The 106,979-nt window shown below is 45.3% G+C and overlaps 1 protein-coding gene across 2 annotated transcripts; it reads right to left on the bottom strand.

Moving 5' to 3' along the window:
- Positions 1-9,451: 9,451 nt before the first annotated feature.
- CHN1 (chimerin 1) lies at positions 9,452-99,305 on the bottom strand. Of its 2 annotated transcripts, XM_083154745.1 has the most exons (14): positions 99,149-99,305; positions 98,789-98,876; positions 82,676-82,714; positions 81,170-81,225; positions 72,871-72,902; positions 71,506-71,619; positions 60,082-60,370; positions 27,686-27,763; positions 24,592-24,676; positions 18,534-18,707; positions 17,679-17,756; positions 15,283-15,420; positions 12,761-12,866; positions 9,452-10,582 (listed from the first exon to the last, which is right to left on the bottom strand). In XM_083154745.1, the coding sequence occupies exons 2-14, from the start codon at positions 98,811-98,813 to the stop codon at positions 10,411-10,413; spliced, it is 1,386 nt and encodes a 461-aa protein (XP_083010871.1). In that variant the 5' UTR covers positions 98,814-98,876; positions 99,149-99,305; the 3' UTR covers positions 9,452-10,410. The 2 variants fall into 2 exon arrangements, with proteins under 2 accessions (XP_083010871.1, XP_083010872.1); XM_083154746.1 differs by lacking the exon at positions 99,149-99,305 and having other exon boundaries at positions 98,789-99,119.
- Positions 99,306-106,979: the final 7,674 nt, after the last annotated feature.

The raw sequence follows: 106,979 nt of genomic DNA, 5'->3' as shown, positions 1-106,979 counted from the left end.
TCATAAGGTCGACATGGGTTTTTCACTGTTTTTTGAGCCGACATGTGCCGACAGGCGGTATTTCATGCCCTACCATCCACTAGGGCGTGGAGGAGGTTATTAAAGCTGTGGCGAGAGAAGCGAGCCACCGTGCCCGAAGCATTGCGAGCGAAGCGAGCTATGCGAGGGGCCGATTCTCATTGCCAACTGTGTCCATGTCGACTGTGTCGACATTCGGGTAAAAAAACGGTACTTGTGAATTATCCGGGCTGCCGATTTTGTCCTTAAGTTTAGTTAACTTAAGGACACCCGACCGACGCGATGCCCGCTATTTAGCCCCAAATCGGGGGCATCGCGTCGGTCGTGGCCGTTATAAGGGGCCGCGACGTGATGCCCGCGATTTCCCATAGACAGTAATGTTAAAAGACGTGATGGACCCGATTTCCCATAGACAACAATGTTAAAATAAAATGACTGTGAAATTGGCCAATATGGCCATTTCACATTGGATATGTTTTTCAAAAAAATGTTTCATGGCCCCCCACCACCGTTAACGCCACCCCGCTATTGACGCCAACCCGAAGCGTGGCGAGCGCAGCGAGCCCGCAAGGGGCGGCGGTACGCGTCCTCCGACCTTTTCATACCCCCTACTATCCACGTCGGCGTGGAGTTGAGAATAGAATAGTGTGGCGAGCGCAGCAAGCCCGAAGCGTGGCGAGCGGACGCGGATACCTTCACAGGTATCCGCGTGCCCTTGCGGGCTTCACAGGTGTCCGCGTGCGCTCGCCACGCTTCGGGCTCGGTGGCTCGCTGCGCTCGCCACACTATTCTATTCTCAACTCCACGCCGACGTGGATAGTGGGGGTATGAAAAGGTCGGAGGACGCGTACCGCCGCCCCTCGCGGGCTCGCTGCGCTCGCCACGCTTCGGGTTCACGTTGATCGTGGGGTCGCGTTAACAATTGTGGGGGCCATGAAACATTTTTTTTTAAAACATATCCAATGTGAAATGGCCATATTGGCCAATTTCACATTGTCATTTTATTTTAACATTGCTGTCTATGGGAAATCGGGTCCATCGCGTCTTTTAACATTACTGTCTATGGGAAATCGCGGGCATCGCGTCGCGGCTCCTTATAACGGCCACGACCGACGAGATGCCCACGATTTCGGGCGCGATGAAAAAATCGGCAGCCCGGATAACTCACAAGTACCAAAAAAACAGTGAAAAACCCATGTCGACCTTATGACCAGTCGCCCTTCCTCATGTCGACCTTTATGCAAATTCGACCTTAAGTCATGTCGACCTTGGCCCATGTTGACCCTCCTGCCAGTCGACCTAGTGGGGTCGACCTAATGACTGTAGACCTAAGTGTGGTCTGACAGATGTACCGATTCCATACATACAGTATAATGTGTTCCTAATTCAGAAAGTATTTGAGTCTACTATACCCAGGTGAGAAAGCCCTGTATTATACAGGCTACGTGACCTCATTATGGGGGACATTTACTAAGATGTGTATTCTACTTCACATGTGATCAACCAATCCGATCCTGTCCACTATCTTCTAGAGCAGGGATGGGGAACCTTCGGCCCTCCGGCTGTTGTTGAACTACATATCCCAGCATGCCCTGCAACAGTTGTAGCATGGCCACATAGCAAACCTGTAACAAGGCATGCTTAGATGTGTAGTCCCACAACAGCTGGAGGGCCGAAGGTTCCCCATCCCTGTTCTAGAGGGTGCTAAATAAGAAGTCGTTTCTGATTGGTTGCCCATAGCAACATCACATGTGAAGTAGAATACACATCTTAGTAAATTTCCCCCTAAACCTTTTATAATTTATGGTTTCACTGGAAGTAATAAACTCAGTCGATACTGTATTAAATGACACTACCCAGACCCGGCATTTACAAGGACTATGGGGCAGTTCTGTACTGCTGACCCTTAATTGAACTTATATTGTCCCAAGCATGGTTAGGAAACATGTCCCCCTACCTGGCAATGTCACTAGCGGCTAGGCTGTTCATAAGCTAAAGATTGGTTCTGTCCGCAGAATCTTCACCACCACTGTGTGTAGAAGGCAATGCCGGGACTTTCATATTTATAAGAAAAGGGGTTAAATCCAATCATGCAGGCAGCAATGTCATTATCAGTACTTGCTAAATTTCCCATAATATAGTTCACAATGTTATCTACAAATATCGCACAATAAGCATATACGCCTATATCTGTAACTAGCCACGCCCATAGGGTGGAGCATGACACGCCCCCTTAACATCATGACTTTTTCACATTTTTATGGTGTCAATGTCAGCACATGAGCACATGGACCCCCATAGAGTGTACCACTTAGCTTGCCATGCACAGATCCTGATGGGACAAATGGATGCACTGTCCAATAGGAGGGGATGAGTAGAGCAGGGGCTGTCCTTGCTAATAAGGGAATTTTTCACATAGGGTTTTACTCCGTGAGGAGTTGGTGTGTGTTCGCACAACCTAATGGATTAATGGATCCCTGATTCGAAACAGGGTAAGGAGACCCCAAAAAAGAATTTTTTAATCAAGAACGGGGGTGCTGTTCCCTACAGCATGGATGTATACATTTTACAGGAAAAGAAGGAAGGGGCTGTTTGTGGGAACGCACATGACATTTTTCTTTAAAATATAACTTTTAATGGTTTTTATTCTAATATTCCCTATATCAGGGTATGGGAACTTTACATAAACATCTGAGATTTTGAAGAAGTTAAAATCACATACAATACATACACAAATACAGATAGTGTGTTCAAAGAGAAGAAAATAAATGTGTTTTAAAAATTTACACGAGTGTCTGTTTTATGTGGCCCTGATGGAAAAATGAGTTTTGTTGTTGCTGTTATTCAGCGGTAAGGACTCTGATGTTACACCCTGTTGTCACACTATTCCAATTTATAGTATAATGCTGTTAAGCCTCTTGACACAGGGCACAGTGATCAGTAGGAGTTACACATTGTTATAATTAATTTCGGGCTTTGGAGTGGTATTTCGCAGATGTATAGTTGGTTCTGCGCCCTCTCCTGGTCGATCTGAGTATATCAGTCTAAATATATCCCTTTGCCCACAATTGCTGGGTTATATATATTGGAGCCCTCTCCTAGAGATCTGATCAGACAGTGTACTGCAGTGTGCTATTTATATATATTTTATGCACCACTGATTCACAGAGTCAGATCTGGGTATAGTATAATGCTAACCCATCTAAATTCTAACAAACATTTTACAAAACATTTTTCTACTACAAGCTATCTGGGCTAATGGACATCTCTAGGACAGACAAGGTTGTTAGGGAATTGCAATAGATCAGCCTGGGCGTCAGCATGTGTTACCCCACTGCAATAAGACAGACTTTATGCAGTGAGTTACAGGTTTATGTGTGGCAGTAATCATAGGGGTATGCATCAGGGAGACTGTGGCTGAGTGCCTCTTGTCTTCGCCCACCCAATAGGAAGCATTAGGTAGCCATCTGTATTTGTTGGGGGGGAGGGGGGGGGGGGCAGTCTGTGTGGTATAAAGGGCCCTGCAGGGAAATGCAGTTGTAGGGGCCCATATGTAGGGGTGTGGCCAGTCTCCAGAGGGGGTGTACCACCAGCCACCATAGAGGTTTGGCTTACTATCAGAGAGTGTATGCACGATAATGTATAAGTAGTCCTTCCCATTGTCGACCTAATGTGTGTACCCTGTCGACCTTGGCCATGTTTACCTTCAGTGGTTGACCCAATGACCGTATACCCCTGTACTTGGTTGCAGGCTAGTCACGGGCAGAGCATGGTGAGCAAAGCGAGCCATGTGAGGGTACGCGTTACACTATTTGAGGGTCCATGTCAACAGGTGTCAACATCGATACACAAAAAATTTGAAAAATGTCGACCTTTTCAACCTTTTGAACTTGTCAATCTTTTGTTGTCGACCTAGTGACTGCCATCTAGAATGATGCTGTAGATTTATGAATCCACAACCAGCGTTAAAACCCCGTGTACACTGTCTATCAAACTCCCACTGCCAGAGGTGCAGCCACCTTGAAAGGGTGTGTGGCATCAGGGGACTCTTTTGCTTCTTTTTGCATCACGTTTGGGGAATACCCAGCCTCTCTGGAGATGGTGAATGGGCAGTATTAGCAGACTATTCTTCTATGACAGGAGTCGGGTGCTGCAGGAGAATATCACCCGGCAGCACCCATCTCCTGTAACTACAGAAGAGCTGGTACTTTGGTGTAACCCCCTCCGAGCGCGACAACCGGGGGCAGGGTGCACTGCCTGCTTCCGGCTTCTCACGTCACTGACATCAAAATTTAAACAAATAAAGACTCCTAAAAGAGGGTGGTGCCTCTGCAAAGGGGGCAGGACCTCATGGGAAAGCCACAATTGAGAGCCACACCCCCATTTTTGTCACTATGGGGGCAAACTGTGAGCTGTTGGCCATGTCTCCAGTCCCTCTGTCACCCGTGAATAGAGGCGCACAGCATCTATGCACTGCTGTTTTTAGAGAGCAGCGAGTGACAGGGGCCCTCCCATACCCCACCCTTTGCCGCAGGACACTGCAGCCTGCGGGTGGGACAGTCCCAAAAAAGGAACGGTCTCACAAAAATCAGGACAGTTGGGAGGATACGCATACTGAATCTGTTCGCATTTAAGGGGCATATCCAATTAGACACAGGTTTTACAGTGTAGAGAATACTCCACATTATGGCCCTTTATTCTGGTTCATTCGCAGCGGCCGCTCGTTCGCACAGGGACCGATGTTTTGCTTATGCGCAGCAGCATTTCTGCGCATGTGTATACACTGGGTGCGTGCGAACGCAGCAAAAAGTTTGTTCGCCGTGTGCACGCACTCAGCCTTGCGAGCGGGGGGTGGAGAGGGGCGTGGGGTTCCGGGCTGGGCCATTAGCATATGGATATGCTGAGCGTACACATGCTAATTCATCCCTGACGCACATGTGGGGGGCGGACAGCTGACATAACTGGATGTCAGCTGCCCTCCCAATTCCCTACAATTCTGCGCACATATGTAAGGGTGGTCTGGGCCACTCTTACATGTGTTTGCGCCTTCGCCATCATTTGATGGTTGGCGACGATCAAAAGATGGGGGAGGTTTCCACTAGTATGTGAATGTATGTTCATGTGAAACATCCATTCACAAGCCTTGCGAACAAATCCCGCTTGAGAATGGGTGGCGCCGGCTAACCAAGGCGGGGTTAGGGTGACTCGCAAGGATGCAAATTCACACCTGAGCGCGTCCACCAGAATAAGTGCTGGAATCTATCGATTTTCCCATCTGATAAAACCCAAAATGTGCATTTTTTATCGAAGCTCATGAGACTGCAAGTAAAAATCCTCGCTACATTCTGTGGCTGGACCTAATTGATAAAGTCCTAGTGGACAAATAGATGCAGAGTTTACTGATATGACCCTTAAGCTGTGTGCAAAGATCTAATTGCAATGCCCTTGCAATTTGACTGACAGGTCAGCGTTTGTGGGTAGTAACTGGCAATGTCAGAAAAAAAGGCAGACCTGTTCTGGCGTTTAAAGGTAGGTTGTATGATGTCAGCGCCTGTCTCTGTCGCAGAGTTGTGGAAGGGTCCACTTGCCAGATCTGTGTCAGTCCTAATATATATTAACAGTAAAAATCAGCAGGTGTAGGGCAGTTAACCAGCCAGTGAGTGAGCCAGCGCTCACCCTTCATCGGGCGCAGAGTCACTGAAGGGAAGAAGCTTGACAGCAAGGATAGTGCGGAGAATAAACAAGAGGACGGAGGGCCCTGCACCTTAGGGCTTACATATTAAAGATATAGGGGTATATGTCTGAAGCAGTGATTACAGTCAGTGCCAATACTGGAATATTTATATCCTCTTTTGTCTCCAATAATTCTGCTGGGCATACATGCCAGTGTAGGGACTTGCAGAGAATTGGGATCCCGTGATGTGGGCTGCAAGCTTAAAGGTTTTTATTAAACTGCAACAGCTGCAGTGGTGTAACTACTGTAAGGCAGCCCCAGCAGCCGCTTGGGGGAGCAAGCCGCAACAGGGTCTGTGTGGGCGACGGCACCCGCTCGACGCACTCACATGCTGCTGCCTACCACTGCCCACTGGCTGAGCATCGGAGGCGAGTCAGCCTCAGCACGGGTGGGACTATGGCAGAGATGACAAATCTCCCCACTGATTCAATTGACTGTACACAGACCCAGCTATTGGCTACTGTGTACAGGATGGGCGGGCGGATGGGCGTGCTAGGGTGGCCTGGGATGCGTTGGAGCCAAGGGAAGCAGAAGTCTCTGCTGGTCTCTCTTACTCTATCCTGCTTCAGCTTTTCAGCTTCTCCATTATGCATGTGATAACGGAGAAAACACGGTGGAGAGGAGCTGGGGGGGGCACAAACCTTTTGGCAGGGGGAATTTATAGTTACGCCACTGAACAGCTGGTGCCATGTAAGATGGGTAAAACAGAGGGGGGGGGGGGGCATATGTTGTGGCATTCGTTATTGATTGGTGTTGTACATTTATCTCACATGCATAAACTCATACATGCAATGTGTTTTTGTTTCATTATCTCAACATTTATATATTTGCACATTGTGACTCATTATAATAACATTTCATTTTGCTACTATTACAAACCCACCTCCATTTCAACTCATCTGTAGTGCAGACACCCCCCCCCCCCCCATCTTCCCTTAATGTGCTAAATTGTCAGTAATAGGCAATTGGGATCACCTTTAGGGTCTGGCTGCGTCCAATCCTTGTTACTCTAATTGTTCTGTCTTGGGTATATCTACCCACTGAGCCTCCTATAGAAAAGAAGTATTTTATGTATATTAGGGATACAACAAGCAGTGGGTAACATCAGTCTATTACCATGGTGACGTTTAATCGCTTTGAAGATCTACACACGATTGACTATAATAGAAAATAGGGTACTTGTGAGTTATCCGGGCTGCCGATTTTGTCCTTAAGTTTAGTTAACTTAAGGACACCCGACCGACGCGATGCCCGCGATTTAGCCCCAAATCGGGGGCATCGCGTCGGTCGTGGCCGTTATAAGGGGCCGCGACGCGATGCCCACGATTTCCCATAGACAGTAATGTTAAAAGACACGATGGACCCGATTTCCCATAGACAGTAATGTTAAAAGACGCGATGGACCCGATTTCCCATAGACAGCAATGTTAAAATAAAATGACCATGTGAAATTGGCCAATATGGCCATTTCACATTGGATATGTTTTAAAAAAAAAGGTTTCATGGCCCCCCCACCACCGTTAACGCCACCCCGCTATTGACGCCAACCCGAAGCGTGGCGAGCGCAGCGAGCCCGCGAGGGGCGGCGGTACGCGTCCTCCGACCTTTTCATACCCCTACTATCCACTAGGGCGTGGAGTGAGAATAGAATAGTGTGGCGAGCGCAGCGAGCCACCGAGCCCGAAGCGTGGCGAGCGCAGCGTGCCCCGCGAGGGGACGGGGATACCTTTACAGGTATCCGCGTCCCCTTGCGGGCTTCACAGGTGTCCGCGTCCGCTCGCCACTCTTCGGGCTCGGTGGCTCGCTGCGCTCGCCACACTATTCTATTCTCACTCCACGCCCTAGTGGATAGTAGGGGTATGAAAAGGTCGGAGGACGCGTACCGACGCCCCTCGCGGACTCGCTACGCTCGCCACGCTTCGGGTTGGTGTCAATAGCGGGCTGGCGTTAACGGTGGTGGGGGGCCATGAAACATTTTTTTTTAAAACATAACCAATGTGAAATGCCCATATTATTTTAACATTGCTGTCTATGGGAAATCGGGTCCATCGCGTCTTTTAACATTACTGTCTATGGGAAATCGTGTCGGAAATCGGGTCCATCGTGTCTTTTAACATTACTGTCTATGGGAAATCGTGGGCATCGCGTCGCGGCTCCTTATAACGGCCACGACCGACGCGATGCCCACGATTTCGGGCGCGATGAAAAAATCGGCAGCCCGGATAACTCACAAGTACCGAAAATAGTAATAGTTCTGGTATGGAGAAAAAAAACTTGTCACCTTCCCTACTCTCGCCATGACCTGCTTCAGCCAGTAGAGGGAGCTCTATGCCCCCTCATTAGATGCGTAAACTATTAAGAGCACGCCACTCTCCTACGGTCTGCTTCCACCTAATCCACAAATGATAGAATTTAGGGGTAAGTGTACTAAGCAGTGTTTGCGAAATCCCTTTGGTTTTGCAGATGATAGGATTGTAACCTGCAGATTTACCATTAATTTAACGTTAACCCAGAGCAAAACTGCAGACAAGCCACACTCTGGAATAGAACTGAATTTCAAATTACTATTTTCATTATAATAATGGAAAGCCCATGTTTAGTAAGCGGTGGGCAACGTGGCCTAGAGGTGTGTACACACTGGCCGCTTCTGTCCGTGAGCAATGACGTGAAAAGTTCTTGCGAATAAATTACTCAGTTCATGCATGCGGAGCGATTTTCACCTGGCCCAGCAATTATGATGGGGGGGGGGTTTGTTACCCAACTCCCAAAGTAGGAGACTGTGGAAAGTGATTCACTTGTACTGTTAAACAGGGCAAGGGACAGTGGGGCCGGCAATGATGCGGGAGCGGCCATCAGCGCTCATCGCCCGCCCATACACACTAGATTAGGAAAAAGTGAGCTACTTTGAGCTCAAGAACGCTTAGTGTGTGTATGGGCCTTAAGACCAGTGTAAGTAATTTTATTTATATAGTTCACTTCAGTAGCGCAACAAGGGGGGGTTTCTGAGTACCCAGAAACCCCCCTAAGCTGAAAGCTGAGGGCCCCCTCTTTCCATGGGTACAAGAATTTTAAAAATCGGCCCTTGGGAACCGGAGATATCTGACTTCATAGCAGTGGTCCCCATCCAAGCCTTAATTGCTCTTCCCAGTCAGATATTTCATGTCCTGTCGTCTATAATTATTTATATTATTATTTATATTTATATTTATTATTATTTATATACATTTGGTCTATCTATAATACTTTAACTGACCCGGCATATACTGGGTCACCTAAGTGTCCATCTCCGTGCTTTGCTCCACCCCTCTGGAAACCCCCTTCTGAAAATCCTGCGTTTGCCCCTGCACTTTCTCCAACAGGGATCAAGTCGCTTGTGGAATCATGTCGGCCTCCCCTCTATGGTTCCTAGTGCTGGTAATAGAAACATTAACAGGGCTCTTACTTTATTTTAATGTGGTGTGGGTCACACTTTAATGCTGGTAATGTGCGTCATCCTTACCTACCACACATCACTGGACGGTTGCCGACTCGCAGCCTAATACAGTCGGCAAGCTTCAGATCAAACGTGCCTTGAACTTCAACGCGCCGGATACTCGTTAACTATTACGTTTACCCCAATATATTAAAACTTATAAGACAGCCCTGCAACCCATCTTCAATTACTCAGACACTGACAAAATGTACAAAATGACACGAATATGTTTTCTAAAACCTAGGTTTAATAAATTAGTAGGTGCATGCCAGATGAAAAATACAAAAATACATTTAAAAACTGAACATTGCAGCACGAACTGCGTCACAAAAAAAGTGTCGGTAAACATTATAAAAACTCAAGCTCTTGATTTAAAAAAAAAACTTGCAAAATTAAAAAAACAAAAAAGGTGGACGACAATAGAAAATGATCAAAGGAAAACCGCAATGCAAATGTCATCAAAGAGCAACCGTTTCACAAACTCATTATCCTAATCGGATTATGCGGAACATAAAAGCCAGGATCACAATAATCTTGCACTAGGGGGAAAACATGCTGCTTTACAGTCACGACCCGTGTAGTTAGAGGATATCTCTGTAAGGAATGCTCCGACAAAAACGGAGGCGTACATGCAGCCATTTACAATTCTTGTTACTCTGTAAACACTGAGCAGTAAAGCAGAGCAGACATTACTGCACAATAGCACTGATTGCCACAGTTAAAACAATTCTAAAAATTTGCTTCATTTCTGTTCTGCGAACACAAGAAAAATGCGCTTTTAATGTCCCTCAAGCCTCAGTTATGTGGATAGCTTCTAATGGACTCCATGATCGTGGATATTGGTCCAGGCCACGGATATGTCAATCTCCGGGAAGCAACTGCTACCTCAGAAATTACTTTATTGAACGGACAGGCTGCCAGAAAATAAATACGGACTTATCCCACAAAATGGCGGCCTCCGCAAACTGCTTCATGCTTCAGTGATGTTTCCAGTTGAAATAATTAATTCTCGTAAATGTTGGCTCACTCCACAAAATGGCCGCCCCACCGCGCTTTAATATGACAAAGTTGGCTGTAACAGATCACTTTCTATGCAATAGAACAATCCTTCATTTCTATGCAACGGAACAATCCTTCATTCTCCGGAAATACTGTTTTTTTTATTTCTTTTATCTTGATATCTCGTTCAAAATAAAATGTCTTCGTTTTTGATGAGCATTTCCACCACTAGCCTCTGATAGCGGATGTCATTGAGCGCTGCCATGGCATCCAGCTCTGGGGCGCGCATGAGAGTTGGCCCGAACACGATGCCAAGGTTCTCCGCGTTCATTAAGTTGTCCTTCTCTTGTAGAGTTACCCTGCGGGGAACACAAAATCACATTTCATTATGTTGGTTGTGAATCTAAATGAAGGGTTATCTGTAGGACATTGCAGGCCAATGAGAAAATGCAAATAAGTCCACTCACACCCCCCCCCCATCCCAAAGCATTGTGCACGTCTCAGTTTTAGCTTGATCCCAAACTGTGACATTAGTGCTATTATGTGTTGCTAGGACACCTTCCGGCATCAATCTGACATAAATGAGACGGACTGAGAAGCTCAAGATCTGTCAACAACACATGCTGTGATCATCCTGTCTGATGGGCTTGTGGCAATAAGCATTGCACGGCTGAAGCCAGCTAGCAGCACTGAGATATATCTACTTGTATTTAGTTCAGAAGGAGCCAAAAGGTCAACTGTTATATGCAGGACATAGCAGAGTGACCAGTCATTCCGAGGGAGACTGAAGAATCAGAACATGATTAAAATTGTAGACCAGCAACAGATGCAAGTCACTCAACTCATGTTTACCTACATGGAGTTGGTTGCCGGGTGGGGTCGCCGGAAGGGTGGGCGAGGAGTCGGGAGGGGTCTCAGGGAGCAAGGAGCCTGGTGGGTAGGCAGGAGCAGGCAGGAAGCCGGATGGGGGAGAGACGAGAGAGTTGTCCATGAGCCGGGTGGGTAGGCGGGGTCTCCGGGAGCCAGCCAGCAGCACATCTTGGCTGTCTGTGTGGCCTGCGCAGCATGACCTATGACCTCGTCATGCTGCGCAGGGCCACGCTGCCGGGTACAGGGGAGTCGGGCAGCGTCTGAGTACAGGGGAAGTCGGGCCGCCCATGTACATTAGACTGTACATGGGCGGCCAATCCCAGGATTGGATACACCAATCCAGGGATTGAAATCCCGGTGTTTTGGGGGCCAAATCCCCGGATCCCAATGCCGGGATTGGCCACCTTACACTCAATGCAGCAAGTAGACCAGTATCTCACACAGGGCCAGAGTTGTTTGCAGATTTGCAATTTTGTAGATGGAGTGATTATCGAATGACTGCACATACGTATCGATGGCAGTGCACAGGCCCAAATAGCAACAGAAATTGCATAAAAGTTGTAAACGCAAAGCAGCCAGAGGTTGGCTGACAGAAAGCCATTGTTTGGGGGTTGGACAGCTTCCATTTTCAGGGAGTGTCTGAAAAATACAGGCGTGAGTTTAAAAGGGAGAGTCTGTGACATCAGCTCCGGCCTCCTGTCCTTGTGGAAAAGTCAGACTTACTCACGTTTGCGCAGAGCGTAAAAATCATTTGATGGTTTGTGAATTGAGTATGGATTTGCATGTGAATAGTGTTCTGTGATCACTTTGCAATTCACTCGCAGGTTTGCGCACAGGGCAGGTTTTCTTTTTGTCTGGGTAACGGACAAGCATCTGCAATTTTGCAGATACGCGATCAAGTCTGAATCAGTACCTTAGTCTGAAATGACTCATCTTCCGAAGCAGTGTCTTCTGAATCAGCAGTGACTAAATAGTATGTGTGTATATGTGTGTCTGTGATTGGGTGTAAGTGAATGAGTGCCTGTGTGTGATGTGGTAGCGGCCTCCCTCATGCATGTGCTTCATCCAGTTGGGGCTGGCAGTCGGATCAGCAAACGCCAGGGGATGCCCGCGCATCACCTTCCAACGGAGGTCATGAAATAAATGCTGATACTTTAGGGTGCCGTGATTGAAAAAAGCTTGGAAATGAACATGGTATAAGAACTGAACGCCCGGATTATTTTCTTGATGGTGCTTGATGTAAATAATAAGGTGTCTCTCTCTCTGTGCTGATCAGCAAACGCTCCGCAAACTTTCAGCATCAGCATTAATGGAATATAAAATACACTTCTAGTTTGTAAACATGGTAAAATTACACCTTATAAAGGTTTGCTTTGGCTCAGTAATCCCACGGGCTAATTCCGTTATCGTGTGCGATGCACATAGTCTATAATGGGTCTGTTTGGAATGATAAAGAGCGAGGATTACTGTGAATGGATCATGTACTACAGCATGACCAATTAGCAGATAATGCTGCCAGCGCCTTGGGAACTTGACGAACTGGAAAACCGTTTCACGGCCACTGGGCACGGAATCATTTCCTGCTCTCGGTGTAGGACTGGGAATAGCTTAAAATCCGCTTTTACATTAGACCGTCCAAAATATGTGACAGCATGAGAGAGGCTTACCTCTTCAGATGGCCCATGAGATACCGTAGTGTTTCACAGTGTGCAGGAGGTAGGAGCTTCAATGCTTCGTGAAGTGCTTCCAGCTGTGAGTCATGGTCTACAGCCTCTGAAAGACAAAAGTACAATAAGACTTAATCCACATTATCAGGGAACGGTCTGCTCAGAAACAGATCACTGCAAGACACGATAACTCTAGGGGGAACACATTCAATGACATATGTGTGTAGCATTGTTGGAGTCATTTTAATAAACACTATTGTGCATTTAAGGAGGTGATTCAGTAACGATCGGACAGGGTCAAATTCGGCCCTGTTCCGACGGTGGGGTGAGGTCTGTGCATGCACTTATTTGCACATGTGCAGACACTGGGAACAAACTGTTTCAGCAAGTTTTACACTCGCTTAGCATCTCGTTCTGGAGGGGGCGGACACTGGGCCGGAGTAGGGCTCCAACGGAAATAGAAGTCAGTTTGCACTAATTTTTTTCTGAAGGGGACAGAAATCATCTGATGGTCGTGACCATCGGATGATTTCTGTCCCCTTCGGCAGCATGCAAGGAAAATTTGTTCGCGTACATCCTCTCACCTGTCACCGAGGGAATTCGGCACAGAGAAGAGGGTTGGGCATTCAGCTGGGCGGGGTTAAACCGTTCGCTAAGCAGACCCTATATCCTATGTAAACAGTCGTGCATTTATCACCCAGCACAAGTACAAGAAGCAGAGTTTCCATGTCCTAAGTTACTGGAAACAGGGGGTGGGTTACAGATAGATCTTTGGTTTTGGCTAATAAACAACTTCTTGAATGTTTCTTTTACTTGATATAATGTTTATGGATGAAATATTGCAGATATCTTTGCTATGGGTGTGAGGTGCCGTTCCAACGCGTTTAAACGCCAGCAACGGCACCAGATTAAACCCAATCGTGCACCCTTCGCAGGCCCGAAGTCTCTAAAAATTGGGTACTTGTGTATTTTGGCGGCGCCCCCGATGTCCGTCGTACGACGAACAGATCGCATCGCATCGCATGCCATACGATGCGATGCGACACGATTTTGACCCCCTATACGACCAAAAATTGTATAAGCACCCTAAAGGGTGCTTTTGAGCACTGAAATGGGTGCTTACAATGTTAAATGCACCCCCACGCCACCCCCCCACTATAAACGTGAACCCGAAGCGTGGCGAGCGCAGCGAGCCCGCGAGGGGCGGCGGTACGCGTCCTACGACCTTTTCATACCCCCACTATCCACGTCGGCGTGGAGTTGAGAATAGAATAGTGTGGCGAGCGCAGCGAGCCACCGAGCCCGAAGCGTGGCGAGCGCAGCGAGCCCCGCGAGGGGACGCGGATACCTTCACAGGTAAACGCGTCCCTTCGCGGGCTTCACAGGTATCCGCGTCCGCTCGCCACGCTTCGGGCTCGGTGGCTCGCTGCGCTCGCCACACTATTCTATTCTCAACTCCACGCCGACGTGGATAGTGGGGGTATGAAAAGGTCGTAGGACGCGTACCGCCGCCCCTCGCGGCCTCGCTGCGCTCGCCACGCTTCGGGTTCACGTTTATAGTGGGGGGGTGGCGTGGGGGTGCATTTAACATTGTAAGCACCCATTTGGGTGCTTAACATTGTATAAGCACCCATTAGGGTGCTTATACAATGTTTAATCGCATCGCATCGTATGGCATTGTATGCCATGTACAATGGCATACAATTTCAAAATTGTATGCCATCGTGCACTATCGAACGATATCGCGTCGCATCGCATACCATCGTATGCGTTATGGTATGCGATGCGATGGGCGCCGCCAAAATACACAAGTACCAAAAATTGTTAGCAACCCAATGGGGCAGTGAGCACTTAAGTACGAATTCCGTCTGCTGTAAAGTGAGTCTGGTGCCGTGATGATTCGCACTCACGAATTATCCGCTGCTATAGGATAGACCCCTTAGAAGCAAAGTAAATGCACCCCTACAAGAATGCACCCGGACAAGTGGTCATGGAAGTGATACTGATATATTTGAATTTAAACTACTACAAGAATATAAACATGTAAGGATCCAGGGTACTTGAATAAGAAAAACTATGAGTTTTTAACCTTTTTTGTCTAAGGGGGCATACAAACGGAGTGATTTTGGCCACATTTCTAAGCGATCTCTTAGAAATTAAGCATGGATCGCTCCGTGTGTATGCCCCCCGAGCGTCAGCAATGCGCGGACCTGCGTACCGCATGACTAGTCAGATCGCTGGTGTTCTCCCCAGAGGACACTGGTTAGCACACAGCGCTGGTGCATCCTATGTGTGTCCTGAGTGATCTGTGCTAAACTACATCGCTCAGCACAGGGCCAGAGTCGCCCCATTTGTGCAGGGCCATATCACCGAAATAGTTAACAGCTACAGTAGATAACTAAATCATTTCTGTTATTTATTACTTGTATATGATTGGTTTACAAAGAGAGGATTATGGGGACTGCCCCTCAATGGCTTGGAGATCTATGTCCATATATACATATATGATGTAGTGTACTTACTTGCAGACTCAAGGAACTTGGGGTAAGCATCGTATGTGATCAGCGGGATGGGCAATTCCCTGAAGTACAATTTCAGTGCACCCGTTATAATGTTAATATCTTCATACACGTTTACCGAGATATCAGCTTTCTCTCCATCTGAAAGCAAAACACAAGGCTCAGTATGACAAGTGCCAGAAATTAGTACATTAAATCAAATTCCAGGCTACTAATTGGACTGTAGAAACAGAATAAATATATATATATATATATATATATATATATACATATATATATATATATATATATATATACAGCACAGGAACAGAGTGCGCTAAGAGTGAAAGTACACAATTTTCCACAATTCATAAAATATTTAATAAAAGCCAACAATACGGCTCAAATAAGGTACATAGTTCATACGGTCTTATATTGGAATCAATTGACAAAATCTGTGGTGGTTCAATACAACAGCAGGCCCAACGCGTTTTGTCAACCACGTGACTTCATCAGGGGCATTTGGCGACTTGATTTACCAAGCTGCAGTTGCTCTTCTTGCAGTGTCTCAAATTGATTGAAAACAAAGTATTAATGTAGACAATGATACAGTACTTGCTTAGTGGTATAATATTCCAATATCCCACACAATTACAGATGTCAGCAATACAATTCAATCAAGAATCCAATGGTATCGAGTAACCAGAAGCATGCAACAGTGTATCCCTACTGCTTTGTAAATCAAGTCGCCAAATGCCCCTGATGAAGTCACGTGGTTGACGAAACGCATTGGGCCTGCTGTTGTATTGAACCACCACAGATTTTGTCAATTGATTCCAATATAAGACCGTATGAACTATGTACCTTATTTGAGCCGTATTGTTGGCTTTTATTAAATATTTTATGAATTGTGGAAAATTGTGTACTTTCACTCTTAGCGCACTCTGTTCCTGTGCTGTATCTCTATCCTGTTCTGGGTCTCGGCTAACGGGGGACCCTCAGAGTTGCTGCTGTTTTCTACTAGGGCACGGACTTTTGGGTACTTCTGTTTCTCATATATATATATATATATATATATATATATATATATATATATATTATACACACACACACACACACACACACAGAGAGCCGCACCTGGACAGGAGGCACTTTGGTATGGATATGGGGATGGGCAATAGGGTCAATAGTATAAAGGGTGACATACATTAGGACGACCACTACAGGTTGACACATTAAATATTTCGACAGGCCTAAGGTCGACACAAGCATTAGGTCGACAATGGGAAGGTTTCGACAGTCAGAAGGTAGACATGATTTAAAAAAAATAATTCATGTCTATATCAACATCAGTGTCCCATGTTCCCTTGCTTCCAGGTATGAAATACCGACTGTTTTTAAAAACTCATGTTGACATTTTGACTGTAGACCCTCCCATTGTCGATTTAATGCTTGTGTCGCCCTAATCCATGTGTTGATCTTTAGTGGTTCGCCGGCATACTGTTGACCTCCAACCGTATCCCATGGATACATGTGTAACACAGTCACATAGTGAGATACACATGGGTGAGTACACAGTGGCAATGTAAAATCTATGTGCAAATCTATCGCTGAAATAAAGCACTATGGGCCTGATTCAGCACGGATTGCAAAAGCTGCATCTTTCTCTAATGGGCAAAACCATGTGGGGGTGAAAATAAAGCAGATAGTATTTACCCTGCACGGGAACAAAATAACTCACCCAAATCTAATGGTCCCTACACACGGGCCGATATTCAGGTATTTTCTGAGCGATTTATTTTAATAATTCGCTCAGAAAATGCCTGAAAATCGATGTGTTTGTTTAGACCACACAGCGATTTAAATGAGGGTCTGTGTCTTCTGACGATTAATAACCTGCACGCAGGTTATTAATTGGTCGGGCCGGTGTTCTCAATGGAGAACACTGCCCCTGACAGCTTGCTCAGCACACAGCGCTGTGTGCTGAGAGACCTGAGCAAAGCAGCATCGCTCAGAACGCTCTCCCCACACGCGTCGGTATGTGTGAAGCGCCCATAACTCTCTCTGCACATATTACATCTGCCCCACCTGCCGTGCAACATGGTTTTGCCCATTAGAGAATGATTTTGCTTTCGAGACCCATGCCCTGTATCCATTGTATGGTCTGAGCCTTTTTCTACTTGAAGTGGCTACGAAGATGTTTCAGGTGGAGCATGTGGAGAAAGCTAAAATGACCTACTGTATGCTCTGAGGTCTATCGTTTTAAATGCAAGATAGACATGGGCAAATGTATTTGGTTAAAGGCTTTACCATAACCCAGACCAGAATCCAAGAATGCTTTGCTCAGAAGCTTAAAATATCCACAATTACAGGTGAGTATGTGTAAATGTAATAAAAGGGGATTTAATTTCTTACTCTACCTCTGTCAAAGGCCATTTTGGCATCTTCAATGAGATCAGTAAAACCTGATATTCTGTATAATCCCTCTGAGTTCAAACCTGGCAAGAAATACAAAAATATGTGAAAATGAGACATTCATACTGTACCGTGATACAAGAATCAAATAACCAAAGAGAATCCATTTGTGCACTGGCTAAAAAAATTAAAAAATACACTTGAATTAAAATTTTTCTTAAAATAAATTAGGTTAGGAACATCTATTTAAAACTTATCCCACACTATTTCATCAGAACATCACCTTTAAGACCGGGAAGTGCTAGAAGTTTATCTTCTATCAACCGCACAGTGGGAGTCTCTGACTGGTCGCATCGGATGCGACCATGTCAGGGAAAGCCCAGCCTGGTGTGATCGCATCTAAGTGACCAAGCGAGGCAAGTGATAACACCTACGTGTTGGTCATATATTTCAATATCATCATTATCCAGGTAAATTTGCATAATTTCGAAGGAAATAAATGCTGATGGCACTTTCAGGAATACCTCAAGAACGTATCAGATCTTGACCAACCAAAAAAACTCATTAAATTACTAGAGGTTCCCCAACTGTTCCTGAAACCTAGCCCCAGTGCATGCTCAGAATTCCTGCATTATTTTGAAGCAATCAAGAAGCTCCAGTCCAAGTTTATCAGGATACAATGGGATTTATGACATTACATGAGACAGTAAAACATTTCCCTTCCCTGTAGCCCTGCAGATATTCAGGCTACAGGAGCATGGCTGCTACTTTGTGTGAGAATGGGGAAGATCAGCACATGCTTTCCTGGAAAGGAAGCGGTTCATTCCAGGTAACAACAAACAAGAAGACAAAGGCCTTACCTCTGGATTCTAATTCTCGTATGCACATGTCTACCACCATTGGCCTCTTTGAATTGTGTGCTTTAACTAAAGTGGTGAGGTCACAGCTGTAAACTTTCTTGACATGTTTCAAGTCTGGCTTGCAGTCATTGGGAACCATCTTAGAACACTGTTTGTGAACATTCAAACCACAATCTGGAAAATAAAGATATAACGGAGTCAAATGCTGTATAATAATCATGGCAAAGCCAAGCTCTGACATTTGGAGGCATGCATGCCAGATTGTTATTCACTAGCTCCTACTCATTGGAACATATTGATCCGTTCTGTGTGTCATAGCATCTGTTATTGCAGTGGCTCTAGAAAAACAATCAGGCACAGGATTTCCTATTGGTTAACCCTTTCAGGTGCAACGTCTAGTCAGGCTCAACAGCCCTAGCGCTAGTAGCAGAACCGATGGTGAGCCACTTTAAAATAAGAACAACATTCAATGTAGGCCATTTTTGAATAAAAAAATAAATAATCAAATTAATTTAAACATTTGAACCAGACTGTTTGAATTGCAAAAACTATATGGACTGCAAAGGGTTAATAACTTAATGTGTAGCTAGAAGAATGCAAAGACTAGGGGTCCATTTTCTAAAGATCAATGCTGAACGATTTTAAATCATTCAACATCGATATTGTGCCTCAGGGTCTGAAGGGGGTATTCAATTCCGGATTTCGACTGTCGGGGTGTCCCGACAGTTGCAACCCCAGGAGAGGGACTCCATCAGACTGTGTGTCTATCGACGGCGGGACCCTGCCCTTCTCCGCTTCAGGGAGATGGGCAGGGTTTGAAGGGGCGGCAGTGGGGACCGGTGATGGTGGCGGAGAGCTCCGTCTCCACAGGGCACGCGAGCGACTCGTGCGTGTGCCCCCCCCGGCACTACATCTGTAGATGTAGAAAAAAAAATCTGTTATTAAATGTGCAATTTAGACCCTGAAACACAACACTCTTGCATTGCGTTATTTCCTTTCTTGCACAATTCCTCTACACACTGAGGATGACACATTGCAGACATCAGATCTATACAACACATGAGTAATACGGCTCTTTACAGTTCATTCAATTAATAGAGAGCTAAGGTCATGAGCTGGGTTTTCCACTAATCTGTCCCACTGAAAGGGAATTAACAGCACACACAGAAGTGCCAGTAAAATATGCACGACAGACAGCTACAAAGTGGCTGTCACGAGGCTGACAACTCTAATTATGCATTGTCACCTTTCACTTATTTCATCCAGTACTAGATATGCTTTTATCAAACATGTAACATTTTCCATGACCTACGAGGTGGGAGGACTTCCGATGTGCTTCACTTTAGGGTGTTGAAAGTCCGTGCTTGGGCCACTAAACAAAAGCCACTTAACCGCAGTAAAACAGTTTAACAAAACAATCACATGAACTATTCGCTATATCACAGGTCCTCAAAGTCGGTCCTCGGGACCCCACACAGTGCATGGGTTCCTCACAGAATCAAGTGAAATTAATTAGCTCCACCTGTGGATCTTTTAAAATATATGTCAGTCAGTAATGAGTGCACCTGTCAGGTGACCTGGAAGACGTGAACCGTGTGGGGTCCTGAGGACCGAGTTTGAGAACCACTGCGCTATATAGCCGTCATATATGATAGAATTTTTACGACGTTTTAATGATCTTCAACAACTTTGTATGATATTACAGTAAATAACCTCTTTAATCTACGGTGAGACCCTTTGGTCTCATATACTTTATTCCCCTGTGAAACCCTTTGAACATGGGAAGTTTCAGTTGGTCATTAATTATTGATACTTTCAATCTGGTGTCACAAATTAATGTATCCAATACGCTATTTAATCCTAGGTTGTATATAGAACGACCAGGGGAGGCTCCAGTTCAGATTCAAATTGGGGAGGTACAGCAACTGCCAATCCAGACTGACTCACTGGCAGTTAATGTTACTCTACAGGCTAGCTCTACTAAGCAGACCTTCTTGACTCTGGCAATCAGGGTCGCCGACAGGGGGGGTGCTGTGGGTATAGCTGTCCCGGGCAGCTCAATGTGCCCCCCCCCCCCCCGAGGCCAGCGCTGCGCACAGTGCACTGGACGAAGCAGAGGCTCATTCAATGTAGGAAGCTGACAGACAATTAAAATACCTCCCCCACCCCTCCCTTCACTTAACGCCCGACTCCTTCTCCCTCCCAGGCTTCTTCAATGCAGGACGCTTGCAGCCAATTAAAATGCAGCACCGGCTTTTGAGCCAATCAGAGCTCGTGTACCGTTAGCCAAGCAGAGAGGCTACAGGTACACGAGATCTGATTGGCTCACCAGCAGGTGCTGCTTTTTAATTGGCTGCAAGCATCCTGCATTGAAGAAGCCTGTGAGGGAGCAGGAGTCGGGCGTTAAGTGAAGGTGGGGGGAGGTATTGGAGATCCGGGCCCCAAAATTCCTAGTGGCAGCCCTGCTGGCAATAACATTACATGCAAAAGTGGCAGGAACCTGCATCTAGCCGTTGGTCATGAGCTCTACGTCACTGGGGCCTTTATAGCTTTACGTATGTACATGAGCGTACCTGTGCCCAAGAGCTAAATACAGTTTTAATATAAAAGGCTTTATTGATGTTGTAATATTGGAGCTGTGCCCATAAAGGGACATACTGTATGTGGCCTTATTGAAGAGTCTACATTTATATCTACACTACTTTTATTAGTGTTCCTGCTAGGATGCGGACAGGTATTTATGATGGATGAATACAGCCTATATTAAAAAAACTAAAGAAATAGATCATGTAACGTGTTAATGCGTTTATGACATAAAATGACCTAAAAATGCAGTGGATTAAGCTAATAGGCCTATATGAGCACATTTAGCGTACACATGACTAGACCGGGGAATTACAATTTTTCCACCTGAATTGACTTAGTCGCTGAACCGTAGACTGCAGATGGCTATACAACAAATGGGTCTAGGAACAGGACGGGCTGCTATCGTTCATATCCTGCTACTATTAGGCTGTGACTGCCCGGGACACCTTAGGGGCTGGTAACGACACAGATTTTCCGGACACGTTTCATTAGTCACAGGTTAGCAGCCAATATGCCGTCCCATCCATTGGAACAGTCCCTGAGGACTAAAGATGTGCAGAGCTGTTCTGTAGCGCACATCACTTGCTGAGCAGTAGCTGAAATCCAGAGGAAAGCCAAATCGTACATACAGTATGCACAGTATTCAGAACATTCCTGCCGACCGCTACAAAACTAATGCCGAATAGCAGCACAATTAGGCCAAGGCGGCAGAAAATAATTATGAGTGTGTTTAAAGGCCTAACATCTACTAATCCTGATCAACAAGAGGCTGGGACCAGACGCTGATCCGGACTGGTGATCCTGGTGTCAGAGGTCACCGCAATCTGACAGTAGACTCAGTTTGATTGAGCACATTAATTGAACCCAAGAGTATCGGGATCATCAAGCTGGGTGGCTTCAGAAATAACATTCGAAATCTGAAGATAATTTTATGATGAGATATACAGCTCCTTCTCACAGTAACAAATATATTTTATTATTTATTACCAGTTATTTATATAGCGCGCACATATTCAGCAGTGCTGTACATAGAGAATATTTGAACATTCACATCAGTCAATGACCTGGTGGAACTTACAATCTATATTTCCTACCACATGTACACGCACACAGACATTCTAGGGTTAGTTTTGTGGGGAGCCAATTAACCTACCAGTATATTTTTGGAATGTGGAAGGAAACCCGGAGGAAACCCACCCAACACGGGGAAAATATACAAACTACGCATAGTTAGGGCCATGGTGGGAATCTAACCCATGAACTCAGTAATGGCAGTAATGCTAACCATTATACGTTCTGTGCTGCCCCAAAAATAAATATATATCTATAAGAAACAATCACTTACTAAGGGCAGTCTTGACCTCTGGAATATTATGACCTACATACATATGCGTTATAACTTAAACTTTGATGCTGCTCCTTTTCATGAACATTTCACTTCTTAATATTTTGTGGTGTGTCTTGCCCAGAATGTGGTCATGCCTTCTAAATAAACCCATTTTACGGAACGGAAAAGGGGTTGAGCCCTAAAGCAATGTAAATAAATAGATATCTCTTACTCAAATGATGTCCCTTTGAAAGTTTAAAGTCCTTTTATCTCAAATAAAATAAGCCACAGAAGTCTAGAGACGAATAGCTGGTGTTGTATGCGGTCCCTGGGTTGACAGTGACAAGGTCTACACCTAAGAAAGGTCCACATACCCTAGGTCGACATTGACAGTTCGTGATGGACACAGAAACTCATAGTCACCATGTCCATGTGGACCTAAAGCTTGTGTGGACTTTCTGTCAATGTCGACCTAGGGTATGTTGACCATTCTTAGGTGTCGACCCAGACATTGTCTGTCATCTATACCGTAACCATTGTATGCTACCCCTGTGTACACCACTACGGAACCCTTGAGGCCATTGTGGTGATAGCCGCTACATTAATATTGCCATGTAGCTTCCACCTGTTCTCATAGAACTATAGATCATTATAAATAACATTTTATCATTCTGTTCCATCTCAGTCAGACTTGGAACAAGCACAACGGGTCCAGGATAAATGTAGTTGTACTGTATGGCTAGAACACAAACACAGATGGTGCCACTGATACAATCAGACTCAGAACAAGCACAACGGGTCCAGGATAAACGTAGTTGTACTGTATGGCTAGAACACAAACGCAGATGGTGCCACTGACACAATCAGACTCGGAACAAGCACAACGGGTCCAGGATAAATGTAGTTGTACTGTATGGCTAGAACACAAACGCAGATGGTGCCACTGACACAATCAGACTCGGAACAAGCACAACGGGTCCAGGATAAATGTAGTTGTACTGTATGGCTAGAACACAAACACAGATGGTGCACTAACACAATCAGACTCGGAACAAGCACAACGGGTCCAGGATAAATGTAGTTGTACTGTATGGCTAGAACACAAACGCAGATGGTGCACTGACACAATCAGAATCGGAACAAGCACAACGGGTCCAGGATAAATGTAGTTGTACTGTATGGCTAGAACACAAACACAGATGGTGCACTAACACAATCAGACTCGGAACAAGCACAACGGGTCCAGGATAAATGTAGTTGTACTGTATGGCTAGAACACAAACACAGATGGCGCACTGACACAAAATAGATGATTGTTCTTATCTCTTGATCTGCAGCACATGGTGATACCACACATCGGTGTGTCCGTGTGTTCTCACCGCAGCGCCACAGAACATTATCCCCAACTGTAACTCATCACTCAGGACTAAACCCTATTTTTACTACAGAACACACTAACAGTGTGCATATTCTAGTATCCCAGTATCAAGGGAGAAGTGGAATAGCATCCCGCCAGGGACCAAAGGCCCCCATACACTGGGCCGATTTGTCCTAAGGACAAGTTGAACCAGTTTGCCCTTGAGAGCCCCCCGGCGATTTGGCACTTGATGTGCCGGGGAGATGCTGCGGCGGTGTGTGTGTGTGTGTGTAGCGGGGCCCTGCCAGCACACTGATGGGTCCGATTCGAGACATCTGACGGCATGTCACATATAGACGATTTGGTCCAATTTCACGCCCAATCCGTCAGATTCGGACCAAATCAGCTCAGTGTGTGGGGGCCATTAAGGTGCCCATACACTATAGCGATATACACTTTTTGTACGATTGCGGCAGCTAAGCCACCTTTCCCATGGGTAGATTACTCTCACACCTGTCAGCATATTAGCTCCCATAACTCATTAAGGGGGGTATTCAATCTCAGCCGCTATTTCCACCGGCGGAAATAGGGACCAGATTACGACAAAACAGATCAGACTTTAAAACATCTCCCCTTTAAGCTTAAGAGTCTTGGCAACTGAAACAGTGGTGTTGATATCTTCCGAATAGCAGTGTCCAATGGGGTTTACTTGAGGATGGGATTCAAACGCAGAAAGAGAAAACCTAAAAAGTTCTCAGTTTTTCTTGAATGAAAGGAGGGATACGCACCTGCACATTTCACTCCCTGAGCTATCAGCCCCCACATGAAGTTGGCACAGTACTCACACCAGTGAGGACCCCGGAACGTGTGTACCTGCAAGACACAAAATACACCCTCAGTACATGGGAGCAATGATTTACTCATGTAATCTTGGGATTTACAGAGCCAGCAAATTGTGATGAATGTGATAGAGGACCACATGAAGGGCTGCAGATAGAGGCTGGGGACAATGTTTTATTACCACATGTCTGAATAGTACATAACACAAATTCCCTGTGACTTCTCTCTATATGTATGATGAAACAATGGGAGTCCAGGTATTGCTCTAGCAAACACAGCGCAGCAGAAAATGTGATTACATAGAATATTCTCACTGCCTGGCATGTATACGGCAATCAGCATATATCCAATCTCCTTGCTGCCAGTGTACAGGGATACATTTATATTCATTGCATTACTGAAGCCCCGGAACTGAGAAAACTGTACAAATACCATTTACACAATGAATGTTAAAGATGGAAATGAGCTGTCCAGGTATATGAAGTGGGCAAGCTCAACATCTAGAATAAAACATGCGGTAATGATGTCACGGACCGTCGTATTATCCGCAGTGAAGGGTCCTTTCTATCAGTCCATTATCCGACGCAGAGTTTGTTACCTCTCTGTAACCCCCACCTATTTATACTGTTGCAGTCCATCTAGAGAGCAAAAGCATCAAGGTACCAAGGTCAATATATCTCAATTCTGTTCCATTGGGTGCCATACACAGGTTTGTCTTGTCGGAGGTACAAGTCAGACCTGTTTTCCCCTTGAACTTCCCCCGGCAGGGCTACCTCTGACTTGGCACTTGATGTGCCATTTTTTTTTTTACATGCAAAGGACTCTCGCGGAGCTGCAGAGGGAGTTTAAGGGAAATCGGATGCGATACATCGCGAGTGCTTCGTCGCTGATGGTCCGATTCATCTTATGTGCTGCACATAAGATCTCCAGGATGTTGCCAAAACCTGATGCCTGATGTAAAAAACTCAGATTTGGCCCAATTTCACCTGATATAGCGACCCAATTCATCAGAACCGGGTGAAATCGTCCCTGTGTATGGGCACCTTAAGTCTCCAGTGATCCTCCGTACTTTGTGTTACAATACATTCGGAAGAATGCTGCTGTCTGGACCACCGCGAAACTCAGCAGGGAAACTAATAAAAGTTTAAATGTTTTTATGTACAATAAATAAGCAGAAGAATAAAATAAATGGGGAAATTATGTTATTAAAAAAAAAATGGGATGGATTACTTTTAGTAATTCTTTTTATACAGAACAATTGGGTGTTGCCATCATTTCTACGTTCTTAAAAGCGGTTTATGACCGCTGAACCAACATGTGTCCGGGTCCGGCAGGAAGCTAATGCTCTATACAGTGGCAGCTGTCTCCTTTGGCGTGATCCTTTATTATTAAACCAAAGAGGCTCGCAAAACTTAGAGGTGTAGTGGCTGTTAACAGCAAACGATGGATGGCTAAGACGCCAATCAGTTATTTGGCACAGAAACAAGTGCAAAATGGCATTTTTATTAATATGCAGCGTAGTCTCTGAGTATCTCAAGGCAAATTAGAACGTGGGGGCCGTCATTGTAATCGGGACAAAATCTAATTTACATGACAGTGACGAGAGAATCTGCCAGTGCCAGTGTATTCAATAGACACTTGTAGGCTAGTGAGGACACTTCATTAATCCTAGAGAAAAGCCAGACAAGTCCAACAGACCATCTGGCCGATCTGCATAGAAACCATATGTTTGTTTTGAATGACTGAACAAGACCTAGATCCTATTTAAAATAAAAAATAATAATAATTACACGGAGCATAATTAGTACAGTATATTAAATAACAATTAAGTTTGCTCAAAGATCTGCTGAACATCACAAAGAAGATTATTGATGAAACCTTAAAACTGGTTTTCAATAAAATCAATAAAGGCTTTTGATTACACTTTGAATGAAAAGTAATAAATCTTTGACTAGGTGCTATAGGGGACAGGAAGCATAGACGATCAATGGGAGACAGGAAGCATAGACGATCACTGCGGTAACCTAGTACACAGTTACAGTGCCCAGTACAAAGCCAACCTAGAGGTAAAGCATTGCAGTCACAAAGTGGTTTCATCTTGACCATTTAAATTATTCTTTATTGAAAATATATACTGTAGAATTTTTTTTTTTTTTTAAGATGATCAGCCCTTTTCTCTTTTATATTTGAAAAATAAAAACAGGGATTAAATGAATGGCAGTATTTCACAATGTAATGCAGTGCAATAGTATCTTTAGTTGTACATTATTGTTGTGCATTTCGGCTTTTTCCCCACATTATATAATGCATAAATTCCATATTACCTATCAGATATATATATATAGATATATATATATATATATATATATATATATGATTACATTCCATTATATAATCATTATCAGTTAACCCTTTGAGTGCCAACATCTCTGTGAGGGATGTTCAAAATATCTGCTAAAAATGCCGGCGTCTCTCACATATGTTATATAATTTCAAATTAAAAAGTTTGTGTAAAGAAAAAAAAAAAAGATTATACTTCCTATATAAAGGTAAACGTTACAGGTCATTAAGATGCATAAAAATGTTTGCTTGCCAATTTTCACACCTATTTCCACTAATTTCCTCGGCACTCAAAGCGTTAATAAAACCACAAGCGGTTATTATTTATATAATATAAAGAAAACAGCCCAGGCTACGGAATGTATATGAAAATTTGCACTTTAAATACCAAAATAAAAAAAATACACAGTGAAGCTTTGAACACATCCTACAGACCACCCCTGATGTACAAGGTAAACCTGGCCATTTCCTGTCCACCTGCTATTGGTCCACAATTTAAAGAGACAGCATTGAAAGGTAACACAAGTCTTTTGAACCAAAGCCAGCAGTCTAGGTGCCCATATTTGCAGTTTCCTCTTCGATCTTACTATAGAACATACAGTAGATGTGCATGTTGGGCCCATCCTACTACTTTGCATCCATTCAATGCCAACACGCATATTTCTTGCACACATAACTATATATAACGGAGAAGAGCCTTACCTTGAAATTGTGGACTTTTTCATACTTGGGAACTTGTTCATTTTCCTTTAGCGTTGCTCTTCTGACCAGTGAAGTTAGCTGTGAATAAGCAAAGAGTTTCAGAGGTTGCCACAAGGCTGCAGAGGTCTTTTGAGAGTTCAGTTTCATTCCCAAAGCATTTGCCAAAAAATCCTGCTGCTGGCTTTCATGCTTTCTGGGATGTTTCGTAGGCTTAACATGCTTTAGGTCACACGCAGAACGTCTGGATGGCATTTTAATACAGAAACTGTACCTTTTTTGGGGGGGGGTATTGACAAAAAGAATAAATAACTTAAAATAGAATATGACAAAAACACCATACAGCAGTGTAAGAACAAAAAATAAAATTACGGGAGGAGGGGCAGATAAATCACAACGTTGAAATACACATCCTTGTGAACGGTCATTAACGGACTGCAGAGGTGGACCAGTCATTCAGTTGCAGTTTTAAGGCTCTGTCTTGTGATCCTGAAACAGATGCTTAGTATGAACACAGGAGTAGGTAAATCGGGCGCTTAAAAGATGCTTCGCTTCCATTTAAACGCAATATGAAGATAAAATAAAATACATATCGAAAAGCCACTAGGTCCAGGTGATTTTAAATGTCCGGCCGGTGATTTGGAAGTATTGATGGGAAGAATGCTCAGAGTGCAGAGCTTTCAGCTTAGTGAATGAGGAGGAGGGAGAGTGGGCTTAGCACTCATCCACAATAAGAGGATATGTAACCAATGGAACAGAGCAGCAACTCTTATGTATTCATCAACTGGTTCTCCCTCCCCCGTTTCCCCCTACGCAAGAATTTGATTACTTAAACCAGCACTAGGCTGCTGTACTCTAGGATGAAGCAGAAATATGGACAGCAGGAAGTGTCAGCCATGAACAGGTTAAACAGAAAGGAGGCCTACAGAACATACAGTATCACAAAGAAGATAATGAGCAATAAGTGACTAATACATGCATTGTATGCTTAGTTTGAACCCTGCTGGCTCTCAATCACGTCTGATGTAAACCATCACAGAAAGTGGAAAGGATGTGAGTCCAGTCATAGCCAGACAGACAGAGATAGCCTATGGCCTTTACTGCTGAAAAATTACAAATATTCAGTGCAGTAACGTAGGACCCCTAACAGCCTACACGGTAATACATAGTTTTATACAATAACAATAATAGTTCATGCAAAACAATAAATGTCGACATGCATTAGGTCAGGCATGTCCAGACTATGGCCCTCCAGCTGTGGTGAAACAACATATCCCATCGGGTGCGGTATAACACCCCGGCAGTCATTAGCCGACATTGGAATCCCGACTGCGAAGACTCAGACGGCGTGGGCGAGCGCGTGGACCCCCACTAGGGAGAATAGCCGCTGCCCGTGTGTCTGGCTTTCAGCAGCCGGGATTCCGATGTCGGGATAATGACTGTCGGAATCCCAACTTCCGGTGAGTCCTCCGGCACCCGTCCCATCACGCTCCGGCACCCGTCCCATCACGCTCCGGCACCCGTCCCATCACGCTCCGGCACCCGTCCCATCATGCTCCGGCACCCGTCCCATCACGCTCCGGCACCCGTCCCAGCATGCCTTGCCACAGTTTTGCTATTATTAGGGAATGATAAAGCTATGTTAAGGCATGCTGGGATGTGTAGTCTCACAACAGCTGAAGGGCCACAGTTTGGACCTGCCTGTATTAGGTCAACCACTGGAGGTCGACGGGGCTTACGCCGATGCCTAATATAGGTAGACATGGCTAAGGTTGACATGGTCAGAAGGTCCACACAAGCATTAGGTCGACAATGGGAAGGTCTACATGATGTTTTCACAAGGTTTTTTTGAGCCGACAGGCGGAATTTCATAACTTACCATCCACTACGGCGCGGGGGGAGAATAAAAGAGTGTGCCGAACAGTTTCCATGTCGACATTCGGGACAAAAAAACCCAGGAACCAATCATGTCAACCTTTTTTTGACCTAATGATTGTGTTAACCTTCCGACACTGTTGACCTTGGCAATGTTTGACCGATTTCAGGTGACAACCATTAGTGGTCGACCTAATGCATGTCGACGGTAATGCAGTCGATGCTATGACACATACCCTTCATATTACAGGGCGTATGTATGAAAACATAATAAGAAGTACTGTACCATATAGGAAAACGGGGGGGAGAGCTCACTGATGTGTCAGAGCAGAATATTTATAGAAGGAGAGAGAGGAAATGTGTATTACCATCAGAGTCCTACATAAGCTAATAAAAGGCTACTGCTGCTCCTCACCTCTATCGTGAAAACCCAAGTGTTGTGAGCGGCAGTTGCCACTAGATGGTGCCCAACGAAGCAATTCAAGTGTTGCTCAATTAGGGCGCACCCGCACCATCTCTGCCACCCTAATAGTTGCTTCAGTGTCCTGTCCCCTGACCTTATTTACTATGTACTTGTCTTAAATTGCCTTGTACTTCAATTTGTTATTTTCTTGTTTTTTTTGCTCATTTATGTACTGCCAGGTGCTGTGGAACCCTTGTGGCACCATTTACATAAACAATAATAATAATAATAATAATAATAATAATATGGGATTGAAAGGGCCGCACATGGTGTATGCAATCCTAGCTCCTGAGGTATCACAAGATACCTTGGGATATTGTATGGGGGGCTTTGGAGATACTGACAGCTACAAATGTGTTCATCCCAGTTGATGGGATGAGCTAAGCACGAGAGACAAACAAGTACGCCCTATTGAACCAACGTGTATAAACCAAAGGTTCATGTTATGCCATCAGATCACCTCCACAAGCCCATCAGATCCCCATGCCCTTTATGCGACAATCGGAACACCCAATGTGCCCCTTCAATATATTTGCATCCCACCACCAGATTCTTCCCACGTTCCAAAAAACCTTGAATCAGACCTCTTCCATGCAATCATAGCAATTAAGTGCCAATCAGCCCTAGCACACAGCAGCAAAGCCCTATACTGTGATAGAGATGGTGTCCACGGCCTCTGGATCCACCACATGGCAACCCTATGTCACCGGCCAGAGCACGTCTTTCTGGACCCAGTCATTCTTAAAGGCCGACGCTTATCTTCGACACTTTGGAGGGTGAAAACCCAAACTGCAGGTGACATGCTTTTGGTTTAAAACCCACACATAGGCCAAACCAGCAGTAATATCAACATGAATAAAAAAGAAAAAAAAATCCCCACAAGTAGCGCTTCCCTTCAGTAACAAGCTCACGTTATTCGGCATTGAGTCCAGTCTTCTGTAGGACAAGATGGTGGTTGGCTGACTGTGCCCCTTCTAGAGATAATGGGCCCAAACTCAATGCTTATTACAGGACTCTTATCCATAGTATTAAAAAAAATCTAAAAGGGCAACTCGGGTTTTAAATCACAAGTCTCTGTCAATTTTGCCACTGTTTGTAACTAGCAATGAACCCTCCAAATTCATGTAAAGGTAAGATCTGGATACATTTATATAATGTCTTGGTATTATGAGATGTTAGGGACCCATCTGATGATATTCACCAGGACTTTGGTGGATTGGCCCACTACTCTGATTTTGCCCAGCGTGTATGGACAACGATGATGGGGAAAATCGCTGGGCTGAACATCACTCTTCTGAGCGATATTACCGGGGGTGGACGACTTTTCATAGTAGGACGCTTTGGAAAGCGGTCCACCTTGTTGCTCATCTGTTGGTAATACCAGCAGATGAGTGGTGGCCGGGACCAGCAATGATGCGGGAGTGTGCATCAGCGCTTGCCACTGCTCCATACACACTGGGCGGCTTTTGAGCTAAAAACAGCTCAAATATAGCCCAGTGTGTATGAGCTTTCAGCTCAATATCGCCCAGTGTGTATGAGCCATTCATTTTAAGAGTTTGCCAAAATTATGTTGATTCTTAGTGGTTAGTGTGCATCAGAAATTTTCTTTTTCTAGAAGCCTCAGCATGATAGCATCTCTTATGTTTCAAATTAAGGTGTGCAGTTGAGTCTCCCCTTTTTTTTCTCTAAACTTTGAGTTGTGCCCATTGCAGCTATCTCATTTTCATCTTAAGCTATTTTTATAACACTAAGAATATGGAAAAGGAAATATCGGACCGATAGTAACTGGTGTAATCTTTATTAATTCAAATACAAAAATATACAGAGAATAACTAGTGTGAGACAGGATTATAATTTAATGACAGTACTTGTCTACTGCGAAAAGTCAATCACTGCCAAATAAAATAGCCATCACACAGGCTCATTAAGAACACCTCCATTGGCTCAAACGATGGGAAAATTTCACAGAAAATGAAATGTTCAACTTTCATATTATTAAGGTGCATTCTTACATAGGGATGCAGCCAAAATCCCGACAGTCAAAATCCCGAATGGGTCAGAATACCGACAAGGACAAAATCCTGACATTTAAAATCCCGACAAGGACAAAATCCCAACAAGGTCAACATACCGACATAAAACAGTCAACATGACTTTGTGTCGACAGGTCGACATGTTTTTTTTTCACTGTTTTTTGACCCGACATGTGCCGTCAGGCGGTATTTCATGCCCTACCATCCACCAGGGCGTGGTGGGAGAATAAAATAGTGTGCCGAGCGCAGCGAGGCACCGTGCCCGAAGCCTTGCGAGCGATGCGAGGGGCTGCGGTTCACTTCAAACTGTGTTCGTGTCGACATTCGGGTAAAAAAACAGTGGAAAAAACCCATGTCGACCTCGCGACCTGTCGACACAAAGCTGTTTTACCTGTACATTCTAAATGTCGGTATTTGACCTTGTCGGGATTTTAAATGTCGGGATTTTAAATGTCGGGATTTTAAATGTCGGGATTTTAAATGTCGGGATTTTGTCCTTGTCGGTATTATGACCCATTCGGGATTTTGACCGTCGGGATTTCATAACGAATCCTCTTACATAGGTTATTACCTGAATTGGCCCTAAAAATTGTTGGGAAAATGGAGCTTTGGTCTGTTTACAACAACAACAAAACATAGAAAAATAATATAAAAATATTATTTTTATAATAAAATAGAACACGAATCTTAACCTTTAATAAATGAAAATAATGTCTCATTAAAATCCCCCAAAAAAGGAGTCCCCGAAAACAATCTACCTACTGTATTAAAAAGCAAGCAAATGCACATCTAGTATTCCATATTGTCCAGCTGGTACTATCTGTTTTTGCAAGATCCACAAGCATATAATGTACAGTACACGGTAGTGATACCTTTCCAATTACTAATCAACACAAACATAACATACAGTGTACGGACAAGCTGCATTATGTCCACTGTGCTCTATAAATATGTAGGTTCCGCCTTTCATCCGTTAAATAGAAATAACTCTATTATAAATCTATTATTATTATAAGCTTTGCCAATCTCCGGGATTTATAGGCATTGTTTGCAAATAAATGATCCATGCCTCTAATAAATTCAGCGTCACAATCAATATGTGAATGCAATGATGGGATCACTTTGTCAATTACATTGGTTCATTGTTCAGAGTTGGTCATTGTTCTCAAACACTGCTTTTCTCGGCAAGGAGTCCAGACCTTTATTGTACAGCTAAGCAGATTGGTTGGCCGTAGACAAGCAGCAGCGAAAAGGATAAGATCTCTTAGCACACTCTTCACAGAGCGAGGGATTGTTTTGGTGCTGTGGACATGGTTAGTCATACTTCCTAACCTGCACTTTATCTAAAGCTAATCATCTCTGGGAAACGGCTGAGAGAACACAGAGCATCGAAAATAGCAGAGACCTTCCTATTTCAGTTACTGTAAGATTCCATCGTCTTTATGTCTGGAACAGGTCTTCAAAACATATTACAAATCATTTTCATAGGCAGGGCATGTAGGAAGCAGAGGAACTGTACTAATAAATAATATAAAATAATATATATTTATATATTTATATATACACACACACACACACACATACTGTATAAACACATAAGATACACAGATAAAAATAGATAAGTTGGGCACTTGAAAAAAGAACCCTTGATATGTCTGAAAGATTGTGGTCCTGATTCATGTTTGTAAGCAAAAAAAAAAAGCAACTGGGTAAAATCATGTTGCGCTGCAGGTGGGACAGGTGTAATGGATTACATATGGATTACCGGCTGACGGCAGTCAGAATACCGACGCCCCAATAGCGGGAATACAGAGTTAGGTCCGGTAAGTTGCTCTCCGCTCTCACCCCCCTGCTTCCCCGCAGTCTTATAGTGGCCATACACACGCAGATTTATCTTCAGATCTGGCTGGTTGGAACAAAAACATGGTTATGGATGAGAGCAAATGACAGCTGACCATTTGCTTGGAAATGATGGAAAACTGACAAACTGTCACTCATCCATAACCATGTTTTTGTCTCAACCAGCCAGATCTGAAGATAAATCTTACTAGTGTATGGGCACCTTAACCCTACCGGGATGCAGTTAAAATCCCGGCGGTCGGGATCCCGGCGTTCAGAATCCCGACAATTTCTCCCTCCGTGGGTGTCCACGACACCCCTGGAGGGAGAATAAATTAGCGTGCCGAGCGTAGCGAGGCACTGGGCCCGCTGCGTGGCGAGCCCGCAAGGGGGGGGGATCCATGTCCCCCCCTTGTCGGGATTTCGGCGGTCGGGATTCCGGCGTCGGGATTTTGAACGCTGGGATCCCGACCGCTGGGATTTTTATACTGAATCCACCCTACCTACCCTCCTGCAGCCTAACCTTAAATCTGGGTACGCATTCAACAATATGTGTACTCTCAGCGAGGTCGTGCACTGCGGGCCCCGGTGGGGTTGCCGGCATCAGCAAGTGCATACATACAAGGACCCATGGCACTTGTGTGTGTGTGTGTGTGAGTGTAGGTGTGGTAGTGTATCACTAACAATGCGTGAGAGCACATCGTTCATGGTATAGGGATTATTCAGACCTGATCACTGTTGCACAAATTTGCAAGATGATCGATTATGAAACGTGGTCTGATAATGCGTCTGATTTGCAGCAACACCAAACAGCGACTTAACACAGTAATGAGTCTATTCACAACCAACCCACAGTTGGATTGCCAGGAGTCTCCATTTGTGGGTGGTAACTGGGCATTCTCTGAGAGTGTCAGGAAAACGCAGAGGTATCAGGAGTGTGCGACGTCAGCTCCGGCCCTCAATCAGTCCGTATCTGTTGCAAACTTGTGGAAGGGTCAGAGTTATGCTCACGTGCACCGACCAGGAAATCATTTGACGGTGAGTGAGTTGTGAATTGATTTGTAGGGCACCAATCGAAAATAAATGTATAAACCTAATGTTTACACACCCTAAGCCCCCGCTAGCACCTAAACCTACCGCAAGCCCCACGGCCTAACGCTAAACCGCATTCTTAGGTTCTGTATGCGAGACGGGATTCCGGCTTAGATATTCCTACTGCTGGCATCCCAACAGCTAGGATTTTGACCGCTTCTGTAGCGGGGCCCACATACTGTATACAGTATCCTGATGTTTTGCACATTGAGATGTTGCTAAAACTGTAGCTTGTCTCAGCGTAGTAACTGCAGCTTTGAGTCCTACACTAACTATATATATATATACACATATACATATATATATATATATATACATACATATATATATATATATATATATATATATATATATATATATATAGAGAGAGAGAGAGAGAGAGAGAGAGAGAGAGAGAGAGAGAGAGAGAGAGAGAGAGAGAGAGAGAGAGAGAGAGAGAGAGAGAGAGAGAGAGAGAGAGAGAGAGAGAGAGAGAGAGAGAGAGAGAGAGAGAGGTGGGGCGGATCGGCACTCCAACTCAAATGGGAAAATACCTGGGTGCCCTCCGGATCAGTGTTGTAGACAAAATAGCAGGCAGGCGGCGGCACTCCAAGGGTTTTTATTCGTGCAAAAGAATCTCCGGAGATTCTTTTGCACGAATAAAAACCCTTGGAGTGCCGCCGCCTGCCTGCTATTTTATATATATATATATATATATATATATATATATATACACACACACACATACACACATACACACCCAAACCTCTGGGATTTCCCCATATGCCTCAGATCTCAAAACGAGGTAAACCATCACCTTCCCACTGATTGATGTTGTGGATTTTGGATTTGTGCACCAAGTTCCATTGAAATCAATGGGCTGACCAATAGGCTTCCTGCATCCTCATCCTGCTGCAGCTACAGTCATAGAAACATAGATTTTGAACGCAAATAAAAAACACTTGGTTTATTCCAATGTACATACAGTTACACAAAAGGGTTAATTAACCTACCAGTATATTTGCGGAGTGTAAGAAGGATCCCAGAGTACCCCTAGGGGGATATGGTCTTAGATCGATAGGGCATGAAATATGTCGACGTGGCTAAGGTTGACAGGGTCGGAAGAAACATAGAAACATAGAATTTGACGGCAGATAAGAACCACTTGGCCCATCTAGTCTGCCCCTTTTTTAAACATGTTACCTCAAACCATATTTGATCCTTATTTCTTTGTAAGGATATCAATATGCCTATCCCAAGCATGTTTATATTGTACTACTGTTTTTGCCTCTACCACCTCTGATGGGAGGCTATGCCACTTATATACAAGTCTTTCTGTGGAGTAATTCTTCCTCACATTTCCCCTGAATCTTCCTCCCTCTAGTGTCAGTGCGTGTCCTCGTGTTCTGCTGCTCCTCTTCCTGTGACTAATGTCTCCCACCTGTACCTTCCTCCCCCTAGTGTCAGTGCCTGTCCTCGTGTTCTGCTGCTCCTCTTCCTGTGACTAATGTCTCCCACCTGTACCTTCCTCCCCCTAGTGTCAGTGCGTGTCCTCGTGTTCTGCTGCTCCTCTTCCTGTGAAGAATGTCTCCCACCTGTACCTTCCTCCCCCTAGTGTCAGTGCATGTCCTCGTGTTCTACTGCTCCTCTTCCTGTGACTAATGTCTCCCACCTGTACCTTCCTCCCTCTAGTGTCAGTGCATGTCCTCGTGTTCTGTTGCTCCTCTTCCTGTGAAGAATGTATCCCACCTGTACCTTCCTCCCTCTAGTGTCAGTGCATGTCCTCGTGTTCTGCTGCTCCTCTTCCTGTGACTAATGTCTCCCACCTGTACCTTCCTCCCTCTAGTGTCAGTGCATGTCCTCGTGTTCTGTTGCTCCTCTTCCTGTGAAGAATGTATCCCACCTGTACCTTCCTCCCTCTAGTGTCAGTGCATGTCCTCGTGTTCTGCTGCTCCTCTTCCTGTGACTAATGTCTCCCACCTGTACCTTCCTTCCCCCAGTGTCAGTGCATGTCCTCGTGTTCTGTTGCTCCTCTTCCTGTGACTAATGTCTCCCACCTGTACCTTCCTTCCTCTATTGTCAGTGCATGTCCCCGTGTTCTGCTGCTCCTCTTCCTGTGACTAATGTCTCCCACCTGTACCTTGTTAAAGCCCTTGATATATTTGAAAGTTTCTATCATGTCCCCCCTTTCCCTTCTCTGCTCTAAAGTATACATATTAAGATATTTTAGTCTTTCCTGGTACGTTTTGTGATGTAGGCCATGCACCATTTTAGTTGCTCTTCTTTGTACAGTCTCTAATGTATTTATATCCTTCTGGAGATATGGCCTCCAGAACTGAACACAATACTCTAGGTGAGGTCGTACCAATGACCTATACAGTGGCATTATTACTTCTTTCTTTCTACTGCTGATACCTCTCCCTATGCAACCAAGCATCTGACTTGCCTTCTTCATTGATTTGTTACATTCCCTCCCTGCCTTTAAGTATAGTGACACCTAGATCCCTCTCTTCCTCGGTAGTTTCCATTATAGTGCTATTTATACTATATTTAGTCTTTGGATTTTTGAGACCCAAGAGCATTATTTTGCATTTTTTTGGCATTAAACTGTAGTTGCCATTCTCTTGACCACTCCTATAATCTACCTAGATCATCAATCATTTGTTTTACCCCTCCAGGTGTGTCTGCCCTGTTGCATACCTTTGTGTCATCTGCAAAAAAAAGGCACATTTTACCCTCAAAAAAAAAAAAAAGAATTGGCCACCTGCTGGCGCTGTCGCAGCCTTGAGTCTGTACTATCCCACAGTTATCACCCAATAACAATTTACAATACCATACAATACAACAAAAAGGTTGGCACAAGCATTAGGTCGAGAATGGGACTGTCGACAGTCAAAAGGTGGACATGAGTTTTTCACTTTTTTCCCCCCGAAAAATACACTAGGGTGTGGAGGGAGAATATAATAGTGCCTGAAGCATGGTGAGCGCAGCGAGCTATGCATAGGGACACGGTACACTTATAATTGTTATTATTATTTATTTATTTCTAAGCCTTTTAATAATTCACGTATTTCAAAAAAGAATGGGTTTTCTCTTGGAAAAAAAAAATGCAGCCAAAGAATTTTTTGCGGCTTGTTAATTGGGTTTAAAAACATTGCACATTACATTTGAGCTCAGCCAACCTCTATACATCAATGACTTAATAACTGACTTCCGACACCAGTTAAAAAGAATTCAAAATAAAATAAACGACCAAAGTTCCAGAGATTACATGATGGACAGAGGTTTATTCACCACTGCAAAGCCTGAGATAGCTGTATCTCCCACTTCCTAATTCGGTGCGATCAGGAAAAGCACACTGTTGGCAGTTTTATCTCTCAGCTTCAATACTGACATCATCAACCTGGACAAAGCCAGCAGCAGGGAACACAAATAGTAGCTTATAAAATTAGATCTGCCGTATAGACATGCCAAGTTATTTACCTAAACGTTTCAAGGGGTTGCTATGAAATTCACAGGGTTTCCCATCGTCTGGCAATTCATCTTCGTGATGGGAGGTTTCCTGTTTGGTGAGCAGTCACAAGTCATTTCCCAGCATGTTTTCATTACCTAGAATATTTAGCTGCTATGATAACGGAGAATATTTTGCTACCAAACACTCGTCGCATTCTCAGGAAACGGGGAACGTAGGAGTCTTAAAGGGAAGTGTCGCAGCTTTACATGAAACAAAAATCGAATGAATAAATGAACATAGACAGACAACATGCTGAGGCAGAGATGGAAAGGTTCAGAACAAAATGCAAAATTTATATAAAAGGCTTTTTTTGGGGGGTTTTTAGTGTCAGCAAAGGTAAAACATACTTGCCGAATCTATGGCAGCGTCCACAATAGTCGGTGAAGTCATGAAATACAAAGTGAGTGGCAGACAATTCCCAGAAAGCAGGAGAACAGGGGTGCCGACAGACAGGCATTCACCTGACGTCGGGATCCCAACTGTCAAAACACTGACAGCCGGGTCCCCGATGGCCAGCCGATATTTTCCCTCTATGGGGGTCGCTACGCGGCCACTGTGAAAATAGCGGCGGCGAGCCTGCAAGGGGCTTAGTTGCGCTCACCATGCTGTCTGGGTCCGGCCAGTCGGAATCCCGACTGTCGGACCCCTATACCACACCCGGAGAACAGTGTGACAACATGATTTGCCTACAGTTGAAGCAAGTCACTGCATTAGGACTTATTATTAAGTATTATCGGTACTGGTTTCCTATCTGGGCGCCCGCTACGTTAATTGCGCACCATGCTATTCTCCGTATAAAAATCGGATCGCATTGCATCGGATACCACAAATGCACATACACGATATTGAACGATGCGATCCGATTTCGTTCCCGCTTTTATGATTGGCCCATAGGATGGCCCATCTGAACACTACTGTATTTATTTACCCTTCAAAGCCCTCCCCTTGTCACATCTGCACAGAAACACAGTATTGACATCAACCCGAAGCGTGGCGAGCGCAGCGAGCCCCGCGAGGGGCGGTGGTACGCGTCCTCCGACTTTTTCATACCCCCACTATCCACGTCGGCGTGGAGTTGAGAATAGAAAGTGTGGCGAGCGCAGCGAGCCACCGAGCCCGAAGCGTGGCGAGCCCCGCGAGGGGACGCGGATACTTCACAGGTATCAGTGTCCCCTCGCGGGCTTCACAGGTATCCGCGTCCCCTCGCGGAGCTCGCTGCGCTCGCCACGCTTCGGGCTCGGTGGCTCGCTGCGCTCGCCACACTTTCTATTCTCAACTCCATGCCGACGTGGATAGTGGGGGTATGAAAAAGTCAGAGGACGCGTACCGCCGCCGCTCGCCACGCTTCGGGTTGACGTCAATACTGGGGTGGCGTTAACAATGGAGGCGCATTTTAAACCATCAGGGGGGGTTTCCTATACAAATCGTGGGTTTGCGGGGTTATTACATTGAAATCAATGTAAAATCGGGTCTCAGGGACCATTTAACATTGATTCCAATGTAAAAATCTGGTTGATCGCGTCACCGCATGCGATGCGATCCGATTTAAAATGAAATCGGATCGGATCGGATAGCATCGTATGCCATCGTACATCATCGAGTACCGAATCCGATGCGATGCGATTTCATTACGGTGCCGTACGTAGAAAACCTGGGCGCCCAGATAGGAAACAAGTACCGTATTATCAGTTAGTTATATAGCGCACACATATTCCGCAGCACTTTACAGACAATGGGGCAGATGTATTAAGCCTGGAGAAGAGATAAACTGGAGATAAAGTGGAGATAAGGTAAAAGGAGATAAAGCACCAGCCAATGAGCTGTGCTTGAAAATGACAGTTGGGAGTTGATTGGCTGGTGCGTTATCTCCTTTTACCTTATCTCCACTTTATCTCCAGTTTATTTCTTCTCCAGGATTAATACATCTGCCCCATTGTTTGAACTTTCACATCAGTCCCTGCCCCAGTGGAGCTTACAATCTATATTCCCTACCACATGTACACGCGTACACAGACATTCTAGGGTTAGTTTTGTTGGGAGCCAATTAGCCTACCGGTATTTTTTCTGATTGTGGGAGCAAACCGATGCACCTGGAGGAAACCCACACAAGCACAGAGAGAATATACAAACTCCGCACAGTTAGGGCCATAGTGGGAACGAACCCATGACCTCAGCGCTGTGAGGCAGCAATGCTAACCATTACACCATCCGTACTGCCTATGGGGGATGCAATCAATTTACCTACGGTCAAAATACCAACCACCACTGACCTATGGTCAAAAAACTGACACGTTCAAAATGCCGACATTCGTTATGCCAACATGGGTAAAATGTCGACAGGTCAAAAAGTCAACATGAGTTGAACCGGAAAATCCACCATTAAAGACCGTTGGATTATCCGCTTGACCGGTCAGGAGCGACAATCTCTGCCACAATATTCCAATATCCCGCAGCGTGTGAGCATTCTCAATAATCTGACCATATCTCCCATTCTCTTCCATCACTACGTCATCCACAGCAGCTGGAGAACAACCCTTTGCCTGCCACTGCCAACAGATTCTTGTGGTGTAATCATTTCTATAGGTTTATTTCATAAATTCAGGTTTTAGAACCACAAATAAAAAAAGAGAAACAAAGAAAACGTCAGAATTTTTACACGTCACCGTTTTCCTGCTCCCCTTGCTGACTGGCTGGTAGAAGGAAGAGTGAAGCTAAGTCCTTGTATGTGGCATACAGATAATGCAGTGTAATGTAGACTGCATCCTGTATGCAGTGTGCAGTGTACACACTACATCAGATGGCTTGCAGAGGAACGCTCTACCGCTCTACACAGACTTAGCGGAGGAGCAATAACACCTGCTTCTGCCTGCATGGGATGGGCGGCTGGTTTTGTTATCAGAGGGACAGGAGACCTTATTAATGTCCTTGTTCTAATCCCTTCGGTCCCCCCATGGTTAGGGCATGTGCATGTCTTCTGTGCGAGCACCCTAGCCGATCTGCCTGTTGGCGTGGTGCACGCACAGTGGGGGGCCGGCAGCAAGGGGTCATGGGAACGGTCAGTGTTTAATGGGCATTCCCATGCTAATGGCGGTGTGACTCTGGGTGCCAGGGGCGGGCGGGCGGCTGTTGTCACATTTCGTCAGCCGCCCACCCTATCTTCGGCCAGGCCCACACAAATATAAGTCAGTCTCCACTGATTTGTGTGGCCTGAAGAAATCATTCAATGGTCACCAACCTTCAAATTATTTCTCCACCTGCAGGACATTCAAGGGAATGTGTGTTCGCATGGTTGCGAGGGGATACGTGGGTGATTCGGAGGGGTGTGCCCTCTGGGACTCAGCGAGCTGTGAGCTTTGCAGGTTACCGAGTCAACTACAATAAAGTGCCTGATCCTAATTTACTCGGTAAGCGCATCTTCAACAGAATTCCCCCATCTTAGTAAAGCCCCCCTGAGGGGGGTATTCAATCCCGAACGATATTTCCGACCCTCTAAAATATCAGCCGGTTTCGCGCAGAATAGATCGAATTCGCATTCAATTTTCTTTTCCCCCCCGACTTACGGAAACAATACGAAGGTCCTAAAAGACGTCTTTCTACATGGAAATGGCCACTAATTCTCAAATGCAGATTTCGCTTTTCAAAGAGACAAAATCAGCAGCGGCGAGTCCTGACCGGTGACCGGACGACATTTCCACTGGGTGGAAATATCGTTGGAGATTGTATACCCCCTTAAGAAGGGTAAGCAAGAATCCGGCATAAATGTTATTACCACAAGATGCCTTTATTTATCGCATAGACTGGGCGCATCATGATTCATATCAGTATAAGACAAACGAGCTTCACAATGTAATATCACTTCATGACAAGCGTGCACACTTGCCAATTCCCCTGCACGCTGCTATATGCGGAGGTGGCATCTACAGAGCCAAGGAATTGTGGCTCAACTGCAGACACAGTAGGTAAAGCGGAGGCAACTCCATTAGCAAGAACAGACAAAAAGAAAACTTAACCCTGAAAACAGCAATACAAGCTTTTTGTGTGACATTTGTTTTATTTGAAAGGGGTATACACACAGTGAGATTTTGGCAGGAGATTTTGACTAGTCAAAATCTCCTAGAAGGTTAGCCAAAATCTCCCTATTTTTCTCCGGGTTAGTAAAATTGTCCAGTATAGATTGCTTAGCATAGATTGACTGTGCAGGCAAGAAAATGTTGACTAGATCATAGACTATCATAACTTATACCCCTTTTACACCTCCGAAAAATCCGGGTCAGCGGCGGGTCAGACCCGGATCATCGGCGGTGTAAATGGGACACACGTGTCCCTTTACACGGGACTTCTACCCAGGTCCTGACCTGGGTAGAACACGGCCAGGACCTGGGTAGAGGGTGGTGTAAATGGGTACGCCGAGTCATCCGACCCGGCTCCCATTTACATCAATGGGGGATGTGCAACCTGCGGACAACAGCCTCCGCAGGTTGGAGGGGGGCACAGACAGCCTGCGCTGCTGTCTGCTATACTCTGCAGGCGGCAGCGGGGGTGGTGAATGGATGCCTGTGTGCGGCATCCATTCACCTCCCGGACAAGGGCTGGGGGGTGCACAGGGACTGGGGGCAGCCCAGCAGATTACCTTAGTACTGGGCTTGCCCCCAGCGCAGCGGTCCAGGTCCCGGAAGCGTCAATCGGCGCTTGGAGATGATGTCATCTCCAAGCGGCGGCTCAGGAACCGCCTGCGCCGGGAGGGGGGCGCCAGTGTAAAAGGGACAAAACGCCGGGTCGCACCCGGCTTGATCCTGGGTCCAAAAAGCCGGGTGCGACCCAGCCTTGGTGTAAAAGGGGTATTAGACAAAATCTCCAGTGCATCTAGCCAAAATCTCTCTCAAAATTGCTTAATCAAAATAGCTTAGTCGAAATTGGCCATTAGCCAATATCTCGCTGTGTGTACGGGGCTGAAGGATGCGTGCCGCCAAGGTTATTGTTCCACATTTCATGGCCACATCACTACTCAGAACATGTTGTGCCCTCTTACTACTCGCCGCTGCCCATGATCTGACATCCACTAAGCTAACACAGCTGCCTACACTTTACCTACGTCTCTCACTACAGGGACATAATCCCACACAGAGATCAATCTCTAGGACACAAACCATCATTCTTCTATTGTTCTGTAAAAGTCAGAATGGTGGAGAGATGGAAAGGACGAGTGCACACCGCTGTCACCTGCCAATACACAATGAGGGTCAAAGTGACCGACAATTGTACAAGGGGTGAGCACACTATACCCAAACAGCACCGTACTTAATCAGATGAATGCCGGATGTCTGCACGTGTCCGGCATGAACAACCAAATTAGGTATTTGGGCAGCTTTATTTGAGTTATGTAAAAAGAAAAGCAAAACAAATACAAAAAAAGGACAAACATTGCAGAGTTATGTGGCCATACACCCGGCCAACTTTCCTCCAACCATCCAATAGTTGGTTGGTCGGGATGAAAAGTCTAGCCATTTATGTGAGCCAATGACCAACACAAACACCAGAAAACAGATAGAAATGATCAGTCAGTCAACATCTTAGATTTAAATAACTTGCTTGAACAAGTTTTTGGCCATCTTACATTGTTTGATAACAAATTGCTGATGGTCATTATCTCCGGTACACAGGGCTATTTTTCAGCAGGCTCCAGCAGGAACTGTGGCCCTTATTCTAGTTCACTCTGACAAAATATTTCTTAGATTGACAAAACCATGTGCACTGCAGGTGTTACTTGTGCAGAGATAATTAGATTTGGGTGGGGTTTTACACCTGCCTCACCTGCAGTGCACATGGTTTTGTCAATCTAAGAAATATTTTGTCAGAGTGAACTAGAATAAGGGCCACAGTTCCTGCTGGAGCCTGCTGAAAAATAGCCCTGTGTATCGGAGATAATGACCAGAGTGTCAGAGTGAACTAGAATAAGGGCCTCAGTTCCTACTGGAGCCTGCTGAAAAATAGCCCTGCCGGTACATCAGCAGACGTTCATTCCAACCAGCCAACTAGTTGGTTGGAAAGTTGGTCCAGCCATCCAATATGTCCACATATGGGACTGATCCTGCTGCCATACTATCATTTTTCAGTTGGTTTATGCTTAGATGGATGGTCAGCTTAAAAGAATGAAATGGGCTGTTAACCTATATACAAGGCAAGACTCCTAACTCAGGTGAGTGGAGATGTAGAAGTTCTGAGGAACCCATTCCTTGGGAGTAAATGTTAAAATGGCTATGTCGTTTGTGCAGGTGGGACCTATAGGGAATGGAGCAGTCTCTACCTTAGAATTGACTACAAATAATGTATTTATTCTTACTGTACACCATAGGATGTATGGTGTACAGAAGCCAAACAATGAAGTGCTGGATTAATTTATGTTAATATCATTAAATTTTAATTTGGTTATGAAAAAAACCCAGTTAAATTAGTGGGAAAATGCAACCCCCCCCCCCCAATCCCCTGCAGCCTTACCTACCGCGCTGGTCCCAGTGGCTCCGTTCTTCTGCTGAGGACCACCACAAAATGGCCGCCCCCATACAGCAGACAGTTTCAGAGAACTGTGTGCTATATAGGGGCGGCCATTTTGTGGTGGTCCTCAGCAGAAGAACGGAGCCGCCGGGACCAGCGAGATAGGTAAGTCTGCGGGGGATTGGTGGGGGTGTAACTATAGAACCGCAGCCCCCGGCGCCCCCACATGCACAGCGTCCCCCCCGCGGTGGCGGGGGCTGCGGTGCTATAGTTACGCCGCTGGATTTGACCCAATTCAGATGGATTGGGCCAATTTATCTGATAAAATCTGATGTGCCTGATGCTGTAGGACCCGATGCACGTTCCTGTGCGCATAAGGTCTAACCAAGAGATTGATCCTCATGCATATAGGATAAATCTCAAGTCAATCAGTTTCAACTTGTTCCTCAGACAAGTTGGACAAGTGTAGGGGGGGGCTAGGTGTTGTAGCTCTTGTTAGTGTCTGCCCAATTTCTAAAACACAGCAGTTTTTCCAGAAATTCATAGCGTCTGCTGTCAATAACCTCATACACCTATCTATAGGCTCACTTCAGTGTGTTTCCTGGTCATTACTGGAGCCCTTAGCAGAGGCTGCTAGGTCTGATTCATGGTCATTGTATTCTGTACAGACTTCTGTGACAACTATTATGTTAATTCAGTAACACTCAGTAAATCACTTCCAGGTATTATATGCATAGATACTAGTGGCAGTAAGCAGTTTGCAATATGCTACCGATTATATAAACAGCATAAAGTGACATTTGTAACACATTTGATTAGTTTCCCAGAAATGTCATGATTTCCGGATTATTGGGAGACTTCCATGTTTCCCGGGAGAGCTGACAATTTCCTCACCAGCCCACAGATCACAACATCCAACAAACGTTTGGGTAACGACAGTAACGAGCAGCAGCGTACAGCCGCGACACTCCGTATACCCTTGTTGCTGTAATATTTCATGTATAAACAACTGCCTAATAGATCACAACAATGTCCTACAGTGTGCAACAGGCACAATCTCTGCTGCCAATCAGACGGTAAGTTCCGGATAGGGAGCAGGGATTGGAGCTTCTGCCTTTACAAAATGTTAACAGAGACTATGATCAATATTCATGATCGTGTTCACTCTATCTTTGTTCTGCAGGGCGCTGCACCCTGCCCCTTTTTTCAACTGGTAAAGCCACCCAGCCCTTTAAATTGCTTTTACTGTGCGCCTTTCTGCAGCGCTGCTGAAGTGTAGGCATCTGGTGAGAGTGGTGGGGGATGGGATGTGGCTAAAAGTACACCACTTTCATCAAAGGAGTTGAGCGGCCTGTCAGCACGGTGGTGGAGGAGATGTGTCTGGAAAAGCGGACACGCTGCTCTGCTTCCAGCCGCATCCTGTCTCCTGCCACTCACCTCCTCTGCTGAGAGTGGGGTGTCAGCTTTTACAGCCTCCTGGGCAATGAGCATGCATTACCCCCTGGGCAACAAGCAACTCTCTCTGAGCATTGATCATGCAATACCCTCTGGACAACAAGCATGTAGCTTTCCCTGGGCAACAAGCATGCAATACCTCCTGGACAACGAGCATGCAATACCGCCTGGGCAACAAGCATGTTAAACACATTTGCGGATCATCGGAAATATTGGCGCCACACTGATATCTCCAGCAGCACAGATGTGGGACTCCAGAGATGTAGGTGATTAAACATGGGTGCACGGTGTACGAATTGTGCCCTGATGCAACCAGGGGCCCATGTGCACTGCAAATACTGCACCTATTATAGATATGCCTGTATGTGTACCCCACAAATTCACAACTTGGCTGAATACACTGTGTATAACAGGCACAATTTGAACTATTCAGAGGAAAGTGCCTGAAACCTGAAGAGAGATCACTGAAGAGGTCCGGTTACGGGAGGATCCTGCTGTCAAATGATAAGGCATTATAACATACAGTATGTGGCCTGCTTATTTCTGGGTATCCGATTTGTTGATGGTCATTATCGGGCTATCTCATTTCTGCCCCCTTTTTCCAGAAAGTGTCCAGTTGTTGGGCGAAAACACATGGGATCCGGGATAAGTTCCCAGAGCCACGTGTTACCACAGATCCACGGACTGATTATCACCAATTACGCTGCATAATTCCCAATAAGTGCGGGCATTCTGGCTAATTATAGTCCCTGGAGAACCTATTAACAGCAATTAATTATCACCCCTCATGTGCAATAAAAAGGTCTACAAAAATCACAGATATGAAAACTATAGGGCAGGCATGTCCAAACTATGGCCCTCCAGCTGTTGTGAAACTACAAGTCCCATCATGCCTTGCCCAGTTTTGCTAATAGGGTATACTAAAACTATGGCTAGTCATGCTGGGATGTGTGGTTTCACAACAACTGGAGGGCCACAGTTTGGACATGCCTGCTCTAGAGTATACTCAAGGGGCAATAAAATGCGTGATATCCCTCACTTTAGCCCTACTGGATGATATCGATGTTTTTCGCACCGTGTGTATGCTCCACCTAATGGCCAATGTGCACTCTTGCGCGACGTTTATCTTCTTCTGTGCACGCATTGACAACAGAGTTAATTGTTTACCAGGGCCATGCAAAATGCAACATGCCCCCCCCCGAAACCTGCCGCTGCATCATGGGATTTTTGCAAACTTCCTGTTGTCAAATGAAAAACTGAATGTTTTGTCTTGAATGACATTCGCAAACCCCATGATTTCCAAAAACATATAGAAACACTTGTGTTATTCAGCAAAAGCATCTGCGTAATGCCCCGTACACAAGGTTTGATGTGCTCTATTTTGCTTATTTAAGCAGAATCGAATTGAACGGAAATTGAACGTTATCCGTTAGATTTTGCTCCCGATGTGCAGCGCCGCGGCATCGAAATCCTATAGAAAAATAGGTACTTGTTTCCTAGCAGGGCGCCCACTAAGCAAATTGCTTAGTGGGCTATTCTGCGTAGGAAAATCGCATCACATCGCATGGGCCTTTTTAGTGCCATGTGAGGCGATGCGATGGGATTTTTTTTAATGTAATTTATTCACTGATCTGTGTGCCCCAGGGGATCGCATTGCATCTCCCGCAAAATCGCATGTGATTTTATAGGGTGTGCAATGCCATTACATTACCTATACAATAATATCATTGTTTGACATACAAAGAGGTTTTAGGCACCCCCCCCCCCCACTATCCACGCCACCCCGAAGCGTGGCGAGCGGTGTCGGAACGAGTCCTCCACAGTTTTCATACCCCCACTATCCACGTCAGTGTGGAGTTGATTTTATAAAGTGTGGCGAGTGCAGTGAGCCACCGAGCCCGCAACGTGGCGAGCGCAGCGAGCCCCGGGAGGGGACGCGGAATGCATGTAAAGTAATCCGCGTCCCCTCGCCACGTTTCAGGCTCGGTGGCTCGCTGCGCTCACCATACTATATAAAATCAACTCCACGCCGATGTGGATAGTGGGGGTATGAAAACGGCACTAAAATGGCACATGCAATGCGATTTAACTACGTTAACATACGTAGGAAATCTGGGTGCCCTGCTAGGAAACAAGTACCGAAAAATACACTATATATTAAAGATCTGTACTATATAGATTGCCGTGCGATCCCATTCAACTCCGATTGAATAGAAAGTCAATCGCACTGTGGGAGGTATTCAATCCCCGCCGCTATTTCCGAAGGGGGAAATAGCGGTGGGCGCCTATACAATGCTGTCTTGCCAGATAGCATTGAATAGGCAGATCGACAGAACGGGCCCAACTTTAAAAGCTGTCGGGCCTGTTTTGTCGTTAATGGCGGTGAATTGTCTCGATCACGGCTGAATCTTGACAATCCACGACCGTTTAGGCGGACACGCCCCCTTCTTTTTACCGATTGCCAGGCGAGACATTGAATTCCGCCTGGCGATATGCGGTCAAGCAAAACGAAAACGGGCCAGGGTCACGGCTGTCGGGATGGAACGACAGTCATGACCTGGGATTGAATACCCCCCTGCGTGTACAACCCTTGACACTGTTGTTATCAAAGCACAGAATGTTGTTTACTTAAAAGAAAATCATATCAGTGTCATGCGCGTAGCATCTTCTTCCAGCGAGATGTGGGATTATAGTGTTCTCTAATTCTTCTCACATGGTTACAGTGGTTCTTATATAAGCCATTTCCAGAAGGGAAAGGATTTTCCGTTTACAGTCCGTATTTCCTGGAATCAATCCCGCATTCACGTCTTATCAGTTTCCTATAAACAAGGAACCATTATAATGCTACTGCCTTTAATGAAGAGAGATATAAAGGCCGAGCTTATTGTGTAATTAAGCAGAAATACACATAACACAAAGAGCCCTTATTAGAACTTATTTGACAAGTTAAAAGGTATGTAAAGTCTTAATGGGCTGATGTTAGTAAATAGTGAAAAGACTTGTATAACACAGAGGGAGCGATCTATGGCAATGCAGGCTTGTGGCTGCAGTATAATATATACAAAATAAATATATTAAACCTTATACAGGTTGGGTATCCCATATCCGAAATCCATAGGTTTTCAGAATATTTAGGCTTTTTTTTGTTTTGCCTACCCAACCCCTTCCCCCCCCCCCAGCCCCTTTTGTTATACTCACCTTGTCCACCTGTGTCGACTGTGGCCATCAAACTCCTCTTTTTTAGCGGAGGAATCCGAAGGCCACGGTGGACGTCGGGGCACCGATAAGGGATCAGGTGATTATAAAAAAAAAATATATTCCGAAATCCGTAATAATCCCTTATCCAAAATGCTTGCCGAGCACTCAACCTGTAATATGATGCCTATATGTGATGAACTTCTTAAAAGCTGGACCTGTCCCACCACCCCTCTAGAACAATTGACGTGCTTTAAAATCATTGCAATTAGTAAATGAATCCATCTGGCCACAGGAGGTAAAGGTGCCCACACACTAGAACGATTTTTTGGCCGATTTCCGATAAATCGTCCGATGTTTACCGATAATCGGTCTTTTGCTAAATCTTCTGATCTTACGTGCTGCATGAAAGATCAGAAGATTTAACAAAAGATCCATAGGAACGCACACGGGATGTTAAGAAATATCTTTGGTAAAGATGTGCGCTTGCCTGAAATCTTTTGTCCAAGACAGGCAAAAGATTTAAAGGCTAATTTACGCGCACATCTTATGATCGCAGATCTTTCTAGTGTGTGGGCACCTTAAGTAGTTCCCAAACTGTGTGCCTAGGCACCCTAGGGTGCCTCGGGATGTTTGCAAAGGGTGCCTCGGGTTGGGGGTCAATGACCAAAACTAATTATTTATGCTTAAAGTGATAGGCAAAACCAGTGCTGGTGGTTGCCAATCATAAAAGGTATGGACAATTAACAGAGAAACAGAAACAGAGCTACAGATGGAGCAGTTCTCAATGGAGCTGCTCCTGGTGATAGAACTGCCAATCCCCACCCCGCGCAAGCTGCTGTCTTTTGACAGAAGGGGGAGCGCACGCACGAGAAGCTTGCGTGCCCCATTCTGTTGGAGCCCTGCACCGGCTCCCTGCGGCCCCCACTCCCTGCCCATCTCCTTGAAGCGGAGATGGGCAGGGAAGCCGCTCCCCGTCGCCTTGCTGATGAGGCACCGGCCTGCGCCAGCTCAGGACATCTGGCGATCCTGCAGGTTGGCTGAAAGGCTCTCCTTCTGTATGTTCCCCACAACATAACTGTAACTGTAACTAACTGTTACCCTCAGGTTCAATTACTTAATTCATACACATAATTGAGCTCTCTTTTGCTATTTCATATTATTTGCTTATAAATAAGAAGTGTTCTCATATACGTCATTCGTATAAACCAGATTTGTGACAAATGAAGAGAATGCCCCGGGGGACATAATCTTTACTTGATCCGAAGGATTGTTGTTCAAAACGCTGGCCAATTTTTAAATCAAATTAACATTAAACTTTAGGATCAGCAATTACTCGCACAAACACTCACTGATGCCCCTTTCAGACCGCACTTTTAAAACGGTAAATTGCCGTTTTTTTACCGTTTTAAAACGGTAATGTGTGCGGTCTGAAAGGTCCAGTCCCACTTAACCGGTTAGAAAATGCCGTTTTTTCTAACCGGTTAAAATGCAGGGTCCTACCCGTTTCTGAACCGGTATTTTAGCGCAAAAATCGGCTCAGAAACGGTATTTAGGACCCAGCCAATGAGCTGGGTCCTAAATTCAGCACAGTGAATACTTAATGAGCGCTCATTAAGTATTCACAGCACTGGAGCCCCCCCCGCGCGTGTCGACACCCCCCGCGCGCGTGTCGACGCCCCCCCGCGCGTGTCGACGGCCCCCCGTGTCGACTTACCCCGTGCCGGTATCTCCGTTGTGGTTCCCGGCACTGCAGCTCAGTATGCTCGGAAAGCACTTATGAAAAAAGTGTCTTTCAGAAAATGGCTGCCCCCCATACGGAAGACAGTTTTTTTAAACAGGGTTTCCTATGGGGCAGCCATTTTCTGGAAGACACTTTTTTCATAAGTGCTTTCCGAGCATACTGAGCTGCAGTCCACAACGGAGGTACCGGCACGGGGTAAGTCGACACGGGGGGGGGGGGGGCGCCGACACGCGGGGTGGGGTGGGGGGGCGTCGACACGCGCGGGGGGCGTCGACATGCGCGGGGGGCGTCGACATGCTCTCGGTCGACACGCGAGGGGGGGGGGGAGCTGCACGGAGGGGAGGGCTGAAGGCTGCACTGGCTTTGACCCTGTATTTGGAAAGTTTCCAAAAACGGGTCTGCCAGTGTCAAAAAATCGGCACTTAAACGGTAATATACCGTTTAAGTGCTGCGGTGTGAAAGGGGTTTTATCTGGCAGACCCGTTTTTGGAAACGTTTCCAAATACAGGGTCAAAGCCAGTTATGCGGTCTGAAAGCAGCATGAGAGATCTGCATGCTACAAACTATGGGGAGATGTATCAAGAGGTGTAAAGAGTGGAGAAGTTGCCCCTAGCACCCAATCAGCACCGAGGAAGCATTTACCAAGTACATTATCTTAAATGATAGGTTGAAGTTGCTATGGCAACTACTCTATGGGTCAGGTTTTCGAGGGGGAGAGGTCCTGCCATAACCAAGATTTATACACAGTGTACAGAAAGTAATGACAGAATTATTTTATTGGAACATACTAATTGAGTCGTTATCATATGCAGCTCCTTATTGATTTTAGAACAAATCTTAACCATTAATCCAGTTTATTTGATTATTTACAGTATATTGAGTGATGATTACTGGGAATTTCTGCAACAGCAATAACATTGGTGACAGATAGAAAAAGGTCCTGAAGAATGAGGGGACTGGTATGTTATTACAGAAGGTGCCATCTGCACGAGCCCTTAGGAGCAAGATATCAGTGCATGGCAGCACTGTAGGGCAGGATGGGTCGGTGGTGGCGGCAGATGACTGAGTCTTTAAGGTGTAAGGATCGAACTGTAAATGAAGTGTCCTTTTGTACCTCGGTCGCGGTTCGAGATGGAGATTACCATCAAGAAAAGATATGCGATCAAGTTTTGTGTTCAACTCTGGAAATCGTGTCCCGTGATGCTTGCATTGCTTCAAAAGCCCTTCGGGGAGGAATCCTTGTCCAAGACGAAAGTTTACCGCTGCGAGTAGGTCAGAGAAGACGTTAAGGTTGAACCATGCTCTGGACGACCTTCAAAAAGCTGAAATGAGCAAAATGTGGACAAAAAAAAGCGCAATGTTTTGAACACTGATCGTCGTTTGCGTGTTAGAATGGTAGCAGAAAGGTTGGGACTTCCAAAAACTACTGTGCAAAGATCGTGACAAACAAATTAGTGATGATTCCCAAGATTTTGACTCATAATCAAAAAGACAAGCGTGTGTTGAACAGGTGACGAGACTTGGATCGTTGAGTATGAACCGGAGACCGAAAGGTAAAGCGCAGATTGGAACACCCTATTGTGGCCTCGCCCCACAAAGGGCAAATGAGCAAGACTGAATCCATGCTCATAGTCTTTCTTTGACTCAAAGTGTGTAGTGAACATTAAGAACGACTACCTGGGTACTCCATCATGCCAATTCACCAAGTCACACATTAATGCAAGTGAGGGAGTTTTTGGCCAAGCCCATTGGTCAGAGACCTCCTTGGAAGTGGAAGTGGCTATGCACATGCAATGCAAAGTCAACATTTCTTGCACAGTTTAGTAACTTTTAACATATTTTATTTAAAAATACACATCAGAACTCTCAGTCCAACAATAAAGAAAAGCTCATCAGATGTCCCATGGATCACCTGATAGAGAGAGACTTGGTCCTTTTTATGCCTAAATAGGTTTTGTCCCTTATGCTGGTGAAGTTAGACCAACAGCAGGTAGGCATTGAAGGGTTGTTATTAATTAAAGGGCAAGGGTGTTGCCCTGGGCTTTAAAAGACATTAACATGCTTTGCGACGCCAAGTCCATGCTGAGCCAATTCCAACATTGTAAAACTATAGAAAAGGGGACACCAACAAAGCGCTAGCTGGGAGGGGGCTGTTGAGTAAATAACAATATGTCCTGTGTACATCCTTGCAGCTCACCCCTTTGAATGATAATAACATCCTATGTTGATCCATCTGACACTCAGCCATTCCCATTGCCATGACAGATGACACTAGGAACCCAGAAGCCCCAGGACTAAGGGCCTTATTCTAGTTCACTCTTTCTGACAAAATCATTCTTAGATGGACAAAACCATGTGCACTGCAGGTGGGGCAGATGTTATTTGTGCAGAGAGAGTTAGATTTGGGTGAGTTATTTTATTTCTGTGCAGGGAAAATACTGACTGCTTTATTTTTACACTGCAATATAGATCTCACTTTGAAGTAAAACCCAACCCAAATCTAACTCTCTCTGCACAAGTAACATCTGCCCCACCTGCAGTGCACATGGTTTTGTCCATCTAAGAAGGATTTTATCAGAAAGAGTGAACTAGAATAACCCCCTAAATGAGGACAAAGGCTTCAACTAACATGCATTAAACTGCTCGAGTTATCTCAGTGTAAGCCATTACTATAGGTAATAACAGTATGAAGGTGTGATATGTGAAGCCACCAGCGGAGGGAGCTCCGCCCCCAAACAGAAAGTTAACGTTACTAAGTTTTCATAACTTTCTTTGGTTCCGATTCAGAGAAGGCTGACAAGACTTTGTATCTGTTTCCAGAGTCGCACCTTGATAATATGCAACTACTAGTATCGGACTTTCCCTGGTGCAGTTGCCTGCTTCTCAATGTACAAGAACGGATATACCCACTTTCGGTGTCCCTGCACGCTGTAACACTGCCTGCAATTCATTAGATGCCACCATCGGTGTACCCTCTACACTGCCTCTATGGCAAATGTAGTATCACCATCTTACTATGGCCTGTGACTTTGGGAATGGACAGAATTATTTTGCGTGCATTTCTAACCACCTCCAAGTCTCTGCCCAGACTGCAACAGCAACTTTGTGTACATACTCTGTGCAACGTAGGTGTTATAAGGTTTTTCTAAATTTTCACAGTTGCAAATAATTGCCAGTTATCAGGGATAATTGAAACCCCCCAGCCCCTTATTTACCGCCACTAACTTAATTCCACCGAAATACACATTTGTAATACAGATATCAAATAGAAAACAATGTCAACTACTATTCCCTTGCATAATTTTAGGAGAGATAATAAGGGACTCTGTAACAGGACATGACCTTACATTACGTAACTATCTCTGCAGATTACTATACTGAGGCTCCTTTTGCAAAGGATACTCGCTATCACAGCAGCCTAATACGCCGATGAGCGGTTAGTGACATACACGTGCTCGGCTAACATCCTCACATAAGAATAAGCATGTAAGGATCTAGCATGGCTTCTCTGCCATAGCTGGTTCCCATGGCAATGTACAGCAAACACCTTCCTGAGATTATTTTAGCCAATTTATCAATTTTTTCCCCACTAGCTAAGGTCACCGTATCACAGAGGTCTGTAGGTAGATAATCAAAATGTGGAAAGCGGTATAAAGACCAGGGGAATCTTTTCTTTCTCCAGCATTAAACGTTAAATAAGTTAGGAAAATAACTTATACAGCAAATGAAGCCAGAAAAATGTCATTCAACCAGTTCCAAAAAAGACCCTTTAAAACTACAAATTGCAAATAAAATTCTGTTTCATCTGGATATAAATATCTCAAATTGAGACATCTGCTGTCATCAGACACCTTAGACATGACAGAAGTACTAATAAGGCTCAAAAAGACTCGGTGGTGGTTTTTACCTATGGGCTGCAGCCCCCCAAGGTAAAATCTGCCACTGTTCCCTGCCTATGAAGCCAGATGCAGTCTGTGAGACTGCACTGGCTTCAGTGTGACAAGCAGTGACTTCCTATTGGAAGTCCGACCTGTCAGTCACTCAAGGCCGTCCCATTGGGACGTGTTCCCTCCCTCCGGGATACCTTTCTGTGTGCAAATGCGGGGCAGCCCCAAAAATGGGTTCTAGGCATGCACAGTACCGCGGACGACACTGGACTTGGGAACCCGATTAAGGCACCGGGGGCTGCTGCAAAGGCAGCCCATTGAGGCTTGGGCCAGAACATGTGCAGTATGTATGAAGTCACTGCGAATACGCTGGCCCTGTGCCGGGGACCGGCAACAGTGGGGAGCCCACATCGCAGCAGCCCACCTCCTCCGTATGGGCAAGAGCCACCACTGATTCGGAGAAGGGGTGGTTGGGGTAAGGTTTTGGATTTCTTTAAACAGTGAAATTGTTTTTACAACGGAGCCAATACCGCTAGCTACCGTGTTTTTTTATATACTCATTGGCCCTTTAAAGTTTGTATATATAAATATTTTATCTTAAAGGTCTCCATGTCCAGGATCAGTGAAAAGTAAGGAAACAACCATCGTCCACAATTTTCTAAAAGAAATGAAATAGGACTTCATATGTGATGTGTAAAAACACTTCAAATAGACTTAAATAGACATTACAGCATTGTGTAGTGTTATTTACAACTATTTAAGTACAATATAAGAATTCCCACACTTCTGAAATACAAACTTTTGTATTTAAGGTCCATACACATTGGACGACTATGCCCAGCGTGTATAGACAGCTATGATAGCAGTCATCGCTGGGGGGAAAGCTGCTCAGTGCATACACACTGAGCGGCTTTCCTCCTGTCCGGCACCGACGGTGGGGGGAGGACGGCGTTGTATAGCGCAGCGATATGCAAAGCCGTCCTCAAAGCCGCTCATCTGCAGGTATAACCAGCAGATGAGCAGCGTTCACCGCCGGGCCATACACACTGGGTGGCTTTGAGCTGAAAGCCCCTCAAACCTGCTGTTTTAAGAGACTTTCAGTTCAAAGTCACCCAGTGTGTATAGGCCTTTACTCTATTCCAAACCAAAATTTCCCATGTACTTTTCCTTTAACATGAAAATAGTTACAATAAACAGACTTGGATTAAACAACCCAATTACGTCACATGAAAAGTTTTGATCAGTAAAAAAAAAAAAAAACATTTTAGGAGCTGCCAAGGTCTGACAGGCGAGAGCTAGTCAGGTGAAAAGATTTCATATCCTTAATGAACAGAATAATTTATAGACTTTGCCGCCACTGCAGAAAATAGGCAGACAGTAAAGGCTGAGAAAATTTGAGATGTCAACTTTCCCCCACCCCCAAAAACTAAAAATAAAATGTTTTCAGAATGTTCTGAACCTTTGATGTGCGCTAGAAGACTGGAGTGAGGCTTCAGAATACAAATGGGTTAAACTTCATAAACTGCCAAAAACTTATTATAAAGACAAACTTCAATGCAGTCACATGTGATGTAAGATCCCGTGTAGGTATAAAACCAATTACTAAACAAAAAACACAAAAATATAAAAAAGGTCTGGAGAAACACTTATACCACTTTCACACTGCCTAAACGTTTTAAAAAACTGTATTTTAAAACAGTATTTAAAACGGGTCTGAGCCTTCACATTGCAGTAGATTACCATTTTAAATACCATTTAAATACCATTCACATCAGTCAACCCGTTTTAATCCCCTCAACACGTTTCAAGGCAGAATGCAGGGGACAGCCTATCACAGGTCTGTAAGCTGTTGTTTTTTGCTAAATACCGTTTCAGAGCCATTCTCCCTGCATAAAAAACGGCTCTGAAACGTGTAGGACTCTGCTTTTTAAACGTTTTGAAATACCGGTTATCTTTAACAGGTAAATCAACTCTGGTGCTTTCCCACTGCAGCCTTAAAGGTGTTGAAATGTGAAAAAAACGGCAATATACCATTTTACGTTGTGAAAGGGGTATTATTGGGGTTTCTCTTGTCCCTGTACATTTCTGATTAAAAAACAAACACACAAAATAAAATCACAATTGGTACAATATGGCCAATTTCCAAGACCTGAGTGAATATTGAAGCAGAAAGACCTGTGCAGAGCAGATTTTATATGGTCAGCATATATATATATTTATATAGTCGTGGGCAATTGAATAGCTCTGGGCACTCATCGCAGACGCTTAATCTCGCACCGGATTGTATTCCTCCCTTATTCAATTCATTATTACCACATCTGGTTCACCCCTTGAAACTAATGACGGTTATGCATATATGGACTATTCTGCCAATTCAATCCACCAGGCATGAATGGTCGGCGATCCCCCGGGGAACGAGGAAAGTGAAGATGCTAAAAATACATTGAGGATCCAAAAGAGAAAACAGCAATAGCCCTGATACAGGGTAGATGTATGGGCCCTATAAAACCAATTATGAAACGCAGTAGAACCGTTGAGGCCGTAATCTAATAGTGGAATTACAGTGTGTAAAACACTGGTTTATAAAAGAATAAGTATGTTTCCTATGCAATTGTGTACTATGCGTCTGAATCAGACTAGTGAGCAGATCACCCAATTGTGTATGCAATGTGCCGCTGCAATGGTCTTGTAATGGTGACCACTTGGAATCATTTAGGGGTGGTTACAAGGAAGCAGCAGCAAAAAACACATTTGTGTCATGACCAGATTTTGGGACGTGTCTCTGCCTGCGCCTGTGATCCCGTTTGCAGTGACTGTGGCATCTCACTTATTGTGACCACGCTGCAAGACCGTGGGGCTACTCAGACATTCGATAATCGACTGACCTGCGACCGATGCTGTGTTTTTGTAAACAGCTGCTAGAACTCACACATCCACCACTTGTTGCTCCAATACACATCCAGGCAGATGCTACACTTGCCCATCTGTGCACAGTATCAGAGATGTAAGCCAATGCCTCTGCAGCAGTGAATTGGGCCCTATGTTTTGTGCGGACACATCTGTTCCTGTTACTTGCGTAGGGATGGAGGGCATATTTGCGACTTTGGTGGAATACATCCCACTTTAGAAATCAGCAATTTTTCTTCCGTGGGCCCATTTTTATTTGAATGAAAAGAATTACAGGAAAGCTCTACATTAGTAGACTTAAGTCCACATTGAGTATGCTGACACGACAATGCCGACACAGTGAACTAGAAACTGTTGTAATGATGTTTAGAACATCTCAAGTGTGCCGGTGTTACAACTCTAAACATGCCAGTAACACCCACACGGTTGCAACGCTCCAGGTAGCATTTCTGTTGGGTTGTGTCCGCATACTTTCACTGTGGACGTACGTAAGGTTGACCTCCTGACCACATCCCTTCCTCGGAATACCCTCCATTTTTTATACCCCTTTTACACCTACAAGCTGGGTCGCACCCAGGATTTTGTACACGGTTCCAACCTGGGTGTGACCCCTTTTACTGGCATAATGCAGGCGGGTGATGTCACCGGAGGCGGGTCCTGAGCCAGCGCCGGGAGATGAGAGCATCTCCCAGCGCCCGCTATTGCATTGCAGTGAACGGGTCCCGGTACCTGTTTACACTACACAGCGAGCCGGTTTCAACCCGTGTTGAATCCTGGTCGCTACCTGGGTTGAAATGCCTGTTCTTACGCCCCGGGTCATTTCAAAAACGGGTTGATTAGGCTGGTAAAAGCCGCTGGTTTAAGGGTGATCTGCATGGTACAGCTCCCTCAGTAGCAGGAGAAATAAGAACCAATCGCATTAAATGAATACCGGCAACTACTGTAGTGATGGAAACTATGATGTAATATGATGTATATATGTTACTAATAAACATTATTGGTGCGCTAATGTCCAGGTTCCTCTGTAATATATCCTGTGTATATAACCAGTGTGTATATAACCAGTGTGTATACAGTACTTTGGTAAAACATAAAAGAAGTTACAGATAAGGGGGCTTCAGAAAAAAAAATCCCTTTTTGTAAGGGACCAATCAGACAGTGCCAGGGTCTTGGAGGAAAGATTTGGTGCCACAGACATGACCAAGAATCACATCCGAGCATACTTTTTTCAACTTTTAACAACCGCACCCCCCAAAAAAACTAAAACATATGGTCTCAGTATACAACTTGCAACTTAAAAATGGGAGATAACTAAGGGACTGTTAAGAGAATTTTATAACAAACAGGAAGAGATGTAGCAAAGCTTGGCAAGAGATCAAGCCGAGAGAAATAAAGTACCTGCCAATCAGCCCCTAACTGCCATTTTCTAAACACAGCCTGTAACAGGAATAAGAAGCGGATTGGTCGGCCTGATTAAGACCTGTTTGCTAGGCAGCGTATACTCGCAGCCTAACGAACAGGTAAGCCCACCACCCCCCCACCACCACCACCACCACACACCCCCCCCTCCCACCACCACCACCACCACCACCACCAAATCTGCTCACTAGCGGCTGAAGGGGGAGAGAAATTATTCGATGGTTGCTGACCATCGAATGATTTCTCTCCCCACTGGTAATAAAAGTCAGTCTAGAATACGGGGCGGGTGCTGACATCATGTGACGTCAGCCCCAAACAGGTATCGACCTGCGTTCCCAGGGTGGCACCCATCGTTTTCATGGGGAGGCCCATAAAACACTGGGCGTTCCCCTGCACCAGCCCCCTTTCCGCCCCTCCCCTGATTGAGCGATTGCCCCTATTTCACTAATATTCACATATTTTAAAGACATAAACGTGTTCAACAAGAAGCGAGAACGTAGCTCACCCTTTTCTCCGATATGACGTCGTCTCCGGACGAGTCCCTCTCATCCTGCGCCTCTTTCACAGCCGGCATTTGCTTCTTATGCGCCGGCTCTCTGTTTAAGGTGGTGTATCCTATATGTTCATATATCGGGTTTATAGTCATCTTGGCGATGTACTCCGCCGCCTTCGTCTCAATGTACAGAGTGATTAAGCCGTCGGTCACCAGGTCATGGATGGATTCAAACCGCTTTTCTCCAACAAAGTGTTTTCCGTCATGGTAGAGCCTGAAGTTTCTAGTCTGGTTTCCAAATCTACCTCAATAAAATACAGAAAAGGGGGAATATTTTAAGAAATTATATTACACACAGTATTACATATATACACTACGAATGTGTAACTGTATGACGGGTTTCTCAGCTAAGCAGCCTAAGTATAACCGTAGGGGGCTGCACAATTTGTTTAAATCACTTCATTACATCTGTGGAAAAACTGATATAGCCAAGAGTTCATATGACACATTACTGTGTCTTCTTTCACCACTCGGAGATGCTTCATATTCTTACAATAAGCTCTTCTATTGCAATTAATCAATACAGTGATTGGAGGCAGCGTAAGCCCTCGCCAGGCCTGCCATTTACTAGGAAGAGCCTGTTCAGAATGCAGATGGACTCCCGTGCCAACAATTACACTGAGGCGCATCTGCTGCCAGAATCTCCGCAAAATGGGACAGAATGGCACAAGGGTAAGTATTCTTTATCTCTGGCTGCGGGCCAAGCACTAAGTCTTTGGTGTTTCACAAAAGAAGCTCTGTGAGGAGCTTACTAAAAACCCAGCCGTCTTACAAATCCCTCATATACTGGCTAAGAAAAGACCGAAGTGGTGTGACATCATGCGCTCAGCGTCTTAAAAATGTCTATTTACTAAAAGGGCATCAAGGAGTGGAATAAAAGTCTCCAAATAATACATAACAACAATCCAAATGTACTGCTTTATTAAGTGCTGTCATAAAGGTTTGGGAAGATGGAACCATTACCGAGACCCTCCATTATTGACCCTATGAGTGCCAAGTGAATTTGTCAAAAAAGGTGTGGAAATTGCCAAGAAAACATTTTTATTCATCATAATGACCTGTAACGTTTATTTATATTGGAAATATAATCTTTTTTTACACAAATTTATATAACAAATGTCAGTGATTCTGGCAATTTAGCGGATTGTCTTGAAAATCTCTCAGAGATGTTGGCACTTAAAGGGTTAAGATAGATAAGAAGTAAAAAAAAAAGAAAAGAAAAAAAGCACCTATTAAAAGCCTTTCAGCTAATCGAGTATTTGTTTGGCACAGCCGTAAGGACGCAACGTACAGTATTTGAAAAGACAATATAATTATGCGTTGTTACCTTATGCTAGTGATCTGCAACTGGATGAATGGGTAAGACTAGTGTCCAATCAGATACCACTATTAACACACACCTAGCCAGATTTTAATCACCTGATCAGCCCTCTCTCCAACGGTCAAAGGTCTAAGCTCCTCCCAGCTCAGTCTTGGAGCCAGTAGGAAGGTCTATTTCGATGTGGCCGGCAAGAGGGTTTTTATGGCGAGGATGGCTTGTATTCGGCACAACAAAACAAGCCATCCTCGCCGTGACACCCTCACTGGCCCCTCGCCAATTCTGTGTTCTGTGGAAATCCTCGCCGTTGATTCCCGCGAGCGGTGAGGTTCGCCGTTAATGTAGCGAGCTTGCTGCATATACCCACGAGCCTTGCCGTTTTGACGGCCGCGCTCTCCGCTTCCACCTTGCTTTTTAGAAACAGCGAGTTGGAAACGGCGAGTGCAAGGGGGGTGGGTTGAATACTGAGGGCGGGCTATGACGGTGAGCAAAAGCCACTGCTTGCCGTCATAGCTCGCCTGTTTGGCATTGAATATACCCATATAGCTGCCCAACAGTGGACAGCCCTGTGCTAGCCACAATTCTGAAAACACAAGTACTGCAATAGTATTGCTGACAACACAAGATGACCTACTATCGTTTAAGTAAACGGTGAAATAAATAAATGTAGATTCAGGAAATATAACAAGTACATTTGTATATGAAACACAGCTGTAAAATGTATACTTAGCAATTTCATTCTTTGAATAAATACAGGAAGAGAATTAATAGTAATATAAAGCATAGAGCTAGAAGTTTCCCAAACAAATGAGCTGCAGTGTAATCAAACAGCATGCGTTATTTACAGAGAATAGACTATTTCATTATACAGCATTTAATGTAATAGGGTCTAGCACGGGATCAGAACACCTGATTTGCTTTAGTCTATGAAAGAGTTGGCAAACCAACTACAGATGAATGGAAATAGTATCATAACTTCAAGCCATGAACTTTATTTACGTATTCTAGCGTCATAGAATGACACAAGTTAGAAAAATTTCACTTGCCATTATGGGCGGTAAGTTTCAGCAACTTTTCATGGGTCCTGAAGCCTCTATAAGGGAATGCCAAGAGTGTGGAACCAATCGTGTATCTATAATAGGTGCACACAGGTCCCTGGTTCAGGGGGGCCTACACCTGCACCCATTTCTTGAATACTTATTTCTCCGGAAGCAGTGATAAGGGAGGAGAAGTGAAACAGAGAAGAAGTGGCCCATGGCAACCAATCAGCACTGAAGTAACATCTAGAAATGGCATAATCTAATATTATACAGAGCAGCTGATTGGTTGCCATGGGCCGCTTCTGTTCTGGCTCACTTCTCTTCCCTTATTACTGTTTCATACATCTAGCCCTTTATGTCCTATGCATTGTATGGTTTTTAGTATCTTCTTATCTATATAATATTATAAATGTTTTCATGCAATATCAGCTGTCTTACATTGTTAATTTTGTAGCTAGTAGCGGTCTATTTTCTTTCTTTTCAGCAGTTTTTCCAACACATTTTTTGGGTAGCAGCTGTAAATCTAGAACGGTGCATAATTAGAATGACCGATTGAAGCACTTGCCACACATGCTCTCTAAGTAATTTGTGATTTTGGGTCAGCTGCGACGTGGCTTCTGTACGCTGGCATCTCCGGCCGAGCTCTCATGTTCTCCTATGCTGAGCAAGAGCTTCTTCGCCTAGTATACAGTATTCCCGACAGACTGAATCTGGGCTGTTTTTCGTTCCATATGACAGGAACGCGACAGTCGGTATTCAATGTCCCGTCTGTTGAGTGTCGGGAAGTCTTCAAATCGTCGAAAATGTCCGCAGATTGTAGGACGTGAATTTCCGACAAAATAGATCAGACTTGTTTTAAAGTCTTAGTACCTAGTTTTGGTGGAAACTGCCTACACTGCTGTCGGTAACAGCTGCATTGAATAGACGATTGCCGCTATTTCCACTGTCGGAAGTAGCGGCCAGGATTGAACACCCCCCTTAATGCATCAGTATACTCTTTGTGCAATTAAAATGGCTTAGTTCTATTTATTGTATTTAAACAATTTACTACACAAATGCACTTTATTTTATAATTAATAAAAAAAAAAAATCTGCCTTTACATAATAATAATCATTTTGTTTATATAGCGCTCTTTCTCCAAAAGGACTCAAGGACTGATGGGATGAATGAACTACAGTATAAATATATTATATACCGTACATACATGCTCCTTCAGTGAGAATTCAAACAACTGTAAAAAAACACTGCCATTGCAAACACAGAATCTGTGTTGTGAATTACTTATTTGTATTATTTAAGCAATGCAGAAGACCTCAACAGAGAATCACATTTGTTTGCAAGCTGTTCCTCTAATTGGTCATAGTAAATATACATGTAATTAGGCACTTAAAAAGAAGAAAAGATGCCATTAACTCCAATTCTGTTCCACACACCATCCCTAAAAGTAGCCCACAATTACAATGCTAACCACAACGTAACAGGCAACATAAAAACCAACAAGCCAGACAGGAAACACTAAACTGGGGAATCACCCAAGGATGTATTATAGGTCTCCAAGACCTTTATGATCTCAAGGATTCTGCATTATAATGAATGACCACAGGTGAATACAATAAGTCACAAAATCACCACAACGTACATACAAGTGATATGTTTTTACAGTAGACGAGACAATTCATAGATATTAAAAGGAAGATGAATTGAACAACCAATATGGCCAAATTATATAAAATATTGCCATCCAAATGTCTATGTGTAAACGGGAAGCGGTCATCTATTAGAATGAACTTAAGTCAACAGTCATTAGGTCGACCCCACTAGGTCAACTGGCAGGAAGGTCGACCTGACTTAAGGTCGACATGGGTCAAGGTCGACATGACTTAAGGTCGAATTTGCATAAAGGTCGACATAAGGAAGGTCGACTGGTCATAAGGTCGACATGGGTTTTTCACTGTTTTTTGAGCTGACATGTGCCGACAGGCGGTATTTCATGCCCTACCATCCACTAGGGCGTGGAGGAAGTTATTAAAGCTGTGGTGAGTGAAGCGAGCGAAGCAAGCGATGCGAGGGTCCGATTCTCATTGCCAACTGTGTCCATGTCGACTGTGCCGACATTCGGGTAAAAAAACAGTGAAAAACCCATGTCGACCTTATGACCAGTTGACCTTTATGCAAATTCAACCTTAAGTCATGTCGACCTTGGCCCATGTCGATCTTAAGTCAGGTCGACCTTCCTGCCAGTCGACCTAGTGGGGTCAACCTAATGACTGTAGACCTAAGTGTGGTCTGACAGATGTACCGATTCCGTGTAAACGTAGATAAACAATAATATATAATCCTACGGAACAATAAAAAGAAACGCCATATTTTTTAACTGGAAAAATAAAAAGGTCTGTAGCGGCATGTACAGTATATACTGGAGTTGTCACATATGTATAAAATACGCTATATAGGTAGTTATAATGTGCACATCTTCACACAAGACCCCTCTCTGAACTACTTTCCCAAGAGTCTTAACATTACTTGGGTGCAGCACTAACAGGAGAGAGACCTAACACAAGTGTCCAATCCCAATCTCAGTCACTGCCCCCTCTTATCATGGCTGTTACTTCTATATAGTAAAAATAAAAAAATCATATATATGCAAAAGAACGGCTCTTGATGTAGGGTCTAATTCAGCTTGGATCGCTAATTAGTGAATACACAAATCAAGCGACTATGGAATGACGGTGCATGCGTACCGCACACATCACGGGGAGCCGACAACAGAAACGCGTATGGATCATAAATGCAGTGAGGCTGACAGGAAGCCGGCGTGTGGGGGGGGGGGGGGGGGGTGGTAACCTGTCGTTTTCTGTTTGTTATTCCGGTTGATTCGCAGAATACGCAGCCTTGCGAATGGTTGCACGCCGGCCCACCATTCGCAAAACGCGTTCCTTCGCACTGGCTGCGAATGGATGTTTTACATAAACATCGATTCGCATCCTGCGGGGTAACACCCACATCATTCGATGGCCGGCGACCATCGAATGATGTGGAACGTGCACCCATATGTAAGGTTGCTCTGAGGCAACATTACATATACGTGCACGTTTTGAAGGAAATGTCCGGCAGAGGACATCCGGTTATGTCAGCCGCCTGCCCCCCGCACCCGTGTCACGGCCTCATTAGGTACACCCATGAGATGCTGAGCGTTCCCATATGCTAACGGGGCCGACCACCACCCCTCTTCGCCCCCCATTCACTATCCTGGGTGTGTGCACCCAGCGAACAGCCTATTCGCAGTAGGTGCACGCACCCTGCATATCCACATGCGAATTAATAAAACATCGGTCCCCGTGTGACGAAGCATTGGTGCAAACGGACCAGAATAAGGTCCTCTGTGCGTGTCCGAAAAAACACTCATGCCCAGGCATTTTCCGGAAGGGTCTCCGACATCCCCGCTGTCCACGTTCATCCCGTCTCAGTCCGTTTAGTAGAAGCTTTAGAGCTCATCAGATCTGCACAGACGGCAAAGTCTCTTGGATGTTCCGGGAATTGTGCAAAGATTTGTCAGCCCAAAGCAATCAATTTATCATCTTGCATTTTCACTTACTGTGTGTGTGTGCGGCGGCTATCTACTCGTAGTCAACCGCAACTTCTCGGGTTAGCCGTCCAAGCTGAATTAGGCCCATAGAGCACTTTAGTAGGACGACCTGTACCAGTGCAAGGTTAAATCCATAAACCCTGAGCCAAATCTGAAAGCAGCAGCCTTTCCTATCTGTGATATCCATGTACAAGGCATGAGCACTTACATGCTGCACATCTAATACGTATTCTGCTGTGTAAAACCTAGTTAATATTTGTTCTGCAACTTGTACCCTGACATTCAAGCTGTAAACTGCTATAGAAACCTGCACCCCTATGCGCAGCACTTATGCCTGAAAAGCACGATCTGAACACAAAACATCTCCAACCTTTAACGACTCCCCTAGACAAGAGCACGTGTCTGCCCATTATTAGCACACAGGAGAGTGCTCTTCAGTCAGTCAGCTCCCACTGCTGCAATTACTAAAGCAACGGTTGCCATTGGCAATAATTACCCAACCATTAACATGACATATCTCAGCTTTTCTGCTAGACATACAGCTTAAGAGAACACCTTATTCGGAAACACAGGGAGGCCTGAATAAAAGCATACAGTATTTGCTGTATCATATTATTCTAATTATGTTCCACTGCAAGGAAAGGGGCCAATCAGATTTAAAAGTATTCCGGAAAGAGCTAGTTCCGTAGAAGGCTGATTACAGAAGATCACATGCATATGGTTTTCTATTATCTATATAAGAATGTGCACTAATGAGAAGTGGAGGTGGTGGACTTGAGGCCTGGTTCAGATCTGTTGGCTAGGCTGCGTATACTCGAAAAGTTCAGCATTGCCTCGCAAACGCAAGCCCCCCCCCTCCCGCTAGCATACAGGAGAATGTGCATGAGAACACATCTCCCTCGTATGCGGCTGGAGAGTAGAGAAATCATTAGAAATAATAGTCAGTCTAAACTGACTTATTACCGATGGAGATGGTCGAAAAGGGGGCGGGCGCAGATGTCATGTGATGTCAGCCGTCCAACCCGAGCAGGCATTGACCCGCCCCCTGTCTGGAGCCTTCCCTCCCCAGCCCGTAGGAATGCCTCGGCAAGTGAGATACTCCCAGAAACGGGGCCAAATTCAACCCCGACGATTGAACCCTTGGTGCAGTGATCGACAGCACAGAGACCTCGGTGTGCATTACTTTAGCTTGTAACAGACTGATAAAACGCACTGTAGTTATAGTTTACTAGATATTTTACAAAAAGTATCTTTTAAGAACTTCGGTTTAATTCACATTTGTAGGGCATAACGGATGGTGTAATGGTTAGCATTACTGCCTCACAGCGCTGAGGTCATGGGTTCTATTCCTACCATGGCCCTAACTGTGCGGAGTTTGTATATTCTCCCCGTACTTGCGTGGGTTTCCTCCGGGTACTCCGGTTTCCTCCCACAATCCAAAAATATACTGGTAGGCTAATTGGGTGTGAACAAATTAACCCTAGAATGTCTGTGTGCGCGTGTACATGTGGTAGGGAACATAGATTGTGAGCTCCACTGGGGCAGGGACTGATGTGAGTGTTCAAATATTCTCTGTAAAGCGCTGCGGAATATGTGTGCGCTATATAACAAACTGTTAATAAAATAATTAGTTAAACTTATAAATGGTATTTATGGGAGGGAAAGGGGGAACAGAGGATCTTAGCTGTACTGATATATTCAGGATTATGGACTATTATTTAGGACTATATTTATTTATACGGTGTCACAAGGGTTCCACAACTCCTAGCAAGATACATAAATAAATGAACAAAAAAACTCACAGTACAAGATAATTGTAGGACGTGGTATAGAAACATCGCTGCATCATGGGACAGGACACTGAATTAAACATCAGGGTGGCAGAAATCGAAGAGTTGGGTGCCGTTGCAGGGTGTATGGAGGAGAAAATGGTACAGTATAAGAGAAGAAAAAGCACACGAGGGGAGAGGGACCTGCTCCCGAGCACTCACATTCTGAAGGGTAGGGGCAGACAGACAGGAGTGACACAGATGGGGTAGAAGGGAGTATGTATCAAAAGGTTAAGGCCCATTCATACTGGGCAAATTTGAGCTGAAAGCAGCTCAGTTTCGCCATTGCAGCTGCTTTCAGCAGGAGAGGTGGCGTGTATTTGTTGAGGGAAGAGGGCGGGTGGGGGTATAAAGGGAGAGGAGGTCAGATTTACATGGGAAAGGAATGGGCAAGGGCTTTGTAAGTCAGTGAGAAGCTTGAATTGGGTTCAGAAGGGGAAGGGAAGCCAGTGTAGGGAGAGATGGATGTCGATGAGAGAAAGAGGAACTTGTCAAGGTGGCCAGATACAGTACTGTAGATGGAGATTCCAGTTGTCTAAACTGGAGATGACCAGTGAGTGGATTAGTGTCTTAGTAGCATCCTGGGAGAGAAAGGGTCTGATCCTGGAAATCATTTTGAGAAGGAAACGGCAAGACTGCTACAGGTGCTGAATGTGTGCTTTGAAGCAGAGGGAGCAGTCAAGCAGAACTCCATGGCAGCGTACTTGAGGGCTACATGAGATAGTTGTGCCATCAAAAGATAATCAAATTGTGGGAGGTGAGGATATGAGGGTTGGAAGATGATCAGCTCAGTCTTAGGCATGTTAAGTTTAAGAAAGTACTGGGATATCCAAGAAAAGATTGCAGAGAAAAAGCTGGATATAGGAGTGAAAGTGAGTGGATATAGGAGGAGGTTCGGGGAGGAAAAGGTAGATTTTAGTATCATCAGCATAGAGGTGATACTGGAAGTCGAAACAGTAAATGAGCTCACCTAAACAAGATGTATACCGAGAAAAGAAAAGGTCCAAGAACAGAGCCTTGGGGGGGTACCTACGGTAAGTAGAAGTTGGGGGACTTGGTGTCATGAGAGGAGTGGATATAGTAATAGGATAGCCAGAAGGGGTGCCGGACGGGGTCCCGACAGGCATTTACCCGGCGTCGGGATCCCGACGGTCAAAACACAGACAGCCGGGTTCCTGACAGCCACCTGCTATTTTCCCTTGTGGGGGTCCACGACCCCCATAGAGGGGTTAATTAGAATCGGTGGCGAGCATGCCCACAGTGTGGCAAGCCCGCAAGGGGCTTAGTTGCGCTCACCAAGCTGTCTGAGTCCGGACAGTCATTATCCCGACGTCGGGCTAATGACTGTCGGGATCCCGACTGTCTGACCCCTGTACCACACCCAGCCAGGAGAGCAGTATCATACACACCAAGGGAGTTTGACTGGGGCGGTACACCTGTCAGACCGTAACACAGGTGTCCTAAGGCGAGCTCAGGGAGGACAGAAACCTTCAACCTTCAGTGAGTAGAAAGGCATGGTAGGTTTTACCCTTCTGCTCCACAGCAGGTTTCTTTCCTCCCTGAGCTCGCCTTAGGACACCTGTGTTACGGATTGACAGGTGCACCGCCCCAGTCAAACCCCTCACCAGCCACTGGGGGAATTTTTCCCAAAAAGTAGAATAAACTACACCATTGTTTTACATAATTGGAGTCCTGGAGTTCTGCCTCTTCTGTGTTGAGTATATTGTGGAGTCTGTCACACTAAGGAGGGCACCAGTGCCAGCTGCCACCGTGCAAGATCCCCCCTAATACCCCTTTCACACCAGAAAATGCAGGGACCTACCTGGGAATATGGCCCAGGGATCAAGCCGGGCCATTCCCAGGTTGGCCCCTTTCACACCAGAAAACTCCCTGCATTTTCTGGTGTGTGAAGGGGGCGGGAAGGAGGCGGGATGGCGGGCAGGAGGTGGAGAGTACTCACCCCGGTTGCTGGTCCTCGGTGCAGGCCGGCGATCCACACAGGCAGATGACGCAGCTCTCCGGCTGCAGTGAGGACACTGGAGAGCTGCGTCATCTATATACGCCGCCTGTCCTGTCATCTGCGACCACCGCCTGTGTGGATTCCTGTTTGACAGCACACACAGAGGACCGGCTACCCGGGTAAGTACCCCTGACCCTATCACACCGGCCAGTACCCCGGGTTGAACTGGGGAACAACCCTGCTCTATAGCAGGGTTGAAATCCAGGGAAATTTTCCCGGGATTTTGGCCCGGTAACCTTACACACCAGCGCTAGTCGCGGGTTGTTCCTGGGCCCAACCTGGGAATTTAGGCTGGTGTGAAAGGGGTATCAGTGAGACCTACTGTATCTCTGGCTGCAGATCTCCCCTAGCTATGGGAGCCCAGAGGGGGAAAACGCTGCTTTTATATTATGTAAATAAAGGGTTTGTCATCATATTACATAGCACACATTATATGCGGGAATACGCTTAGCACAGTCATTGCTAGACTTTTTAAAGTGTGTGTGTGTGTGTGTGTGCGTGCGTGTGCGTGTTTTTCAAAGCTTCATAAATTTGCATAGCTCCACATCTAAAGGAAATGTGTACATGACGGTGTGTGTGAGGGCACAAGTGTCACTCATCTGTAACCAGGTACAATGCAGCGACTACCTTATTATACGCCAATATAAATGGCATGCTTACCAATAATACAGAGCACAGTGGAACGTTAAAGGTATTCTTCAAAGAGGGGAATAATACACTTATTTTGTCATCTACAAATGTAAGAGAATGGCTTTCAGGAATAATGGGACATCCCTATTGTGCTTACTCCAGGTCATTGGCTTTCCTTAACAATCACTAGGTCATTTCAACATAACTTCATTAAAAGAATATCAAAGAGATGCTATTTATTGGCCTATTTTAAAGACAGAAGGACTTTCTTGAACTGGGCTAGGAGCCGAGAATTGTTTTCCCCTAAAACATCGGAACATGTTGGTGGACATCACTTTTTTTTTCTTACATGGTATTAACAGTCATTCAAAAGTCAATACATTATGGTAGATTATACACGTGTCCTCATACATCTAGTCTCTACACGACATGCAGCGCAAAATCCTGGCAGAACTGAGCCGGCAGTTCCTCGACAGCTCTGACAATGTTGTGCATTTTATTGCTGAAATTGTTTGCAACACTGTGCGAATAGGACGCACAAACAGCGTCTTATGATTGACATGATATGCAGCATGCCTATATTCTGTATGCGGCTGCTGCTGTATTTGCATACCAAAACACTAACACTGTAATATTATTGACATATAGAGAGAGAACTTCGTCTCTTCCATAGTACTATTGGCCTGTTCTTCACCTGCATGATACAGCCACAGTCACACACATAATATAGGAACGCCACATATCAGTTTAATCATCAGAAGCTGCTTGTGCATTTTATTTAGATAGCATTGAGAATAAGATATTTTTTAAAGGGAAAAATTATGCCCAGTACTATTAAATCAAAGGTCTGTTTAACGTGACTGCAGCAAGGATGGAGGAGGACACATCCGTATGTTGTTGTGTAACTTTGTATGGATGAAAACATGATAGCAAACTAAACCGTATTTCTTACCTTAGTGCTAAAGTGTACGTTCCCGGCTGCCGCTGACTTTCACGAATGAGATAACTTCCCTCTGCCACGCTCAGTAATTGGTCCGTATCACCCCTTGATATCATACCATAAAATCTGGAGACAGAAATAAATATTCTCTTTTTTTGGGTTATATAATTCTGCATTTTCTTTGCTCATTTTAAACCATGAAAAAGTCATACACCACAAAACTATGATTATGTATATTCCATGTAGCCCTTTTAGGAGAGGAATTATTAGTTATAATGTAGCATTTATTTAATTTTTGTAGAGCACAAGTTATTTTGTGCCTATTCTAGACCAAATTTCTCTGCATTCTGTACTTGCACACATTCACATAAGTCACAAAGGGGGTATTCAATCCCCACCGCTATTTCCGACAGGGGAAATAGCGGCGGGTGCCTATTCAATGCTGTCTTGACCGACAGCATTGAAGAGGAAGCTCGACAGAACGGGCCCGACTTTAAAAGCTGCCGGGCCCGTTTTGTCGATAATAGCCATGAATTATCGCGATCACAGTTGAATCTCAACAATTCACGACTGCTTATGTGGACATGTCCCCTTTTCACCGGATATGCGGCCGAGCAAAACAAAAAGGGGCCTGTGTCACGGCTGTTAGGACGGATTGACAGTCGTGACCCGGGATTGAATCCGGTATTGTTTTCCATACTTTTAGGCTGCTAGGGAATAAGTGCCTTTAAGGGTCAAATGATATGATTAGTCAAATATAAAACATTGATGGCCGAAATATTGTACCATTGATGATTAGAACATCAAGACCATCACAAAATTCCTTTTTGCCCAGGATCTGTTGAGAAATGTACACAGAGAAGAGATACACAGAGAAGGTAAGGGCAGCTTCTACTACTACTACTACCAGTGTTTGGTAACACGGCAGGCCCTGGGAGAGGGACCAGGAAGCAGAGGGGGCGGGAGGTCCCTAGCAGTGCCAGCTGCAGCCGTACAGTGGGCGTGTCTAACTGGATACATCAGGTGCGACCACGGCAGGCAGCGGGAGAGGGAACCAGGAAGCAGAGGGGGCGGGAGGTCCATAGCAGTGGAAGCTGCAGCCGTACAGTGGGCGTGTCTAACTGAATACATCAGGTGTGACCACAGCAGGCAGCGAGAGAGGGAACCAGGAAGCAGAGGGGGCGGGAGGTCCATAGCAGTGGCAGCTGCAGCCGTACAGTGGGCGTGTCTAACTGGATACATCAGGTGCGACCACTGCAGGAAAGTGGTCAATCAGATTTTACTCTTCTCACATGCTGTTTTATATGCTAGAGAAATAAAACTTGTAAGGCATATGAAGAAATTCAGAAATATTGATGACAAATAAAGCGAACTTACTCTCTTCCATAATACTTTGGCCTGTTCTCCACCTGCACAACAAAAAAAAACCAATATAAACATGGTATAAAAAAATGTGGTTTTCTGATGATTAGCAGAAAGTGTCTTTAATATATATAAGTTAATCTTTAGTTTAAAATCAATATAAGGATTTTACAATTTTTGATTATTGAGAAGTATTGCACTGCTCCCACCAGCTACTTCCACTGGCCACCCTGTCAGAAAACATTCATTAGGAGAACAGGGCATTTTAAATCTGTTTCTGTAGTATCATGCACACCTATAATTATCCAGTTCTTTTTAAGCCACCATAACATCAATAAAACAGGCACGTTTCGGTTATTACAGGAAGCCAGTAAGGGAACAGACTGTATACCGCTGTTAAATTAAATGTGTCCTAGCAGTAGTGATGGTCAGTCCATATCTAAAACAATAGGAAAAACTTTTGGGCCTACAATTGTAGCGATCCCTGGGCATTTTCTAAATGATCTCACTAGGGGCCAGATTCTCTAAGCTTCAAAAGAGATTAAATAGAGAGTGATAAACAGCCAGCCAATCAGCTCCTACCTGCCATGTCACAGACTGTAAAAATGTCAGACAGGAGCTGATTGGCTGACTGTTTATCACTCTCCATTTTATCACTTTTGAAGCTTAGAGAATCTGGCCCTAGATCTCTTCAAAAATGGCCCTACATCGCTCCGTGTGTAGGGGCATGGCGATAACGATGCGGTGACCCCGGCGAGTAATATACAGCAGGCTGGATAAATGTAATCGCGGGAGTCAGGGCCAGTGTTCTTACGGCAAACACTGGCCCTGACAGACTGCTTAGCGATGTGCGCTGAGCGATAATGAGCGTTCTAAGCAATCTAGCATCGCTCAGAGTGTTCATAAAGAACATCTCCCCGTGTGTAGGCAGCATCAGTTTGACAAAAAGAACATCTCCCTGTGTGTAGGCAGCATCAGTTTGACATAAAGAACATCTCCAGTGTGTAGGCAGCCTCAGTTTGACATACAGAACATCTCCCCGTGTGTAGGCAGCATCAGTTTGACATAAAGAACATCTCCAGTGTGTAGGCAGCATCAGTTTGACATAAAGAACATCTCCCCGTGTGTAGGCAGCATCAGTTTGACATAAAGAACATCTCCCCGTGTGTAGGCAGCATCAGTTTGACATAAAGGACATCTCCCCGTGTGTAGGCAGCATCAGTTTGACATAAAGGACATCTCCCCGTGTGTAGGCAGCATCAGTTTGACATAAAGAACATCTCCCCGTGTGTAGGCAGCATCAGTTTGACATAAAGAACATCTCCCCGTGTGTAGGCAGCATCAGTTTGACATAAAGAACATCTCCCCGTGTGTAGGCAGCATCAGTTTGACATAAAGAACATCTCCCCGTGTGTAGGCAGCATCAGTTTGACATAAAGGACATCTCCCCGTGTGTAGGCAGCATCAGTTTAACATAAAGGACATCTCCCCGTGTGTAGGCAGCATCAGTTTAACATAAAGAACATCTCCCCGTGTGTAGGCAGCATCAGTTTGACATACAGAACATCTCCCCGTGTGTAGGCAGCATCAGTTTGACATAAAGAACATCTCCCCGTGTGTAGGCAGCATCAGTTTGACATAAAGAACATCTCCCCGTGTGTAGGCAGCATCAGTTTGACATAAAGAACATCTCCAGTGTGTAGGCAGCATCAGTTTGACATAAAGAACATCTCCAGTGTGTAGGCAGCATCAGTTTGACATAAAGAACATCTCCCCGTGTGTAGGCAGCATCAGTTTGACATAAAGAACATCTCCCCGTGTGTAGGCAGCATCAGTTTGACATAAAGAACATCTCCAGTGTGTAGGCAGCATCAGTTTGACATAAAGAACATCTCCAGTGTGTAGGCAGCATCAGTTTGACATAAAGAACATCTCCAGTGTGTAGGCAGCATCAGTTTGACATAAAGAACATCTCCCCGTGTGTAGGCAGCATCAGTTTGACATAAAGAACATCTCCCCGTGTGTAGGCAGCATCAGTTTAACATAAAGGACATCTCCCCGTGTGTAGGCCGCATCAGTTTAACATAAAGGACATCTCCCCGTGTGTAGGCAGCATCAGTTTAACATAAAGGACATCTCCCCGTGTGTAGGCCGCATCAGTTTGACAATGAAAGCCAAAGCCTGATTGTAGCTATGGCTTAAGTGCAGGTTTACACCCTTGAGCAAGGTTAGTAATACCTGCACCATCACCATACCAGACCAAACACAATGGGGTAGATGTATGAAGCAGTAATAAGGGAGAAGTGAACCAGAAGAGAAGTGGCCCATGGTAACCAACCAGCTGCTCTCTATAATTGTATATTATGCAAATGATAGTTTTTAGCTCCGTGATGATTGGTTGCCATGGGCCACTACTCCTCTGCCTCACTTCTCCTCCCTTATCACTGCTTCATACATCTACCCCAGTATGACAGATATAACACAAAGCTTTCCTAGTAGTTCGCCTGGAGGAGGTGGCAGAAGAAACAATCAGCAAGCCCACATTTAGGACATTCTGGCCCTATAAAGGTGGTATAAAATGAACCTATTAGAACCTAGCACAGACTGTAGTATCTTTGATGCTACCCAACATATAAGTCATATTCCCACCATGCCCCAAGAGGCAACAAATCTTGGGAATGTATGGCCATATTATTAAATGGCACACTACAAAGGACAAATGTGCTGCTACAATCACAGAATACGGGGGTGGCCCCATTCACACTATTTCTAATGTGTTTAATAAAACTGTGACAGTCACATAAGAAAGTAACTATGTATGACTGAGCCTTAAGGGTTTCTACCAAGATTCAATCTAATAAGATTTGAGCAGCTGACTCGGAATCACGATTTGCCGTGTGATTTTTACGGCGCTGTAGATAATAGTTCTCGCTGCCAAGACCCAAGTGAGAAAGTATTTATCCCTATTTGCCTCGGTTATTACATAAAATAAGCATTTCTATTCAAGCGCGCCCATCAAGTCTACCAAAGCAATGAGGATACAGAGGTCTTGCTGCAAAAGGCAACATAATAAAAACAATATCAAAAGCAAGGATTTCTCATTCAATTACAATGCCCGAAATGTGACATAACCAGGGTGTGAAGTAAGAAGGAATGTGCAGACCTGGGCGCCAATTCCGAATTGTATGCACAGGTCTGAATTCAGCCACAACCAGGGCCGTCTTAACAGCAGTGTGGACCCCTGGGCAAAGCAATGCACTGGGGCCCTTACCCATTCTCCCCTCCTAGGGGTGGGGGGTGGTATCAGCAGCAGCTTTGATGTCCCACGGGTGGCAGGGGGAGCTCTATCTTCCACTCAACATGTAGGACCTGGAGCAGTGACTTCTGCTAATTACTCCTTTACTGCACAGGGGGTGGGAGGGAGAACACTAACGTGTGGCAGGGGGCACTGAGCTGAATGAAGGGTCCCTTGTAAATGACTTCCAGGGAGGTAGGGGGTGTTTTATACGCAGGGGAGGGTTGGATAACACTGCCATAGTAGAGTCTGTCCTTTGCTCCTCGATCACAATCTGGTTCGGAGGAGCAAACGAGAATGACAGACGAAGGTTGCAAAGAGTGGTGAGGATGGCAGAAAAGATCATTGGGGCGGAGCTCCCCACTGTCCAAGAACTATACCTAGCCTGGGTCAATAAGCGTGCAGGAAAGATCTTGGCGGACAAGCTACACCCTGGCCACAACCTGTTTGAACCCCTTCCGTCAGGCAGACGTTTTAGGTCCATCCCAGCAAAGACGACAAGAACTACAAAAGGCTTCTTCCCAATAGCTGTCCACCAACTAAACCGTATTGAAAATACCAAATACTAAATACTAACTCGAACTTTTCTAGATACATGTGAAATGTATGTGATGTATGTTTATGCCTCTCTACCCACCCCCTTTGTGTTCCCTGATTCCCAGATGCTGCACTGTTACTACAAAAAATTCCAAGCATACGCAAGTATACCTGGCCAATAAAGATGATTCTGATTCTGATAATGGAGTGGGCTTAATATTCGTCATTTTCCGGTGGAAGGGCAGCTTGTTTGACTGCAGATAGCGCTATTATCTGGAAATAGATTTCTTATCCTTCAATAGTATAAAAACCTAGAGTCCCAACTTTCAGGAGGTGCTGGGAACTTGGGGATCAGAGATCAGGAGCCAGAGTAATCCATTGATAAAAATATAAAACTGTACACAAGACGTTTGAAGCTGGAGCAGAGACCGACTGCTGGAAGGCTGATATCTCTGGTTCTGGGCATGATAGAAACAAGCTGCTAGTGTCGACAGAAAGGGGAGAGTCCCAGCTTTTGGAAAATACTCTCAGAAAAACTCTATAATTTTGAAGAAAAGTTAACACAAATGCTGAACGTCGTTTTCCAGTTAAATATAGAAGTGACGCACAAAAATAAAAATTTCCTTCCAAAGTTGCACAGCCAAAATCTTTTGCCGCGCACAGGGCGAATCCTGTTTAGGATTCGCTGCACATTCGCCACTGCCCGCCGCATTCCGGAGCCTCGCCGGCTCCAGTATTCAACGAGTCAGGGGCTCACTGCCCCTGACCGGCGAATTTTAACTCCTGCGGGGATGCCGCAGGGAGCCTGAGGACGGCGGCAGGCAGGGAGATGGAAGTCTCCCTGCCTGCCCCAGAACGTTTGTGGGGGGGAGGTGGGCTCCCCGGGAGCCAGGCAGCACAGGCTGCCCCCCGGGATAGCCAACAGGGGACCGGGTATTCACTACACCCGATCATGCATATGTAATGATCGGGTGCAGTGAATGTATGAATATCTAATGAGCGGCTCGGCTCCCGGCCCCCTGCTGGCTACTCTGTGTAAGAAAAATAAAATTTTTTTTTTTTTTTAATTAAATATATATTCATGTGCTTACAGCACATGAATAAAAATAGCATGCCCCTCCTCAGAATAAAATTCCTGATTTTTTGACACCAAATGTAAAAAATAAAAAACACTTTATTTTAAAAGTTCACATTCCACTTAACCATAAAAAGATAGCGATTGCTACTCGGTGAATCATGGCGATAAAAACCTTGAAATGTATTCGCCATCTGGTCATTGAATAGGGCGATTCACCGTTTTAGTAAAAAAAAAAAATCGCCTTACAGCACGAAAATAGCACAAAATCGCCATAAAACATGGCGAATCAGCCTCATTGAATACTGCCCACAGTCTTCGTAAAATTAGAGGGAACATTGCCCTGGCCACAACCCTGATGGTGGAATCTGCACATGCAGGATAATGCGTAGGTAGAAACCCCCACAGCTAGCACCTGAATGACAGGTTCCAAATGCCCAGCGTTTAATGGGTGTGTCCACAAAAATGGTGGGCGCGCCCATATAAGCGCTGGGCGGCCCCAGGGGTGGGTGGATGACATCAGCAGAAAAGGAAGTCCCGGCTTACTTTTTAGAAGGAACAGAGGAAAAATCATTTGATGGCAAGCGACCATCTAATGACATTCCTATGATGATGATGCGCGTGGGCTAAGTGGTAGTAAACACGATGGATGGTAAAGAAACTGCAAACGGTGAAAATATTCCGTCCAGACCCACTGCTGATAAACAACAAAAATGGACTCCAAAGCCGGATGAAGCTCCCATGGGGCTCTAGGCTACATGCTGGTTTGGGGGCCCCCCTTAGCTCTCTATGTTTGCCAGTCGGCCGAACTGGAATATTTTTGGCATTTGCAGTTTAGAGTAATGCTTGCTAATCATGCCATAGGAAGGTGCCTAGGTAGCCTTATAGATAGCCCAGTTCTGATGAGATGTGTTATTTTGGTACTTTTGCCAGTAAGGTTCTTAACCCCACATTGTCTGAAGCATGATGCCAAATGCCAATTTAACTTTATAAAGAACATCCGTTTTTCTCAAAGCCACTGTGCCCCCAGGAAGTAATGCACCATGATCTTGGCTGTGTTTGGTATAATATAGTACAGTGGCATACTCAGGATTTTTAGAGGGGAGTTTCCAGATGTTGGGGAACAGAGAGTCAATGAAGCCTGAGCAGAGTCGGTCAGGACTGTGGCTAGAGTTTGAGGGGGGGGGGGGGGGGGGGAGAGTCAGTGTGAGGCCTGGCCAGAGTAAGTGAGGCCTGGGGGATGGAGTTGGGCCCTGGAGCGCAAGATCCGGACAGCGCTGGGCAGGGGGGGGGGGGGGGGGCTACCACTGGATCCCTCGTGCAGCTTCCCCTCACCTCTCCGTCCGATGGTCGCCGGGAGCCTGAATGCCGCTTGCAGGTGTCTGTGTTGGGCCTCCGCTTGGCTGGTCCACCGCTGTCTTGATCTCAGGAGCGCCATTGGTGGAGCGGGAGCTCTACAGTGTGCGTCCACCGCTGACCCAAACAGGGGGGGTCAGCGCAGGCTGATCGTGCTGCCGAGGGAACCGCTGCGCTGCTGGGCTCCGGCCATCCTGTCGTCCTGCTGCGGTTTTCAGTGCTCACCGCCGAGGGTGTACAGCGCTCATCGCCGGGGGGAGCACTGCATTGCCTATTCCCTCTCCCCCATCGCTGCCACGCTGCATGTCGCCCGCTGCTCCGGAGGCCGGGGATGGTGGAGCTCTGTGGATGGTGGAGCTCCACGTGCATGCAACCTCCCCGGCCTCCACCGGAAGTTGATATCCAAGTACTATTGTTGTCATAATTTAAGGCACTTAATGGTGTTCTATTTAAGTGATCACACAGAGGTAAACTGAAAAATTTTAAATTCAACTTAATGTACAGCTTTTAAAGCAGCATAGCCAGTGTGACTCATGGGGTGAAATATAATATGGTGAGAGAATCAGAAAGTGAGAGATTTGGTATGAAATCTACAGGTTTTTTTAAAGCGGCAATCATTTGCACTGTAAACCAGTTTAGTTTTGCCATGTAAATGATTGCCACTTTTTAAAAAAAATGGAAATTTCTAACCAAATCTCTCAGATTCTCTCACCCTATTACATTTCCCCCATGGTGTGAATGATACCTTTACATAATGATCTACAAGCTACATTCCGGACATCAAATGTCAGATGACGAATCAGCAATATCAGAATATGGAATAAAACATTTCACATGCTGGAAAACACCCATTTGCCCTTCAGTATTATTATCAGCGGCCACTAAGCTGTGGTTGTAGGACTGGGATATTAGTAACAGAACAGGAATTGTAACCATTTTAAAGCCCCCATACACTTCTGCGATTTAGCACAATTTCACCCGATGACGACGGATCGGGCAGAGAAATCGAAGTGTAATCAGCCCAAATGGCATCTGTGTGACATTGCATCTGATCTGAGGCGTCGTACCTACACGTCCTTCCTTCCCCGTGGCAGTGAACCGAGTCGCATGCAGTGTATCACATGCAGAAGGACTGCATGTGATATATCGCATGGGACTGGGAAGGTCCCAGGAGACTCAAGGGGATTGGATGGCCATATACTGCTGTGACCAGTTGCAGGAAGAAGTGTATGGCCACAAAAAGTTTATTTCCAGGATCACCCATCACAAGCATTTACGTTTCAAATACAGAATTGTGGGACAGAATTATGTATATCTCAGTGGTGACTTTGGTACCCTTACAATGCAAAGATCCATTGCAATAGGAACAAGGAGTCTCTGCTGCCACCTACTGGATGCCAGTATGTCACTGTATTGAAGAAAGAAAAATGACTTGCGTAGAGAAATCATAATTTACATATCTTGCATGGCTTCATATTAACCCTATAAGTTATCAGACATACTGGGGCTTAGTGCTGGACACAAAGTGCTTGGGCCAGATTAAAGGCCCATACACACTGGGTGACTTTGAGCTGACAGTCACTCAAAACAGCAGTTTGATCACTGCTGCCTGCTCCAGCATCATAGCGCTGCACTATGCAAAGCCGTCCTCCCCCTGGTGACGGTGCCGGGCAGGGGGAAAGCCGCTCAGTGTGTATGCACTGATTGGCTTTCCCCCCAGCGATCATCGCTGTCCATACACGCTGGGCATAGTCGCCCAGTGTGTGTGGACCTTTACTGTTACGGTAATGAGAACTTCTGTACAGCTAACATTCCCCATTGGTTTCAGCACTTACACAAACCCTGGGCTAGGTGCAAGAGACATGTCTGATGCAGGTTTTGGCCATTCTATTAGGGCAGCACACAGTGCAGGTATCTCACAATCACACAGTGCTACTCAATGGTTTCAGCCATCCTCAAGGGAAAAAAAAGGACAGTATTATACCGAGGGGTATATAAGAAAAAGAAACTGTATATTCCACATAGGCTGTACAATTGCCAGGGTTACGTACCTCACGTGTGCAGGTAATCCTTCGGGGGTGTGGAGCCTCTTGCTGTAGCTGATACACTGGAGGGGAAAAGAGCACACATTGCCGTCATGCATTTTGAGTTAGACAATTATATAACCCTCTGAGGCACTTATGTATTATATAGCTTCCCTTCTGGACTTGGTGGGACTGCTATGCTATTACTGATACCTCTCCTTCTGTTTCCCTCCTATGTCCCTATAGACTGTAAGCTTGCAGCAGGGCCCTCCTACCTCCAAGTCTGTCTTTCGCTACCCAGTTTGTTCTATCACTGTCTTCTGCTGCGCTATGTAAGAAACTGTAAATAAAAAAAATAATGAAAAAAATATATTCGGGTATGCGTTGACATCGATTGATGGAAACCACCTGGTTCTCCCCTATCGATGGCAAAACTATTCTACATCGATTTTTAATCATCGATGGTTGATGGCCATCCCTTCTGTGTATGTGGTAGCAGCTCACTGGGCTCACCCACACCACCCACTCCCTTGGAATCCAGCACTGCAATAGTAGGGCATTACCGCATTCCTGGCCATGCACTGTGAAAGAGCCACCAGGCATCTGTTAGCAAATGGAGAAGTCATTGACGTCCTCCACAGTGTGGTGCTCTACAGCTGGCATAATGGTTAGGTAAGCCCCCATCAACTCACCAGTTATTTTATATTAAATGTCCGCCACACAAAGTTATAAAAAGGCTAGTGAACAGATTCAAATAGCAGTATAAATACAAGTGAACACTATAGACTGAGCTATTGATTTATTATTATTATTGTTAACTTGTGTGGTGTAATATGCATTAGGCATTACAGTGTGTGGCATAATGTGTAATGAGCATTATAATGTTTGGTATAATATGTAATGGGCTTTATGGCATATGGTATATGTAATGGGCATTAAGGCGTGTGTACATTTTTGGTGCGTGCCATTGGCACGCATGGTTGCTAATTTTTAGATTGTCTGGCACCTACATTTTCATCCTGGCTCCTAGAAATTGGTCGAGCCCTGGCTTAAGCATTAATGTGGACTATTTGTTCACAATACATATAAGTTAAAACTAATCTTCATACAAATTTGATGAATGGCGCATTTTCGCACTTCATTATTTTTCCGTCTCAGCCATTAGTAAGCAATAACTTTAAATAGATGCAATTTTAGTTGTAGACCAGCAGGGCAAAGAGTCTGTTCTGCAGGGCAAAGGCTCTGGTCTGCAGTCCTGACTATGGGGGCGATTCAGGCCTGGTCACTTAGTTCCGAATTCACCCCGGTCCCGATGTTGGGGTTTGCGCATGTGCAAACCCCAGGAGTGAACGCCTTTGGCGAGGGGAGGGCATGGGGCGGACGCAGGGGGCCACAACATTTTTTTTTTCTTATTAATAGGCTCAATACCGTGACTTCTTTAAAAAAAAAAAAAAAAGAATGAATAGAGGGTGCCCAAATCACATGATCTATCCTGTATCTGCCAATAGGATTTCCTGACAGTGAGATACTTACAGTACGACTTCCACACAGGTGGTCTGTACTCATCGTTATCTGAAAGACAAATATTGAGAAGCTTAGCAAATAGTGACAGAAAAAAAAAGTGAAATCATGTTACGCAAGGCCTGGTTCAGACCTGACCGTAAATGTGGTAATACGCAGTGGACTGCGAGGAGAAAGCCGCTGCCCAGATAGAAAGAGAAAATGGCCGGTGCTAAATTGCGAGAGAATAGCGAATGGATTTCTAATCACGATTCACTCACAAGTCCATGCGCAATCCCCATAACATCTAATAGTTGTTGTCATCTGTGCAAATGTGTGTAACTCTGAGGCTTCCACTAATGTGCGACTGAGACAGGCAGGAAGTGGTCATCACGGACCCTCCCCAAAAGCACCTGCAGGTTTCCACCCCCCAAATGCTTCCTGGCAGCCAAACTGGGGATTCCTTTTTGGATCCATATGCATTAACTGACATTATTCACCCTCGCGCATGGGCCATGTGAACGATACACATGCGCACTCATTCAATAATCACTTGATTTACAAATTCTCCAATTAGCGATCAACTTTGTGTAAGGCCCACAGTACAGATATTGCACACAGTGTGCTCATTCTAGCATCCGCCATCTTTGAAAACCCATGCAGTCCCTCTTCCCTGCCTGGGGTGTCACTGTCTGCTGTCTGTGCTGATATACAGACCACACTGTGCTAGAAGCACTACAGCAGACAGCGGCACCCCAGGCAGGGAAGAGGAACTGCATGGGGTTTCAAAGATGGCGGGTGCTAGAATGAACACTACACACATATGAAGCTAAGAGTTCCAAATACATAGAACCGGGGTAATTAATCTGTGTCACTCCAGCTGCTGTAGAACCGCAAATCTTAGTATACCGTGCTTTAGTTTTAGCATGTGCCCACACCAAAACTGTGCCAGGGCATGCTTGGACGTGGCGATGCACAGCAGCAGAAGGTTGCTATCCATGATCTATAATAAGGTCTATACAGCTGCATGACTGAAATTAGGATTTATATTATAGACTAGAGGAGAATGCTATGAAATAACAATGTCAGTGGTTCCCAAAACGCTGTGGTGCCTTGAGTCAGTTGCGGGGGTGCCTGAGGTTGGTGGACAACCACCAAATCAAATTATTCTTGGTCAACGTGATGACCAAAAGCAGTGCTGCCGGCTGCCAATCATATACATTGACAAGCAGAAGTGAAACCCTGTCTTTTCCACCATACACGTTATACGTCGTCTGAACCAGCGCATCGGACCGACATTGCTCAATTCGGAGCATACTGAGTTAGTAAGTAAGACCGTAGTCCTTAGCAATGCCATCACGTTTGCTGTGCTGCACATCAAACCTGGCGATATCACTAGTGACTACATGTATGCTAATGAAGGAAAGAAAAGTCTTTGTTCCATTCTTCATTAACATTGCTCGATGTGTACCCAGACCCTTATTCTGGTTCACTCGCAAAGGCAAATTCCTTCTCAAATGGACAAAACCATGTGCACTGCAGGGGGGCAGATGTAACTTGAGCAGAGAGATCTGGGCGGGGTTTGTTTTACTTCAAAGTGAAATCTAAATTGCAGCGTAACAATAAAGCAGTCAGTATTTTCCCTGCACGGAAACAAAATAACTATCGCAACTGTAACTCTCTCTGCACAGGTTACATCTGCCCCCCCGGCAGTGCAGCATGGTTTTGTCCATATGAGAAGGAATTTACCTTTGCGAGTGAACCAGAATAAAAGCCCCAGTTTCCGATATATTGGTCCATCATTTCCGCCAGGTATACATTGTTCTGGTGTGTACCCAGCTTAAGGATCACAGGTAAGCAGAGTTTACTTTACATTTCTTTCTTCTGAAATTCTCAGTAAGAACCGTTTGGCCCAGGGGTGTTAAAAGCATGTATTCTAGGGTGCTGGTTGGTAAGTACTGCAATACGCAGTACACTGTTCAGCTCAACCATCACCCAATAAATAAATATGGGCCTGATTTATAGGTGGGCACATGGGTGATGTCATCCCCATGGTTGCTGCTGAGATGGAATTTCAGTGGGAGGTAAAAGGGGGGGGGGGGATTGCCAGACCTAGGCCAAGTTACTGACTGGAGCCGCATCGAAACTTGCAGAAGCACGGACACAGAAGGTCACGTTCAGACAGCTTCAGGGCTGATGCAAGTTTTGATTTTGAGTCCAATGGCGCGTCTAAATATGTAGCAACAATTGTGCCTCCGCAGGATCAGAAATGGTCACAGCATTAGCATAAAGACACGTCAGCGGCTGTTTGCACCTCAGGCCTTATGTGGTTATATTTGTCCCATAACTTCATTGGTAAGATTTGCAAATTTATATTTTATTAGATTAAACCATACACAAATGCTTATTATGTAAGTAATGTTTTATGCCAGTGGTTCACAAACTTTCCCTTCTTCTCCACGGGAGGTTTCTGTCCTCACTGAGCTCGCCTTAGGACCCTGGGGTGCCTCAGGACACTTGCAGGGGTGCCTTGGGTTGGTGGACCAAGATCAATTCGTATTATTTATGGGCAATGTACCAGGCAAAACCAGTGCTTGTGGCTGCCAATCATAATATATGTGGACAAACAGAAGCAAATCCTGTCCCTCACCAGATAACTGTGACATATAACCACAATGCACTTCATTTCATTTTTTTTTTTTTTTTATTTCTCCATAAGAAGCATTTGGCCTAGGGGTGCCTTGAAAATATTTTGATGCTCTAGGGTGCCGTGATTCAAAAAATTTTGGGAACCACTGTTTTATGCATTACAGCCTTTGGGATGTATTAATACTGTAGGTTTACTTTTGTGTTAATACAAGCGAAGATACAAACACACACATTTGTATATGAAATCACCACTTAAACTAATGTAATAAATGACGGAAAGTGCCAAAATCAGCTTTTTTGTAGCCAATTAAAGCCGCACAGCATATATGTCACTTGGTCAATACAAAAACAAACCTGATGCAGTTTACAGCTACACCACTATCTGACAGAGGATGTATAAGAACTCCTGCAAGAGCATTGTCTCCAGGACCACGCCAAGGGCCTAATTCAGGTTGGACCACGCCAAGGGCAGAATTCAGGTTGGACCACACCAAGGGCAGAATTCAGGTAGGACCACGCCAAGGGCAGAATTCAGGTTGGACCACGCCAAGGGCAGAATTCAGGTTGGACCACGCCAAGGGCAGAATTCAGGTTGGACCACGCCAAGGGCAGAATTCAGGTTGGACCACGCCAAGGGCAGAATTCAGGTTGGACCACGCCAAGGGCAGAATTCAGGTTGGACCACGCCAAGGGCAGAATTCAGGTTGGACCACGCCAAGGGCAGAATTCAGGTTGGACCACGCCAAGGGCAGAATTCAGGTTGGACCACGCCAAGGGCAGAATTCAGGTTGGACCACGCCAAGGGCAGAATTCAGGTTGGACCACGCCAAGGGCAGAATTCAGGTTGGACCACGCCAAGGGCAGAATTCAGGTTGGACCACGCCAAGGGCAGAATTCAGGTTGGACCACGCCAAGGGCAGAATTCAGGTTGGACCACACCAAGGGCCTAATTCAGGTTGGACCACGCCAAGGGCTTAATTCAGGTTGACTGGCAAAAGCAAAATCTCTCTCTAATGAGCAAAACCATGCTGGTGGGGCAGATGTAACATGTGTAGAGAGAGTTAGAGTTGGGTGGGGTATGTTCAAACAGAAATCTGAATTGCAGTGTAAAAATAAAGCAGCCAGCATTTACCCAGCAGAGAAACGAAATAACCCACCCAAATGTAACTCTCTCTGCACATGTTACATCTGCCCCACCTGCAATGCACATGGTTTTGTCCATAAAAGAAGGAGTGTGCTTTGCAAACCAATCTGTTACCCCCACCAAATGTAAATGGCTGCATAAACAGCGCACGTGTGCCTGCCTACCTACCAACAATTTTATAAACATATTACTTTTAGTGCAAACATGATATTATAGAGATAGTATTTACAATAGTTTAAAAAGTGTGTAAAGCCAATTTAAATCCACTAGCGGTATTGAGCCTCTATGTTGCATCACAAATTAAAATTATACATATCAGCAGAATCAATCATATGAGTCAACTACTCTGACCACGCTGCCATCTAGTGGTTAAAATCTAATACAGCATTTGTGCTGAGCAAAACTAAGAGTTATTCTTTGTAGTGTTCAGGGTTAAAGTGAACCAAGTCCATTTTTGCCTATTTCGCTGCAACAGTATAGTGGAAACATTTGTAAGATAGTATAAACTAAACATTGTACTATGTTACTGATGCAGTAAAAACCATTAAAAGTAATTGATTAATTTCTTCACCTTGGACTCAGGGTAAATTTACAAAAGCTTGGAAAGAGGTGATGTTGCCAATGCAACCAGATTCTATCATTTTTCTAGAATGCAGTAGTGAAATGATAGTCAAATTTGATTGGTTGCTATGGGCAACAAGACACATATTAACTGCCAATAAGATCTGTTTGCTACACAATTGAAAGGTGCCATTGATTTAAATAGAGGCCACGGTTTCCAGTAGCATTTACCTGCTGGTCTAATTCTGTGCCAGATTTATACAGCAAGCAAAGAAGTATGGGTCTCTGGGATGACATGTATTGTGTTGACCACTGAAGGGTGACATGCTTAGGTTGACACATGAAATAGATCGACTTGGCTAAGGTCGACAGTGTTGGCAGGTCGACAATCAAAATGTTGACATGTGGTTTTTCCCGTTTATTTATCCTGAATGTCGACATGGACACCGTCAAAGTATACCGCGTGCGCTGGCCATGCTTCAGTCAAGGTGCCTCGCTGGGCTCGGCACACTATTTTATTGTCCCACCAACCGTAGTGGATGGTAGTGCATGAAATACCCCCTGTTGGCACATGTTGGCTCCAAAAAATGTAAAAAAAACCTCATGTCGACGTTCCAATTGTTGACCTAATGCTTGTGCTGGCCTTCCAACCCTGTCGACCTAACACCTGTTGATTCACGGCTGTTTTTCGACAATCTGCAGCCGTTTTCTTGTGGAGAATCTGCCTCTTTACACACATCCACTGGGGGGGGGGGGGGGGGGGTGTTCCTCAGACTGTCCACAAGCTGCCATGGAGAAGATGCTCAGAGTAATTATCTCCACCTGTGCATCTTAGTCAGTAATGACTGCACCTGTGTAGCTGCGAGGTGAGGAAACCGTGAACTGTTGGTAGCTCTCGAGGACTGGAGTTGGCTACCACTGCCCTAGGCGGAAGTCTATGTGAGAGATCCAATAGCTAGATCTGTACTTCCCGGCAGCGACATGCAGTCAGGGGGGCAGAGCATGACCGTACATACTCCACTATACCCATAGCCTTGACTAGAAAAATTATTAAAATAATACAAAGAAGATATTTAGAACATATAATTTTTGTATTCTTCTAAACATTTTTATAGCCAGAACTCTCCAAGTCACACGTGTGTGTGTGTCTGACTGTCTGTCTATCTGACTCTGATACTAGCCAGCAGCTCGCCAACCATTGACCTCACCACACATCACGGTTCCCCAAAGATTTGCTCTAGGATCTGGCTGTTTCCTTAAGCTCAAAATGAAATCCAGGGACTAGAAGCCAAACGGTGGGCAGCGGTTATTACTCAGCCCTCCAGTGAAGACATTAGCTTTTATGGCTCTGCCCTTCCTGAATTCACTCTGCAGGAAGGGCATTATAGGGTCAACAGTAATTAGGTCGACAGTGGCCCCAAAAGGTAAAGTCAACATGATTATATTATACTTTTTTTTTAAATACCATTTCTCATCGTAGTCCACGTGGATGGTAAGGTGGAAAAGTTAAAAAAAAATTAGAACATTTTTGAAAAACTCATGTCAAACCTTTTCATCTGTCAACCAGGGCAAAGTAGAACTACAGTATTGTCCATGTTGTTGACCTCATGCCTGTGAACCAATAGTGGTCAATCTATTGACTGTCAAACTAATGCATGTTGACCCAAAGTCTGTATCCCAATGATCAGACCTTCTAGCAGCTCATTGATTCAGCTATCGGCTGGAGGGGTCTGTGAGGCGGGGCTAAAGCCCCATACACAATTAGCAATATTATATATGATATAGCTCATATTTCCCCTCTAAGCGATATATTTTATAATATCGGTAAATGTGTACGCTCAAGATTATTAACAAGGCGCCTCCCCATTGCATGCTCAATGTTGAACAACATTGTCAACGATGTATGTAAACAACGGGAACTGGATGATTTCACTGAATGATATAATTTATTTATTTATTTATTAACAGTTTCTTATATAGCACACACAGATTCCGCAGCGCTTTACAGAGAATAGTTATAATCAAAAACACATAACAAATTACAGCACAAGACAGTTTAGGATAAGTACATGGTTAATACGGATAGTTGCACCAGGGGACAGGACACTGAAGCAATTATCAGGGTGGCAGAGGTTTATTTATTCTAAGAAAGGCACATAAGGAGAGAGGGCCCTGCTCGTGAGAGCTTAATGACCGATACTGTTCAATGTGTATGCGAGATTATCAATTTCGGCCGGAGCTCCAACAATTTCGTTATCTTCCAAGACATGTGCAGTTCCCATTCTCTGCCTGTGGTGTCGCTCACTGCTGTGGTGCTTTTAGCACAGTGTGGTCTGTATTTCAGCACTGATATGCAGACCACATTGCGCTACAAGCAACACAGCAGAGAGCGACACCCCAGGCAGGGAAGAGGTCCTGCATGGGTTTTGAAAGGTGCAGGGTGCTAGAATGAACACTGCATTAATGATACAGCTCCCAGAGTGAATTGTCTAGTGCAGTGGTGGCCAACCTTAATTGATGTGTGAGCTACTCAAGAAAAATGAAACCTCCTGGTTTGCGCACCTATCTGACTGACTTCCAGCCCTTGGCCCAACACGTTAATCTGACCACCGCCTGCCGCATGGAGGCTCTTCTGTGGATCCCTCTCCATCCCGCAGACTTCAATTTATCTTCCCGCTTACTTCCAGTGCGGAAGGACACTGACACTGGATCCCTTCCTCCTTTCTAAGCAGTACTGCAGCTGGATGAGCTACCCAAATTGTGCTTGCGAGCTGCAGGTTGGAGACCACTGGTATGGGGCTTAGGGACCACAGCTGGATTTGGAGGCCTCCCACAGGGCCACCAGGTGTGGAGTATCTATCAGCTCCTCTTTGCCACGACCCCCCATAAACAGAATGACTAATGAATTAAATCAATTGTGAAGATCCAGCCTGGTACCAACAACAAACGGGCTTTGTAGACAATTACGATCCTTCATTTTGGTTCTTGTGGTTAGATCGGCAAGCTGGAGCAGTGGTTTATATAACCACTTTATAAGTAACCCTGTAATATTATTTGATATTTTTAAGGAAAGAAATATTTGGAGATATCATCAGGACATCTGGATTTCCTCTTGGTACAATGTTTAGGAAGGCACACACAATGCAAGAAATTAAAGTCAAATAATCAGAAAATGCAAAACAAACACTTCATATGTTCCAGGAAACTCCCTTCATATGAGCGAGGAAAAGCAGAGAACACGGACATTTTAACTCAGCTTTTGGCCGCAGTCCACTAAGTGAAATACAGATCACAAGATATTCTCTTTCTGCCGATGACATCATGAGACATTGTCTTTAACCTAATCAAATATGGACACGTCTGCGTCTGTGGAAAGTATAAAACCCAAGAATAAAATGGAATTAGAAAAAAAAAAATGCTTTAAATTAAATAACAGCTACACTTTGGACTGAAGCTGTATGAGAGCAGCATTAAACTACACACAGAAGGAGTAGCCCCAGCTGCACACACAGACAGTAGGACAGCAGCATAACTGGCTGTATCAGTGATTTAATCTGCAGACGGCGAGTCTGAACGTTCAGCAGCTCTGACCTTGCACAACCCTCACCTAAAGGTTTCTTTATAAGGGAATCTCCAGAGGGCAGAAATAGAACAGGGACATCACACAATCAATTACCAAACACAACAGACACACAAAGCTGTTATGTTTTTCATTCAAGCGGACCTGTCACTTATACACAACTAAGCATGAAGCAGTTAACACATAACTAAACATGTGCTTATATTTACATATGTGTACTCTCTCATGTACTCCTTACCTGTCTACATCCCTGTAATACAGGCATGTCCATACTGTGGCCCTCCAGCTGTTGTGAAACTACACATCCCAGCATACCTTGCCATAGTTTTAGCATTCCCTAATAGCAAAACTGTGGCAAGGCATGATGGGACTTGTAGTTACACAACAGCTAGAGGGCCATTGTTTGGACATGCCTGCTGTTGGAAGGCAGCCTGGAATATTCATCAGTGTGAGTGTGGCTACGTCCACCACCTAGTGCTGCATTCAGGTGCCTAGGGCACCTGAAAATGACATATGACATCAGAAACCTCATACTGGTACTATCATCTATATATATGGCTAGTGTCCGTGAGTCTCCGAAACACTGCCATCTGCTGGCAGAGAGTGAAACTACATCTATTTCTCATACATGCACAAACACAGAAGGTAGCAGATTGGCTTTTGAAGCTTTTGCTTCGAGCGGGCTTACTAGTACGGCTATAAGAACGGTGTCACAGGAACTTACACCCTCCCCAATTGTTAATTAAATTATGTACTGTAATCCAGATGGACTTTCCCCACCACGAGCTGTTAATCTGCTCCTTTCTGTATCAATTGGTAAATAAATAGTGCTGGCAGTGATGGGTCCATCTAATGATTTCTCCTCCTGGCTCCGCAAATAAAAGTCAGTGGAAAATATTTTTTTTTTGCGAGCACCGGGAAGAAGACGGGGCATGCGGCTGATGTCTTGTGAGGTCAGCCACTCACCCCTTGCAGACATCATCCTGCCCATCACGCCATGGGAATGCCCAGTGTTTTTGTGGGGACGCCCATAAAATGCAAGGCATTCCCATGCGCAGTCCCTGTCCCCACTGCCATTTGCCTCCGTCCCCCCCCCCCCCCATTGCTTGCGAACGGCTTGAAAACTATGAGAGTCCCCAAAGCCATTCGAAAGGGGAGCTGCACATGCGCCTAACAGCCTGTGTGCAGTCCCCAAAACATCAGGACCTGCCGAACTCGCTAAATGGCTAGTAGTCTAGGATCACCCCAAGATCCCTAATAATGCTGGCTATTGGGGATAATTGAATTACCCCCTGTGGATCAATTAGTGGTCATTTACTGCAGCTAATTGAATTCTCCCCAAAATATGCTCATAGGTAGGAATCAAGACTCATCCTAAATGCTGGCCAAAAAGATGTGCAACTTTGATTAGGAAGCTTGACCAAGTTTCACCAAACTAAAGCCAGTCACATACATGGAGGGTATTTAATCTTGGCCGCTATTTCCGCCGATAGAAATAGCGGCCTCCGCCCATTAAATGCTGCCACTTCCGACAGAATTGGAGGCGGATTCTGACAAAACAGATCCGACTTTAACACAAGTCGGATCTGTTAGGTCGGTAATGGCCGCGGATTGACGAATTCAAGGCACTCGACAGGCTAAATGTTGAATCACGCCTGTCAAGTATCTGTCGAGTGGAGCAAAAATGGCCAGGGATTGTTCATTCTAGCACCCTGCATCTTTCAAAACCCATGCAGTTCCTCTTTTCTGCCTGGGGCGACGCTTTCTGCTGTGAAGCTTCTAGCACATACTGATCTGTATATCAGTGTTGAGATACAGACCAGATGCACCCAAAGCATTGAGTGACACCCCAGTCAGGAGAGAGGAACTGCATCGGCTTTGACATTTCCAGTGTCCTAGAAAAAACATTAATTATGAAATGATTGTACTGAACATAATAATTTATCATAGGGCTATATGTGCGGCGTTTGTATATTCTCCCCGTGCTTGCGTGGGTTTCCTCCGGGTGCTCCGGTTTCCTCCCACAATCCCAAAAAATGCTGGTAGGTTAATTGGCTCCCAACTAAATTAACCCTAGAATGTCTGTCTGTATGTATGTGCGCGTGTATATGTGGAAGGGAATATAGATTGTAAACTCCACTGGGGCAGGGACTGATGTGAATGTACAAATATTCTCTGTTGTCAAAAAAATTACAGACTGTTTATTAAAGCATTTCCACCAAAACAGTTTCCCATTTATTAAAGTTACAATGAAATACTTGCCCAATAATTTAAATAAATCCTAATCCAGCACAAACACAGATCATAGCAGAGAATAAACGGAAATAATCTGATTTAACACCAGATTATATAACCTCCTATCATCGGTTTAGGGCTGCTTATATTTTAGCGGGATCAGTACAGTCCCTTCCTGTCAATTCAATGCAGCCTGAAAACTTTCACTCACCCTTCCCGTGTTGTGTAACCAGAGTGCAGAAAAGGAAATACTAAGGAAATGGGAAGAAACTAAACTGAATAGTAGTGAAGAAAACACGCACTCACAAAACAAAGTGCGCGGTACGCCAAACTTTATAGACCGTGGAGCAACCGATGTGGCTTATCAAACAATTAATACGTTCTTCTAAATCTAGGTTGCTTATTGTAATACGACTGCAATGTCATAACACAATGACACAATTTAAAATAAGAAAATCAAGCCATCCCCACAGTTTGTGGCATTGACCCAAAATAACACAACCTTGGCAATGTCTATATCTAAATGCAACTCCTGATCTCTCCAGTTTACTGTACATCGTACATTACATCCAGGTACCCTGTAAAAGGCTCAGAATCACATTTGGCAACTTAACATAGAATTTGAATCAGAATTTGACGGCAGATAAGAACCATTTGGCCCATCTAGTCGGCCCCTTTTTTATCCTTTAAGTAATCTCAACCCTTTTTGATCCTTATTTCTTTGTAAGGATATTCATATGCCTATCCCAAGCATGTTTAAAATGTTCTACTGTCTTAGCCTCTACCGCCTCTGATTGTGTGTGTAACCAATGCCCCTTTCAGACCACACTTTTTACCAGTTATTTTGCCAGTTTTTTACCGTTTTAAAATGGTAATTTGTGTAGTCTGAAAGTGAATTTACCGGTTCTATTGAACTGGTATTTCTAAACGGTACTAAAGCAGGGTCCTATCCGTTTCAGACTGTTTTTCTTCATCCACTGTTTTCTATGGGTTAAAACGGGTTCAGTGTTGTGAAGGAACAAAAACTGCATTGAAATACCGTTTAAGGACAAAAACTGCACTGAAATACCGTTTAAGGACAAAAACTGCACTGAAATACCGTTTAAGGACAAAAACTCCACTGAAATACCGTTTAGGGACAAAAACTCCACTGAAATACCGTTTAGGGACAAAAACTGCACTGAAATACTGTTTAAAGACATGCGGTGTGAAAGGGGTATTAGCTGGCAGACCCATTTTTAGAAACGTTTTAAAATACCTGGTCGAAGACAGTTTTGCGGTCTGAAAGCATCACAAGTGTCAGGCAGCAGCAGAATCCTAGAACGTAACACACTCTCCCGATCCCGTTTGCAGCCTTCCCTCTTTCTCTTTTGCTCCTCCCTACCACCTCCAATCCCTCCCTCTGTCCCCTCTCATCCCTTTCTTCCTGACCGCCTCTCTCATTCCTTCTTTTCCCATGAAACCCTCTTTCTCTCTCACTCCCCTCTCTTGCCCTCCTAAGGGACACTGTAGTGACAAAGGCTAGGGGGAGTGGTTCTATTTGCTATGGGGCCCACAAAGTTCTACTGACATCCCTGCTGGCTGCATTATATCAGGGAATAGCAGCACTACTGCATGCAATGTGTACTCTGAACTACAGCCCACAGACAGCGAAGAGGGATTCAGAGCAAATCATTATGGTATAACAATTAGTGTTGCTGCCTCACAGCACTGAGGTCATGGGTTTGATTCCCACCATGACCTTAACTCTGTGGAGTTTGTATATTTTCCCTGTGCTTGCGTGGGTTTCATCTGGGTACTCCCACAATCCAAAAATATACTGGTAGGTTAATTGGATCCCAACAAAATTAACCCTAGAATAAATGTGTGTATATGTGGTAGGGAATATAGACTGTAAGCTCCACTGGGGCAGGGACTGATGTGAATGTTCAGCTACGCCAGGCCTGGGCAATTGCGGCCCTCCAGATGTTAAGGAACTACACATCCCAGCATGCCTTGCTTCAGTTTCAGCATGGCCACATAGCAAAACTAATGCAAAGCATCCTGGGATGTGTAGTTCCTTAACATCTGGAGGGCCGCAATTGCCCAGCCCTGAGCTACGCTCTGTAAAGCGCTGCGGAATATGTGCGCTATATAAATAACTGGTAATAATAATCACATTTCATCAGTTGTGCGATTCTAAAGTCCCTCCACTTTGTAATGTGTCCCCCACCACAACCTTCTTCCAACTCCTCTTCCATGGTGAAATTACCCAATACACAAAGTGCCAGCTACAGACAATAACTACAGTCCCCCCGCCACCCCCCCCCCCCCCCCCCCAACATTATGAGAGCCATATTTCATCGGACTCAACAACAGAGCAGAGACCAATGTGAAGAATTCAATATCCTTTGCACAGCTGTGTAACACTATACATAAAAGGAATTACTGCATTGACTTGAAACAACATTGTTGAATGTAAGATGCTTGTAATGTGCATCTCCCTACCACCTATTCTCTCCATCTTCTGTACAAATACTGTATGTAATATTCCAATACTAATTCCTGTAAATGACTATAACCAAGGTCTGTGCTCTCTCCTGCAAACACAAGTGGTATATTTTGTGCTGGAGGATTAATTGAGTATAGCTCTAATAAGCGTTGCAGAAAAGATGAAAGGAGTTGTAATAACAGACCAGTAAATCTCTCACTAATTGGTAGATCTGGACAAACTAGACCTGCACGCAATTCCTTCTACGCCAGGACCTGTACAATGCACAGGGGGTCTGGTCTGTAAGGTCTCACTTGTGGAAATGTTCTGACGGTATTTATACATAGATTCCATACAGAACTAAAAAAAAAAGTTTGCTTCGGATCGAAATGAAGGCATTCATATAGAAAATGACAAATTTTAAATTTTAAAATTTAAAATAAAACCAGGGTTCCAAGTTGTTCCACAACTAAAATACAATCTACAGAAACATTTTTAAAGGGCTTTGTATAATTCTTCAAGGTACTACCTTGAAATACACATTACTATAATGTGCAATACTTACATTAAACAAACACTCTTCCTGGCCTTGTAAATTTGGGTTCATCTGAAATTGACATAAATACCCCTTTAACACCGCACCATGGACCCAGGTAATTACAGAGTTGATGACGGGTCGACCCGGGTGGAGCTGCAGTGTGAAAGCATCAAAGCTTATAACCCAGGTTAAACAATCCGGCAATTCGACATGAGTTCTAAGAAGGGCATGGTTGCCTATCCTCCCAGAATGGTGGGCCGCCAACACAAGCCCCCCTGTGTTTAAATAACGCATTTCAACGCTTTCTGGGTAGGAGGGAGAGCTAAAATGAGCCAACTCCTGTCATTGTAGCCCCATTCTCTTCTTGAAAAAGCCTTGAATCTAAGTATTTGCAGTACAGGGGCGGGTGGGGGGGTCGATGACGTTGAGGTCAAGACCTGCCCCTCAAAGTGCTTCTGAAAGTGTCCCGAGACTGTAAAAGTAGGTAAGCCTGAAGAAGGGTTCAAACTAGGTCATCCTCTGTATAATGGGTGACCTGGGTTTAATATAGAAGCGCCGGACCCAGAATGGAGATGCCGGGTCCAACCCAGCTTAGGGATGTGAAAGGGGTATATGAGAAAATAAGTAATGCTATCAGATAACAAGAGGGGGCTTTTCCTTAAAAAAACATGCCATAAGCCAGTGACATTCATGAAGGTAAAGACAAATATCTGGCTAACCTGTGGCTCCCCAGCTGTTTTGAAACTACAAATGTCAGCATGCCCTCCTAGTTTTACTATTAGGGAATGCTTAAACAGTGTCAGGGCTAACTGGGACTTTCACAGGGGGTGCGGTCAGGATCCTAGCACTCAGAATATCAACATCGGACAACAACAATCCAGACTGGGGTCAGGGATAAGCACTAGGTGGAGGGTTAGGTTGCGGGGATGGGAGAAGAGTAAGGTTAGGGAATGGGGTAGGGTTAAAATACTTACAGGGATCAGTCAGGCTTTTGACCTTCCGGATGCAACTATTGGCATCCTAACCTGTGGGATTGTGACTGCCAGGATTTCAAATCCAACCTGTTTCGTGTACCAAAATCCAATTTTTCCCCAAATATTTATTTTAAAGATTACCTGCAACTTAAATTCAACAATGACGTTACCTTGCAAAATCAATCTGAAAAAAAAAAAACACTAGCGCACTGCAAAAAATATCCTGTCTGTCTTGTCAATGAGACGGCTGTTTCCCATCCTCATCACCTGTCAGCATTTGCAAGTGAAGCATTGAGTCTGATCATAGGACATGTTATCGGAATATTCAGTAGGTATTAGAAGCTGTTTAGCAACAAGCGGTGTCCGGTCACATGACTAGTTATTTATAGATATCAGTGCATAAAATCATTGCCCTTTCCTAATAAAGGTAAGAGACTATGGGGTGTATTCAATGATTTTTGTGAGCTGTGACAGCGAGTAGTGCTGTTTGCGGTCAGTATTCAACTGACCCCATGCTCACGCCTTTCCCCCTCGCTAGGGTTTTGTAGCAACGGGGAAACTGCATGTGCGGCCGCTAAAACAGTGAGGCTTGTGGCTAAATGCAGCGAGCTCCCTGTATTAGCCGCAAGCATCTCTGTTTGAGGGAATCCTCACCTTCCCATGACAGCGAGGATTCCCCCGGAACGTAGAATAGGGTGAGCGGCCGGCACGGGGTTAAACGGCGAGGATAGCTTGTTTCCGGTGATCTCTGCCATTTAACCCCCTCGCCGGCTGCATTGAATACGGCCCTATATTATATACCTGTAGAATTTCTCTCTCTCTCTCTCTATATATATATATATATATATGGCAACAGGTCATCTGGATGACGGTCTCTGACGTGATGAGGTCATAGAGAGGCGCCTTCTCCAGGACCCGGCGCCAATGGAGCCATATGTACGAGTGTGGTGGGGATATAAGGTGAGATATATTTCATGTTTGTATTATATATCCTGATGAAATTCAATTAAGAATGAAACATTGATATTACTAAGCGACTATTGTAGTTTCTATTCACCATGAGTGCCACACCGTTCCCACTGTGTATATATATTTATTTATATTTATAAACAGAAAAAAAATATAATAACCTGTTTTTTTCTTCTTGATGTTCTATATTTGGCATTCCATACACAAAAACAGCATCAGGAGAATATTTTTTAACCTTTTGTCACAAAAAGAAATCTGCTTTTTATTGTTATGCCCCGTACACACTAAGCAATTGATCCACAGGTTACACGCCGAATATGAAGACACTGACGACATTGTCAAATTGGACTCAGACAATCAAAGTGATCTTTAACAATCCGCAGGAGCGCGTGTCATTAACGAGATAGTGAGTACACACTGAACAATTTGCTCAATGATGTCATTAACGACATTGTTAGTGGGCATATCGTTACTGCAAATCACATAGTGTGTACCCATGTTAATATATCAATGAACTCCCCTCTATCACAGCACGGCACAACAACACACGGCATACATTGTTTACAAACACTAGACAACTGCAATTAAAGGGTTAACTCTCCGATGCGTCCATATTGCGGGGAACATCTGCCAGGACATTGATCTTTAAACTCTAAATGGAATCCCATTCATCATGCCAGAAGGCAAGACAGATAGAGTTTCCTCCTTAGCCCTAAACTGGACTCATCACAAGTATATATATATGTATTATGTAATGCAATAATGTGACTGGTGCTACTAGTATGCATGCACAGAATAAACTGGTAATGAGTATAAAGGCAATGCTTGGGGACAGAATAGACATGGGGACACTGCTAGGCACGATCAGATGTTTACAAGGAAGATACACAGTGAGGAGCACACGCCCATAGGCTGTGCCTGGAGAGGACACAATAGATCAGGATGCACACAGGGTAGAATGAAACAGAAGGGTGATGGTAAAGAAGATCAGATGGGCAGAAAGTGCAGAATTTGCCATGTACTCACCAAATAATGTCAATGCCATGCTCATGTTGGTGTGTGCCAGCTGCACCCCGCACAGCCCGATGTCTCCTGCAGCCTGCACTGCAAATCACTGCAAAGGATAAAGTTATAGGGGAGGGTGAGCAGCTGGGTGACCGGGTGGAGGATGCCCAAGTGGAGGATGATGCCCAGGTGGAGGATGCCCTGGCTGGGAAGAGGGAGGGTTGTGTGGAGATGGGGAGGGTGCAATGTATTATGCAGGGGAAAGGTAGGCGGGAGGGGGGCTCTCTGCCTGACATACAGCAGCCGTGGGCTGCATAAAGGAAAAGAGAGGGAACGGAGCGCAGTAGGGGCCGGTGACTGGCTGGCACGGAGGGGACTCACTCTGAATGGATGGACCTGGGTGGCAGTCACGCCGCATCCCTTAGGCTCCTGGCCGCCATCTTGCTCCCCCCACATGACCGGCCTCACCTCCTCCTCAGACACAGGCGGCGGCGGGCAGGCTGGCGGCGGCCGGCGTTGCCCTGACAACAGGAAATCCTCGCGGCTGCTGCTGTTGCTGATGCCTGTTTCCCTGTGTCCCGAACGGTCCTCTCATGTGATAATAATGTCCCTTCCCCTCACCTAAACTGTAATCACACTCATGCTACAGATTAGACAGCTGTGTGCATTGTATTCACTAAATATATGGCAGTGTCACAGTACACCCTGACCCAGGCAACCTAGAGACTTCCTTTGCTAGTTACCTTTGCACAGACTTAGGATGTAGAACATTTATTGATATTATTATTATCATCATCATCGTTTATTGGCGCCAAACGGGTTCTGCAGCGCCTTTCAATACATAAGTGAGCAAAAACAAGAAACCAGACTTAGAGCATAATCGCCTAACCTCCCGGATGGGTCCGCCCCCCGCAACCCCCCTCCCCCTCGGTGAATTGCATCATTGTAGCCCTGCCCCCGCTGTGCAATGCCTGTAATACCAAGATTACACAGCAGTGGGCATGACCATGACGAAGCAATCGTAATTGCCAGTCCTGCTCGCATATTTATTTGTATAGTCACGCCCAAGCTCCACCTCCTTTTGCAGCACGGACGTCGGCCTCACCCCCTACCTCCTGAAGTTGGCTGCCCACTCCCAGAGATGGCAGCCTCAATGAGGGCAACCCTGAATTACAGTACAAGGCAATTAAGGGCAAATACATGATAAACAAAGATAGTTCAATCAGGGGTATGACATTTAATACCCCTTTTACAACAAAATCGGTGCAACCCGGCGTTTGTTGCCATTTACCCCGGCGGCTGCCCCGACATCATCTCTGAGTGCCGGGAAATCCACCAACCGGGACCCCCGCAATGTCTTCACCGTGCGGTAAGCTGTTGGGCTGCACCTAGCCTTCGTGCACCCCCCTAGCCCCCAAGGTGAATAGACGCCGCACACAGGCATCCATTCACCTCCTCCCTGCCTCCGTATATATTAAGAGAAGAAAAAGCACATGAGGAGAGAAGGCCATGGTGGAAATAGAAGGATCCCTGCATGTATGTTAAGTACAGTACTATATACACCCCTACCATCGATGGTGATCTCCATCCCTAATATAATATGCCCTCTTTGTTCTGCCTATTATTTCTAACTGTTCTGTGTTAATGATCATTACATTCAAAGTTCTTTCAAGTATCTAAATAGTCACTTAAATTATGAAAGTACAAATTATATGAGAAGTGTGAAAAAAAAAAATTACTACGACCAAATGAATAAAGTTCTACAGAGAGGTGTCACAACACAGGCTATATTAAACAACAATCGAAGGCTAAAAAATAGTCTTTTGGAATTTTTTTCTTCCGTACTTGTTTAGTTTCAAGGCGGCACTTCCCAGCAGATAGTATGTAAATCGTATGCGATTTTTACATACGATTTGCATACGATTCGATCTGCGATGCGATTTAACACACCCCCACTATCCACGTCAGCCCGAAGCGTGGAAAGCGCAGTGTGCCCCGCGAGGGGACGCGGTATGCATACTCCCGACCTGTCCGCACCCACACTATCCACATTGGAGTTGGTTTTATAGCGAGCCTCCGAGTCCGAAGCGTGGCGAGGGGCCGCGGAATACATGTCAAGTAATCCATGTCCCCTTGCAGGGCTTGCTGCGCTCGCCATGCTTCGGGCTCGTTTTTCGCGTCCCCTCGCGGGGCACGCTGCGCTCTCCACGCTTCGGGCTCGCCACACTTTATAAAATCAACTCCACGCCGACATATATAGTGGGGGTATGAACAGGTCGGGAGGACACTTACCGCATCCCCTCGACGGGGCTCGCTGCGCTCGCCACTCATCGGGCTGACGTGGATAGTGGAGGTGTGCTAAATCGCATCGCGGATCAAATAGTATACAAATCGCATGCAAATTGTATGCAAATCGCGTGTGATATTTGCATGCGATTTGCATGTGATTTGCATACGATGCAATCTGCTGGGAAGTACCGCCGTGAAACTAAACAAGTACCTTTTTTTTCCTTTTGGGGGAGGCTCAGTCACACCTTCCCGTTTTGGCCACTCCACCAGTACCCAGGCCCCATTCAGCTCTCAAACACCCTGCTTATATTGATGCTTATTGTGTGTTATAGCTGTACAGTAGTCAAAGTAATGATATCATTATAGATTTTGACATACTTGAAGTTATGTAACTAATCCATTAAACAACTGTTCTCATAATAGGGCTTTTATACAAAGAAGTCAAATATACTGTAGCCCTAAATACTGTTGGTCTTATCTTCTTCTCTGTATAATAAGTTGAAGAGTGTGTGTGCATGTCTGTCGCATTGCAGAGACACCGTGGCACTCAGAGCTGCCAATTCGCTAACAAGGTACCTCTGGACCCGGTGGTGTCCAGCTCGAAGCCGATTTTGGGGAATTTCACTTAGAATTTAAAAAAAAAAAACCCAAGGGTCAATTTGCCTTGATTGATGATTTGGGAAAAAGATCGACAATCTGGGAAACAGATGAAGAGGGAACAACACCACACTTGGGGTGACATTCTATGGGATGAGATTTGTGTTATTTGGCGAAATTTGCGCAAAAAACGGCCGAAATCCCGTTTTTGCATATTTAATGAGATGCGAAAAAATGGCAAAAATCGCTGATTTTGCAGCGAAATCGCACTTTTACAAAGTGCGATTTTAACTTTCGCCAGAACTCGCATCCAGATGTTTTCCCATTGAAAAGTATACAAATCGCAACAGAGGCTGAGAGCGTCTTCGGCTTATGTGTCTCCATGGAGACGCATCGCCCAATCACGCTCTCAGCCTGTGTTGCGCTGGGACAGCGTGACAGAAGCTGTTAGCTGCATCGGAGAAAGCCGGTTGTCCCCGCTGTCAGTGCGGGGGTAGCCGGCTCTGCAGAAGGGAGACCAGCGCTGGATCCTGGATCGGTGAGTATGTGGGTGTAAAAGTGAGATGTGTGTGTGTGTGTGTGTGTATGTAATAAAGTTTTATTTTTCTATGTGTGTATTTTATTTTAACATTCTTTTTACAGGTGGACTACAAGTCCCAGCGGGCCCATTAATGCCCCGCATGCTGGGACTTGTGGTTCTCCAAGTCCCAGCCTGCGGGGGAGGTCTGCTGGTACTTGTAGTCCTCCTGTATAAAGCAATGTTAGGATTGAAAGATTTAACCCCATCAGGCCGGCGTCCACTGGCCAGGGATGCCGGTGACAGCCCCGGGCTTCAGCCCTGGACGGGTGAAGACTGGGAGGGGGGACCCCTTTATTGGGGGGGTCCCCACTCCTCCAGGTACCCCGTCCAAGGCTGACCAGCCACGGTGCTCATGGTACGGCCGGGGGACCTTATGTAAAAAGTGTCCCCTGGCTGTGGCATGACACTGCGGGCTGTTGGAGCCCAGTGCTGGTTTCAAAATACGGGGGACCCCCAGATTTTTTGTCCCCCATATTTTTGGAACCAGGACCGGTCCAAGAGTCCAGGGCTGGTTTCAGAAATACGGGGGACCCCTACGCTTTTTGTCCCCCGTATTTTTGGAACCAGGTCCGGCTCAATGAGCCTGGGGCTGGTTATGCTCAGGAGGGGGGACCCCATGCAATTTTATTTTTTATACAAACCCAAAATCGCACATAAGCTCAAATTCGCACATTTTCATGCCTAAAAATCGCACATTTTCATGCCGAAAATTCGCCCATTATCACACTCAATCGCACTTTTCTTGCCGGAACACGCACCTCATTAAATATGCGAATCCAAGGCAAAAATGCGATTTAAAAAAAGTGCGATAATGGGCGAAAAACTGACGTGCGAAAAACTCTCATCCCATAGAATGTCACCCTTGATTTCATTACTGTTATACCCCTTTCACACTGCACTTGTTAAAGATAACCGGTACTTCAAAACGTTTAAAAAGCAGAGTCCTACACGTTTCAGAGCTTTTTTTTATGCAGTGAGAATGGCTCTGAAACGGTATTTAAGATCCCACACTAGTCTTCCCCCTCCCCAGGTACCTGTCCTGGCCTCCCCCGCAACCCCCCCCCTCCCCTGGTACCTGGCAGCGATCCATCCGGGCAGCGGGGCAGCATGGTAGGCAGAGTAGGCAGCGGGCATTCCAGGCCTCCTAGTCCGCAGGTCCCAGACTGATGCATGAAAGCATCATGCAGGAGTTTGATGCAGGAGGAGGCTGCAACTGGTGCACAGACAGCGGGGGCACTGGGGATCCGGGCATGCGCATATGTAATTTTCGGGCACGCTATTTCCCATTCGCGGCAGGGACCCCCGCCGATGAAATGACAATCTCTTTATGGACCCGCTTCCTCTGCTTTCTCCTCCTGAGCATGGACCTGACCGATCCGGTCCCAGTGCCCCCGATGTCTGTGCACCAGCTGCAGCCTCCTCCTGAATCATGCTCCTGCGTGATGCTTTCATGTATCAGTGGGGGACCTGCCGACTAGAAGCCCTGGCATGCCGCTGCCTACTGCACTGCCCCGCTGCCCAGAGGGATTGAGGTACCAGGGCAGGGGGGGGAGGTGGGTACCAGGTACCAGGGCAGGGGGTGGGGGGGCGGGGTACCAGCTGGCAAGTACCAGGGGAGGGGGGGGAGCAGGGGTACCAGCTGCCAGGTACCAGGGGGGGCAGGACAGGTACCAGGGGACATGTGGTATATTACTGGTGAATTACCGTTTTTGTACCTTTAAAAACGGGTTTAATGTGAATGGTACAAAAACGGTAATTAACCAGTAATATACCGTTAACAACATGCAGTGGGAAAGGGGTTTCAGGCTAGACACGTTTTAAAGTCCCATTTAACAATACCGGGTCTTCTTTACCTGTTTCTGCAGTGGGAAAGCAGCATTATTGAGTATGAATGCAAACATATTTTAACATTATGGTGGAGGCTTTCAACAATAAGGAATCATTTGGGATCAGCGGTGTAGCTAGGTGCCACGGTGCCCGGAGCAAGGGCATGTTTCGCGCCCCACCCCCAGATTTGTAGTAGGCGGGGCTCTTGCGTGGAAAAAAGGGAACGCGGCCTAACATTATACCACACACAGTAATGCCCATTGCACATAAAGCCACATGCTGTCTTGCCAATTACACATAAGGTCACACTTGATGCCCATTACATACTATATAACAAACCATAATGCCTATTAAACGTCACAAAGACATTACATAGTATACCACATGCCATAATGCCCATTATACATTTTGCCACACATAATGCCTATTACACGCTGCGCCTCACACTGTGATGCCAATTACACGTTGCGCCTTACACCTTGATGCCCATTACACATTATGCCTCACACCGTGATGCCCATTAGATGTTGCGCCTCACACATTATGCCTCAGACCATGATGGCCATTATACAACACATGGTGATGCCCATTACATATGCCACACACTGTGGTGCCCATTACACATTATTTGACACACTGTAATGCCCATTACATATTATACGGCACAGGACAGACAGGGGGGGGGGGCAAAGATGGACAGATAGAACAACATAGATAGAAAGATGGACGAGGGGAGGGGGAGCACAGATGGATGGAGGAGCAGCACAGACAGAGGGAAGAGTTGGGGGGGGGGGCAAAGACAAACAGATGCTGGGATGCTCACCATTACTTTCTCTCCTTCATCACACAATGGCAACGGCTCCTCCTCTCTGTGCGGAGCATTTCTGTCCAGCAAAGGCGTCAGCAGTGGGTCCTCTCCCTTTTCTCCCCCCTTCATGGTGAGGCTCTGCTCTGGGCAGCAGTGTCCTCATGATTTGGCTCTGGGCTGCGGCTAGTCAGTCCCCGTCCTCTCCCCCTCCCCCCCCCAGCTCCGGGCTCGATGACAGGAGCGGAGATAAGGTTAATAACCAGTGCCCTGGCTGCAAACGTGTGGGGGGGTGCAACCCCGGCAACCCCCGTGCGCACGCCTATGCGCTAGGACGCAGACATGCACTGCTATTTAAAATTCACATCTCCCGCTGGACCGCGCTGGCCAATGGGCGCTCGTGGTCCAGCAGCCCCCAGTTTATTGTCTGCTGGACCGCAAGCGCCTATTGGCTAGCGCGGTCCAGCGGGAGACGTGAATTTTAAATAGCACCACGTCTCCCGGACACAGAGGGGAGCCGGGAGCTAGCAGGGCAGATGGCGCGGCATAGAGAGCGCAGGGGAGCTGGCGGTGCCGGCACAGCTCCGGCGCCATGATAGTCCCCTGCGCCCGGAGCTGGTGCTCCACCGGCACCGCCCTCGCTACGCCTCTGTTTGGGATATACATATAACACACATCACACACATGTACACATTGTACACACACACCAGTACACCACCAGGGCAGTCGAGAGGTATGCTGGGCCCCGTCAACATTTTTTGGGGGTGTGGCCTACACGTGGGAGGTGTGGCCACCTCCCAACATGTTTAGAGGTAGGTGAAAAACTCTCTAAAGTCGAGGGGGGCATGTTCTTTTGTAGCAATTTTGGAGATTATAAAACCCCCAAGGTTTTCCCGGGCAACGCCGGGTGGGTCAACTAGTATTCAATATTACAAATCTTTTTTTAATGACATGGATGTAATACAATCATTTTTTAAGAAATGAACAGGGGATGATCTTTGACATCCCCCTCTATAGGATTGTAAAAAAAAAATATCTGGCACGGCCGTCGAGGAAGGAAGGTAACCATTCCCGGAGAAATTACCATCCGAGAAGTTTGGGGATCTCTGCCAAAAAGTTTGTATTTAAGGTCAATAAAGATTAAAAAAAACATCTATTCATAGCCTTTTATTATGTTTGATATGAATGTCTGCATTCATGACATGAGTACAATGGTGGGTGAGGACATGGCACTATTCACTTATGGGAAACTGACCCATACAGTATATTAGGGGCAGATTGGAATAGAAAACCAGGTCGGGAAATTTCTCGATGCGGACCTCATGGAGGCGGGGTCTGTTTAGGGGCTGGGTTATACATACCCTCCAACAGTTGAAGGGCAGAAATCGGTAAACATTTAGGGAGGGGGCGTGGTCACTGGTAAAGTGTGTGTGTGGCCTCAGGTAAAGTGGGAGTGGCCACGTCCCCTTTATGAATTAATGTGTATTGGGCAGTAGGCAGTTTTTTAATGTACAGGGGGAGCAGCATCTAGGGTCCTATATGGGGGGGGAGGGTGCTCTGGGGGGGAAGGGTGCTCTGCCATCGGGTGTGTAGGGGAGGGGCACTGCCACTGGGTGTGTAACCCCCGGAATGTGTGCCTGCTACTGCTGTCAAACTGGGACAGTGTGCTTCTTCTGCTCCGTCAGAGTCCAGCAGGAAAACTGTGCTCCGTGCTGACTCCTCGCCCTGATGAGGAAAACAGGTCACATGGGTGGTGACTTCACCAAATATCCTCCTTTTTATGAAGGGAAAGTAGCTGCTTCCTTAATCTTACTGCCTGTCATGCGGTGCTGGAGGAGGAGCCGCCTAACCCCTGAAAACCAGTACAATCGGTACAATTTTTTTTAGTCGGTACAGACCGTTAAAAAACGATACTGTACTGACTAAATCGGTACAGTTAGAAGGTATGGGTTCCCTCCTAATTTGGCCTGATTCTGAGTTGGTTGCAGTCATCCTTGTGTCTTTTCCTGCAGTTGTGTTTGTGACTTAATACTAATTCCACTACAATGCACTTACTTGGTGTTATGGGTGGATCGGGGATTTAAAGCAGACTTGGAAAAATTTCCAAAAAGTGG

The sequence above is a fragment of the Crinia signifera genome, chromosome 7 (genome assembly GCF_055691185.1).
Source record: "Crinia signifera chromosome 7, ASM5569118v1, whole genome shotgun sequence".
Taxonomy (NCBI): Eukaryota; Metazoa; Chordata; class Amphibia; order Anura; family Myobatrachidae; genus Crinia; species Crinia signifera.
The sequence above is the reverse complement of the archived record's forward strand: the minus strand, read 5'-3'. Positions and strand labels throughout refer to the sequence as shown.

What these genes read in the sequence shown, in the direction of transcription:
- CHN1 (XM_083154745.1), bottom strand. Translation starts at nt 98,813, where the DNA reads ATGAGCATGGCATTGACATTATTTG. An exon ending in GGATTACCTGCACACGTGAG is followed by an intron (nt 72,903 to 81,169) that starts GTACGTAACCCT and finishes TTTGTTGTGCAG; the next exon opens with GTGGAGAACAGGCCAAAGTA. An exon ending in TCAGGGAGTGAAATGTGCAG is followed by an intron (nt 18,708 to 24,591) that starts GTGCGTATCCCT and finishes TTTATTTTCCAG; the next exon opens with ATTGTGGTTTGAATGTTCAC.